At 37.6% G+C, this 144,179-nt stretch overlaps 1 protein-coding gene across 1 annotated transcript; it reads right to left on the bottom strand.

Annotated features, from left to right (window-relative positions):
• Positions 1-38,340: 38,340 nt before the first annotated feature.
• Positions 38,341-124,726, bottom strand: LOC139687022 (kinesin-II 95 kDa subunit-like). Its single transcript, XM_071584119.1, has 15 exons — positions 124,467-124,726; positions 124,091-124,191; positions 117,603-117,704; positions 112,005-112,129; positions 108,227-108,362; positions 107,974-108,120; positions 92,120-92,270; positions 87,386-87,518; positions 68,222-68,412; positions 66,910-67,167; positions 65,587-65,784; positions 62,401-62,624; positions 57,566-57,794; positions 45,680-45,876; positions 38,341-42,294 (listed from the first exon to the last, which is right to left on the bottom strand). The coding sequence occupies exons 1-15, from the start codon at positions 124,491-124,493 to the stop codon at positions 42,201-42,203; spliced, it is 2,313 nt and encodes a 770-aa protein (XP_071440220.1). The 5' UTR covers positions 124,494-124,726; the 3' UTR covers positions 38,341-42,200.
• Between the last annotated feature and the right edge of the window lie 19,453 nt (positions 124,727-144,179).

Here is a 144,179-nt window from a genome sequence, read left to right as displayed (position 1 = left end):
AAATGAAAAACAATAACACCATGGGAAAATTTTTTATTTGATTTGTGTCGAGTGAGATTTTCACCTAGAACCCAAAGGGGGGGTATTCGCACTTTTCATGGAAAAATGAGAAAAATTAAATTTCCAAAAATTAAATAAATGCCTTCTATACACCTCAAACATTCACTCTAAAACAGAAGATTGTTTTTTTTCGCAATATTTTTAGAAATTTTGGCTCTTTTAGTAACATTAACACTTGCGCTGAAGCATCTTTTATGCTCATTTCTTGTCTTTCAGGATTTATTCTGGGTTTTATTTTGTTTTTTTGATGAAAATGAACAAGAATACACACCATGGAAACATTTTTGTTTGATTTGTGTCTAGTGAGATTTTCACCTAGAACCAAAAGGGTATTCGCACTTTTCATGGATGAATGTGAAAAATTAAAATTTCTAAAAATGAAATAAAATCCTTCTATACACCTCAAACATTCACTCTTAAACAGAAGATTGTTGTTTTTCGCAATATTTTTTGAAATATGGGCTCTTTTACTAACATTAACACTTGCGCTGAAGCATCTTTTATGTTCATTTATTGTCCTTCAGGATTTTTCTGGTGTTTTTTGTTTATTTGATGAAAATGAACAATTATACACACCATGGAAACATTTTTGTTAGGTTTGTGTAGAGTGAGATTTTCACCTCGAAACCAATGGTTATTCGCACTTTTCATGGAAAAATATGAAAAATTAAAATTTCTAAAAATGAAATAAAGACCTTCTATACACCTCAAACATTCACTGTAAAACTGAAGATTATTGTTTTTCGCAATATTTTTAGAAATTTTGGCTCTTTTAGTAACATTAAAACTTGTGCTAAAGCATCTTTTATGCTCATTTCTTGTCTTTCAGGATTTTTTCTGGTTTTTATTTTGTTTTTTTGATGAAAATGAACAACAATAAACACCATGGGAACATTTTTGTTTGATTTGTGTCGAGTGAGATTTTCACCTAGAACCCAAAGGGGGGGGTGTTGGCACTTTTCATGGAAAAATATGATAAATTAAAATTTCTAAATATGAAATAAATGCCTTCTATACACCTCAAACAGTCACTCTAAAATAGATGATTTTTGTTTTTCGCAATATTTTTAGAAATTTGGGCTCTTTTAGTAATATTAACACTTGCGCTGAAGCATCTTTTTGCTCGTGTCTTGTCTTTCAGGATTTATTCTGGGTTTTATTTTGTTTTTTTGATGAAAATGAACAATAAACACCATGGGAACATTTTTGTTTGATTTGTGTCGAGTGAGATTATCACCTAGCACCTAAAAGGGGGTATTATCACTTTTCATGGAAAAATGTGAAAAATAACATTTTCTAAAAATGAAATAAATGCTTTCTATACACCTCAAACATTCACTCTAAAACAGAAGATGTTTGTTTTTCGCAATATTTTTGGAAATTTTGGCTCTTCTAGTAACATTAACATTTGCGCTGAATCATCTTTTATGCTCATTTCTTGTCTTTCAGGATTAATTCTGGGTTTTATTTTGTTTTTTTTTGATGAAAATGAACAACAATAAAAACCATGGGAACATTTTTGTTTGATTTGTGTTGAGTAAGATTTTCACCTAGAACCCAAGGAGTATTGGCACTTTTCATGAAAAATGGGAAAAATTAAAATTACTAAAAATGAAATAAATGCCTTCTATACACCTCAAACATTCACTGTAAAACTGATGATTGTTGTTTTTCGCAATATTTTTAGAAATTTTGGCTCTTTTAGTAACTTTAACACTTGTGCTAAAGCATCTTTTATGCTCATTTCTTGTCTTTCAGGATTTATTCTGGGTTTTATTTTGTTTTTTTGATGAAAATGAACAACAATAAACAAAATGGAAACATTTTTGTTTGGTTTGTGTCGATTAGATTTTCATCTAGAACCCAAAGGGGTATTGGCTTTTTTCATGGAAAAATGTGAAAAATAACATTTTCTAAAAATGAAATAAAATCCTTCTATACACCTCCCACATTCACTCTTAAACAGAAGATTGTTGTTTTTCGGAATATTTTTAGAAATTTTGGCTCTTTTAGTAACATTAACACTTGCGCTGAAGCATCTTTTATGCTCATTTCTTGTCTTTCAGGATTAATTCTGGGTTTTATTTTGTTTTTTTGATGAAAATGAACAACAATAAAAACCATGGGTACATTTTTGTTTGATTTGTGTTGAGTAAGATTTTCACCTAGAACCCAAGGGGTATTGGCACTTTTCATGAAAAATGGGAAAAATTAAAATTACAAAAATGAAATAAATGCCTTCTTTATACCTCAAACATTCACTGTAAAACTGAAGATTGTTGTTTTTCGCAATATTTTTAGAAATTTGGGCTCTATTAGTAACATTAACACTTGCGCTGAAGCATCTTTTATGCTCATTTCTTGTCTTTTAGGATTTATTCTTGGTTTTATTTTGTTTTTTTGATAAAAATGAACAATAAACACCATGGGAACATTTTTGTTTGATTTGTGTCGAGTGAGATTTTCACCTAGAAACCAAGGGGTATTGGCATCCTTCATGGAAAAATGTAAATAATTAAATTTTCTAAAAATGAAATAAATGTCTTCTATACACCTCAAACATTCACTCTTAAACTGAAGATTGTTGTTTTTCGCAATATTTTTAGAAATTTTGGATCTTTTAGTAACATTAACACTTGCGCTGAAGCATCTTTTATGCTCATTTCTTGTCTTTCAGGATTTATTCTGGGTTTTATTTTGTTTTTTTGATGAAAATGAACAACAATAAACACCATGGGAACATTTTTGCTTTATTTGTGTCGAGTGAGATTAACACCTAGAACCCAAAGGGGGGGTATTGGCAATTTTCATGGGAAAATGTAAAAAATTACATTTTCTAAAAATGAATAAATGCCTTCTATAAACCTCAAACATCCACTCTAAAACAGAAGATTGTTGTTTTTCACAATATTTTTAGAAATTTTGTCTCTTTTAGTAACATTAACACTTGCGCTGAAGCATCTTTTATGCTCATTTCTTGTCTTTCAGGATATATTCTGGGTTTTATTTTGTTTTTTTTATAAAAATGAAAAACAATAACACCATGGGAAAATTTTTGTTTGATTTGTGTCGAGTGAGATTTTCACCTAGAACCCAAAGGGGGGGTATTCGCACTTTTCATGGAAAAATGTGAAAAATAACATTTTCTAAAAATGAAATAAATGCTTTCTATACACCTCAAACATTCACATTAAAACAGAAGATTGTTGTTTTTCGCAATATTTATAGAAATTTTGGCTCTTTTAGTAACATTAACACTTGCCCTGAAGCATCTTTTATGCTCATTTCTTGTCTTTCAGGTTTTATTCTGGGTTTTATTTTGTTTTTTTGATAAAAATGAACAATAAACACCATGGGAACATTTTTGTTTGATTTGTGTCGAGTGAGATTTTCACCTAGAAACCAAGGGGTATTGGCATCCCTCATGGAAAAATGTAAATAATTAAATTTTCTAAAAATGAAATAAATGCCTTCTATACACCTCAAAAATTCACTCTTAAACAGAAGATTGTTGTTTTTTGCAATATTTTTAGAAATTTTGGCTCTTTTAGTAACATTAACACTTGCGCTGAAGCATCTTTTATGCTCATTTCTTGTCTTTCAGGATATATTCTGGGTTTTATTTTGTTTTTTTTATAAAAATGAAAAACAATAACACCATGGGAAAATTTTTTATTTGATTTGTGTCGAGTGAGATTTTCACCTAGAACCCAAAGGGGGGGTATTCGCACGTTTCATGGAAAAATGTGAAAAATAACATTTTCTAAAAATGAAATAAATGCTTTCTATACACCTCAAACATTCACTCTAAAACAGAAGATTGTTGTTTTTCGCAATATTTTTAGAAATTTTGGCTCTTTTAGTAACATTAACACTTGCGCTGAAGCATCTTTTATGCTCATTTCTTGTCTTTCAGGATATATTCTGGGTTTTATTTTGTTTTTTTTATAAAAATGAAAAACAATAACACCATGGGAAAATTTTTGTTTGATTTGTGTCGAGTGAGATTTTCACCTAGAACCCAAAGGGGGGGTATTCGCACTTTTCATGGAAAAATGTGAAAAATAACATTTTCTAAAAATGAAATAAATGCTTTCTATACACCTCAAACATTCACATTAAAACAGAAGATTGTTGTTTTTCGCAATATTTATAGAAATTTTGGCTCTTTTAGTAACATTAACACTTGCCCTGAAGCATCTTTTATGCTCATTTCTTGTCTTTCAGGTTTTATTCTGGGTTTTATTTTGTTTTTTTGATGAAAATGAACAACAATAAACAAAATGGAAACATTTTTGTTTGGTTTGTGTCGATTGAGATTTTCATCTAGAACCCAAAGGGGTATTGGCACTTTTCATGGAAAAATGTGAAAAATAACATTTTCTAAAAATGAAATAAAATCCTTCTATACACCTCCCACATTCACTCTTAAACAGAAGATTGTTGTTTTTCGGAATATTTTTAGAAATTTTGGCTCTTTTAGTAACATTAACACTTGCGCTGAAGCATCTTTTATGCTCATTTCTTGTCTTTCAGGATTAATTCTGGGTTTTATTTTGTTTTTTTGATGAAAATGAACAACAATAAAAACCATGGGTACATTTTTGTTTGATTTGTGTTGAGTAAGATTTTCACCTAGAACCCAAGGGGTATTGGCACTTTTCATGAAAAATGGGAAAAATTAAAATTACAAAAATGAAATAAATGCCTTCTTTATACCTCAAACATTCACTGTAAAACTGAAGATTGTTGTTTTTCGCAATATTTTTAGAAATTTGGGCTCTATTAGTAACATTAACACTTGCGCTGAAGCATCTTTTATGCTCATTTCTTGTCTTTCAGGATTTATTCTTGGTTTTATTTTGTTTTTTTTGATAAAAATGAACAATAAAATCCATGGGAACATTTTTGTTTGATTTGTGTCGAGTGAGATTTTCACCTAGAAACCAAGGGGTATTGGCATCCTTCATGGAAAAATGTAAATAATTAAATTTTCTAAAAATGAAATAAATGTCTTCTATACACCTCAAACATTCACTGTAAAACTGAAGATTATTTTTTTTCGCAATATTTTTAGAAATTTTGGCTCTTTTAGTAACATTAAAACTTGTGCTAAAGCATCTTTTATGCTCATTTCTTGTCTTTCAGGATTTTTTCTGGTTTTTATTTTGTTTTTTTGATGAAAATGAACAACAATAAACACCATGGGAACATTTTTGTTTGATTTGTGTCGAGTGAGATTTTCACCCAGAACCCAAAGGGGGGGGTGTTGGCACTTTTCATGGAAAAATATGATAAATTAAAATTTCTAAATATGAAATAAATGCCTTCTATACACCTCAAACAGTCACTCTAAAATAGATGATTTTTGTTTTTCGCAATATTTTTAGAAATTTGGGCTCTTTTAGTAACATTAACACTTGCGCTGAAGCATCTTTTTGCTCATTTCTTGTCTTTCAGGATTTATTCTGGGTTTTATTTTGTTTTTTTGATGAAAATGAACAATAAACACCATGGGAACATTTTTGTTTGATTTGTGTCGAGTGAGATTATCACCTAGCACCCATAAGGGGGTATTATCACTTTTCATGGAAAAATGTGAAAAATAACATTTTCTAAAAATGAATAAATGCCTTCTATACACCTCAAACATCCACTCTAAAACAGAAGATTGTTGTTTTTCGCAATATTTTTAGAAATTTTGGCTCTTTTAGTAACATTAAAACTTGCGCTGAAGCATCTTTTATGCTCATTTTTTGTCTTTCAGGATTTATTCTGGGTTTTATTTTGTTTTTTTGATGAAAATGAACAAGAATACACAACATGGGAACATTTTTGTTTGATTTTTGTCGAGTGAGATTTTCACCTAGAAACCAAGGGGTATTGGCATCCTTCATGGAAAAATGTAAATAATTAAATTTTCTAAAAATGAAATAAATGTCTTCTATACACCTCAAACATTCACTCTTAAACAGAAGATTGTTGTTTTTCGCAATATTTTTAGAAATTTTGGATCTTTTAGTAACATTAACACTTGCGCTGAAGCATCTTTTATGCTCATTTCTTGTCTTTCAGGATTTATTCAGGGTTTTATTTTGTTAATTTGATGAAAATGAACAAGAGTACACACCATGGAAACATTTTTGTTCGATTTGTGTTGAGTGAGATTTTCACCTAGAACCCAAAGGGGGGGGTATTGGCAGTTTTCATGGAAAAATGTGAAAAATTAAATTTTCTAAAAATGAAATAAATGCCTACTACACACCTCAAACATTCACTCTTAAACTGAAAATTGTTGTTTTTCGCAATATTTTTAGAAATTTTGGTTCTTTTAGTAACATTAACACTTGTGCTAAAGCATCTTTTATGCTCATTTATTGTCTTTCAGGATTAATTCTGGGTTTTATTTTGTTTTTTTGATGAAAATGAACAACAATAAACACCATGGGAACATTTTTGTTTGATTTGTGCCGAGTGAGATTTTCACCTAGAACCCAAAGGGGGGGGGTGTTGGCATTATTCATGGAAAAATGTGATAAATTAAAATTTCTAAAAATGAAATAAATGCCTTCTATAAACTTCAAACATCCACTCCAACACAGAAGATTGTTGTTTTTCGCAATATTTTTAGAAATTTTGGCTCTTTAAAAACATTAACACTTGCCCTGAAGCATCTTTTATGCTCATTTCTTGTCTTTCAGGATTTATTCTGGGTTTTATTTTGTTTTTTTGATGAAAATGAACAACAATAAACACAATGGAAACATTTTTGTTTGGTTTGTGTCGATTGAGATTTTCATCTAGAACCCAAAGGGGTATATGAACTTTTCATGGAAAAATGTGAAAAATAACATTTTCTAAAAATGAAATAAAATCCTTCTATACACCTCCCACATTCACTCTTAAACAGAAGATTGTTGTTTTTCGCAATATTTTTAGAAATTTTGGCTCTTTTAGTAACATTAACACTTGCGCTGAAGCATCTTTTATGCTCATTTCTTGTCTTTCAGGATTAATTCTTGGTTTTATTTTGTTTTTTTGATGAAAATGAACAACAATAAAAACCATGGGTACATTTTTGTTTGATTTGTGTTGAGTAAGATTTTCACCTAGAACCCAAGGGGTAATGGCACTTTTCATGAAAAATGGGAAAAATTAAAATTACTAAAAATGAAATAAATGCCTTCTTTACACCTCAAACATTCACTGTAAAACTGAAGATTGTTGTTTTTCGCAATATTTTTAGAAATTTGGGCTCTATTAGTAACAGTAACACTTGCGCTGAAGCATCTTTTATGTTCATTTCTTGTCTTTCATGATTTATTCTGAGTATTATTTTGTTTATTTGATGAAAATGAACAAGAATACCAACCATGGAAACATTTATGTTTGATTTGTGTCGAGTGAGATTTTCACCTAGAAACCAAGGGGTATTGGCATCCCTCATGGAAAAATGTAAATAATTAAATTTTCTAAAAATGAAATAAATGCCTTCTATACACCTCAAACATTCCCTCTTAAACAGAAGATTGTTGTTTTTCGCAATATTTTTAGAAATTTTGGCTCTTTTAGTAACATTAACACTTGCGCTGAAGCATCTTTTATGCTCTTTTCTTGTCTTTCAGGATTTATTCTGGGTTTTATTTTGTTTTTTTGATGAAAATGAACAATAAACACCATGGGAACATTTTTGTTTGATTTGTGTCGAGTGAGATTTTCACCTTGAACCCAAAGGGGGGGGTGTTGGCACTTTTCATGGAAAAATGTGAAAAATTAAAATTTCTAAAAATGAATAAATGCCTTCTATACACCTCAAACATTCACATTAAAACAGAAGATTGTTGTTTTTCGCAATATTTTTAGAAATTTTGGCTCTTTTAGTAACATTAACACTTGCGCTGAAGAATCTTTTATGCTGATTTCTTGTCTTTCAGGATTAATTCTGGGTTTTATTTTGTTTTTTTTAGGAAAATGAACAACAATAAAAACCATGGGAACATTTTTGTTTGATTTGTGTTGAGTAAGATTTTCACCTAGAACCCAAGGGGTATTGGCACTTTTCATGAAAAATGGGAAAAATTAAAATTACTAAAAATGAAATAAATGCCTTCTACACACCTCAAACATTCACTCTAAAACTGAAGATTGTTGTTTTTCGCAATATTTTTAGAAATTTTGGCTCTGTTAGTAACATTAACACTTGTGCTAAAGCATCTTTTATGCTCATTTCTTGTCTTTCAGGATTTATTCTGGGTTTTATTTTGTTTTTTTGATGAAAATGAACAACAATAAACACCATGGGAACATTTTTGTTTGATTTGATTTGAGTAAGATTTTCACCTAGAACCCAAGGGGTATTGGCAATTTTCATGAAAAATGGGAAAAATTAAAATTACTAAAAATGAAATAAATGCCTTCTATACACCTCAAACATTCACTGTAAAACTGAAGATTGTTGTTTTTCGCAATATTTTTTTTGAAATTTTGGCTCTTTTAGTAACATTAACACTTGTGCTAAAGCATCTTTTATGCTCATTTCTTGTCTTTCAGGATTTATTCTGGGTTTATTTTGTTTTTTTGATGAAAATGAACAACAATAAACACAATGGAAACATTTTTGTTTGGTTTGTGTCGATTGAGATTTTCATCTAGAACCCAAAGGGGTATTGGAACTTTTCATGGAAAAATGTGAAAAATAACATTTCCTAAAAATTAAATAAATGCCTTCTATACACCTCAAACATTCACTCTAAAACAGAAGATTGTTGTTTTTCGCAATATTTTTAGAAATTTTGGCTCTTTTAGTAACATTAACACTTGCGCTGAAGCATCTTTTATTCTCATTTTTTGTCTTTCAGGATTTATTCTGGGTTTTATTTTGTTTTTTTGATGAAAATGAACAAGAATACACAACATGGAAACATTTTTGTTTGATTTGTGTCGAGTGAGATTTTCACCTAGAACCAAAAGGGGGGTATTCGCACTTTTCATGGAAAAATGTGAAAAATAACATTTTCTAAAAATGAAAGAAATGCTTTCTATACACCTCAAACATTCACTCTTAAACAGAAGATTGTTGTTTTTCGCAATATTTTTAGAAATTTTGGCTCTTTTAGTAACATTAACACTTGCGCTGAAGAATCTTTTATGCTCATTTCTTGTCTTTCAGGATTAATTCTGGGTTTTATTTTGTTTTTTTGATGAAAATGAACAACAATAAAAACCATGGGAACATTTTTGTTTGATTTGTGTTGAGTAAGATTTTCACCTAGAACCCAAGGGGTATTGGCACTTTTCATGAAAAATGGGAGAAATTAAAATTACTAAAAATGAAATAAATGCCTTCTACACACCTCAAACATTCACTGTAAAACTGAAGATTGTTGTTTTTCGCAATATTTTTAGAAATTTTGGCTCTTTTAGTAACATTAACACTTGTGCTAAAGCATCTTTTATGCTCATTTCTTGTCTTTCAGGATTTATTCTGGGTTTTATTTTGTTGTTTTGATGAAAATGAACAACAATAAACACCATGGGAACATTTTTGTTTGATTTGTGTCGAGTGAGATTTTCACCTAGAACCCTAAGGGGGGGGGTGTTGGCATTTTTCATGGAAAAATGTGATAAATTAAAATTTCTAAAAATGAAATAAATGCCTTCTCTATACCTCAAACATTCACTCTAAAACAGAAGATTGTTGTTTTTCGCAAGATTTTTAGAAATTTTGGCTCATTTAGTAACATTAACACTTGCGCTGAAGCATCTTTTATGCTCATTTCTTGTCTTTCAGGATTTATTCTGGGTTTTATTTTGTTTTTTTGATGAAAATGAACAACAATAAACACAATGGAAACATTTTTGTTTGGTTTGTGTCGATTGAGATTTTCATCTAGAACCCAAAGGGGTATTGGCACTTTTCATGGAAAAATGTGAAAAATAACATTTTCTAAAAATGAAATAAAATCCTTCTATACACCTCCCACATTCACTCTTAAACAGAAGATTGTTGTTTTTCGCAATATTTTTAGAAATTTTGTCTCTTTGAGTAACATTAACACTTGCGCTGAAGCATCTTTTATGCTCATTTCTTGTCTTTCAGGATTAATTCTGGGTTTTATTTTGTTTTTTTGATGAAAATGAACAACAATAAAAACCATGGGAACATTTTTGTTTTATTTGTGTTGGGTAAGATTTTCACCTAGAACCCAAGGGGTATTGGCATTTTTCATGGAAAAATGTGATAAATTAAAATTTCTAAAAATGAAATAAATGCCTTCTATACACCTCCCACATTCACTCTTAAACAGAAGATTGTTGTTTTTCGCAATATTTTTAGAAATTTTGGCTCTTTTACTAACATTAACACTTGCGCTGAAGCATCTTTTATGCTCATTTCTTGTCTTTCAGGATTTATTCTGGGTTTTATTTTGTTTTTTTGATGAAAATGAACAACAATAAACACCATGGGAACATTTTTGTTTGATTTGTGTCGAGTGAGATTTACACCTAGAACCCAAACGGGGGGGATTGGCACTTTTCATGGGAAAATGTAAAAAATTACATTTTCTAAAAATGAATAAATGCCTTCTATAAACCTCAAACATCCACTCTAAAACAGAAGATTGTTGTTTTTCGCAATATTTTTAGAAATTTTGTCTCTTTTAGTAACATTAACACTTGCGCTGAAGCATCTTTTATGCTCATTTATTGTCTTTCAGGATAAATTCTGGGTTTTATTTTGTTTTTTGATGAAAATGAACAACAATAAAAACCATGGGAACATTTTTGTTTTATTTGTTTTGAGTAAGATTTTCACCTAGAACCCAAGGGGTATTGGCACTTTGCATGAAAAATGGGAAAAATTAAAATTACTAAAAATGAAATGAATGCCTTCTATACACCTCAAACATTCACTGTAAAACTGAAGATTGTTGTTTTTCGCAATATTTTTAAAAATTTAGGCTCTTTTAGTAACATTAACACTTGCGCTGAAGCATCTTTTATGCTCATTTCTTGTCTTTCAGGATTTATTCTGGGTTTTATTTTGTTTTTTTGATGAAAATGAACAACAATAAACACCATGGGAACATTTTTGTTTGATTTGTGTCGAGTGAGATTTTCACCTAGAACCCAAAGGGGGGGGTTGCCATTTTTCATGGAAAAATGTGATAAATTAAAATTTCTAAAAATGAAATAAATGCCTTCTATATACCTCAAACATCCACTCTAAAACAGAAGATTGTTGTTTTTCGCAATATTTTTAGAAATTTTGGCTCTTTTAGTAACATGAACACTTGCGCTGAAGCATCTTTTATGCTCATTTCTTGTCTTTCAGGATTAATTCATGGTTTTATTTTGTTTTTTTGATGAAAATGAACAACAATAAAAACCATGGGTACATTCTTGTTTGATTTGTGTTGAGTAAGATTTTCACCTAGAACCCAAGGGGTATTGGCACTTTTCATGAAAAATGGGAAAAATTAAAATTACTAAAAATGAAATAAATGCCTTCTTTACTCCTCAAACATTCACTGTAAAACTGAAGATTATTGTTTTTCGCAATATTTTTAGAAATTTTGGCTCTTTTAGTAACATTAACACTTGCGCTAAAGCATCTTTTATGCTCATTTCTTGTCTTTCAGGATTTATTCTGGTTTTTATTTAGTTTTTTTGATGAAAATGAACAACAATAAACACCATGGGAACATTTTTGTTTGATTTGTGTCGAGTGAGATTTTCACCTAGAACCCAAAGGGGGGTGTTGGCACTTTTCATGGAAAAATGTGATAAATTAAAATTTCTAAATATGAAATAAATGCCTTCTATACACCTCAAACAGTCACTCTAAAATAGATGATTTTTGTTTTTCGCAATATTTTTAGAAATTTGGGCTCTTTTAGTAACATTAACACTTGCCCTGAAGCATCTTTTATGCTCATTTCTTGTCTTTCAGGATTTATTCTGGGTTTTATTCTGTTTTTTTGATGAAAATGAGCAACAATAAACACAATGGAAACATTTTTGTTTGGTTTGTGTCGATTGAGATTTTCATCTAGAACCCAAATGGGTATTGGCACTTTTCATGGAAAAATGTGAAAAATAACATTTTCTAAAAATGAAATAAAATCCTTCTATACACCTCCCATATTCACTCTTAAACAGAAGATTGTTGTTTTTCGCAATATTTTTAGAAATTTTGGCTCTTTTAGTAACATGAACACTTGCGCTGAAGCATCTTTTATGCTCATTTCTTGTCTTTCAGGATTAATTCTGGGTTTTATTTTGTTTTTTTGATGAAAATGAACAACAATAAAAACCATGGGTACATTTTTTTTTGATTTGTGTTGAGTAAGATTTTCACCTAGAACCCAAGGGGTATTGGGACTTTTCATGAAAAATGGGAAAAATTAAAATTACTAAAAATGAAATGAAGGCCTTCTTTACACCTCAAACATTCACTGTAAAACTGAAGATTGTTGTTTTTCGCAATATTTTTAGAAATTTGGGCTCTATTAGTAACATTAACACTTGCGCTAAAGCATCTTTTATGCTCATTTCTTGTCTTTCAGGATATATTCTGGGTTTTATTTTGTTTTTTTTATAAAAATGAAAAACAATAACACCATGGGAAAATTTTTTATTTGATTTGTGTCGAGTGAGATTTTCACCTAGAACCCAAAGGGGGGGTATTCGCACGTTTCATGGAAAAATGTGAAAAATAACATTTTCTAAAAATGAAATAAATGCTTTCTATACACCTCAAACATTCACTCTAAAACAGAAGATTGTTGTTTTTCGCAATATTTTTAGAAATTTTGGCTCTTTTAGTAACATTAACACTTGCGCTGAAGCATCTTTTATGCTCATTTCTTGTCTTTCAGGATTTATTCTGGGTTTTATTTTGTTTTTTTTGATGAAAATGAACAACAATAAACACCATGGGAACATTTTTGTTTGATTTGTGTCGAGTGAGATTTACACCTAGAACCCAAAGGGGGGGTATTGGCACTTTTCATGGGAAAATGTAAAAAATTACATTTTCTAAAAATGAATAAATGCCTTCTATAAACCTCAAACATCCACTCTAAAACAGAAGATTGTTGTTTTTCGCAATATTTTTAGAAATTTTGTCTCTTTGAGTAACATTAACCCTTGCGCTGAAGCATCTTTTATGCTCATTTCTTGTCTTTCAGGATTAATTCTGGGTTTTATTTTGTTTTTTTGATGAAAATGAACAACAATAAAAACCATGGGAACATTTTTGTTTTATTTGTGTTGAGTAAGATTTTCACCTAGAACCCAAGGGGTATTGGCATTTTTCATGGAAAAATGTGATAAATTAAAATTTCTAAAAATGAAATAAATGCCTTCTATACACCTCCCACATTCACTCTTAAACAGAAGATTGTTGTTTTTCGCAATATTTTTAGAAATTTTGGCTCTTTTACTAACATTAACACTTGCGCTGAAGCATCTTTTATGCTCATTTCTTGTCTTTCAGGATTTATTCTGGGTTTTATTTTGTTTTTTTGATGAAAATGAACAACAATAAACACCATGGGAACATTTTTGTTTGATTTGTGTCGAGTGAGATTTTCACCTAGAACCCAAAGGGGGGGGTGTTGGCATTTTTCATGGAAAAATGTGATAAATTAAAATTTCTAAAAATGAAATAAATGCCTTCTATATACCTCAAACATCCACTCTAAAACAGAAGATTGTTGTTTTTCGCAATATTTTTAGAAATTTTTGCTCTTTTAGTAACATTAACACTTGCCCTGAAGCATCTTTTATGCTCATTTCTTGTCTTTCAGGATTTATTCTGGGTTTTATTTTGTTTTTTTGATGAAAATGAACAACAATAAACACAATGGAAACATTTTTGTTTGGATTGTGTCGATTGAGATTTTCATCTAGAACCCAAAGGGGTATTGGCACTTTTCATGGAAAAATGTGAAAAATAACATTTTTTAAAAATGAAATAAAATCCTTCTATACACCTTCCACATTCACTCTTAAACAGAAGATTGTTGTTTTTCGCAATATTTTTAGAAATTTTGGCTCTTTTAGTAACATGAACACTTGCGCTGAAGCATCTTTTATGCTCATTTCTTGTCTTTCAGGATTAATTCTGGGTTTTATTTTGTTTTTTTGATGAAAATGAACAACAATAAAAACCATGGGTACATTTTTTTTTGATTTGTGTTGAGTAAGATTTTCACCTAGAACCCAAGGGGTATTGGCACTTTTCATGAAAAATGGGAAAAATTAAAATTACTAAAAATGAAATAAATGCCTTCTTTACACCTCAAACATTCACTGGAAAAACTGAAGATTGTTGTTTTTCGCAATATTTTTAGAAATTTGGGCTCTATTAGTAACATTAACACTTGCGCTGAAGGATTTTTTATGCTCATTTCTTGTCTTTCAGGATTTATTCTTGGTTTTATTTTGTTTTTTTGATAAAAATGAACAATAAACACCATGGGAACATTTTTGTTTGATTTGTGTCGAGTGAGATTTTCACCTAGAAACCAAGGGGTATTGGCATCCCTCATGGAAAAATGTAAATAATTAAATTTTCCAAAAATGAAATAAATGCCTTCTATACACCTCAAACATTCACTCTTAAACAGAAGATTGTTGTTTTTCGCAATATTTTTAGAAATTTTGGCTCTTTTAGTAACATTAACACTTGCGCTGAAGCATCTTTTATGCTCATTTCTTGTCTTTCAGGATATATTCTGGGTTTTATTTTGTTTTTTTGATGAAAATGAACAACAATAAACACCATGGGAACATTTTTGTTTGATTTGTGTCGAGTGAGATTTTCACCTAGAACCCAAAGGGGGGGTATTCGCACTTTTCATGGAAAAATGTGAAAAATAACATTTTCTAAAAATGAAATAAATGCTTTCTATACACCTCAAACATTCACTCTAAAATAGAAGATTGTTGTTTTTCGCAATATTTTTAGAAATTTTGGCTCTTTTAGTAACATTAACACTTGCGCTGAAGCATCTTTTATGGTCATTTCTTGTCTTTCAGGATTTATTCTGGGTTTTATTTTGTTTTTTTGATGAAAATGAACAACAATAAACACCATGGGAACATTTTTGTTTGATTTGTGTCGAGTGAGATTTACACCTAGAACCCAAACGGGGGGGATTGGCACTTTTCATGGGAAAATGTAAAAAATTACATTTTCTAAAAATGAATAAATGCCTTCTATAAACCTCAAACATCCACTCTAAAACAGAAGATTGTTGTTTTTCGCAATATTTTTAGAAATTTTGTCTCTTTTAGTAACATTAACACTTGCCCTGAAGCATCTTTTATGCTCATTTCTTGTCTTTCAGGTTTTATTCTGGGTTTTATTTTGTTTTTTTGATGAAAATGAACAACAATAAACAAAATGGAAACATTTTTGTTTGGTTTGTGTCGATTAGATTTTCATCTAGAACCCAAAGGGGTATTGGCACTTTCATGGAAAAATGTGAAAAATAACATTTTCTAAAAATGAAATAAAATCCTTCTATACACCTCCCACATTCACTCTTAAACAGAAGATTGTTGTTTTTCGGAATATTTTTAGAAATTTTGGCTCTTTAGTAACATTAACACTTGCGCTGAAGCATCTTTTATGCTCATTTCTTGTCTATCAGGATATATTCTGGGTTTTATTTTGTTTTTTTGATGATAATGAACAACAATAAACACCATGGGAAACATTTTTGTTTGATTTGTGTCGAGTGAGATTTTCACCTAGAACCCAAAGGGGGGGTATTCGCACTTTTCATGGAAAAATGTGAAAAATAACATTTTCTAAAAATGAAATAAATGCTTTCTATACACCTCAAACATTCACTCTAAAATAGAAGATTGTTGTTTTTCGCAATATTTTTAGAAATTTTGGCTCTTTTAGTAACTTTAACACTTGCGCTGAAGCATCTTTTATGGTCATTTCTTGTCTTTCAGGATTTATTCTGGGTTTTATTTTGTTTTTTTGATGAAAATGAACAACAATAAACACCATGGGAACATTTTTGTTTGATTTGTGTCGAGTGAGATTTACACCTAGAACCCAAACGGGGGGGATTGGCACTTTTCATGGGAAAATGTAAAAAATTACATTTTCTAAAAATGAATAAATGCCTTCTATAAACCTCAAACATCCACTCTAAAACAGAAGATTGTTGTTTTTCGCAATATTTTTAGAAATTTTGTCTCTTTTAGTAACATTAACACTTGCCCTGAAGCATCTTTTATGCTCATTTCTTGTCTTTCAGGTTTTATTCTGGGTTTTATTTTGTTTTTTTGATGAAAATGAACAACAATAAACAAAATGGAAACATTTTTGTTTGGTTTGTGTCGATTAGATTTTCATCTAGAACCCAAAGGGGTATTGGCACTTTTCATGGAAAAATGTGAAAAATAACATTTTCTAAAAATGAAATAAAATCCTTCTATACACCTCCCACATTCACTCTTAAACAGAAGATTGTTGTTTTTCGGAATATTTTTAGAAATTTTGGCTCTTTTAGTAACATTAACACTTGCCCTGAAGCATCTTTTATGCTCATTTCTTGTCTTTCAGGATTTATTCTGGGTTTTATTCTGTTTTTTTGATGAAAATGAACAACAATAAACACAATGGAAACATTTTTGTTTGGTTTGTGTCGATTGAGATTTTCATCTAGAACCCAAATGGGTATTGGCACTTTTCATGGAAAAATGTGAAAAATAACATTTTCTAAAAATGAAATAAAATCCTTCTATACACCTCCCATATTCACTCTTAAACAGAAGATTGTTGTTTTTCGCAATATTTTTAGAAATTTTGTCTCTTTTAGTAACATGAACACTTGCGCTGAAGCATCTTTTATGCTCATTTCTTGTCTTTCAGGATTAATTCTGGGTTTTATTTTGTTTTTTTGATGAAAATGAACAACAATAAAAACAATGGGTACATTTTTTTTTGATTTGTGTTGAGTAAGATTTTCACCTAGAACCCAAGGGGTATTGGCACTTTTCATGAAAAATGGGAAAAATTAAAATTACTAAAAATGAAATGAATGCCTTCTTTACACCTCAAACATTCACTGTAAAACTGAAGATTGTTGTTTTTCGCAATATTTTTAGAAATTTGGGCTCTATTAGTAACATTAACACTTGCGCTGAAGGATCTTTTATGCTCATTTCTTGTCTTTCAGGATTTATTCTTGGTTTTATTTTGTTTTTTTGATAAAAATGAACAATAAACACCATGGGAACATTTTTGTTTGATTTGTGTCGAGTGAGATTTTCACCTAGAAACCAAGGGGTATTGGCATCCCTCATGGAAAAATGTAAATAATTAAATTTTCTATAAATGAAATAAATGCCTTCTATACACCTCAAAAATTCACTCTTAAACAGAAGATTGTTGTTTTTCGCAATATTTTTAGAAATTTTGGCTCTTTTAGTAACATTAACACTTGCGCTGAAGCATCTTTTATGCTCATTTCTTGTCTTTCAGGATATATTCTGGGTTTTATTTTGTTTTTTTTATAAAAATGAAAAACAATAACACCATGGGAAAATTTTTTATTTGATTTGTGTCGAGTGAGATTTTCACCTAGAACCCAAAGGGGGGGTATTCGCACGTTTCATGGAAAAATGTGAAAAATAACATTTTCTAAAAATGAAATAAATGCTTTCTATACACCTCAAACATTCACTCTAAAACAGAAGATTGTTGTTTTTCGCAATATTTTTAGAAATTTTGGCTCTTTTAGTAACATTAACACTTGCGCTGAAGCATCTTTTATGCTCATTTCTTGTCTTTCAGGATTTATTCTGGGTTTTATTTTGTTTTTTTGATGAAAATGAACAACAATAAACACCATGGGATCATTTTTGTTTGATTTGTGTCGAGTGAGATTTACACCTAGAACCCAAAGGGGGGGTATTGGCACTTTTCATGGGAAAATGTAAAAAATTACATTTTCTAAAAATGAATAAATGCCTTCTATAAACCTCAAACATCCACTCTAAAACAGAAGATTGTTGTTTTTCGCAATATTTTTAGAAATTTTGTCTCTTTTAGTAACATTAACACTTGCGCTGAAGCATCTTTTATGCTCATTTCTTGTCTTTCAGCATATATTCCTGGGTTTGATTTTGTTTTTTTTATAAAAATGAAAAACAATAACACCATGGGAAAATTTTTTATTTGATTTGTGTCGAGTGAGATTTTCACCTTGAACCCAAAGGGGGGGTATTCGCACTTTTCATGGAAAAAATGTGGAAAATAACATTTTCTAAAAATGAAATAAATGCTTTCTATACACCTCAAACATTCACTCTAAAACAGAAGATTGTTGTTTTTTCGCAATATTTTTAGAAATTTTTGCTCTTTTAGTAACATTAACACTTGCGCTGAAGCATCTTTTATGCTCATATCTTGTCTTTCAGGATTAATTCTGGGTTTTATTTTGTTTTTTTGATGAAAATGAACAACAATAAAAACCATGGGAACATTTTTGTTTGATTTGTGTTGAGTAAGATTTTCACCTAGAACCCAAGGGGTATTGGCACTTTTCATGAAAAATGGGAAAAATTAAAATTACTAAAAATGAAATGAATGCCTTCTATACACCTCAAACAATCACTGTAAAACTGAAGATTGTTGTTTTTCGCAATATTTTTAGAAATTTTGGCTCTTTTAGTAACATTAACACTTGCCCTGAAGCATCTTTTATGCTCATTTCTTGTCTTTCAGGATTTATTCTGGGTTTTATTCTGTTTTTTTGATGAAAATGAGCAACAATAAACACAATGGAAACATTTTTGTATGGTTTGTGTCGATTGAGATTTTCATCTAGAACCCAAAGGGGTATTGGCACTTTTCATGGAAAAATGTGAAAAATAACATTTTCTAAAAATGAAATAAAATCCTTCTATACACCTCAAACATCCACTCTAAAACAGAAGATTGTTGTTTTTCGCAATATTTTTAGAAATTTTGTCTCTTTTAGTAACATTAACACTTGCGCTGAAGCATCTTTTATGCTCATTTCTTGTCTTTCAGGATTTATTCTGGGTTTTATTTTGTTTTTTTGATGAAAATGAACAACAATAAACACAATGGAAACATTTTTGTTTGGTTTGTGTCGATTGAGATTTTCATCTAGAACCCAAAGGGGTATTGGCACTTTTCATGGAAAAATGTGAAAAATAACATTTTCTAAAAATGAAATAAAATCCTTCTATACACCTTCCACATTCACTCTTAAACAGAAGATTGTTGTTTTTCGGAATATTTTTAGAAATTTTGGCTCTTTTAGTAACATGAACACTTGCGCTGAAGCATCTATTATGCTCATTTCTTGTCTTTCAGGATTAATTCTGGGTTTTATTTTGTTTTTTTGATGAAAATGAACCACAATAAAAACCATGGGTACATTTTTTTTTGATTTGTGTTGAGTAAGATTTTCACCTAGAACCCAAGGGGTATTGGCACTTTTCATGAAAAATGGGGAAAAATAAAAATTACTAAAAATGAAATAAATGCCTTCTTTACACCTCAAACATTCACTGTAAAACTGAAGATTGTTGTTTTTCGCAATATTTTTAGAAATTTGGGCTCTATTAGTAACATTAACACTTGCGCTGAAGGATGTTTTATGCTCATTTCTTGACTTTCAGGATTTATTCTTGGTTTTATTTTGTTTTTTTGATAAAAATGAACAATAAACACCATGGGAACATTTTTGTTTGATTTGTGTCGAGTGAGATTTTTACCTAGAAACCAAGGGGTATTGGCATCCCTCATGGAAAAATGTAAATAATTAAATTTTCCAAAAATGAAATAAATGCCTTCTATACAGCTTCCACATTCACTCTTAAACAGAAGATTGTTGTTTTTCGCAATATTTTTAGAAATTTTGGCTCTTTTAGTAACATGAACACTTGCGCTGAAGCATCTTTTATGCTCATTTCTTGTCTTTCAGGATTAATTCTGGGTTTTATTTTGTTTTTTTGATGAAAATGAACAACAATAAAAACCATGGGTACATTTTTTTTTGATTTGTGTTGAGTAAGATTTTCACCTAGAACCCAAGGGGTATTGGCACTTTTCATAAAAAATGGGAAAAATTAAAATTACTAAAAATGAAATGAATGCCTTCTATACACCTCAAACATTCACTGTAAAACTGAAGATTGTTGTTTTTCGCAATATTTTTAGAAATTTTGGCTCTTTTAGTAACATTAACACTTGCGCTGAAGCATCTTTTATTCTCATTTTTTGTCTTTCAGGATTTATTCTGGGTTTTATTTTGTTTTTTTGATGAAAATGAACAACAATAAAAACCATGGGAACATTTTTGTTTTATTTGTGTTGAGTAAGATTTTCACCTAGAACCCAAGGGGTATTGGCACTTTTCATGAAAAATGGGAAAAATTAAAATTACTAAAAATGAAATGAATGCCTTCTATACACCTCAAACATTCACTGTAAAACTGAAGATTGTTGTTTTTCGCAATATTTTTAGAAATTTTGGCTCTTTTAGTAACATTAACACTTGCGCTGAAGCATCTTTTATGCTCATTTCTTGTCTTTCAGGATTTATTCTGGGTTTTATTTTGTTTTTTTGATGAAAATGAACAACAATAAACACCATGGGAACATTTTTGTTTGATTTGTGTCGAGTGAGATTTTCACCTAGAACCCAAAGGGGGGGGTGTTGGCATTTTTCATGGAAAAATGTGATATATTAAAATTTCTAAAAATGAAATAAATGCCTTCTATATACCTCAAACATCCACTCTAAAACAGAAGATTGTTGTTTTTCGCAATATTTTTAGAAATTTTGGCTCTTTTAGTAACATGAACACTTGCGCTGAAGCATCTTTTATGCTCATTTCTTGTCTTTCAGGATTAATTCTGGGTTTTATTTTGTTTTTTTGATGAAAATGAACAACAATAAAAACCATGGGTACATTTTTGTTTGATTTGTGTTGAGTAAGATTTTCACCTAGAACCCAAGGGGTATTGGCACTTTTCATGAAAAATGGGAAAAATTAAAATTACTAAAAATGAAATAAATGCCTTCTTTACACCTCAAACATTCACTGTAAAACTGAAGATTATTGTTTTTCGCAATATTTGTAGAAATTTTGGCTCTTTTAGTAACATTAACACTTGCGCTGAAGCATCTTTTATGCTCATTTCTTGTCTTTCAGGATTAATTCTGGGTTTTATTTTGTTTTTTTGATGAAAATGAACAACAATAAAAACCATGGGTACATTTTTGTTTGATTTGTGTTGAGTAAGATTTTCACCTAGAACCCAAGGGGTATTGGCACTTTTCATGAAAAATGGGAAAAATTAAAATTACTAAAAATGAAATAAATGCCTTCTTTACACCTCAAACATTCACTGTAAAACTGAAGATTATTGTTTTTCGCAATATTTTTAGAAATTTGGGCTCTTTTAGTAACATTAACACTTGCGCTGAAGCATCTTTTATGCTCTTTTCTTGTCTTTCAGGATTTATTCTGGGTTTTATTTTGTTTTTTTGATGAAAATGAACAATAAACACCATGGGAACATTTTTGTTTGATTTGTGTCGAGTGAGATTTTCACCTTGAACCCAAAGGGGGGGGTGTTGGCACTTTTCATGGAAAAATGTGAAAAATTAAAATTTCTAAAAATGAAATAAATGCCTTCTATACCCCTCAAACATTCACTGTAAAACAGAAGATTGTTGTTTTTCGCAATATTTTTAGAAATTTAGGCTCTATTAGTAACATTAACACCTGCGCTGAAGCATCTTTTATGCTCATTTCTTGTCTTTCAGGATTTATTCTGGGTTTTATTTTGTTTATTTGATGAAAATGAACAAGAATACACACCATGGAAACATTTTTGCTTGATTTGTGTCGAGTGAGATTTTCACCTAGAACCCAAAGGGTATTGGCACTTTTCATGGATGAATGTGAAAAATTAAAATTTCTAAAAATGAAATAATATCCTTCTATACACCTCACACATTTACTCTAAAACAGAAGATTGTTGTTTTTCGCAATATTTTTAGAAATTTGGTCTCTTTTACTAAAATTAACACTTGCGATGAAGCATCTTTTATGTTCATTTATTGTCGTTCAGGATTTTTCTGGTGTTTTTTGTTTATTTGATGAAAATGAACAATTATACACACCATGGAAACATTTTTGTTAGGTTTTTGTAGAGTGAGATTTTCACCTAAAACCCAAAGGGGGGTATTGGCACTTTAATGGAAAAATGTGAAAAAATGAAATTTCTAAAAATGAAATAATTTCCTTCTATACACCTCAAACAGTCACTCTTAAATAGAAGATGGTTGTTTTTCGCAATATTTTTTGAAATTTGGGCTCTTTTACTAACATTAACACTTGCGCTGAAGCATCTTTTATGTTCATATATTGTCCTTTAGGATTTTTTCTGGTTTTTTTTGTTTTTTTTGATGAAAATGAACAATTATACACACCATGGAAACAATTTTGTTAGGTTTGTGTAGAGTGAGATTCTCACCTAGAACCCAAAGGGGGGGTATTGGCACTTTTCATGGAAAAATGTGAAAAAATTAAATTTCTAAAAATGAAATAATTTCCTTCTATACACCTCAAACAATCACTCTAAAATAGATGATTGTTGTTTTTCCCAATATTTTTTTAAATTTGGGCTCTTTTACTAACATGAACACTTGCGCTGAAGCATCTTTTATGTTTATTTCTTGTCTTTCAGGATTCATTATGGGTTTTATTTTGTTTATTTGATGAAAATGAACAATTATACACACCATGGAAACATTTTTGTTAGGTTTGTGAGGAGTGTGATTTTCACCTAGAACCCAAAGGGGGTATTTGCACTTTTCATGGAAAAATGTGAAAAAATAAAATTTTTAAATATGAAATAAATGCCTTCTATACACCTCAAACAGTCACTTTAAAATAGTGATTGTTGTTTTTAAGTTTTTCGAAGAAAACTAGTGCTGCATTTCTACCCCTGTATAAAAAAGCTTGACAACCTCTCCTGTGCTTGCCACCAAAAGAAAACAGAAAGACATCACTTCATGCTACTGATGTGCTTCAGTGTACGAATGCTCGTTCTTAAGAGAGCAACCTTCGATTTTGGTTAGGAGACACTCAAAGTCTGCATATGCAACATATGGAAGTCGAACTGTGTGTGAATGATTTTTTAATTTCATATAAGCGTCATCACCTACGGGAAGAATTATTTTGGTTGCCAAATTTCTAACAGTCTTCCTTATGTTCATCAAGAGATTCCACTGTATAGCAGTGCTTTAAAGATCGTTTACAAAAATATAATTTGGATTTATATTTACTCATTAGACTAGATACCAAATAACCAAAATATTTTCTATGTAACAGTAGTTTGACTTCTTTACCTCAACTAGGTAGAGAAGACCACGGTGATCCTCGAGCTCCTCATTGACAATTTTGATAGGGTAGACGTTATTATTTTCATTTTAACCAAAAACACTGATAGAGATATCGTTTTTACGCTAAAATGTTGCAATTTGGGAAATTTCCACCGGGTAATTGATAAAACCCCAATCATAACCGGTATGAAACGTTTGAGTATCGTATTAAGACGTTCGATGTGGATATATCTCGATGTTTTTCGCCCATATGGCGAATTTAAAACAGAAATCATCCTTATTTGGTACATTTATCACGCAATGCGTTCGTGCGTTTTTAGTTGGTAGCTCTATATAGGAAGATTCTCTAAGTGGTCGATAGCGATTGATCCTCAGTTCCAATCCTAAAATTTCTTTAAGGGACCAGCCGGATCCTTTTGCAGAGCTTTCAGATTTTTCCTTCAAACTTTTAGCAAATAATACGTCCAAAGTCTCATCCACATTATTCGCTTGCAAAACTATAACGTTTTTCGTCTTTAAACACCTATCCTGTTCCTCCAATTCAACCGTTCCTTTTTAAATTTAGCCTTTACCAAAATATTGATTTTAGGGCTGTTTTCCAAACTATCATAGATTTTTTCATCCAGTAAGTTTTTGCTCCTATCCAAAAAAAGTAACTAAGTCTCTATGGATTTCCTTACCACTCATCCTGTAGGTTTTCAGGTGGTTGTGAACTACAGACTCCAACTCCAGGATAGTGTGCCCTCCGCCTCCGATCTGATCTTCGCGAACAGCATTGCGGAGATGAACCTCCGAATTCTCATGGGCATCCATGTATCTCTGGTCGAAATGCACCCAGCAGGTTTCACACAAAGTACACGTTTTTCCTCCGATCTAAGCTTTACTAACAGAATGACGGAAATGAATCTCCGAAATCTCGTGGACAGCCAAGCATCTTGGGTTGTAATAAACCCAACAAGTTTCACGCAAGACAACTTCCATCTCGATCAAATTTCGAAGTGAATTTCTCTTCGAGAAATACTTATCTTTTATTTGGGACGTCCGCCCACCAACTAAAAACTTCGTCAGGTTGCATGCCCAATTTTCTAACTAGCTTTACCAATTTTGTTGGACCACAACATTGGTCCATCAAAGATGTTTGGACTTTTTAATCAGGGTTTTTCAAATAAAAAAAATTTTATGTTCATAAATTGTTCATTATTTAATTTTTATTATATTTTTTTTGAAAATTATAAAATTCTCCCCCATGCATCTGCATTAAATTGCAGAATTTATTCAGCTGTTACAGTAAAATATTTCGGCATATATATCTTCCTTCATTCTCCTTCGACCTTGATCGTTGCCAGGAGAACCGATCTATATTCTGTAGCAGTCTGCTCCAATTTTTCTATAGGGTAGTCCACATTCTCCTTAAGGTCGTCCCGCTTAAAAGATTTTTACGTGTTTTGCTGCATCGATTTCTTAATATTTGGCAACTTTAAAAAAAGGAAAAAGACAAGTTTTCAACAATGAAAATGAATGGGTTATTATAAAGGATTATAATTAATTCAAAGGGAATACACTTACGGTTTCCATTGTGATGGCGGTAGACAAGCGAGAGAGTACGTTCTCGATTCAGGACGCTCCTGTGGTAATTTTCTAAACATGCTCCACCGACGACTATATATACGCGTAATCCCCCTCCCCCCTTTAAAACCTCCTTTTTTCGGACGAGGAAATGAAGTTTCCTGTGTTTTTTCTGTGACGTATACTTCCAGGAAATAGCATTTCTACGTGTTTATTTCACCGCTACCACTATCTTTCTATCAGAAGTACGTGTTAATTTCACCGCTACCACTACCGGGAAATAGCATTTTCTGTTTCGCTACGTGTTTATTTCACCGCTACCACTTCCTTGATATAGCATTTCCTTTTTCGGTACGTGTTAATTTCACCACTACCTCTATCTTTCTATCAGAAGGTAGCCTTATATAAATACGGCTTCCTGTGAGAGACTTGCCATTCGACATCATGCTTTCCCTAGAAGTGAGGATTTACTCTACCGGGGAAGGACACTTCGTATGCAATAGTTGTGTCAGGGGACGAACGGTCGTGATGGAGGAGAAGCGAACTATTCGGTCCAGCCTTCTCGTAAGTACAAAAGCCTGTGAGCTTTGTGGGGTTTGCACAGTTACAAAGTCATCCCCCAACGTCATCACCCGCTCACCACCAAACGTGGAGCCTCAACGGCTGGAGCTGGCACCACCCAACGTCATCACCCGCTCACCACCAAACGTCGAGCCTCGACAGCAGGAGTGGACACCAGCGATGTACTACAATTACCCACCGTAACATGAGCCTATAAACATGACACGGCAGGAGCTGACACCACCGGAACACCACACAAGGATGCCCAACCACTCCCCGCGGGCGGCACCTCAACTCATGGACGTCATGCTGCTCCCACCACGGGTATCAAACCACATGGTACCACACCACGGACCCATTTAGATGGACGAACAGCTAATGGACCTCTCACATGCACCACAACCACCGTCGTTGTTGCGGCTCGCTCTGGAGACTGGTGCTCGAGAGCAGTCTAGTTACCTGTTTCTACTCCCCGCCATTCCGTACCACATGAACACGCCACCTCAGTCACTATTCGACGAAGAACCAGGATGGGCTAGCCTCTACGATGTTAAAACAATGTTTTGTAGTCTAAGGGAATTAGCCAGACCCATCGTCATCAGAGCGTCCAATACATTGTTTTAAGCCTCGCATACTCCCGAAGACCATTGGGTTTACATTTTTTTAATAAATTTTTTTTGTGTCCACTATCATTCCATTTTTTATTTCAAACTTCATTTCATTCAAAAAACTTCTATTTCCAGTTTTTTTATATCCGGTTTAACAATTTTTAGGATAAATGTATAAGATATCGCAAACTTTCCTCTTAGATTATTAACACTCAAATATTTCACTCTAGAATCCTGCCCGTTTGTGTACGTCACAAGAGTACAGAACCCATTACTCACTGTACAGAAGCTGTTACATCCATCAGTTTCAGTACTTACTGGGTACAACGCGTCAACTTCGTATACATCCGCTACAGTGGACAGATCTTGCCTTTCAGCCTTAGTGCGCAACTCTCCTTCCAGCTGCAGGTGCTCAAGCGTCGACACGTTGAATCGTTCGACAACTCCGCTATTTTCACCATCGAATCCGGAGAAAACTACATTAATCCCGACAAGTGATATACATTTATCCATGTGCTTGAAGTTGACGATGTACCGTTTTCCAAAGTTCAATGAAAGAATGAGGTCATTCTTCTATGAGGCTAGATGTGGTTCAGGAAGAAGCACCTCGTACACACTATTTACTAACTTGCGGACTATAAGGCCTTCCTAACCACTCAGATTAGCAGTGACTGAACGTAGGACAGCCATGCTAACTATGTGGTAAATGGCGTGAATGAGCTGACCTTATATATTCTGAAATGTTGCGCATGCGCACGATCCAGCCTACGCATACCACGATTCGTCTTCCATTGCGCATCACGTATTTCAATTGTTTTTGTTGCGGTCTATAAAATCGAAGATGAAGTGTTGCGCATCACGTTCTTCAATTGTTTTGTTCCGGCATAAGCATTTGCTGTCAGCATAGCGCCCGATCCGACCCCGCCGCGCATACCGCCCAGCAACTGTTGCCACGCGACACCTTTTTCAACTGGCCTTAGTTCACCTTTTTAACAACAAGTAGCGACACCGTTTCGCCAAAACCCTCTCGAAAAACAATTTAATAACGCATCCACACTGTTTCGCGCTTTGCCACTTTCAACTGTTCCCACAACGCTCTCCGCCCACCCGCGCTTTGTCACGCCACGCAACACCTTTTTCAACTGGCCTTGGTTCACCTTTTTAACACCCAGTAGCGGCACTGTTTCGCCAAATCCCTCTCGAAGAACAATTAAATAACCCTTAGCCAGCGACACGCGCTTTGCCACTTTCAACTGCTCAAATGACGCCAAAAAACAATAACGCTTCGTTCGCCTTTTTAACAGCGACCCGCACTTCTTTTGAAAAACAATTGAATAACGCTTAGTTCACCTTTTTAACAGCAACCCGCGCTTTAAAAAAAACAATTGAATAACGCTATGCGCCCACGTTCACCAATCAGAAAACTATGCGTCACGAAATCCAACATGGCCGCAACACCTTTTCAACTTTCACTGGCATTAGTTCACCTTTTTAACACCAGGTGGCGACACTATTTCCGTTATTCAACCGTCAAAATCCAAGATGGCGGACTTTTTCCAAATGGCGGCTGACGCAGGGCCTGCATTCTATATCTACTGTCGACAATCAGTCACTCCCTGAGAGAACATTTCTCTCTTGATTTCGTCGACATCCACGTATAGGTCGTAATGACTGATGACTCCCCGACAGGTGTTAAGAGTGCGGTGCACCTTCAACTTTATCGGAATGTCATGGAGTATTCCCATTGATAATAGCTCTTCGCTCTGTTTTTCGTTTAAGGTCTCAATAAGAAGTGTACCGTCCCTCAGCTTCTTCACACTTTGGGTCCCCAGGCACGATCTGTGAGAACACTCAGCGAATTAAGAAAGGAGAAACCTTTTTCATGGTCTCACCTTCCTTTATACATGACATAATCTGGTAGCGCTTACATGCGCCAATACACTTATCTCCCCCGCCCGTGTCCGGATGGGATCTTTTAGGTTGTTGAAAAGATTTTTCCTCCGCAATAATAAATGATTCGTCCCTGGGCCTCCCTACCCGCCACGGAGCCACACATTTAGGACGCCGCTCCGCAGAACCGGAACGGTCGCCAGGGCTAACTCGAGGGATATAGCGCTTCAGGAGTGGTTGTCCGTTTCGGGGTGGATCTTCGATGCAACGGTCCACCAAAACCCTTACATCGCCGACCTCCCTACGCAGACCCCCACAACCTTGGCACTCGCCACCGGAGCGAAAACGCGACGGAAGCCGATTGGCCGGGTGTGGCTAGCTCCCGGCCTCCCGTTTACGTGAAATCCGTGGCCGAAGAGGGATATCGCTCTCCGATCCCTACAGGGCATCCGAAACCCTGTTGGGAACCAGAAAGATCACCCTCCAGGATCCCCTTCTCTCCCTTATGGGTCTCCAGGCACGGCAAACACCTGGGCGGATCGCAGGCCAGATGGTATGGCCGCTCATAGACAGTGGATCCACAGCACTGTCCGGACTCATTCCTTGCTGGCATGGGGTTTGTTTTCGGGGTTTTCTCCCCGCCCTATTAGTCGCCTCTTACAACAAACAGGGATACTGCGAGAGTATTCTATCCCCCTACCAGCTGGGGGGTTGTTTGTGTGTAGCGTTAGAAGTAGAGGGAGTAGCGCCGCCATATTAACATCGGCGCGCGCAGTAGATCAGTTCGCTTTTAACTGTGCTATACGGGGCATCGTACGTTCACGCGTTGTCCAGTTACAGCCTGAAAACATTAAATCCATAATAGAAACTCCCGTCAAGTGTGAAATGCGTGGTGTAATAGGATTTCTTTGGAAAAAAATCACTCAGTAGCCGAAATCCATCGTGAATTGCGAGTTTTATGGCCCAAACATTATGACTGAAGTTGTAGTCCGTCAGTGGGTACGGTTTTTAAAAAATGGAAGAGCAAGCATTCACGACGAAGAAAGAAGTGGTAGGCCTTCTCTTGTCAGTGCTGGCCTACTGAACAAAGTGAACGAAAAGGTTCGTAATAATCGTCGATTTACGATCTCCGATCTTTCTGGCCACTTTTCTGAAGTTTCTCGAAGCCTCGTACACGAGATAGTGATAGAAAAACTAGGCTACCACAAGTTTTGTACTCGTTGGGTACCAAAACTGCTCACCGACGACCACAAGACAAAAAGGAGGTCGACTGCCATTGACTTTCTTTCTCGGTACGACTTGGAAGGAGCAGAATTTTTTAACAGAATCGTGACTGGCGACGAGACTTGGATGGCCTACGTGATGGCTGAGACAAAACAGCAATGAATGCAATGGGGTCATACCGCTTCTCCGAGCAAGCAAAAGAAAGCCCATCACACATTGTCAGCAAGGAAGGTCATGGCTACGGTTTTTTTGGGATTCCAAGGGAATATTGCTCGTCGAATTCATGGAAAGTTACTTCTTAAGTGTATTGCGCACGACCATTACTTCTCATGTGTATTGCGAAACTTTAAAACGGCTAAGAAGAGCAATCCAGAACAAGCGTCGTGGCCTCCTGACATCTGGTTTTGTGTTTGTGCATGGCAGCGCTCGGCCTCACAGCTCGAAGAACAAGTGAACTTTTGGAAATGTTTAAGAGGGACATTTTTGACCATCCCCCGTATAGCCCGGACTTGGCTCCAAGTGATTTTCTCTTGCTTCCGTACATGATGCGGTGGCTGGCGTCTCAGCGGTTCGACAATGACGAAGAGCTTCAAAACACCGTGACAGGTTGGCTCCATTCAAAGGCGGCAGATTTTTATGAAGAGGGGATTGCAAAGACTGTTAATAGATACAAGTGCTTGAACCGATTTGGCGACAATATGGAAAAATAAAGTGAAGTTTTAGTTTTAAGATGTATATAATAAAATTGTCCTATGTTTTACTGGTTCACTGGTTTAATTTTTATTTCAAAACGGCGGTTACTTTCTGGATTACCTGCGTACTTTCCAAACAATTTGTTGACTAAAAATGTTCCACGCCTACATGTGCGAGATAAAATAGGTTTTTTTGCGTGTGATTACTGCGTGTTGGCTTTTTTGTCATCTATCCCCGTGTAAGAATGTATACGTGTTCACGGGGATAGTATACTTTCTCTTTCGAGGGAATGAGTACAATAATATTCGCGTAAACGTGGGGCGTGCACGCATTAATTCAAAGATATGATATCTATAATTTTTCGAAATTATTATTTTATGTATAAATACATATTATCGTATTTTTTATGAGTTTTTATTTCCTTCAGATGCAAAATTTTCGGCCGAGAAGTCAGCGGAGAGAATTACTGGAAGATGTTAACGGTCATTCTGATTGTGAAGAACAATTGAGCACGGAGTCAGAACATGATGTATGATCAGACTCGAGCGATTACCAAACCGATGATTTCGACGAAGAAGACATGCCAGATGCAGTTCAAAATCAACGGGCTCTAGCATCTCGCAAGTGTAAAGCGAGTGAAATCAGGAAATCAATCTTCTTCTTCAAAATCTCGTACAGGTGGTCGCCCATCGACCAAGTTATACGGTAAAAAATATTCTGCCAGGGAAACGCAATCGGCTGAACGAAGATCATCTCGTATAAGCAGAGGTGAAGTTCCGTACGAGCAAACTTGGCAGATGATGCTGTAAATCTGGATTCGCTAGAGGACGTTTGGTATCCCTTGTTTAATCAAGAAATCATCGAAGCAATCGCCAACAGCACGAATGAGAAAATCAAGGTGTCTGCTAGCCTGGTTGTTGAAGATCAAGCCCACACCTACCACCATCACAGTGACTCTCTTCAAATAGAGCTTACATCGGTGTATTAAACTATGCTGTCTTATGGAAGTCTTCCAAGGTGGCTAACAACGAACTATAGGACAAAAGAAACGGAACCAACTTGTTCAGCGGCGTCCATCCTCGAACGAGGCTTGAGTTTCTTCAGTCTTGTCTGCGTTTCGACGCAAGCGCCCAGACGTCAGATTTTTGCCCATCAGAAAAATTTGCTCCATTTTCAGCACCAATCATTATAATTCAAGTAATAAATGAACCGTGAACGAACAGCTACTTGGATTCAGGGGCCGCTGCGCATTTCGGATGTACATCGGATACAGAGTTCGGACTACAGATCACGAAGAGAAATTATTCATTTCTGCCGGTGCTCAAACGGAAACGCCAAATTTTCCGAGTAAAGCGTACCTCAACTGCTTAAAATTTCTAATCTTTCGACAACACATGCTGTTATAAAATACTCATCAAATATATTATCATTGACCCAAAAATTACTCGAGAGATGGAAAGGATTCCAGGACATAAGGCACAAGATATGCCGCACTCTCAAACGTCGGGAACCTAGCAGAATTATTTGCGAGATGGTAAATGAATACTGTCTGAAATGGTCGAAATATATTTTTTGCTGCCGTCAACGATAAAATCATTTGCCCCTTGCAGAAGCCATGATATGATTTTTAATAGCTTCCAGGTTTCTCGATATATTTTTGCAATAAGTTTTCTTATCATGACACTGGACAACAAACTTTCGATAGATATCATGTTAGCTTTCACCCATCTCCTGCGGACGAGTGTGCGCAAGGACCTAAATACTTCATTTTACCGGATCATACAAAGAACGGTAAGATTCAACACTACCGTTTACGAAGGTCAGTATTTAAAAAAGCTCTTATTCCTGGCGAGTATTGGGGCGATACATGGATAACTTCTTGGATTAATGTGCGCAAGATAATTTAGACAGAAACACAGCATTGCTGATCACGTCAACAATAACTAATAGACGCCTTACTTCACTATATGCAATTTCTTGCATTTTTCATGCAAATTTTATGTTCTCGGCGCAAATTAATTTCCCACCGCATTGATATTTAACACATTCTTCAGTTCCATCGCCTCGTCGTGGTTAACTCAAGGATATTTGCTTCGCAGGTTTCATTTTCGATATTTGAAATTATCGCAATACTGCATCCTTTTAAAATGTACAGGGTACCTTAAATTTTCGTTTCTTAACTACATTTTACAGGAATCTATGTCATTTAAGACAACTCCTCTTGGGTAGGGTTAGAACGAATACTTTTCTTGGAACCATCCTTTTTAAGGTAAACAACTAACAAGACGGAGTTGTCTCAGGCAAAAAGCATCTTGGGACCAACGGAAATATCGAACAGACATCAGGATCTACTGTTTCCCCACAGGCACACTATCTTTCCTACCACACACCCATTGGTTTGCTGTGCCTCGATAAATAAGAGCATATCCAAGGAGATAATTATTTCAAGGTCCGTTAATGGTACCCCATTCCGAATCACATAGATTAAAAAGTTATTTACACCAGGGTTATAACGGAAGCACCACATTTTTCGAATGAGTGTTTCACCAGGGTATTGCGATATTTATCCTTGCAGTACCAAGACGCTGGTACCGCAGTGGCATTTCCCAAAAATGTTTAAATTACCTAATAAAAGATTCACAAAGCATCAAAGGAGTTCCTTGGCCAAATCCACCTTTATTAGAAGCCGGCTTGCACAGACATAGAAAGTTAATATGATCTATCAGCCTAACACTAATGCATATTCGTTTACGAGATGCATACCGTCAGAAACGGTTGAATTATTTTTTCTTTGCAGTCGACAACAATAATATTATTTGCCCCAAGCATAGTCCTTGATTTAATTTGTAAAACATGTTCCAGTTTAGTCAACCCCTTTTTGACGATTTATTAATGAGAGAGAATTACAATAAACAATTATATTTACGATGAGTATCGTATTAGATTTTCCCCCTCTCTTGGGTACGAGTGTGCGGAAGGATGTCAATACTTAAGATGCAATCGCTTTCTCTTACCGGATCAAACCCAGAACGGTTCGAATTAACACCATATAGATCATGAATAATTAAGCAAGGAAAATGATTTGTATGGTCTGTCTTCATTCCATCTTAATCAAATAGGATGCCCGAACTGCAAATGCTTCGGATATATCTCCTAAAATTGAGAGTGCAAGTCCACCTGATATGCTTCGGTATTCAAAGCATTATAGCATAATGCGAGAACCGCCTCTCCTGGCATTTAGACAGCGGGTAGGTGAATAACTAGTGGACGTGTTAGTGGTTAAGACCCGGGTAAACTTCAAACATCCCACAGGTTGTTGATCATCCTACTTATCAACCATTGGCCAGATTTAATTAATAATTAACCCAAATAATTTGATGCAACAAGCTTCATCAACGTAATACCCCGCAAGCCGCCGCAAGGGCGTGTGGCGGGGGGTTAGGTCACAACCAGTAAAAGAGAAATAAGCTAACCACGATATAGGTAGGGAGAAACATTTAAGTTCCATTGTTGGCGTGTCAAAGGGCCACGTCTACGTGTTTATCAATTTTGATATTATGGTATAATTGTTTCTGTTGGCAATTGCTCACATGCTGAAATATGTCATGGTTTTGGTGAATGTTCATCATGTTTGACATGGACTTGAGGATGTTCCGTAGCTCATTATCTAATCAACCTTCGGTACGCGTTGCTAGAAAGTTTTCAGTATGGGCTTATGGTCTCTGGTATGTTTATTTCATTTTCTTCCAGATGCTTGGCAACAGATACACCTAGATTTGCTTACCCGGCAAAGCATGGTTGTCTCTTCCCTTCACGTGTAGGAAACTTGCCAAGGCCCTCAAAGGGCCGAAGGCTGGATCTCCACCACTAGAGGGCGAACACACCACCGCCTTCACAGACGAAGAAAAAAGCAACCTCTTCGCAAACATGCCCGAGGAACGGTTTAACAACATCGGTGGCTCGCCATACGCCACAGAGGCGGTCGACAACTGGAATAGTCTCAATTGGGCGCCAATCAGCCAGCCGCCCCCAGTCACGCCAGAGGAAGTCGGCTTTCTAATAAAGCGACTTAAACCTAGAGGCGCAGGTGGACCGGACGGCATAAGCAACAAAATATTGAAACGATGCCCACCGGACGCCCACCTGTTCTTAGCCAAGCTTTTCAACGCCGCTCTAAACTCCGGCCACTTCCCGTCTGAGTGGAAGTGGGCCAAGATCAAAATGCTACCAAAACCACAAAAGCCACTCAGCGACCCGGCATCATATCGGCCGATCAGTCTCTTGAACACCACAGGTAAACTCTTCGAATCAGCCGTTAAAAATCGACTAAGCCCGTTCCTGGAGGAGGGAACCATCCCCGAGCAGGCAGGGTTTCGGCCCAGGACTTCAACAACTCACCAAATACTAAGGTTAACTGAGAACATCACAAATGGTTTTAACAAGGGAATGATCACCCAAGCGGCATTCCTGGATCTGGAAGCTGCGTTTGATCGTGTTTGGTCGGAGGGTTTACTCCTCAAGCTCACCAACACACCGACCCCGACGTACCTACTAAGAATTATAAAATCCTTCCTGCAAGGAAGAACCTTCCATGTCGACAATGCCGGCTGCATCTCAGAGAGGAGCATCAATGCCGGTGTCCCACAGGGCTCCGTTCTGTCGCCATCACTCTTTTCAGTATACGTTAACGACGTGCCACGAAACCCTGGCACTGAACTATACTTATTCGCCGACGACACCACGTTCACAGCACAGGCCACAAACCCGTCTTGGGCGGCTGATAGGCTACAATCTCAGCTAGATACCTATACGAGTGGCTGATTGACTGGAAACTAAAAGCAAACAGCAAAAAAAGCGTGCACATGACGTTTACCAGGAGGCCAAAGGCAGGAGTTGGGCCACCCCTCTTCTTGGGTAATGATTGTATCCCCAGAAAAGAAAAGGTGAAATACCTAGGAGTTACTATTGATAAAGGCCTCAGATGGACCCAGCACATTAAACAGCCCATCGGAAAAGCAACAGCAGCGGTGGCAGCTTTAAACCCCATCATGCAACCAAGATCACCGTAGGATCTAAAAACAAAATAAATCATCTACACGGCCATGATCCGTCCTCTACTAACCTATGCAGCGCCAGTATGGCTACAAGCTGCTAAAACTTACCTTAACAAAATACAATCGACGGAGAATAAAATAGTTAGGAGATTCGTCGGAGCCCCATGGTTCATTAGAAACAGCGAGCTGAGAAAGGACCTCAATTTAACGCCAATCCTGACCATCGCAAAAAAGATGGCTACGGACATGGACGCTTCATTACGAAGCACCGAAAATCCCCTCTTGATAGACCTATGGAGTTACTCTCCTGGCGACTTGACAACGCACAAAAGACCTAAAATAGGAACAACTGCACATGTCCCTGTGCCACATTGAATTTACATTAAACTAAACCAAATAAATAGAAAAAAGGGGCAAAATGTTTATACTATTTTAATAAAAAATAGCAGAAAAAAAAATTAAAAAGACATCAACAAGAATGATAAAAAAAAATAATAACACAAGCAAACAAATTAAAATGAAGTAAAAAAAAATAGAAACTCACCTCAATAGACGCATGCTGTAAACAGCTTCAGCTGGACGCAGTAATTTAGACGGTCAAATGACCGAGAAAACGGACGGACGAGGTCCTCAGCCGTTACATCAATCGCCATGCATAATTTTATCTTTATTTTGTAACATTCTAAAATTTCGAAATCGCTTTCGTCTTTTGCGCTCATTTCTGCGTCATTCGCGGTCGTATGATCTGGAGTCGGCTCGTCATTCAGGGGATACTTCAGGGTCAGATGACTTTCATTCCTTCTCGGATCCCGAGTCGTACTATTAGTTGGCGACGGCCTTTACACTTAGGTGCTCCTTTGGTAGTAAAATGTCCGTATTTTTCCAGGAACCAGATTCGGGACGTCTGCATGTTATCATTCGCAACTTCCTAAGTTGTATTCACCATTCTATCACTGCCAGGGTGTGCGCAGGACGTTGCGTATTTCTTGGGGATCGAATCATTTTGGCGTAACTTAGTTGTCTCCCTAAAACCTACCGGGGATATGCGACTCGGAAGCACCCGTCGTAACCTGTCCAGCCGATCCGTCAAGCGGCGCGGGCAGAGCTCTAGATCAGGGTGCCCTTAATCCTACCTACCTTAATCCTACCTATGCTGTAAGGAGCGGACCTGCCTTGGTCCCCTGAGAGCGCAAGGAGGTTCAAGCCCTCTACCCAGGGTTGCAAGGCAGGACGAGCAAGCGGGGCGCAGGATGTCCACGCTGCGTAATGGCATAACAGTGGGAGACTAGAATTCTTGCGGGCAATCTCTCTGAGCGTAGATTCTACGCTTCACTGGCGACCATGAACCCTCGGTCGACGCAACCCCGAGAGGAGTTACTATAAAGACCCAGTTTCCCTATGTCCCCCAGCCATAACCATCCACACGCCGAGCCACCAACCAGAACGTCCATCCGCTGGGATGGCAAGAGTAAATTTGACTTTACAGAAGACCACTTTTTTCACGGTAGTCCCTACTAATTTTTATAACCATTAAGTGAAACCTGGTGAGATACAAGTTCCTACCCCGCCCGTATCCGAACGTGGTCTCATGTTCGTGGAAATATTTTTACTCCGTAACAACGGGAATTTCTCCTCCTGCCTAGACCACAACGGAGACGAACATTAGGCTTTCACAAACAGGTATTGTCACCACATAACATGGCAGTGGACAACATTCCTTCAAAAGAGGAAAACAGCTTTGGTAACCGTGTCCTTATTAGCCTTCATAACCATTAGCGCTAGGTTGCATGGAAGTTTCCCCCTTCCCGAATCCGTGGCTGGTAGGTCTTTTCTATATAACAATTGAAATGTCACCACTCCTATTTACAACCCATCAATGGGCCACCCACTTTGAACGCCGTGAACGTGAAATAAGTTTCCCATCACCCGTACCCGACCCAAGACTTGAATTGTGGAAGTATTTCCTCAAAGTGGAAGTATCACCATCGATTCCCCACGTATCTTCAAAATCCACATATGCGGCACTTTGAGCCAAAACTAGATTGTGTAGCATCGACTTTAAATAAGGGATACCGCTTTTGTGGCGTTCTTCCATACTAGCCTTTATAACAAAACGAAACGTTGCGAGAACGGTTTCTCCATCACCCGTAGCCGAGTGTGGTCTCACGTTGGTGGAAGTTTTTTCCTCCAGAACAATTTAAATTTCTCCACACGTCATTCCCACCAAACATGCAGAGACACACACCCACCGCACACGGATCGGTGCTGTCCACTAGCATGAGGTATGGTGCTTCAGGTGCCTGTTCTTTGCGTTGAGCTAATGGTGAACAGCACCACCAACCCGGCACACATTCGAACGCCCAACGGTGACCACCACCCAAATGGTGCTCTGCTGGAATTCCATTCTTCCTCATAAGACTAGCCTGGCACAGCAAACAAACATCTGTCTGAGACGCTACCCAGCAACTCTGACCACAAAGTTGACCTACAAAACCATCTGGATGCTGCCCTATGTTTTCTATTTGTTGCTTGGGTTGTCTCCCTACCCTTTTAGTCGCCTCTTACGACAAGCAAGGATACTGCAGGAGTATTTTCTATTCCCCTTCCTGCAGGGATTTTCATTCATTTTATCCACGTGAAATTAGAACTAATACAAAATATAGGATTATGGATTCAAATAGGCCATGAAGTAACATTGTACAGAACGATTATACATTAAAAATGCCAATAAAATTTGGGAGAAGCAATGACATCAGTTATTTGTTTGAGAAAAAGTGGCTGGAAGACATTGAATCAACACTGGTAGCCAAATTAATATAATGACATTAACTCCATGGAAAGACTGAAAAAAATTACTAACCATTACATGACATCATGGTAATTGCATCCCCAGGAGTATGATATAAGATTATTCCACCAGTTACAATAGCTACAAAATAGATGAATAACATTCAATACCTAAATGTCAAATTAATGTAATAAATAGCATACCCATTGGCAAATTAATAAGAGATCACATCCTAGCTCCTGAAAAAGTGCCATGTATAAAATCGTTAACCAAACTTTGTTGGAGCTCCTCACAACCACCGATGGGCAGTATGATTAAGGTTCAATCATTTTCTTCAAGTCCCTTAGCTTGATAGTTACATAAAAGCCTTCAGTGCATTTAATATTTCAAAAATATTAATCCCAAATTGAGCATATGATTATGACAAATATAAATTAGGGGTGAGAGGCATCAATAAAAACACTATATGACAATACAACAAAAACTCTGGGAATTTTTATTTGAAAACTTGTTAGAATTTATCAAAGCAAACGAAAAGCAATCATGAACAAAAACTAAAAAAATATTACAAGCATTAAAAATCAAAGTCTTTCTTTTTTAAGAGCACAGCCTTCATTACAGTTAAATTTCATTATCAATATTTAACACAGGCACTTATGCATTTTAGCTGTGCATTACATTATCATAACTTATTTAACATTTCTTTGGCCTACATTTACCAGTAAGAGACAAAGCTAGAAGCATTCATTACGAATAGTACCTTATAAAAATTAGGACTAGTACTAAATATCACAAAATAATTTTTGCTATTTCAGAACTGTGATGTCAAGAATATAGGATGAAGTTTCAATATATTTATAGTAATGTATTAAATTCAAGCTTTCCATGAAATTTAGGATGTTATCTTAAATCTCTTAGAATCTTGACTAATGACAGAAATTGTTTTTGATATTATCACATACAATTGAATTAAATGGTAGTGATTGCCTGAGATGGAAACAATATGGAACGAAAACAATATAAGGAAGCCATGTATAAAGTGAAGATATTCCAAAGGTTGCTCACAACAGCAGAGTAAAACAATGAAATTAAGTTTTTCTGAAGCATTCTTCTTCACTAAAAAGTTAAGGGAGTCAAACTTACTAGCTGGTAAATAAATTGGTACTTATTTTCAACTTTAGTCTTCCAAATTCCAATTAACAATCATATGCAGATAATATCTATACCATTATACATATCACAAGGTGTATTCCCTTACTAAGAAAGCAAAATACATATTACATTGAGTTTGGAGAGGGATACTTACACCCCTTGCTTAAATATTCTTAAGGACACAAAGCAATATTTTAGTCCATTACACAATTTTCCAATTAATATGATAAAAGTTGGGCAAGCACTATAACTGAAATTCAATCAACCCAACTACAATAACATATTACTTTACCTACATGAATTTCCAAGTTCATATTAACTACAACCCTTACCATTCCTAAATTTCTGGATTAATAAAGAAACATTTACCCTGTTACACATAGGAAGCCAAATTCACAAGCTGCTTTTTAAAAAAACTATGTAAGCCCTGCTATTGAGGTATATCCATTGTAAAAATTTGAAAAATTATTGCCTGAATTTCTAAGTGGGTGCAAAGCCATTTTTTAGTCTACGCAGATGTAGAGGTTATATGCTAACAATTTAATAATAAGATCCTAATTACAGAGACAGAAACATCTTAAGCTCCTTAATTTACATTTCCAATTTTTAAAGCCCCAATAACTGATCGGTATGAAAATAATCAACCATCACTTACAGCCAAATATATAATGAAAAAGGCCCACCCTCACACATGAAATCCTTATTTTAACAATGAAAACAGAACTGTATATTAACTTATATTTCTCATATAGAAACTAAAAAAAGTATTCTGAAATATCATGTTAGATCACACACTATTGAAGACTTAATTATGAGAATTATTTAGGATAAAAGATTTTGTTTCATTAAAGAAAATTAACTTAAGTAAATCAAATTTCAATCATTGGTATGGAAATGATACCTTTGTAGGGATGTCTATGTAACATTGAATCATTAAATATATGAGACTGAAATAAGTTTTTTATAGTAAAAAAAATTTATTGAAATACTTATGATTGCTGTCAATATTGTACTTCACTTATCCTCCAAAAGCTAGCTTAATTAATTTGGATTAAAGGCTACAATTTGCTTAAATTGATATCCATTATTATTCACAGGACCTTTAGTTCATTTTAGCCAATTAACTGAATTGCAGTGACCAAAGTTAATTCTAAAGGGCATAATTTTGAGTTCTGGGAATTGATAACCAAAAATTTATGGCAAAATACCTGAGGTATTCCAAAATATGTGCTCTAACTACAAATGTTTTAAATGTATTATCAAAGAATAGCCAATACCTTACATTAAATTGTAACTATCCAAATCCCCAACCAATAGGTGGCTTCCACTGGGACTATATTCATTGAGAAACATTAGTTATGGAAAATTAGAAAAAGAAGAAAATTAGGTTCATTTCTCATGTTTCCTGAAATAGCAAAAATTACGACTGGAATCCATAAGATAAGGAAATATCCAGAAGTACCTGAGTAAACAATAGCACTATAGATGATTACCCTCCAATCTAATCCTAATAGCACATCAAAGTGACTATTACTGAACTCTGTTTGAACATTAACGGACTGAATGCAAAGCACTAATACACACCCATTTTGCTCCTTCAGTAATATAATGATAAAGGAAAAAAACGATTGGATTCCAGAGAGTCAATCGCAGCCAAGGTTTTCTTCCAAGCCACAACAACAAAAGGAAGCTATTAACCTCGATAATATTCTTACAAACATTGACTATTTGAGCTCAAACAGAACGCATAACATACAAAATGGGAATGTACACATTGAAAGTAGCCAAATAAAAATTAATGTGCGTTTACTTTATAATACCATAATGAAATAATTACTTGACAATGAAATTTTCTACCTTTAAGAAAGTTAACATATCAATTAATGGTAAATGTATTTTATGGTTCCAATAAAGCTGACTAGAGGAAACACAGCAAAAAAGTTACACCCAAACAAATATGTGCTGAATGTTTAGCAGCGATCCAACAATTTTATGAGTTATTTAAATATCCATACACAAAGTGGAATATGATGAGAAAATTTGCTATACATTTTTCTTAAATTTTGCCACTATTCTTGAGTGGAACCTACAGAATATGATTTCAGAAAATTATTATAGTTTCTTATAAACCATTTAGAGCATACAAATTAAAGCCAAATACATTTTTAATTTTACCATTTTTTTTCAAGTAGAACCAGCAGAAAATTATTTCTCAAAACAGCTGATTTTTTTTCAAGTCACACAAAAATTGTGACGGCTGGAAATTTTAAACAAGCACCTGATGGTGTAGCAAGCAATTAGGAACATTAGAAAGCCCCATAAAAATATTTCAGCACTTCTGTCTAACAGTTGGTGACAAGTATTTCTTACAATTTGTAAATCACTGAAGAGAGAAAAGCAAAGTTTCATATTATTTCGAAAAATTAACATTGAATTTTTTGGCAAATGTTGATGGGCCACTCTTTCCAGCTCAATGAAGATTTCATTGCTGGAATTTATTTAAAGGACCGTGAGATCAAAGACAATCATTAGGTGAAAACATGCGGTCATCTGAAACATCAAGACAGATGGCCACTCACCATTACAACCACTGATAATTTCCACACACCTACCTTCCCTTCTATTACATATTAAATTAGGTTCTTATTAAATTACTGGATGCGTGCGAAATCATTTAATCAATATAGCAAAATTATTTCAAGACGCTACATACCCTATCACTGAAATTCAAACATATCTTGTCTTGGGATAAAACAACATGCTTAAACAATATACTGCATGTCACAGCATTAAATTTAGCCAGAGCATTACTTACAACCACAAATACTGCTTTCGCTGCAAATAAACAAACATGAAAAGATTTTTCTAACGATAAGTAACTTTTAAATACCCAAATTTTATTTGGTTATATCGTAATGTTACTCCGCTAACAAAATTAAAACATCAATAAAAAAAATTAATTCTAAACAACATTTTACTATTACTTTACTAATGAACAACATTAAAATGTTACATATCAGGGACTGACATGGGACTTGCTAATGTTATTAAGACAAAACAAATAAATATTAAATCAGGAAAGTCGATTGAGAATCATTAAAGATTTTGGAAATGACAGCGATTAGAGATTAATGATCTCTGGCATAAATTACTCAAAATTACTTTTCCAAATGATCTACTTCGGAACTAATCCACGCGGTACTGGGTAAACAGGTGGAGGGTTGGAAGGCCCAGCAGAAGATGGAGGCCTTGGAAGAGGTGGAGTAGATCTGCAAGTAAAATGGGAACATTTCATGGAAAACAAAAATGCATGCAACCATTTATAGAGAAAAACAACAAACTTTGTAAGCACAAGTAAAATTATACAGATTATTTCCACAACTTGCAGAGTTAATTCACTCTAAAATCTTTTAAAGAGATCATACAAACATTGCACTATCTACATATTCCTTAACAATATCTACCATAAAGCATAGACGTCACAGTGTGTGTCATATTTTGCACGAGGAATAACACATGACAAAGTCTGCGCATGATAGGTGCCACTCATGCTCATTGTTGATCAAAAATGCATTCAGACAACTTTCCAAACAGTGCTTGGTGCACTTTATGACAAAACAAGAGTGATTCTCTGTATTGATATGTAATAATGGATGAAACATGGCTCTGTCATTACACACGAGAGTTGAAACAACAATCCATGCAGTAGATAGAGGCCGGCTCTTTAACTCCAAAGAAACCAATGATGGTGCCATCGACTGAAAAGGTTATGGCAGCAGGTTTTTGGAATGCGAAAGGAATGCTGTTGATGAACTATATTTAAAAAGGTAAAACAATAATTCGTGAGTTCCACTCAAGCCTTCTCACGAAACTGGACTTCGACACGAACCCAGCTTGCAGAGGAAAAAGTTTCCCATCAAGAGAATGCATCTTCTCACAAAAGTGTCTTGACGATAGGAAAATAGAGAGATTTGCATTACGAAGAGCTGGAAAATTCGCCCAATTGCATGGGTTTCACTCCCTTAGACTTCCACTTCTTCCAAAAAATCTATAACTTTCCTCATCAGATGTAATCATCTCTGGATCCTTGTTTTCTTTACCTTAAGCCTTGCAAGAGTGACTTCGGTCTCCAACACGGGCTATTCCATAATCTCAGCACAGGAGAAGTTCCTGCGAGGAGGACTAGGGGAAGGCATGATATTGCATCCATTGGTATTTTTTCTAGCCAGTGATGCAGCTTTTGTTTCTTTATTTCCCCACTTTGATAACAAAAACCCTTCCGGTTTATCCTTTGGTGCCTTTAGTGTCTGTTTGGGTTTCTGCAATAACAAGGTCTCATTCGTTTTCTTTGTTCCTGAAATTCTATTATCAGTTTAAGAGAAGACTGTAGCTTTCTTTATTGGCCTAGATGAGACTGAGGCAAATGAGCCAGAGAAAGTAGGGCTGTTCATTTCCCTAAACTTTTTTCGTGACTTGAGCTGTGGAAGTTTATTTTGAGTCTTAATTTCCATTATTTTCTTTTAATCTAGCATTTTAAGGCAGTCACTGAGGTTGACTTGCAATCACATCGATGAGAGATGTGATGGAAGCTTTGGTAGATGAAGCAGCAGATAGGGTTTGGGATGAACAGTCGTACTGAGACATGTTCGTACCCTATAAAAACCTTTTCAGGAAGCTGGTCTATGGAGAATGTGAAGACAATTGCGAATGTGTTCATCATCTGTTCCTATTGATTGCCAATCGACATGTGCTTGTCTCCTCAAGAGGCCACCACTTTCTTAATCTCTATAATTTCAATGTGCAACAGGTCCAAGGGTGATATAACACAGCAACTTCTGTTGAAGGTCATATGAACTTTGACATAGCCGGAAGTGTGCAGCATACTTGTTGCCAAGAGACGCACTTAGTTTTACATTTGCCATTTCAATTAAGAGTGTGCCTTTGCAAAGCCTTTTGACTGGCTTCAGTTGTACAGGTGTTGCATTAATAGGGCTTTATGTATTAGGAAGGGGGACACTGGTAAATGTTTCCCCTTCCTTCAAACACCACATTACTAAATATTTATTACTAGCATTAACAATGTTATTTCTAACACCTGCATCCAGATGGGATCTTTTTGGTGGGGGAAGTCTATTTTCCTCCAAGCCAATTTAACAGTTCGTCCCCTGGCCTCCTCACACACCACAGAGCCACACACTTGGGATGCTGCACCGCAATAGCAGGGCAATCACCAGGGCTAGCTTGAGGGATATAGTGCTTCAGGAGTGTTGGTCTGTTTCAGGGCAGAATCTTCAATGCAAGGGCCCAACAATAACCCTTGTACCTCTGACCGCCCTCTCCAGGCCCCCACTGCCTTGGCACTCACCACTGGAACGAAAGCGTGATGGAAGCCAATTGACCAGGGTGGGCTCCGGCCACCAATTTACATAAAATCCAGGGCCACAGTGGGCATCCGAAACCAATTGGGAACCAGAGAGCTCACCCTCCAGGATGCCCTGTTCTAACTTACAGGTTTCCAGGCACAGTAGACACCTAAGTGGATCACAGGTCAGATGGTATGGTCACACAAAGACAACATATCCACTTGACAGCCTGGATACATCCCTTGTTTACTAGGGGTTTGCTTTCCAGATTGTCTCCCTGCCATTTTAGTCGCCTCTTATGACAAGCAAGTATACTGTGGGAGTAATCTCAATCTCCCTAGCTGCAGGGGTAGCACCCATTGCTGAAGTCTCAACAGCACTGCCTAACCTCTCCATCAATCATTTCTGTAGGTCCATAAACTAGGCACAACTCCTGAAGAATTTGAGCAGCTGATGATTCTTTTGCACACAAAAATCAAACCACAGAATGCATTTTGCAACTATGGGGAGCAATGTTTTACACTGAACTGAATGAAACAAAAAAATCACTTCAGTGTCTTCGTAAAAAAAGAATAGATGATGTAGCAAATGTACAACTTTGTCCTGACTCATCAATATTTAACTGTAAGAAAATAGCCCTTACTTTTTGAATATGCAACGTACGATTGAGTGATATTGCAGCTGCCTTGCATGCCATTCCTGCCTCAATGAAAGTCAACATCCTCAATTTTATCCTCATGTGATCCGAGGCAACTCCCCCTAACCCAAAGCCTGGAAGCATTGACCAATTAATACCAAGACACCCAATGGATTATTTAATATTGGACTAAACATAGATCAGGGGAAGGTACTTATATACTTTGGAGACATCCAAGGATGATTAGACATGGTGAATGTTTACTGTAACAACTATTCTATCCTAATAAAACTGATCAGATCTGATTTTAGGTGGATTTCAATTCTTAGGTCTCCCAAACCTCTGAGATAAATCCAGCTGCTTGAGTATTACCTCCACTCTTGTCACAAATTCTATATACTCTTGATCATAATAGTCTTGCACAGAAGTTAATCCCTTGAAATAAGTTCAGCAATGCTTAAATGTCTACATTTTCAAATGAATGTATGAAAAATGCTGCATCACGATGTTAGAGAACTAACCAAGGAACCATTCATGAAGTGAACAAGCAGTTAGTAGAATCACTCGGAGTTATTAAAATAGTGCATTTTACCACTTTCAGGGTGACTTATTTTATCTATACTAGATACTTGAAAGCAGGAATAAAAATTCTACCTTGCTCGAGATCTCTGCATACCACGAACCCTTTTCTTTGTCAGATGAGGGGCATTGCAGTTGATCTCTAAAACGGCCACCTCGTGCTCAAGAGCTGCTTGCAATACTGCACGAAGAGCTTGAGCATGTTCATTCACCTCATAATCCTGAGTGGTCCTAAGTGGCATTTCAAGCTCCAAGGGCAAAACATTTTCACCCTGCAATGAAATGTCATAGTTAAGATTATGTTTTATTATATAATACAAACATAAAATTACTTATTATAACAAAAATGTAAAGAGAGAACATTTACCACCCAATCAGTAATTAGAAATTAACAGTTTCAGGCTTAACTTTGTGGAATTCCTTCATCATGGGGGTAAAAAATGCCCTATATCTATATAAATATACCCTCACCTTCTCTTCACCCACTAATGAGTACTGCAACTACACTACCCCCCTCTCCGTTACTTCCTCTACCTTACTCCCTTCTTGGCACCTGACTATTTAAGTTGAAAAATTTCGTTATACTGTACCTGATGATGATGCGCAGCATCGAACCCATGGTTGTAGGACATTAAAAGTGTGAGGAAGTTTAAAGTTCCTCTTATTTTTTACCCTCATCATCAGTAATTAGAAGTCAAAGAGTAAAATTAGAGGAGCTATTTGAGAAGGATATAAAAAATACTGCCATGCAAAGAATGAGGTATTCACTTTTGTTAACCAACATACTATGAGGGTAAAAAAGAAACTTTACACTTCCACAATAACTTCCACAACTTGTGGAAATTGTGGAAGAGTAAAGTTTCTTTTTTATCCTCATAATGAAGGTATTCCACAAATTTAAACCTGAAACTGTTAAGTTAACCAACATACTCCCTAAATGAGGACCCTGCAAAAACTGTCGTGTAAACTCTCCATTATCCGTGTGCGGATTATCTGCTTCGGAAATTGTCCATGCTATTCTCTCTATAGGACCTCAAAATTTTTATAAAATTATAAACATTAAGATAGTTAAATGGTTTGAAACTTTGAAATACCTATAAAAAATATAAGTTTAAAATACCTGGTCTTTCTTGAAAGTGCTAAATGTAACATAATCAAAAGTTGTCTATACTCATCCTGAGGGTCTTGACAGACGAGCAAGACCAAATCAAGTGTCTGCTTGCGAAGACCTTCTGCAATGGCATTGATGATTCCCCAACCCTCTCACAGTCCCAACTTGGCACCAGCAGACTATTTCCTATTCCAAACTGTATCAAAGAAGGTTGCACACATATCCATAAGGAACGTCTGGAGTCGGTCTACCAGGGAGTGAAAAGTGGAAAAGTCACTGGTAGAAGAAGTGTTGACGCTTGAGGGATGTACTTCGAAGAACTTTCAGGCAATGTGGCAATATCTTAAACAAATCTTTTATTTTCAAAACTTTTTCTGATACTTTTTATACAAACCATGTCGAAAGAATGCATTTGTCATATAATGACTGAAGAATTGGTCATGCGTAAGCTATCCGGTGCATTGGGTGCAGCGCTTGTTCTCTTTGGACCAAAAACTCATTTGAATGAACATTTCCAATTCATAACTGTAGCTCATTACTGTGACACTTGGATCCACCACTAGGCTCCCAGAGGGAAAGACCAGTCAAAACCGAGGTCTGCCAAGAGTAAACCTGCTCCGAAAGAGATGGTTCCACTGGCTGGGAGGCTGTTTGCAACTTTTTCTTAGGATGGTCGCCGTATTGTGCTCATCAATTATCTTCAACAAGATAAAAAACCAATGGGTGATTATCTTGTCATTACCTGACAAGCTGAAGGCAAAAATTACAAAAATACCACCGCATTTGAAGAAGAAAGTGCTTTTCCATCGGGACAATACATCTGCTCAAACAACGGCAGGCACCATGGCAACAATTCACAAATTGCACATCGCATTGGTTGACCACTCGGGGAATTCACCATATCTCGCCCACACTGACTTTTTCCTGCTTCCTAACCATAAAACTTTGCTTCAAGTACTGAGATTTTTATCAGACGAGGAGGTTTTTACAAACATAAATGCCTATTCTACGTGGAAAAATATCAATTACTGTTTGGTACGATTAAAAAAGGTATAGCATTACTGGAAAAAGTGTACTGTCTTAAAGGAAAATATTGGAAAATAAAAATAAATTTAAAGAAAAATATTTAACTCATTTGTTAGATCGGAAACTTTTCAGATAACCATTGTTCAAGACATGGGGTGAGAAGAGAGAGGATTGCTGGGAGAAATTGTAAGGAAGTAAGAAAGATGGATGTATAGCATTTTAATAAGGAAGAGAATTTTTACAATTGCGATAAATTAGATAACATTAGGCAGGCAAGGTATGGGGTTAATAGGATAGTCATGTTGTTTGAAGCAAAGGGGGGTAGTAAAAGTAGTAGTAGTTTTTAGGGGAGGGTACCGACAGCTAAGGTCATTTGTGCCATAGGGGATGGACAGGAAAGGATGAAGGGTGGAGAGGAACCCGGCGTCAGCATTAGCCTACTCTTAACGAAAGGCGCCAAGGGGTGAACAGTTTAACGTCCCATCCGACGGACGGCATACTCACTCAAAGTGCCCTCCACAAAGCACCCCAAGTAGGGATCGAGATACCTCTGAAAAATATTCAACACCGCCGGGATTTGAACCCGGGCCCTCTGGGTGGGAAGCCAGTACGTTAGCCCCCGCACCATCTCGATCCCCGGGGGGTAGTAAAAAGTATGCCTAATTGAAAAACAGTTAAACTATTTATGGATGCCAGAGTTTATCTTCTTCTTAGATGAAGCTAAGAAATGCAGTGATGTACAATGTGTCCTTTCAAAGTCAACCTTTAACAGCATAATATCAAATTAACAATAGTATAACTAGTGAAGCTAATAATAGCATTGGCAAAAATACATTCTAATAATAAATAGCGTAGAATAAAATACAATGTATTCCAATGGAGAAGTCTAAGGTATGACTCTTTAGTGGCTTAATGTTCACCAGTAAATCATTTTTTTGTTTTGATTATACTGAGTCTCCAAACTTCACCGACAATTATGGCATGCTCCATCCCTCCCTCGGGTCTTCCATCAACTGCAGCACAACAAAGTAGGAGTTACTATACTTGAAATAAGTATAGACAACCACCACAAAATGCTTGGAAGCAGGAACTCATCAAAATAGAACATTGTGGATCAGGGTAGCATTACATTACAGCAAGAACTATGGATAAGAATGATAATACCAAATGAGAGATGAATCAGAGGATTCACTGAATGAATGCTACCCAAAATCTGATCGACCCGTGCATTGCCTATCCTCTGTATGCAATAGCATTTAGATCAAAGCACACCAAAATTTAGTTTTGAGGTCACATATAATTATCTGTGTAGTAGTAGCATCACCAGAAAATCTTGCCTGCATACTTTTCCACTTCCATCGGACAAATGTGAATAAATTTTGTAAGATTTTAGATTACATGCTAGCTTTCGGCACTCAATTCCATCTTATTAACGTACACGCACTATACTTCTGCATGGTAAATCAGCAGTTAAATACTCACGTGAGTGACATTGCGCAAAAGGAAGAAAATGCAAACATGGATCCCAGTCCCTAGGTAAGCAAGGTCTCTGACAATCTGCATTAGAAACCTTGAGTCAGATATCACACTAAAAAACCCTAATGACAAGAAATATAAAATAAAAAAAGGAATATCACCTTACTGTTTCCGAGAGACTTCAGTGCAAATTATCACCACATTAAGGAACAATTCCAAGAATGTACATAAGTTCTAATTATGCTTTCATACAATCATTGGTTGTACTTTACAGTAAAGAAATAAACACAGGAGTCACTGCAGTAAACATAGAACATTGTAAATCAGCATGGAATACAGTAAAAAAAGAGAAGTAGCAAAGTGCCAGCAGATGCAAAAGTGTTGGTCCTCTTTCTCTATGACATTTGTCATTGTAACATAAGTAAACTACAAAGTAAGCGACAAGCTTCAAAACGGATCACATTGCTAAGTGAATTTAACTACCGTATTTTCCCATCGATAATGCGCACCTTCCCTTCCCGGACTACAACCTTGTCTTGGTGGAAGGGCTTGTGCGTTCCTGTGACCCCTAGAGCTGTGCTGGCGGGAGTAATAATAATTGCTCCTGGTAGGGTCAGCCATGCCAGATAGGTCGAAGGTTAGGAGCCAGACGAAAGGTAGTCTACGCAGCGTCTGTTCCTCAGTGAGGCGGCTGCAATGGCGTCTGACCCCAGTGGGGCGGCCAGTGAGTGATGGTGTCACGTTAAAAACACTATTGAGGAAGGCAACAGGAAACCACCTCAATTATCATTCCCAAGATAAATATGATGGAACAATTCAGAGATTTTGAGTCGTGGCAACTACAAGGCTTGGCCAAATCGGCCGTGTGTCGTGCCCGGCAGCGGGGGGGGCAAGGCTTCCGCGGTTGTCATCCCATGAAAGCCTTGCAGGGGAAAACCAGGAGCAGCAAGTCAGAAGACACAGGAGAAGAGGACCAAATTAGTTAGAATAGGAACGTGGAATGTTGGGACAATGATGAGGACAGGGAAATTGCAGAATGTTAAGCAAAAGATGGAAAGGGGAAATATCGATATTTTAGGTCTATGCGAGGTGAGATGGAAGGATAGCGGGGATTACTGGAGTGATAATCATAGAATAATATACAGTGGTAAGGACGAAAGCCAACGAGGGTTGCCATTGTATTAAATCAAGAGGTAGGAAGAAGCATAGTCAACATAGAGCAGGTAACGGATAGACTATTACTAGTAGAGATAAAAGCAGAACCGACGAACGAAGCAGTGCAAGAATATGGAAAGTCTGCAGAGGAAGGGTGAAATCGGTGTGCTGTACAGCAAAGTTAAATCTTTATCGGGAATTAAGAAAGGGAGATCTATACTAATAGTTAGAGATAAGGCGGGTAAGGTAATACTTGACACAGGAAAGATCCAAGAGAGATGTAAGGAGTAAACAGAAGAACTGAATAGTGAAGAACTTCGACCAACAAAGTTAGACATTGAAAAAGAATATGACATAGGGTAAGATAGCTTAGGTCCAGGCATACTCGATGATGAGATAAGAAGGGCATTAAGGGAGATGAAACTAAATAAGGCCGTGGGGGTGGATAACATTCCCGCGGAACTTTTAAAATGCTTAGGAAAATGTGAAAGGAAGAGGCTATATGGGCTGATCCGTTTGGCTTTAGGAATGGGAGAGGTACGCGTGATGACATTGCAGTAATGAGATTATTAATCGAGAGGAATATAGAATACAATCAGGAGCTATTTGCCTGTTTCGTAGATATCTAAAAAGCGTTTGATATAGTGAATTGGGAAAAACTAATGAGTATATTGTAGAAAATATGAATAGATTGGAGGGAGAGGAGGCTAATCCGCAACCCATACATGTCTCAGACTGCACAGGTGCAATTGGGGAAAGGGGAGTCCGGATGGGCAGTGTTAGGAAGAGGTGTAAGGCAGGGTTGCCCAATATCACCGTTGCTGTTCAACCTGTACACAGAGGAAATGATTAAAGAGGCATGGGAAGAACTGGAGGTAGGAATGAAAGTGGGCGGGTAATTCGTACAATCAGTTAGGTTTGCTGATGACCAGGCTTTAGTTTTTCAGTCAGCCAAGGGTTTGCAAGCATTGCTTAGTGAATTGGAAATTCAGTGCAACAGGTATGGGATGAGAATCAATATTAATAAAAAAAGGTTATGCGATTTTCTAGAAAGAAAAAGGCTAGGCTTAACATTAAATTAGGACGGCAAAAACTAGAGCAGGTAGAACAGTTTACTTATCTTGGTAGTGTTTTGAACCAACACGGTCAAAGTAGTAGGGACGTAAGGAGAAGAATTGCGCTAGGCAAAGAGGCTTTCACAAGGAGGGAGTTGATGATGGGGACTTTGAGTAAGGATGTTAAGAAAAGACTCGTAAAAACTTTGATATGGAGCGTAGCTATGTACGGCGCGGAAACGTGGTCATTGAAGCAGGAGGATAGACATAGATTGGAGGCTTTTGAAATGTGGGTGTGGAGAAGAATGGAGAAGGTGAAATGGACCAGGGAGAAAACAAATGAGAAAATACTGGCTATGGTGGGCGAGGAAAGGGGTTTGTTGGGAGAAATCCAATGGAGGCAGGAAAAGTGGATGAAGGGGGTATTGACTGGCAGTGGGATGTTGAAGACTGTAATTGAGGGGAGAATGTTAGGCAAAAGAGGAAAGGGAAGGAACAGGATGGGGATGTTGGACGGGATGAAGGGAGGAAGAAAGTACTCAGAGATGAAGAGGGACTTGATGTAGAGTAGGATGTTGCGTTTTGCTAGGGGTCACAAATCATCTAATTAGTAATTATGTCCATCCAAAAACCTACCTTAACCGGTAGATAACCTAATAATAATAATAATGCACACCTTATCTATCCATTAATGTTCAGATGATCGAAAAAAATGACAATGAGCGTTATGTAATGAAAATTGAAACAATCCAAACATTTATATACCTATGTACACAATAATTTAAAGAAGTGTCATAAAACTAAATTAGTCTGGAAGCATGCCTTTCTAATTGCATTCTATTTTCTATAGATCTGCTACTGTTACAGTTATTTCATCTCATTGACCCATGAGAAAAAGAAGAAAGTTATAATTCATATTCTTTGTATATTCTGATATGCAGTACTTCTTTATTGTAGCAGTAGTAGTTTTGGGGATTTTTAGGGTGCATCAACAGCTAAGGTCATTTTGCACCACTGTCAAAACTTTTACATCCTCAGCTTGATTTTATTAATATTTAAATATAAAAATAAATAAATTACAAAATAAGTAAATACAAAAATATTTAAAACAAAAGGCATTAAAAATTAAAGAGACCCAGACTAGATTTGTTTCATTAGGCCAGTTTCCCTTAAAAACGTTAAAACTCTATCTAAAGAGTTGGGGTCGTCCCCAAAAATAGTACTCAAATTTCCTCTTATTAGAGGAAATTCCTATTATAAGAAGAGGGCCATGCTGAAACGACCGATTTTATGGCCCTAAGTTTGTTTTTTTGTAAGGACTGCCAAGCTTCCTTCCACTGGTTCAGGACCAAATTCCACAAGGCAGATTTAGTCTCAACCAACGTGGAGTTGGTCTCAGGCTTGCCCAGGGCTTCCTTTGCTGCTTTGTCAGCTTTTTCATTGCCTGGTATTCCCACATGACAAGGAGTCCATGTAAAGGATGCCCTGCTCCCCTTCCTCTGAAGGGATAGGAGGGTATAATGGATCTCCTGAACTATTGGGTGCATAGGTCCAAAGACCAATATGGATTTAAGGGCACTCAACAAGTCCAAACAGATGAGAAAAGAGCCATTGTTTTCTTTTATTTCTCTTATGGCTGACAGTTTGGCTGTGAATATACTACAAAATGTGTTCAGTTTTTTCCTCACAACTCCGTGGTAGCCGGAAACGACCGCATAGGCACATGCATTTTCCAACTTTGGCCCGTCGGTGTAGACAGGGACAAAGTAAGAGTGCAATCAGAGGAAGGCACTGAAGAGTCGCTGGTATTCTGACTCAGTCGTCAACGCTTTACAGCGCGCATGTGGCATGGACTTAGTATCCAGCTGGTATTCTGACTCAGTCGTCAACGCTTTACAGCGCGCATGTGGCATGGACTTAGTATCCAGCTTTGTTGTTAACCAAAGAGGATTTGTGCATAGGAGACAGGGCATACTTGAGGAAGGGTAAAATCACTAAAACGAATGTCAAGGAGCCTAGTGGCCCCTCCCCGCCTGTTAAATTAGTCAAAAAACCGTGGCTTAAAAACGATGCTAAAACAAGGGTAGCTGGTCTCAGATAAAACTTTACAGGCGTTATTGACCATCAAAAAGGTCCTGCGGGTTGCCAACGGAGGCTCCCCTGCATCAGCAAGTAGGCTTCGGACTGGGCTGGTTGTAAATGCCCCTGTGGCCAACTGTATCCTGGCATTTTGGACACGTGTAAGGGGTCTCAGGTAAGATTTTTGTCCTTACGAGTATATTGTAGAACCACGGTCCAGTTTCAAATGGACCAAGCCTCGATACAATAAAAGCATGGTAATGCAATCTGCTCCCCATGAGGAGTGAGTTAAAAACCTTAAAACGTTGAAGGTTTGGTGACATCTCTTGCATAATATGCGAATATGCTCCTGCCAGTCCAACTTTTTAGCAAGGATCATGCCGAGAAAGCGGATGGACCCCGCAAATGGGAGATTCCTGCCCAACAGGCATAAAGTTGGTGTAATGTGGTGTCCATTAAGACGGTGGATATGCACACATTTTGTTTTCTCAGTGGAGAAACGAAATCCACTCCTTTGCGACCACTCTCCCAGTTTATTCAGAGTCACCTGGGCTTGCCTGGAGGTGTTTTCCAATCGCGTCGACCGGAAAATATGGCTAGGCCATCCACACAGGGTGACGCCATCACCTGAGCATTGATACATTCCATCACATCGTTGATGGCAATGGCAAACAACATCATGCTCAGCACTGATCCCTGAGGTACCCCATTCCCCTGCATGAAGGATCAGGATAAGTGCTCGTCAGCCCTTACTTAAAAAAAGCAGTGTGTCAAACATTCCTGATAAATATGGCCATATTGCCTCTAAAACCCCACTTGTGCAACGTATTAAGGATTCTCCATCGCCACACACTATTATAGGCCTTCTCCAGGTCGAAGAAGACTGCTATGACGTGTTGACGCTGGAGAAAGGCTTCCTGGATGAAGTTGTCAGTGAGCACCAGATGGCCTGTCGTGGACCTCCCACGCCAAAAGCCGCACTGAGTATCGGAGAGCAGGTGTTGCCTCTCCAAGCACCAAATGAGACATCCGTTATCGATTATTTCCATTACCTTGCACAGGCAACTGGTGAGAGAGATGGTACGATAGTTATTCGGGTCATATTTGTTCTTGCCCTGTTTCAGAATGGGTATCACAACAGACTCTTGCCAGGAATTTGGGAAACTACCCTCGTTCCACAATTGGTTGAGGGTATCGAGTACCCTATTCCAGAGAGATGCATTTTGGATTCGGTCCACTCCTGGCGAGATGTTATGGGAGTCTTTAAGTTCCCAGGGCGAGAAGGGCACATTGCCTTTTGCCGGTGTTCCAGCTTCACCGAAATTAAGAAGGACTCTCTCGTATCGCCTCTTTATGTTTGCAAAGTCGGTGACATAGCCCTTGTCACTGCTGTTGGTCGCAAACTGCTTGGCGAAGGTGTCACTTATTTCAGGGGGTGAAGTCACCACCTGGCCAGCTATAAGCAATGGTGAGATGATGAATGAGCCTTTGGACCCAAAGATTTTCTTCACCATGTCCCATACCTGAGCAAGTGGAGTTCGATGGTTAATTGTACAGATGTATTATATCCAGGAAGTCCTCTTGGCCTCCTCAACAGCCTTTCGAGCTCGCATTCACAGGATGCCAGATTTTTGTTGCCGTGGTGTATTTTTTAAAAATATTCAGCACCTTTTTCCTCGTCTGGATTGCCCTGTCATATTCCTCGTTCCACAAAAGGACAGGTGCTCGAACAAGGTTACCAGACATACAAGGGACACTTTCAGTAGCTGCCGCTACGAGCATTGAAGTTAGTGTCTCAATGTCAAGCAACGCATCGAAACTTACATCGTGTTCAAAAGTAAAAAGATGCTTGAATAGCATCTAGTCAGCATGGCTGATATGCCAGTTTTCCGGAGGTTCGAAAATGTTTTGCGAAAAGTCTTCTTTTACGAGTAGAAGAGGAAAGTGATTGTTGCAGGTGGACAAGTTCAGCTTTAGGGCTTGACTTCTTCAGCATATAGAGAGCTCTATAGCTGAGAATTTCCCATTAAAGCTGCTAAAGCTAGTTTTTTTGCCGCTATTTAATAAAAAAGGTTAAAATCCTAAAAATTAGATAAAATTTGTCCTCTCCTATTACTTGTGGTTGTTGGCTCTCCCCAGAGAGGGTCATGGACATTAAGGTCACCCATCAGTATGAATGGCCGAGGTAGCTGATGGACAAGGGCTTCCAGATTAAAATGTGTTACCGGTGCACCCTCCGGTAAATAGACGTTACACAAGTCATCATCTCAGAGGTGTGCACTGAGGCAGTCACTGCTTGGAATGGGGAGTTCACTTGGACTCGAGAGGAGTGAAGGGCCTCACGAGTCGCAACTGCTACTCCACCTTGGGCTCGTTGACCACTCATGTCATCCATTCTAAAAACAGTGTACCCCTTTAGAATAGCCTTGTCTGCCGCCTTAAAATGTATCTCTTGCAGACAGATGCCAGTGGGATTATAATCATGGATTTAAACGGCCAGCTCCTCCTTGTGCCGATAAAAACCGTTGCAGTTCCACAGCAATATAAAGGACATTAAAAGTGTAAAATTAAAATAAATAAAAAGATTTATTAAAAGGTGGTGAGATGACCAACTGTTTGGTGATTGTCGCTTGAAGCAATGTTTCCTCCTCAACTCACTTGTGAAGACCTCTGTATCCAAGATACTGTGGTCCTCTTCCATAACCTCTCGCTTTTTAGGTTTTGCTGGAGGTGTAGGGGAAGGTGTCTTTTCGCGCCCTTCCGGCGTGTTCCCCTCGGTGGTTTTAGGTGGGCTTTTCTTTGATGGACCCACCGGAGTAGGTGGCTTGTTTGCCGCCTTACTCTTATTCTCTTTGGTGCATTTTGCTTTTTGCGCCCTAGTGTCCACAACTGTGTCTTTTGGAGTGTCCGTTTGCATGGCGATGGTACATTTCAGCAATGGGATGAACGCGATGGAAACTAAGGACCAGTAGACAGTTGGGGCGATTAGCACCCTGTATTTTCTCCTCAGGTATCAGGGGATTTTTTAAAGTGTCTTTCTCTCCATGACTTTCTTTTCCTCATTCATCTTCGGACAATCATGGGAGAACACAGGGTGTGCACCCTCACTATTGACACAAGGAGGTTCTGAGGAGAACTCTTTATCCTCATGCGCATCCTTGCCACAGCCCGGGCAGGTTGCCTTGTCCTCGCAGCGCAATGCGAAGAGGCCGAAACATTGGCACTGGAAACAATGCACAAGATTAGGAATGAATGGCCTCACTGGGACCGATTCATCACCAATGAACACCTTGTCAGGTAGCCTATCACGTGCAAGCGCCAAAATCACGGACTTGTTGTCGATGTTTTCTCCATTTGCCTTGTGGTTAGCCGACGACAATCAGTCACTCCCTGAGAGAACATTTCTCTCTTGATTTCGTCAATGTCCACGTATAGGTCATAATGGCTAATGACTCCCCGACAAGTGTTAAGAGTGCAGTGCACCTCCACCTTTATCAGAATGCCGTGGACCATTCCCATTGCTAACATTTTTTCACTCTGTTTGTCATTTAAGGTCTCTATGAGTAGTTAACCATCCCTCAGTTTCTCCATGCTCTTAGAGTCCCCAGGCATGATCTGCGACAAAACTCTCTGAGTAAGGAAAGGAGAAACCTTTTTTCAAGATCTCACTCTCCTTTGCACACGACAAACATTATTAGGTAAGGCTTACATAATACATCTATGGTTATAGATGTATTTTTAACACGCAATATATATAATTTCGACAAATATATAATATTTACGCACATATATACATATATACAGATGCGCGGCATCCAGACACAAGATAACTATTAAGTCCTGGGCGCGCAGTATCTATACATATTCAGGATTACTACAAAGTTCTGGGTGCACGTTATACATAAGGTGTACGCTATCCATCAGAAAATATGGTAATTGTGAACCCATTACATGATGGTAACCTATTTTATGATATGCATTCTCCATTAGAATAGGTAGGTATTTTTTCCCAGTATCATATCAATTCGACTACCAAGAAAAAAGTAAATTTTCAAATACCTTGTATCTTGGATTTTCAGTCTTAATGGCAGCGGTTCTGGCATGGTCAGATATAGGTCTTCGGTCCAATGGTGAGGACTTCAGTCTGGGTAAGTTCACCGGCATCTTCTCCAAAGGCAGTATGAACCATGAATCATCTTCATTGTTATATCTGATGCGTGAGAGCAGCTTGTTTTTCTCTTCTACGGGTATGAAGTTATCTATGATGACATAGAGCAATTTCAGCTCTCTGAAAATAAAAAAAGTGCTCACTGAAATGCCACTACTACTATTAATGCTAAAATAAACAGCATGAATTGCAATGATGACTGTGTTAACAAAGACATCACACAGCAATTAGGAGTGACAATGGAATTATTGTAGCACAATTGTGTAGCTTGTATCCATCCAAAACCTACCTTAAATGGTAGATAGCTAATAATAACAGAGGGTTGAATTATGAATGAAATAAAATGTGCTGACTCAACACCTTGAGATGACTAAGCAGTCTTACCTAAATTTCAAAAACTCATATTTCAGAAATTATTCCATGCAGGAGGCTACACACAGTTCCTGTCCTCAAAATGGGTGCAGCTACAATTTTTTCTATAGAATTCAAAGCCAGTAGGATTCATGGCTAGGTTGAAGTAAAATTGATCAACCTTATATCAAACTGATATTCTACATAAATTATCATTTCATGCTCTTAACTTCACCAATAATACCTAAGTTTTACCGTGTGCAGTGCCCTTTCTTCTAACGAAACTCATATTTCTGGAAGCTCTAAGAAATTAAATGCGAATACAAACTGCAAGGTGTATGCAATTACAATGTTGACCTCCAAAAGCCAGTTAAGTCCTGTAATGGCATGGATAGTTCCTACTCAATAAAATATTACGAGGACTCAAAATGAATGAAATTACCATATTTTAACCATGGTAACCAGCCTGCAATGATTTCATATCGAAAAATAAAAATAATTTCTGGCAATCCAATAAATAAGATCAAATAACTGCAGGACCACTGCATGGTCAAGTGTTTCTGTTGTTTTCTGTGACAGTCACCGCTCATTTACTATTTTTCTACGTTTTTACAAAATCCACCATGATTGATACTCATTCACTTCATAAATACCCGCAATTTATAAAAGGAAAGATTTCAAAAGTTTCAGAGCCATAAGCCTAAAGTATTCAAGTAATTCCAATCAGTTTATTTTTACCACAGTGCTCTTTGCCTAGAGTTACAAAGAATATTTTTACGATAAAAGCATGATTGTGAAGGAAGTTTCACCTATATGTAACATGAGATAATTTGATTTAAGCATCAATATCTAAAATAATTCACATATATTTTTCAGTTTACTATTTGTAAAGACCCTCCCCGGACTACAACCTTGACGTGGTGGAAGGGCTTGTGCGTTCCTATGACCCCTAGAGCTGTGCTGGCGGGAGTAATAATAATTGCTCCTGGTAGGGTCACCCATGCCAGATAGGTCGAAGGTTAGGAGCCAGATGAAAGGTAGTCTACGCAGCGTCTGTTCCTCAGTGAGGCGGCTGCAATGGCGTCTGACCCCAGTGGGGCGGCCAGTGAGTGATGGTGTCACGCTAAAAACACTATTGAGGAAGGCAACAGGAAACCACCTCAATTATCATTCCCAAGAAAAATATGATGGACGATAGAGATATTTTGAGTCCTGGCAACCACGGGGCTCGGCCCAATCGGCCGTGTGTCGTGCCCGGCAGCAGGGGAGGCAAGGCTTCCGCGGTCGTCATCCCACGAAACCCTTGCAAGGGAAAACCAGCAGCAGCAGGACAGAAGACGCAGGAGAAGAAGACCACATTAGTTAGAATAGGAACGTGCAATGTTAGGACAATGATGCGGACAGGGAAATTGGAGAATGTTAAGAGAGAGATGGAAAGGGGAAATATAGATATTTTAGGTCTATGCGAGGTGAGATGGAAAGATAGCGGGGATTACTGGAGTGATAAGTATAGAATAATATACAGCGGTGGGGACGAGAGCCAACGAGGGGTTGCCATGGTATTAAATGAAGAGGTAGGAAGAAGCGTAATCAACATAGAGCAGGTAACGGATAGAATACTACTAGTGGAAATAAAAGCAGAACCGACGAACTTAGTTATTTTTCAGGTATACATGCCACCGAGCAACCATAAGGAAGAAGAGGTCGATAGGATATACGATCAGTTAGAGGACATGATCGCGTGTGTTCCTGCAGGGAAACATTTGATAGTGATGGGTGATTGGAATGCGACGGTAGGCGAAGGAAGAGATGGTGATGAGGTGGGGGACTACGGTTTAGGCACGAGGAATGACCGCGGGGAGAAAGCAGTTGAGTTCTGCAGGAGACAGGGGTTAGTCATCACCAACACTTGGTTTAGACACCACAAAAGACGCAGGTATACATGGAAAATGCCAGGTGACTCAGGAAGATATCAGCTAGATTATATCCTGGTTAGACACAGGTTTAGGAACAGTGTGATAAATTCCCACAGCTTCCCGGGAGCGGATGCGGACTCAGACCACAATTTAGTTGTTATGAAATGTAGCGTCCGTTTCAAAAAGATAAGGCAGGGGCGGCGGGTTAGAAAATGGAATGTAGAAGCATTAAATGGTTTGAAAAAGAAGGAATACAAACAGGCAGTAGAAGAAATCATGGAGGATTGCAAAGAGCTAAGTACTATCGAAGAAAAATGGGAAAGTATCAAGAAAGGGTAATCGAAAGCCGTAAAAGAGACTATTAGAACCGAACGCTAAAAGGACTAGGAAACCATGGATCACGGATGAGATGATTACAAAGATGGATGAGTGGCGAAAATGGAAGAACATAAATACAGAATTAGACAAAATGAAGTACAAAGAATTGAACAATAAATTGAGGCAGGCAACAAATAAAGCAAAAGAAGCATGGTGGAAGACGCAGTGCGAGGATATGGACAGTCTGCAGAGGAAGGGTGAAATCGGTGTGCTGTACAGCAAACTTAAATCTTTATCGGGAAGTAAGAAAAGAAGATCAATGATAGCAGTTAGAGATAAGGCGGGTAAGATAATAGTTGACACAAGAAAGATCCAAGAGAGATGGAAGGAGTATATAGAAGAACTGCACAGTAAAGAACTCAGACCAACAAAGCTAGACATTGAAAAAGAAAATGACGTAGAGGAAGACAGCTTAGGTCCAGGCATACTAGACAATGAGATAGAAAGGGCATTAAGGGAGATGAAACTAAATAAGGCCGTGGGGGTAGATAACATTCCCGTGGAACTTTTAAAATGCTTAGGAAAATGTGGGAGGAAGAGGCTATATGGGCTGATCCGTAGTATTTATGAGGAGGGAATCTGGCCGGAAGACTTTGTGAGATCAGTTTTAGTTCCTATTCCGAAAAAGGTGAAGGCCACGTCATGTGAGGACTATAGGACAATTAGTTTGATATCCCACGCAGCTAAAGTTGTTCTCAGGATCATAAACAAAAGGATAGAGAGTAGGGCAAATCATTACTTAGGGGATGATCAGTTTGGGTTTAGAAAGGGGAGAGGTACGCGTGATGCCATTGCAGTAATGAGATTATTAATCGAGAGGAATATAGAACACAACCAGGAGGTATTTGCCTGTTTCGTGGTTTTCAAAAAAGCGTTTGATAGAGTGAATTGGGAAAAACTGATGAGTATTCTGCAGAAAATGGGAATAGATTGGAGGGAAAGGAGGCTAATCCGCAACCTGCACATGTCTCAGACTGCTCAGGTGCGGGTGGGAAACGGGGAGTCAGGATGGATAGTGTTAGGAAGGGGTGTAAAGCAGGGTTGCTCATTAACACCGTTGCTGTTCAACCTTTATGCAGAGGAAATGATTAAAGAGGCATGGGTAGAACTCGAGGTAGGAATGAAAGTGGGCGGGAAATTCGTACAATCAGTTAGGTTTGCTTTTGACCAAGCTTTAGTTTGTCAGTCAGCCAAGGGGCTGCAAGCATTGCTTAGTGAATTGGAAATTCAGTGCCACAGGTATGGGATGAGAATCAATATTAATAAAACAAAGGTTATGCGATTTTCCAGAAAGAAAAAGGCCAAGCTTAACATTAAAATAGGTGGGCAAAAAATAGAGCAGGTAGAACAGTTTACGTATCTCGGTAGTGTTTTGGACCAACACGGTCAAAGTAGTAGGGACGTAAGGAGAAGAATTGCGCTAGGCAAAGAGGCTTTCACAAGGAGGAGGGAGTTGATGACAGGGACTTTGAGTAAGGATGTTAAGAAAAGACTCGTAAAAACTTTGATATGGAGCGTAGCTATGTACGGTGCGGAAACGTGGTCATTGAAGCAGGAGGATAGACGTAGATTGGAGGCTTTTGAAATGTGGGTGTGCAGAAGAATGGAGAAGGTGAAATGGACAGAGAAGAAAACAAATGAGGAAGTACTTGGTATGGTGGGCGAAGAGAGGGGTTTATTGGGAGGAATTCTGTGGAGGCAGGTAAAGTGGATGAAGGGGGTGTTGACCGGCAGTGGGATGTTGAAGACTGTGATAGAGGGTAAAATGTTGGGCAAAAGAGGAAAGGGAAGGAACAGGATAGGGATGTTGGACGGGATGAAGGGAGGAAGAAAGTACTCAGAGATGAAGAGGGACCTGATATAGAGTAGGATGATGGATTTTGTGTTTTGTGAGGAGTAATAAAATAGTTGTTTGGTAGTTGTGTCCATCCAAAAACCTACCTTAACCGGTAGATTACCTTAAAAAAAAAATTTGTAAAGAAAACCCATTACAGCATTATTTATTTAATTGTGCATTAACATGCATACATAACTTTAGTAATTAAAAGAAAACCTTAGGAGAATATATTATGCACACTTACTTGAGCATATTTTTTTGGTTTGCCTCCATTTCCCTTCGGTCTTCATTGGCTTCATCATAGGCATCTCTTATTTCTTGCTGAATGGATTCCAATTTGGAAAACATTTTTCTTAGTTTTTTTGTCTTCGACTCATTCTCTTGTTGCAAAGAAGAAAACGTCTCCTTGAGATCCAATGTGGACTCCTCCTTTTCCTCTAACTTTTGCATCATCTCTACTTCTCTTCTCTAAAAAATTACATTCATTAAAAGACGAGAGAATCAAAATGGTTATATTGAAAGATATGATTATCTTACCAAAAACAGTGCCACCCTTTCAGTCTCTGACATAGTAAATTGACATTAAATAAGATCGTGGGGGTAAACCACAGTCCCTCAGAACTACTAAAAGGTTTGGGAAAACGTGGGAGGAAGAGGGTTCATGGACAAATTCGTAGCATTCATGAGAGTGGAATTTTGCCAGTAGACTTTGTTAGATCAGAGTTAGTTCCTATTCCAAAAAAGATAAAGTCTAAAACATGCAAGTACTACAGAACATTTAATTTGATTTTGCACGAAGCTGAATTGGTTCTCAAGATCATCAAAATAAGGATGGAGAGCAGGTCAAATGATCACTTAAGGGATGATCAGTTTGGATTCAGAAAGGAGAGAGGCTAGCGTGATCCCATTGCAGTAATGAGTAATGAGAGGTACTGTTCAATGTATAGGCAGTGGAAACAACACCCAACATACTAGTCCCCTCTCCAATTCTGAACACTTTTCTTCTCCCTGCATTTCATCCACAACCCCTATCCCACTTCTGCCTCTTCTTTGCTTACCTTAAATTCTCCCCTTTATCTCAGTCTTCAACATCCTTTGAGGAAATTTAAACCCTCTTTGGAGAAAGAATCCCATGTACCAGTCAATGCAAATATTTAGGCATTTATTTAACGAGGGATCTTGGGTGGGGAGTCCAAGTAGATAATTTGACACGTAAGGCATTTAAAGCATTGCATTGGGTGATGAGAAATTTAAAAGGAAGTAGCGTAGCCACAAAAGAAAAAGCATATAAGGTACTGGTTATCCCTATCCTAGAATACTACTCCATAGTATGGGATCCATATGAGGCGGGACATATTAAAATGATAGAAAAAGTTCAAAGAAAGGCAGCAAGATATGTACTCGGAAGGTACAAAAGAACGGATAGTGTCACGGAAATGTTAGATGTACTGAAATGGGAGAGTTTGAAAAATAGAAGAAAAAGGAGTAGGTTAGGCGCGATGTATAGAATTGTTAAAAAGGATGAAGCGTGGGAAGATTTATGGCAAGGGATAGAAAAGCCTAACTTTAAGGGAAAAAACGACCGTAGTTTCAAAATAAAAATAAGAACGCAAAAAACAAATAAGAAAAAATACTCTTTTTTAAATAGAACCATAATTGATTGGAACCAGCTGCCTGGAGGTTTGTTTGAGCCCTTTCCATCCAATTTTAGAAGTTTTAAGTATAAATGTAAAGCAGCCACTGGGTAATAAACTTCATTGTAGTTATTAAAATATTGTTTGTATGTGATGTGGAAGTGTCATTGTATGCAAAATATTTTGTCTCTTATCTGTTTTTATAGTGCGTGTATGCATGTAATTTTCCTAGTAAGGGTTATCTTTGACCAAACTTGACCGTTGCCACCAGGAAAATCGCCTAATTACAACGTAACTGTAAAATAAAATAAAATCCTATTGCCCAAAAAAATGCTCTGCATCCATCTTTCCTGCCTCCTTGAGATTTCTCCCAACAACCCCCTCTCCTCACCCATCATACCTAGACTTCCTTGTTTGTTTTCAGCCCACTTCACCTTCTCCATCCTTTTCCATACCCACATTTCAAAAGCCTCCAATGTATTATACTCCTTTGATGTCCACGTTTCTGCACCACACTAAATCATGCTCCATATCAAGGTTGGACTATCCTTTTCTCAACATCCTCACTCCATATCCCTGTCAGCAATTCTCTTCCCCTTGCGAAAGCTTCTTTTCCTAGTGCAATGCTTTACCTTGTCTAAACTGCTTTGACCATTTTGGTCCAAAACACCACCTAGATAGGTTAACTGTTCCACTTGCTCTAGTATTTGCTCTCTTGCATTGATTTTCTCTTCCTAGAAAAACCACAGGACCTTTGTTTTATTCACATTTATTCTCATCCCAACTTATCACACTGAATTTCGAATTCATTCAGCAATGTTTGCAACCCTTAGAATGACTGACAAACCTTGATCATCAGGAAACCCAATGAATGAATAAATAAGAATTTCCTACAGACTTTCGTTTCCATCTCCAGTTCTTCCCATGCCTCTTTCACCATTTTCTTCACATATTGGTTAAACATCAAAGGTGATAATGGACATCCATGTCCTACCCCTCTTCCTAACATTGCCCATCTGGGCAATCTATCTCCCACTCGTACCTGATCAGTCTGTAACATGTGCCGGTTGCATATCAGACCCCTATCCCTCCAATCTACTCATTTCCTGCAATATATATGTCAATGCTACCAAAAATCACTCTAACAAATGCCTTCTCAAACTATACGAAACAAATACATCCTGATTGTGTTCTATATTCACCTCTGTTAGTGACCCTAGTACTACTATGGCATCACACATGCCGCTCCCTATCCTGAATCCCAATCAATCACCTCTTTCTATTCATTTGCTCCTCTCTCCATCCCCTTATTAATAATCCTGAGAACCACTGTAGGTTCATAATAAATCGAACATTTTTCTTTGGCCCTCACCAATGGCTGCCTTTATCTTTTTTGAAATGGGTACTAACACTGATCTGACAAAGTCTTACGGCCAGGTTCCTCCCTTAAAAATGCTATGAATTAGTCCATAAAAACTCTTCTTCCCACCTTTTCCTAAACTAAGTAGTTTAATGGGAATGCTATGTAACCCCAGGAACTCATTTCATTTTGAATGCCTTAATTACCTTTCTACCTAGCCATCAAAATGTGCCAATATGATCACAATTATGGGTACTTCTCATGATACCATTGTAAAATTGCTATGAATAATATATTTTCTGATTCCATGTTTGACCAGAATGCTTAAGCACAAAATCTTCAATTGTAACTTTTATCCAAAATTTGATGGTAATTTGTGGGGGCTTAAATCCAGGGTCAGCTTCTACTCAGGCAGACACAGCATTCCAAAGCTCACCTTTTGCTCAGCAATTTCTTGTCTTTGGTGCTCCAAGGCTCGCTCTTGTTCATTTGTGTGATCGATTATGTTCTTACCTCCACGTAGCAATTGGCTTTCTAATGAATTGATTCTAGACAACAGAGACTCTCTTAAAGTCCGCTCCTGTTTCAGTTGCTCTGATTTTTCTTCCAACTCAGCCAATAAACTTTCCTTCTCCTGGATAAGCAAGAATTTATAAACATGAGTGCAGCTATCTGCTATATTAACTGGAGCAATTGGCTCTTCAAAAAATTCACAGATACAATACAAAATGAACTTGGGTTCCAAAGTATGAAGGGAAATTGTTACTAACCACTTCTAAGTATCCCCAAGAAAATATATAATCACCCTTCTTTAGATAACACGGCAAGCCCATATTATGGTATGGATCTGGGGCAGGATCATTTTCAACTCATAAAACTACAGAATGGAATTACCATAATTATTTTTTCCTATTTTTCCAGCACTTATAAAACCATTTTATGCATAAAACACAAGCATTAACAATAAATTTTAGGTCAATATTGATTTGAACCATAGTATTTGAATAACTTCTGTTCTTAAAATTATGAAATTATAGTCAATTTGCGATATTTTTTAAGCTTTAAGGAACAAAATAATTTTTGGCAGACAATTTTACATGCATTGCCTTAGATGTTATGAATGGGCAATATGTGGTCGCATAAGTTATCATGTTTAACCTAAGACTGCACTTCTCTCTCATTTAGATAGGCCAACTTGGCATTGGAAAAGGTCGCAGATAATACCACCATGCTCAGCACTCGGTACATTTTTCACTTGAAGTAAAATGAGCGATCAAGAGTACACAATTAATAGGTTCCAATTCCAGACTTTTTCCAAACTTCCCTGAATATGCTATAATTATTTCTGATTTCACTCAACTTTTCCCTTCAAAACTACCAAGAGCGGTAATGAGATTGTTGAATATTGCAATTTGTTTTTCACAATGGATTCTGCTTCAGACTGTCTCAAACTCAAATGCTGACAGCTTAAATGGCATCAATCAATAAGGGGAAAACCAAGTCACCCAGAAAACATATCACAACAAACTCTGCATTAAATGAAGTGTTACCAATATATTTACTGACTTCAGGTCTTTCAGCATAGTGTACTGATGCATTTCACCTATGAACATCACTACAGTAAAATTATCTGGACGAAATTTATACAGCATAGGTGTTTCAGAGGGTAAGAGTTTAAGACAAACAGAATATAACACATACTTCAATCACATTCTTGTCATGAATAAATGAAGGAGTGAAATAAAAGGTTGAAACTTACAGCTGATATTAGCTGGGAATCATTGGCAACCTTCTGTCTCTCATTCTCTAAAAGGTCTAACTCTGATTTAAGAAATTCATTCATCAAAGTATCAGCATTGTTTTCAGCTGTTTCTGCTGGTTCCACCTCAGTTTTTTCAGATAAATGCTTCAACTTCCTGGATCGTTTTTTATTGGTAGATGAAGTTGAGGGTTGGTTTGCATTAGCTGAAATAGTTTGTCGTCTTGCTACTTCTTCCTGCCTCTGAATTAAGAGTGACTGAAAGGAAAATAAAGCTCTTGAATACACTTCGGTAAAAATAATTTCCATGCATGAGCAATAGAAAACAATTATTGCCTATCATGAATGTAACCCAGACCACATCAACAAAACTACTATGGTACCGGCAGAATGATCTTAAGCTGAATAAACCCTTTTTTATTAAGAAAAAATATACGATATTTTTCCAATACTACATCATGCAAACTCACAAAAAATATATTTTGATATGCAATGATATCTTTACCATTTGACATACAATGAAATATTTATAATTTCATTCAGAAGAAGGCAGAATATTATAACTAGAAGTTTGTTGTGTATAATATTCTATCCCAGAATATTATACACAACAAACTATCATTTATTGTAATACAGCTGAGGGCTACAAGAAATAGCCAGAGGAGGAAGTACTAAACATACTAATGATGGGCCTTTTCTCAATGAATGACATATGATTGAAAGTATGTCAATGAATTATAAATACACATTGACAAATTATCACAAATGCAAGAAATAGAACAACCACATAGCAGCCTATTCAGTTATAAAAACAATGTGCCAACATTTCTAACCTCTTGTTAATTTTCACATTAAAGATAACTCCTTCTTGACCTACCATTCCTTACTTACATTTTTCTTTTTCAGATAAATTTCAGGAATTGATCCAAGTAGTACTGACATATGAGAGCAAACAATTCATGATCACAATTGATGAAAAACACCCCTCTTTACATATACTTTCATTATCTAATACTGCTACACCCAATGCCTACATAAGCTCATTGTTAAAATACATATATCGTGGTAAAATCTCACAACAAACATTTTCTGAACTGCTTCCTTGAAAATGATTTTATTGCCAGAAATCCCGAAATATTTAATGCTTAAGAATAAACTCTTTTTTGAAAATCTCATTTCAGCACATCCAAAATGTATAGGAGAAAAGGTTTGTATTCTGTTTTTCTGATCCCACTGAGTAAACTTTCATTTTATTTCATCATAATTATCACTTTCTAAATTAAAATACAAGTTTAATATTGTAATAACTTACCCTCAGTCTACAAATTTCCTCCTGAAATTCTCTTAACAGGGTATCTTTGGGGTCTTCATTAACCTGAGGAACGTTCTTTATATTCTTGGCTCTATTGGCATATCGTAGTGTGGTCAATGTCTCTTCATGATTAATACTAGCAGGGCCAATGTTGGCCACCATTACCGTAATTGAATTTCCTCCCAGTGAATCTGGAAAATTAAATCCATGAAATTCAGGCACAAAAAATTAAATAAAATAGCCTAAGAATGAAATAAAACAGCAAAAGACAGAAATAAAACAGCAAAAAAATGAAATGAAACAGCAAAAAAATTAAATGAAACAGCAAAAGAATCAAATAAACAGCCAAAAAATGAAATAAAACAGCCAAGAAACGAAATAAAACAAAACCATATACACCAAACAATTTTGATTTCCTTTTCACAAAAGTGCATCCACAAACAAAATGAAAAATATATCTTTGCAAAAAATGAAAACATATCACGTTCCCATAAAATATTTTTATCTAATGGATCTATTTAATTGGACCAATATTTAAATAAGTATCAAAGTTAAATATGTATCCTTAATATTTGAAAAACAAATGGCAACATTAATTCACACTTTATATACACTGAAGGAATGGTGACTGAAATTCACAAGTATTTCTTACACACACAATTAAAAATTTAGTAACCAAAAACTTTGATACTTTTCACATAATAAGTCTTTACACATTTCAAGTTTCCCCTCAATGGTCAACAAATGATTTAGGTTGGAGTGCTAGATTTTGTTTCATATCTACCATTAAAAACTAGTCAGGGTCAGTTCAGTTCTTAGTTCAATCAGTCATAGGGATTAACACCAGAACAAGAATCCAAATGAAAAACATTGTTTCCAGATATTTATTCTAAGCTTGGTGATTTTCACCAACTAAAACCTCATAAAATATTGTTACATCCATCACAAGAGTACCAAAGATCACTTGAAACACTTTTAACCATTCTGTCCTTCATACACACCCGCATGCCTGAAAAAGTAAGTTGAAAACTTCCCCGCCTGACAGAGATGGCGTTCCCACCAGCAAACGTTTATGATTCCTGCCCGGGTGCACATGTCATTAGTTTTTAAGACAAGTTTCAACTTGTTCTCTCTAGTAATTTGTTAACACATATTACTGCAGTAGATTCCTTTCGTGTTTTTCTTTAAAATGGAATAACTTGTATTTCATGCGGTCAGAACTTCGTTTTGAATGGATTAAACCCTAAGAAAATTCACCATAAGTGGACAAAAGTGTGCAGGGACTCTACTCCTTCAATATCACCTTTAAAAAGTGGGCCGCTGAATTAAAACGTGGTCGCACATCCCTCGAACATGACCAATGTGAAGGATGGCCAAAAACCTCAACCACACCAGAAACCATTTGAAAGGTGCACAACATCATATTGGACGATTGGCAAGTGATGATGAGTGATATAAGCCTAAGATAGAGGCAAGGCCTTGGGGATATCGGAAGAAAGGGCGCGAAACATCTTGCACAAAGAATTAGGGATGCACAAGGCGAGTGCCGATCAGAAGCAAATGCACCAACAATTTTGTAGCAATGTTTGGACTGATTCAAGAGGGAACCAATCGATGTTGTGTTGCTATTTGTCTCCATGGATGAGATCTGCATCCACCACTACACGCCAGAAATGAAAAAACGGTCGAAGCAGTGGGTGGAAACCAGTGGTTCAGCACCAAAGAGGGCTAAGTCGATCTCATCTCCTGGAAAGGTCATGGCCAGTGTGTTTTGGGATGGGAAAGGGAACCTGTTAATTGATTACCTTGAAAAAGGCAGAACAAATACAGGTGAATATTACTCCAACCTTCTTGACCAGCCGGATGCTTAAATTCACAAGAAGAAGTCGGCCTTGGAGAAGAAAAAAAATCATCTTTCGCCCAGACAACCTGCTGTCATCTGCTCACGAAGGTGCGTTGGCGATGGGAAAACTACTGGATTCGAGGTATGATTATTTGGCCATCTCCCCTGTTCTCCTGATTTAGCACTTTCAGACTTCAAACTGTTCCCAAGCTTAAAGAAATTTATTTCTGGGAGGTGCTTTCCATCCAATGAAGAAGTTGGGAGGGCCGTAGATAGATATTTCCATAGCGTTCCAGACTCACTTCCGGGAAGGAATACTGATGTTGGAGAAATGCGGGACTAAATGTGTTGAACTCAAGGGATATAATATGGAAATAATTTCATTTTTTCATTGAAAATCAGTCTTTCATTGTCAGGTCGAGAACTTGTCACCTTATCCTCGTGTATAATAACTTGGATATAATCAAAGAAGACAGGAAAATTATTCACAATAGCCAATTGTAGATGCACAAAAGGTGTGTCCCAAAAGTACGAGGGTCATCCGGAAAGTAGTACCCGTTCGTGAAATAAAAAGACAAAAGTAAATATTAACAAACATAAAAAATTTTATTTGAAAGAGGATACTTTAAACTACTTCTCAACATAATCTCCAAGCAAATTAAGCCATTTGTCATAACGTGTGACAAGTTTCTGTATTCCTGCTGCATAGTCCTTTGCCGCCAGCTCATTGAGATATGCGAGGGACCCATCTTGCACAAATTTTTGCATAATGCAGATGGTGTTTAACAATTTCATGAACAATTGTTCGAGAAACATTGGGAAAATGCTCACAGATGTCATCAATTGTGACGCGCCGATCGTTCCTCACGAATTCGTCAACTGAGCTCACCAGTTGGTCTGTAATGACAGACGGTCTCCCCGAACGCTCATCGTCGTGTGTGTTCCCCCTCCCCATGTTGAAGTTGCGACACCACCGCCGAACAGACGACTCGTCCATTACATTGTCTCCATACACCTCCTTTAATTGGCGATGAATATCACATGGGCGAACGTTTCTTGCATTGAGGAATTTAATCACTGCCCTCACTTCACAACTGGCGGCATTCTCAATTTTTTTAAACATTGTAAACAATCACAGAAGCAACACAGGCAATGCTAGCGTCACGCAACTTGGCTCAGAGAAGGCAGACAAGCCACTGAAGCTATCTGACCTCGTCCAGCGGCTACTCGCGTCGTCAGCACTTCATGCGGCAGGAACGGGTACTACTTTCCGGATGACCCTCATAATAATAGTAGTAGTAGTAGGGAATTTTTCCCCGATAAATGGACAGATGGGTGGTGGTTTCTCTGGCTAGATGAGCATAGAAAAAAAAACTTCGCACTTCTACATAAAGATTCACCACTTCACATGACCATGGTTCCGATGCTGCGCATATTGGTTCCATCTTGGTCATTGCCTTTAACGTTCATCATTACTGCCGGAGGGCAGAAAACCTAGATACCACATGAATGTCATCTGCTGACTGGTGAACAAAAATTAAAAGTAAAAACATTGAAGTAAATCATTAAATTCATCCTACTGCGTGTTTCCCCTACGTAGAAATGTGAAAAGTTTTTTTCTGATCATAGATCTCAATAGTCATTCACGTCCACCAACTTAAGGCATGATGTCATCCAAAAAGTGTTTTGTGAGAAAGGAACTTGTTGAACTCCCATTTCATCACCTTATTATAAACTAACCTCCATTATTAATCTAATTACTGCTATCGCATCATGCATGCTTCTGCCATTTCTGAACACAATTTTATCATCCTTTAAATAATCTAGGCAAAACTTCCCCTTCCATCCTTATATTAATAATCCTGAATACCACATTATATGTGGGAAAAATTAACTTTATTTTTCCACAGTTCCCAAATAAGGCTATCTTCCAACCAAATTCCCCGCTCATAAATGCCAAAAATTAGTCCATAAAAATTCTTCTTTCCACATTTTCCTAAACCTTTTAGTTGTTCTGCAGGAATGTAGTACACTCCCATGGCCTTATTAGATTTCAATTCTGGCAATGCCCTTTCTACCTCACCATTGAGTAAGCCTGGACCTAAGCTATCTATGTTATATTCTCTTTTTATGTTTAAATTTGCCGGCCTAATGTTTTTGCCCCACAGTTCATCTATATATTCCTTCCATCTCTCTTGATTCTTCTCTCATTCAACTAAGATTTTTTCCAGATGTACCTTTGATTGTTATCACAGATTTTCCCTTCCAACTTCAAGGGCTATTTAACATTCCTGTATACTTCACCAATTCCACCTCTTTTTTGTAAACTTTCAATATGCTCGCACTGCCTTCCAAAATGCTCCTTTTGCTCTGCTTCCTGTCAAAGTTTATTATTTAGCTCAATATTTTACTTTATTCCACCTATCTTTGTTTTTACATTCTTGCATTTTTTCTCTCATCTATAATTCTAACTTTCTCACCCATTATCCATGATTTCTTTGTCCTTTTCCTATTTACTGTTTCTTTTTGTCGGTAGCTATCAACAACCCTTTTTTGATGTTTCAATTTTTCCTCCATAGTACCCAGCTCCCTGCCTTCACTCATAATTTTCCCTAAAGTTAACTAATACTCCTTTCTTGTTATTTCAGTTAATGCTTCATTATTCCTTTTCCAGAACTTGTTCCAATCCTCCATTGCTATAAAATATTTCCCTCCACTAACACCCACAACTTTGTCCTCAAAGTGATTTTATACCCTATCGACATCTTCCTCCCTATGATTGCTTGGTGGCATGGAGACCTGAACAATGGCCAAGTTCGCTGATTTAGCTTTTACTTCCACTTACAATATTCTATGTAACTTACTCTATGTTAATTACACTTATTTCTAACCTTTTTTCCAATATTATTGCTGCCCCTCACTTCCCCTTCCTTCCTGTTTCATACAACCCTATAACTATCACTCCAGTAGTCCCCACTATCCTTCCATTTCACCTCACACAAATGTAAAATTACTAATTTACTCCCTCCAGCTCTCTTTATATTTTCTAATATTTTTGTCCTCAAAATCATCCTAAGTTCCCATGTAATTCTAACTAGTTTGGTCTTCTTTTGTGTATTCTATGCCACTGCTGTAACTTTCCCTTGGCAAGGGTTTCAGGAGATTATGACCGTGGAAACCTTGCTTTTCCTGCTGCTGGCCACAATACATGGCCAATTGGGCCAAGTCCTGCAGTTGCCAGGATTCATATATACAGGTAGATATATGTCCATCTTATCAACATGGGATAATTTGACACAATGGCCATCCCACATGTAATGAAACCTGCCAATTGTGGAAAAATTTCTTTTACATGGTGACAATTTTTTAAAGTAGGAAAAACAATAAATTATTATTATTATTATTAAAATAAACATGTGCAGATAGACAAGGTATGGCGGCACACAAGTCCCAAGTATTAAAATATAACTTGCCTTAAGAAAAATAACATGACATCTCAAATCCAATCAATTTCACAAAAGATAATACATAAAATCAGTCAGAAAGAAAACCATACACTTAACCCTTTGCACTCGGGTGCTTTTTTTCTCCATTGCCTCAGTCTACTCGGGATTCAATTTTTTAAATACCCCAAATTTACTAAGCGTGGCACTAGAATGAAAAACTGGAGTTTCTTTTCATACAAACTTATTTTTTGACATAATTCTTGATAAACCATAATTTAAACTCTATAATTTTTCATGGTATGATATTTTTGGAAGCATTCACCAACATGAAGACCTGGTTTACATTCACATGTCTCACAGATATGTATCCTCTCTCTTCTTCCACCTTTGATTTTTCGGTTAGAGCAAACAATCCAATCTTTATGTTTTTTGTTAGGGTGAGGTGTGATTACATGGAGTTTTCCATCTAAACGTTGCTCTATGTTTGTGGATGGTAATCTAACCCTGGAAGTTTGTGTACCACCTCGGAATCCTCCAATGAGATCGTGTACTAGTTTCCTAACAAATTTCACATGCGAGATCAGTTTTATATTTTTTCTTTGTCAGCATTCTTTATACAATATATATGAATTTACAACACTAATCTCAAGCCCCCAGAAAAACAATTTACGCCACCATTTTAGAGTTTTCCTCAAGAAACAGTACGTGCTTGTGTAATGATCCGCTACATCAACTCCCCACATAAACTTGGTATAGTTTGTCACAACCTTGGGTTTGAAAACTATTTCATTCCCACCACCACCAACTCTCCTTTCCATGGACTCAGTCTCTGCAGTGTCCCACGTACTGAGCATTCTGACTATCCCCTTGTCTTTCCATGCAAGGAGCATTAAATTTTCATCCCTGTAAGCCACTCTCTCTCCTTTCTTTACCTTTGGATGTTTGATCACAGGTGGATTATCTTTCCTATTGGGCATTATTGTCCCGGTTAAGAGTGTTTTTTCCTTTAGCAATTCCCTTGCAAGAGTGACACTAGTGTAATACCTGTCAGTGAAGAAATGATAGCCTTGAGAACCAGATAATGAGTTCTTCAATCTTTCATGCAGTTCTAAAACTATTCTGCTAGTTAAAGGGAGATCAGGTCTCACCAATGTTTCAGTTGTTATTCCACCATAATAAGGGACAAATGAATGCACGTAACCACATTTGGAATCTGAGAGGACATATAGACGAATACCCCATTTTGTCGGCTTTTTAGGATTATACGTGATGAAGTCTATCTTTCCCTTGAAACCAACAACAGCCTCATCAACAGAATTCTCCCTTCCAGAGCAGAATCTCTCCCTAAATTTCATTCCAAGGTATGACAAGAAGCAGTTTTTACCTTCTCGGTTCTTGTTCTCAAATCTTTACTTGACTTTGGATCATTTTTCAAGTGTAACAACCAAAATATTTGCAAGAATCTTTCTCTTTTGAAAACAGCTCGAAAAAATGGTATATAAGACTCAAAATTTGTGGACCAATAACTCTGTAAGTTAGGGTGATTCAATACACCCATATTTACTATTACGCCAAGAAAAGCCTTCATTTCCGCAATCATCACATCTTTCCAAATATTCCAAGTGGATTGCCGCGATAGTTCTTTCTCGCTAATTTTATGCCTAGCATACTCGTTAGTTTCTTCCGTTATATTTTGTATCAATGTGTCTGAAAAAACAACTGAAAAAACTCTATTGGTGTGGCACATCCAGAAGGAACTTGAGGTCCAACACATAACTGACCAGTGGAGAAGGGGATTCTGCTAGGCTCATGGTCATTCACAGATACAGCATCCCACTTTTCTTTTTCCGGTTTTCCACCATTAACACTACTTTCACTGGGCCTTATGCCCGAATGCACAATGCTATCACCTATAATTCCATCACTATCACTTGAATAAACAATTGTGCATCTTCGTTTTGTCAGTATTAATTCAACATCACTGTCACTGTCAGTACATTCACCCTGATCTTTGGACGTTTTCCTTTCCATAGTTCCACTAGGACCAGCGACTGGTTCATCATCTCCAAACGCATTCTCAGATAACTCACTTTTGTCACTATTATGTTCGCCAATAAATTCGTCAGTTTTGATGTAAAATTCTTCGTCACTGCTTTCTAATTCTTTGGAATACTTATCCATTGTGAGGAGGTGAAAATCGTTCAACATGAGCAACAACTAGCTGGCAAACCATTCGTCCAACTAAAGGGAAAGCATCTGTTGTTAGAGAACCCTCTGTCATCAGGCAAAACACCTGCATTATGCTTCTAGAAACATAAGCAAACCTCGGAGACTAAGATAAGGAAGGCTCTTTACTACAGGAGGATGATGCAACCTCAAAAAAGCACGACAAAGGAAAAGTGCTAGGGTTCGAGTTACTATGAATCAATGACTCAAGTCTTGGACACTCCTCAAACAATGATGATGCAACCTCAAAAAAGCATGACTCCAGGAAAAGGCCTAAGGTTCGTGTTTTACTATGAATATAATAGATCATATCTTGGATCCTCCTACTCAAGATTCCTAACAATTCAATAGATAGGAAAAGAGCAGGCAGAATGTTTGATGAGACAGCGGACACTAGGAAGAAAAGGAAACGAAAGAGTCCAAACTAGAAAGCAATGAACTAAGGATCAGCTGACTGAGGTAACTTTACATTCTGGCGATCTTTTTTCAGGCACCAATAACCTCTAAAAGACATTGCTTTATATTTAGCTGACTTGCAAGCTCTGAAGGGCAAACAATGCAAATGAAAAAGAACTTGCAACACAGTAATTAGAAAACAAAAAACATCCGCATAGGTGGTGGCATCCTTTGGGAGACGACATTTATGTCGATGACGACATAATGGGTCGATACTATTCATTTATAAAACAAGCCATGCTATTAATTAAGCTTTAACTTTCCTCTTCCTTTCATGCAGATGATTACAAGAAAAGTTATTGGAAAAATAGACAAAAATCCCAATTCCTCTCGTGGTGAAACTTCGTGTCGAGTGTAGCTCAAAATACGAGCTGCTGCCGTTGCTAACCGTGTCGAGTCACACTCGACATCCGAAGGCAAAAGGTTAAAGGATACATTGAAATCTCTGACAGCAAAAAAAATCCCCATCTCATTCATATCAGTTCCCCAATCAACAAGAAAAAAAACAAAACTAAGCTGTTGTGTACAATTTTACACAACAGATCAATCAAATTATTATATACACTGTTTACATCTTTTCTATGAAGTGCTGTATTTTCCCATCGATAACACGCACTTTATGTACAACATGCACCCAGAACTTTGTAGTTAACATGAATTTGTATAGACACTGCGCGCCCAGAGCTTCATAGTTATCTTGAACGTGTACAGATGCTGCGTACCTGTATATATACATATATATGCACATAAAAATTATATCTACATATTGTGTGTTAAAAATACATCTATATCCATTTACCGATACATGGTAAGAACCAATTACATGGATTCATAATTGCCTGTGACTATATCTACCGTAGGTATGAAGAAGATTAGAGCCAGATGATTGAAATGAATTCCAAACAACAGAAGGATCAAAAAATAAACAATATTTACTAGCTAATATCATATGCTGCCTTATTGCTTTTTTGCTATGATACGTAAGTTGAATTGAGATGTTGGTTTGCGCGCCCTATTATTGGTATATAAATTAAATTTCAGCAAATCAAACACAAATATTAAGAGAATGAATGAAATAGAATTTTCTTGTTTTGTTTGCTTTACTTCGCTTTGTTAGTAGTACTTCGCTCAGCTGTTCTAGACACCCCCCAAGTTCTATGTAAGTGCCGCCTACACGGTGATTGTTCCAAACCTGGATTGAGTTAAGCTTTTGTAATTTACAATTTTTACATGAAAATTACCCATAAAGAAGAAACTCATATACAGCGATGTTTAAGCTAGAAGTCATCAATTTCACGAAATGAAATCATGAGGTGGCTACGTTTATCCATTAATAAATCTTTAAAATCAAAGTTACTTTCTAGTTGGGAAAAGTGGATGATGTCTGGTATGAAAGACTAAACAATATCGGGAAGGATTAAAAGAGTGTTTTATGAAGAAAAGCCGGTGGATTCTAGAAAGTTGGCAGGGTGTCATAATGACTTGTGTAAAAAATGGATTTGAAAAAGCTTTGGGCAATATTTCAATGCCAGGGCTAGAAGATGAGGAAGAGTTAACTCCGGAGAGTGAACTCGGTGATGTGCCTGAAGAGAATGAATGCACTTAATTTATTTAATTGTGATCCAGGAGATGAATTTCTTGGATTCCAGAGATCTACGTATCCTATCATATCACATGTATACATACATGTATATCATACGACGTACTCTACGTATAGGTGAAGTACTATGTATTAGAATAAATGAATTTTAGAAATTATGTTTCTTCTTTTTCTCAAGGATTTATGATATGAAATACCTGTAACAGTAGCAGATCTGTATAAAATGAAATGCAATTAGAAAGGAATGCTTCCAGGCTAATTTATTTTTGCTAGACTCTTCTCTCAATTATTGTGCACATAATTATGTAAATGTTTGGATTTTTTCAATTTTCATTACATAACGCGCATCCTCATTTTTTTTGAACATGTTTGTATAGATAATGCGCGCCTCATCAATGGGAAATTACGGTATTTTCTTGGTTAGAAAAGGGTTTGAATAGTTTTGCAGGTAACTGTTCCAATATGTTCTTGTTTTGTAAAGAAATAAAATTTTTTTTGTTCTTTGCGCCCAGCATTTTACCTTGCGTTTGTGATCATTCCTCCCCATAAAATTAGGATTTCCCACCTCACTCGGGACCTCCAGTGGAAGTGTCTTCATCCAAAATGATTGACATAGTTCACGATATAGTTAAGGCTACGGTTACGGCTACGGCTAATGTTTACCGTAACATTAAAATCGACACTGATTATTAGTCTATGCTCATTGTTGTGGGATGCAAAGCTTTTTATCTGCCTTTCTAGATCTAGTATTGAGTTAACGCCAGCATGGGGTGGTCTATAATACGCACAGACATATATTCTTTTCGCACTGGGTATTTTTACTGAGCACCAAACACCTTCTATACAGCTATCAGGAAATAACTCAGCCCTACAGACGCTCGAGTTTTTAACTGCGATAAACACTCCTCCTCCGGCTCTATTCTGTCTGTCATTTCTATAAACTGTGAAGGACTTGGGAAATATTTCCCTGTCTGCGATATCATCTGTTAGCCAACTTTCAGTTCCTATAATGATATCAGACTCTGTACTATGAATGAGGTGGTGAAATTCTGGTATCTTATTTTTTAAACTTCATGAGTTAAATACTACTACGGAAATTATTTCTTCGTCTAGAACCTTCTTTGTGTTCGCTGCGGTCTGCTTTCTGGTGATGCTATTTTTAAGTGTTTTGGGTGTCTTAATACACCATCGGTTTATATTCTGATAAGTAATTCTTTCTATTGTTTCATTAGCACTGTATGTACTTCGAGAAATCTCTTTAGGCAACCTAGTATTGTGAGACCCACTAATTGACCTACACTTTATAATATCGTTATCAGGGAAAATTATCTTTAAATTTAAATTTACTCCACTACCTAACCTACGCATTTGCCTAAATAATATTTACAGTGCTAGAAGATTTTATGAGCCACCCGAACTGATGCCTCGGGGGTGTAGTGGACCCCAGAACGGTTCAAGGGAGTGCAACAAGACCCGAGCACCAGTCTCAAGTCCACAAACTCGGCCCCTATGTCCTGACAGAATTTCCCCTTCCGTTTAGGGACTCAATACGACTCCAAATGTAAGCACCGCAGTCAGTCCGCGGGACAATGCTGCATATGGACAACCATAAGTCCACACCAGATGCCTCCCGCACACGATCCACTTCGGATTTTAGGTCCCTAAAGGCACCCAAAATCCTTTCGGACCCGTACCTGGAAGCATCGTTGGTGCCGACATGGGCTACCAACCGCAGCATGGAGCAGTTCGTGCCCCGGACCGCCGCCCTTACTGCAGCCGTGGCGTTAGGAATTAACCCCCCTGGCATACAGTAGGAGGTAACCCTCTGGTTCGCCACGTCCCTATCCGACCTCTCCCGCAACGGGGCCACCAACCGCCGGATATTGGAACTCCCTAGCCATAAGATTCCCCCCCTCCCAGCACGACTACCCCTAGGGATGGAAGACATCGAGGATCGGGGTGCGCTCTTGGCCGCGCAAGCAGGCGTCTTGATGCTGTCCTTGGACAGCACCACGAAGCCGTAGCTGACAGGGCTACCACCAACCCCTCTCCCAGAATCAACCTCACCACTGCTCCGCGCCTCTTGGTCGCCACCTTCCACTCCTCTGGCCGAGAGGAAGGGGTCGCCACCGGGCACAAAGGGCCGGCCACCGTCGCCTTTAATCTAATAGTCTTACTCTAATTGATTTAAATTGTCTCTTACTAAACATATCAGTTTCAGGTTTAACTTTGTGGAATACCTTCATTATGAGGGCAAAAAATAAACTTCACACTTGTAACTTTACACAATGTAACACTCCAGCGTTATTAGAAATAGTGGCAGAAAAAAAACACACATTGTGTCAAGGTCGAACCATTGTAAACAAACACTCCTCCCCTAATTAAATGTATTACACAATGTGTCTGTTTTTCCCCACTGCTATTTCTAAGAACGGTGGAGAGTTACATTGTGTCCTTCATTTAATAAATATAAACTTTCACATATTAGAGCCAGGAACCTTCCATTGCATCCAAGATGGCGGCCGCTTACTTTGCAAGCCAGTGTAGCTCCTGCAATATTTCCCTTAATTCTACAGATACAGTAATTAATTGCGAATTATGTTCACACTTTTTTCATTCGAAATGCACTAATCTGAATGATCTCTTTTTGAAAGCCGTATTTGAATGCAGAGATATTTTTTGGAAATGTTTTTCCTGTCGTGCTAATAAGCTTGCACTATCTAACATGGCGTCCGATATCGACGTGCTGAAACAGGAAATGATCATTTCAAAAGACTCTCTCGCAACGAAAAAGGCTGCTAACCTATGTAAGGGTGTATCATTTGCTAAAACTGTAAAAGTCAACCCAGAACAAAGACTTTGCTTCAGATAAATCGACCTCCAATCAGACTAAATTTAGCAGTGACTTGATAGGGCGACAGGTGCCAATCTCGAAAAGTGTTTGTGTTACTCCCTCAATCACTACCACGCTACCTCGTATTGCTGACAAGAAATGTGATAAAAGTGGTGTAGAAAAACTTTCTGCAGAGGGACGATGGGAGATACAAACGTAGGCACCGTAAATCGCCGATCATCAGAACATTTACAAAAGAATGCTCTCTTTCGGGGATTCCTCATCTTTCTCATCTCCATGTGTGGAACTTCACCTCCGATACAACAGTGACCAAGTTGGGAAACTATGTAAAAGATGAAATCCCGGAGATTGATACTTCAACGGACTTGGAGATCGAACAACTTAAGGTAATGCGTGGAAATTATACATAGTTTCGGGAATCCATGCGCCAAGATTTTTGCAAAACCCTCAGTAATCCCACCTTCTGGCCTAAAAATGTGTTTGTGGGTAATTTTTCTTTTTTGAAGCCACGCCTGCAACCAACACCGGAAGGATAACCCGTTATTCGAAGTTCTTGCACATAAACATTCAGTGCACACGTAATAATTTACTGGACCTCGAGGTTCTAGTAAACGAGTACCAACCCCATGTCATCTGTATCAATGAACATTGGTTAAATGCGAGTGAACTTGACTCTCTTCAAGTGCCTGGGTATGTAATTGCTAGTGCCTTTTGCCGAACAGGTCACAAAAATGGTGGTGTTTTAATTCTACCGTCTGAATGTTTTCCCCATATTCCCATTAGTTTCCCATACGAATTGCTCGATGAAGAACAATCATTTGAATGCTGTGTTGCCTGCTTCAAAATGGATACTACTGTTTTTTATGTGCTGTCTATTTATCGTTTGTGGTAGAGTGACTTTTGCTTTTTCCTGACCAAACTAACGAAACTCTTGGAAATAATCCATAGGTCAATCCATAAATCTTGCATAATAATTACAGGTGACTGCAATTGTAATTTTATGGCCGATTCTATAGCTGAAAAGGAATTCATGGATTTACTAACGTCATTCAACATCAATGCTACCAACAGTGAACCTACTAGAGTGAGTGCTAGTTCGCAAACAGTTTTAGATAATGTATTAACTAATATTGACCTTGAACTTGTACTAACAAATACCATTAATGCCCACCTATCAGATTACTACCAACTTCTTTCTACAATTGCCGTGTCTACATTCAAAGAAAGTACAAAATACTACAAAAGGTATTTCTCTGATCAGAATATGATCGCCTTTTGTGACTTATTAGACTCCCATGAGTGGTCCGATTTGTTCTCCTTGAAGTCCTTTGACCTAAGCTTTGAATATTTCTATTCCACCTATCTACATTACTTTGAAATCTGCTTTCCCCGTGTCCTGAAGCATGCAAAAAACAAAAGCTCATCTGTTAACTACAAAAGTCAGTGGGTCTCTGATGAAATTCGCTGGCTTTAGAAGAAAATGAAAGATGCCGCTGTGTATTACAAAAGTAAATCAAATCCAGCTGATCGCCAGGATTACTTGGTACTCAAGAAAAGTTATCGCCAAACCTTACAGTGTACTAAAAAATCTTTCAACAACCATAGACTTACCAATGCAGACAATAAATCTAGAGAGATTTGGAAAATTATTAACAAATCCAAGGGTCCACATAATGTACAAGATCTTCAACTGCAGGACTCCGCTGGTAATACCATACCAGATTAGTCTAAAATGGCCTCCATTCTGAATGACTTTTACCTATCCCATCAAAATCCCACAGTTTCAGTCAATTCAGCTAATTATTCTCATATTCCTAACTCATGTAAGTCATTATATATATTCCCATTTTCGGCCATGGAACTTACCAACATAATCAATAAATTCCCTAACAAATTTAGTCCTGGATTAGATGACATCCAAGGGATAGTCATAAAAAGGTCGTTTAATTCTATTAAGGATCAGCTGCTGTTCTTAATTAATGAATCCCTAAAAACTGGAATTTTCTGAAGCCCTCTTAAATCAGCAAAAATCATGCCAATATACAAAGGGAAAGGTTGCAAAATGGCAATGAATTCTTATAGACCAATATCCCTGTTGAACCAGCTGGGGAAAATATTTGAAATAGTTTTTTATCATCGTCTGGTATCTAACCTATTATCAACATCTCAACATGGATTTAGAAAAACAAGGTCCACTAAAACAGCCACATATCACATGGTGAATCAAATAATTTTAGGATTGGATAATAGAATTGAAACTTTAGAATTATTTTTTGATTTCACTAAAGCTTTTGACTTCGTCAATCATCAGTTACTCCTGTATAAACTGAAATGCTCTGGTATAAGAGGCACACCCTACAAATGGATTGAATCTTATCTAAGTGAACGGCATCAGTATGTTGAGCTCTCAAGAAATGGCTCCAAATTTGTTTCCCCTGGTAGAGAAGTAACACTGGGTGTTCCCCAGGGTTCTGTACTTGGTCCTATTTTATTTTTAATCTATATCAATGATCTCCCAGACAAGCTTATGCTCATTGAGGGAATAGACCCAATACTGTATGCTGATGATATAAATATCATTGTGTCAGCCTCCTCAGTAGACAGTTTGACCGAAAGAACAGCTGAAGTAGCTCAGATTTTCAATGAATGGTGTCGTAAATACAGAGTTAGGCTAAATGAAGTACAAAGAATTAAACAATAAATTCAGGCGGGCAACAAATAAAGCAAATGAAGCGTGGTGGAACACGCAGTGCGAGGGTATGGAAAGTCTTCAGAGGAAGGGTGAAATCGGTGCATTTTACAGCAAAGTTAAATCTTTATCTGGAAGTAAGAAAGGGAGATCCTTGCTAACAGTTAGAGATAAGGCAGGTAAGATAATAGTTGACACAGGAAAGATCGAAGAGAGATTGAAGTAATATATAGAAAAACTGTATGGTAAATAACTTAGACCTGCGAAGTTAGGCACAGAAAAAGAACATGACGTAGAGTAAGACAGCTTAGGTCCAGGCATACTTGATGATGAGATATAAAGGGCATTAAGGGAGATGAAACTAAATAAGGCCGTGGGGAGGATAACATTCCAGCAGAACTATTGAAATGATTAGGCAAATGTGGGATGAAGAGGCTATATGGGCTGATCCGTAGTATTTATGAGGAGGGAATCTGGCCGGAAGACTTTGTGAGATCAGTTTTAGTTCCTATTCCGAAAAAGGTGAAGGCTACATCATGTGAGGACTACAGGACAATACGTTTGATATCCCATGCAGCTAAAGTGGTTCTCAGGATCATAAACAAAAGGATAGAGAGTAGGGCAAATGATTACTGTAAGTGTTGCTTCTTTAAAAAATGCATATGTTCATCTATTGCTACATGTTTTGCAGATGCAACAGATGTATTTAAAATATAAGGGTTATTTCTTAGATGAATATCATTTCATTATAAATAATATATTCATTAGAAAAAGTTTTTAATAACTTTGTTTCCTACTTTTCAACTTTACTTTAGTATATAGTCTCCGTTCATTTCTAAGCTCTTTTTGTAACAATGAATCAGCTTATGAAATCCCTTAGCATTAAAGTTAGCTTCCTGGGAATGGAACTGTTTAGCAATGGTGGTCTTGAATTCCTTGTCATCTTGAAATCATTTTTCACTGAGACACTTTCAGGTGCTAGAAAAGGAAATAGTTGCTAGGTGCAAGGTCAGGACTGTTGATAGTGGTGCAGGCATGCTTGTCCAGTGAACATTATTTGCTTTTTGGGTTGGTTGGTTGGTTGTTATCGTGAAAATGTAAAGTTTCTTTTTTGCCCTCATAATGTCTCTAACTAAATTGTATTGCAATACCAAGCAACATCAGCTGTAATATTCTGAAATATTTTATCAACAACCAGTAATACGAGTGTATGGTAAGTTTGAAGCATGCTGAGGAACAACGGAGACCATATATTACACCATTATCACTGGAAATTACTAAAGAAAATGAGCCATATTTCTGAAATAAGGGGATCGAGATGGTGCGGGGGCTAACGTACTGGCTTCCCACCATGAGGGCGCGGGTTCAAATCCCGGCGGTGTTGAATATTTTTCAGAGGTATCTCGATCCCTACTTGAGGTGCTTTGTGGAGGGCACTTTGAGTGAGTACGCCGTCCGTCGGATGGGACGTTAAACTGCGGACCCCTTGGCGCCTTTCGTAAAGAGTAGGCTAATGCCGACGCCGGGTTTCTCTCCACCCTTCATCCTTTCCTATCCATCCCCTATGGCGCAAATGACCTTAGCTGTCGGTCGCCTCCCCTCAAAACTACTACTACTACTTCTGAAATAAGCTTATTTATTTTAGTAAAAACTTGATTGATTAGTTATATTAATAATGGATATAGATTTGTTAAATGAGATGACTCAATTAAGCCCTCATTACTGCTGCTTTTTTCAAAAAAATACTCAGCAACAACCACTGACATTATTTTTTGGTGTAAATCAGCAATATATCTACTCAAGTAAGTTTATTTCATTTTTATATGTCATTATTTTACACTTTGGGGCTCATCATCACATGGCGTTGCTAGAGGTCTTCAGAGATCCAGAGTACACAAAGATTAGAGGAGGAAAATTTTCCATGAGGTTGCAAATGTCCAAACCTGAGATAATCCAGATTTTGCATAATCGAGACAAAACTCGGCTCCATATAGTCAAGATTAGCAAGAGTTTACTGTAGCTTCAGCAAGGACCAGATCCAAGGGCATAGGACCCTTGGGGCTATCACTGAACAAAAAATTACTGAGCATGATGGTAATACTTCTTTTTCTGATTTTATTTTATTAAAGAATTGTATTATTTTTCAGGATTGAGAAAAAACCATGAAAAAAGAGGCATCATACCCAACACTTTTGAACATCTTTATAATCAGATTGCCCGGTCTTCTAATCGGCAATATCTAATTAGTGCTTCTTATATGGAAATATATCAAGAAAATATAAGGTAAATTTGCTTTTGATGCTCCATTGGAATTAAGGTATTCAAAGATATATTTGCATATTCCATATTTGGTGTATAGCTTCTCATATTAGTGTGATTTTGGTTTCAGAGATTTACTATCAACGGAAAAGAAAAAGTTGACACTAAGAGAGACTCCCAGTGGTATTCGCGTTATTGGCATGAGCTCCTTTGTTTGCAAAGGTGTGGCAGAAATTGATAAAATCTACAAGTCAGGAAAGAGGAATCGAACTACATCGTATGTAATTTCAGCCCTGTTTAAATGTTTATTTTAAAGTTGTAATGTTGAGTTGATTATTAAAAACGGCATTACCTGTCTTGTGCCAATCAACAGCGATCATGTTTAGAGTGGTAGAACATGGGTTGTTCAATAAATCCTTAGAACTTCCAAGAGATGGTGCTCATACGATTGGAAAAGGTATACTTTTCATTAGTCTTGTTTCTCACTAGGCTGCTGTTAAATTTTCGACTAGATACATCTCATGGTTTCATTTTCATAGTCTATTGAAGCAATTAACTTGTTCATTTAGAAAAATGGAAAAAATTGAGTTTCATGTGATGATTAAACACGTACATATAAGGGGCTATTTACCGAAAGAGATCAAAGCTGACTTGAATGAAGTTCACGGCACATCTACTCCTGTGTTTACATATGTTAACAATAACAATGGGTAAATGAGTTTAAACATGGCAGTGCATCCACAAATGATGAATATCGCTCAGGATGTCTAGTGGAAGTGTCTTCATCCAAAATGATTGGCAAAGTTCATGATATGGTTTGGTCTGATTGAAGGGTCTTAAGTTCACGATATAGTTGAGGCCACAGGCATATGACACGGGGCAGTGTTTTCAATTTTGCTCAAAAAATTGGGTGTATAAATATCCTATCTAAATGGGTGTTGCATTTGCTCCGGTGGAGAATCAACACAATTGCGTGGTCAATTTGGAGGCTGGTTTGGTACTTTTCAGCAGCATTTATTAGAATTTTCTATATCGGTACATGTGGATAAAACATAGATACACTGCTACACTCCAGAGATGAAAGAACAGTCAAAACAATGGGTTTCTTAAGGTGGTTATTAAAAAACCCACTCTGCTCTGAAGAAAGCAAAGACTGTGAAATTGGCTGACAAGGTGATGGCCATGGAATTCTGGAATGAATTTGGAATCGCCTGTAACGATTACTTACAAAAAGCACAAGCAATAAATGGAGAGTATTATGCATTGTTATTACTCCACTCGAGTGAGGAAATAAAGAATAAAGTCCTTATTTGGCAAAGCAAAAAAATTCCCTTTCATCAAGACAATGCATGGGTGCAATTGCGATGGTGGTAATTGCGAAATTAAAGTATAAATTATTGCAACATCCTCCATATTCACCAGATTTAGCCCCGAGTGACTTATTTTCATTTACAAACTTGAAGAAATAGCTTGGCAGAAGACCATTCACAATGAGGTTGTCACTAACACAGATGCCTGATTTGAGGTGCAGATGTCTTACATAATCTTTCTTTAAAGATGGCTTGAAAAGTTAGAGAAATGCTGGGAAGTGTATTCAGGTGAAAGGGTATTAAGTGTAATGATAAAAAAATTATACCCAAATTAATTTGCTTTTATATTTTTTCGAAAGGATTTGTTAAACACCCATATATTTCCTTCCATTTCATGAATTTCTAATGTTTCATGACTTTGAAAGTTATTAATTTCATGTATCTCGAGTAATAAGATGACAATTAAGAAAATTATAATTACCTTGCAACAGTCGGGTGAGTTTTGAATCCCGATACGGCACATGTTGACTCTTTCCAGTGGACAGGGCTGATATAACATTTCCCAATGCAGATAATGATAGGTTTATTTTTGCTGCTTCTTTCAATCTATCACCCTGAATAATTTAAAATTCAGTATTTCATTAACACCAATATGCTCTAATTTCTCTCAAAAAAAGTAACTCACTACATTAATTCATACCTAGATCTTTTCCCCATGAAATGGCTCACATTTTAACTGTATTCAGTCAGAAATATAGCCTATTTGCTACAGCAAAGAATACATCTCCTTGAAACCTACTTCTCCCAAATTTTTGGAGAATTTGTAAAAAATTCATGTGGTGCAGTGCAAAAAGAACACAATACATGAAGTCAATAGGAACAGTAACTTAAGTTTCATACTAAGCTCGCTACTTCCATGGTAAAGTCATAATTCATCTTTTGCCTCAGCAGTGCTCTAAATGGCACACCTTATCTTCACCATATAACTGATTCCATGATGACCAAGTAAATCAACATGCTTCATTTGTTATGGGATATTTTATTTATGGGGTAAGGTCTTACTCCAATTTATACAAATCGGTACCAAAGGTGTTAGAAAAACTGAATTCCCACCATTGTCTAATTGTCATAATTCAAATATAGGGATTGTCACTTTCCCTATAATGCAATGAGATGAAAATAAATGTAAAAACTTCCTATGTCGGAGGAGAGAATGGAAGCACCTCCTATATAAGATGCCCAAAACCCTGGTACAGAAATGTGAATACAATCTTAGAGTGCTATATAGCACAAATACTGTATGTCTTCAATATAAAATTCTCCATAGCCAACAATAATTTGTACACTGCAGATTTCCTTATGTATTTAAAAGTGACCCCCCATCAATTACTTATAAATCATGGTTATTTAGTCTTATTGGTCAATTCTATCAGTATTTTCAAATCATTTTTTGGAGTAATCTGGAGAGTCACTCAAAACAACATGCCAGTATTTCATCACCAATTGAATAAATAGCTCAACATTTTATTACTACCATTCTAGTCAAATATTTTCTTAACATCAAGAAAACATAAGCCAATTGATGCAGACACCTGTTTTTTTAGATAATATTTATGAACCATTGCCAAGCTTGCACCCGTGAGTCATTTGCTAGTATATGACTGCTGAACAAGAACCACAAACAGTTCTGGCATTATATTACCATGAAAACTGCAAACATTAGGAGATACAGAAGCCACAAACATGGGCACAACCACTTGGAAAGGCCTTGTGAAAAAAAGCGCAGTACCATAGGTCTTCCCTTGACATGATTCAGCTCTCATATACGTCAAATATTCCATGACAACTGTGGATTACAATAACATTCACTCTTCATGCCAGCTTAAAGCCACTGAGGGCTTTCAAAAATTAGGTTTTGGTGCAGAGTTTGGGAGGAGCAGCTTTCAGTAAATTCATTTCACTTTTTGAAGGCAACAACTGATAATACTGCAACTGTATCCAGCTTGAATCATATGAGAGCTCAGCAATACAGCTATGAAGTTGTAGTCAGTACAAAAACATTCATTTACAGCAAATCTTAACCAATCCTGAGTACTAAGGTTTGGGATTTGGGTTTATGAGTCTGGGGCAATTAATATTATTGACTTTTAACAGAGTGCTCTTGAGCAAAGTACCTTGCTATCATTCCTTTCACTTCAAAAGCCAAAATAGTCCACTGGTATAAAATTGGATTCCGGAAACAAAGGATTTAAGTTTAACCCGGCACTCCAACTCGAGAATTTTTTTATGCATTCACTTTTTCAAGATAAGACTTCATAGACAAAATATTATTTTAGTTAACCAAGTTTTAATGCAAACATTAGCAGTTTTTAAATTTTCTCTTCATTTACTCTCATTTTATTAGGGAGTCACAATTGCTGAGCCTCATGAAACCACAACCCGAATGAAATATACAGCAGTGAAAGAATATGTAGCACAGTAACCATGCCAACCATTGAAATTACACTACAGTTCTCCTTAAAGTTGAAGTGCTGCTTCATGATGGCCCATGTATTTAATCTTCAGGTCATCTAAGACTGGAAGACTATCAATGTGAGTGATACCAAAAATATCTGCAGGTTTCATTACATTGCATGCATTGCAACTACATCAATCTGATTTACCATATAATTAGAGTGCCCTTAATTCTGTTTGTGTTTCTTCAAAAACAAAATTCAATGGGCATCATTCGTGGTCTCTTCAAAAAGTTCCCCCGCTTGTTGAATAATGAGCATCCAGTTGGCTATATTTTAATCAGCTTGGAGGAGTTGAGTCGGTGGAAACTTCACGAAGAACCACCTTCAATCACTTTGAAGATTAGTTAGGGTAATTAAATGAAGAATACAATGTAACTTTCCACTGTCTTTTTTTCACGTACAACCAGTTTCAACACTCAAGCGTCATCATCAGGCACAAATTAATCAAGACGAGGTCCATTCACATACCATTCATGAGGGAGAGGAGGGGAGGGTGAGAGAGGGGGCAGATGGAGGGGAAAGAAAATGGGGTTGCGATCGGTGTTGATGGGGAGGGGGGAGAGGGGTGTTAAGGTTTAGGAAAGGTGATTGGTTGGTTTACAGTGGAGTGGGGGGTTTGTCGGGTCTATCTGTGAAGGAAAGGGGTACTTCCAGGATTGGGGAGAGGTATTCAAACAATAAATTGTTAACCAAATGACCCATTTTTAAATTCAATAAAAATAAAAGGTGATTGCTCGAGGTCACAGTTCCTGAAACAGCGTTTGTGTTCCTCTGCCCATGTTTTTAATGATCTCCCCGTTTGACCTATATTTATAGCACAAGAGTCCCCACAAGTTAACTTATAAACGCCACTTTTATTTTGTGTACATATTTTGTCTTTTGTAGTATTGTGGTGTATTTTGTAGTGTAGTGTATTGTAGTGAATTTTGTAGTTTGTATTTTGTCGGGAAGAGCTCGAAATCAGGAAGAATTTAAAAGCAGGTCATTTGGTTAACGATTTATTATTTGAATACCTCTCCCCAATCCTGGAAGTACCCCTTTCCTTCACAGATAGACCCGACAATCCCCCATCCCACTGTAAACCAACCAATCACCTTTCCTGATGCTTAACACCCCTCTCCCCCCTCCCCATCAACGCTGATCACAACGCCATTTTCTTTCCCCTCCTTCTCCCCCCTCTCTCACCTACCCCTCCTCTCCATCATGAATGGTATATAGATGGACCTCGTCTTGATTAATTTGTACCTGATGATGACGCTTGAGTGTTGAAACTGGTTGTATGTGAATAAAAGACAGTGGAAAGTTACATTGTATTCTTCATTTAATTAAAATGAATTTCCACAAAGTTGAGCCGGAAACAATTAAATATTAGTTAGGGTATTTATGAGAAGGGATGTTCATGGAGTGCAGCAAAAAATTGGATCCAAAGTAATGAGCTCTTTGAAGGAGCAACGTTGTCCTGAGAAATTCAGTGTGAATCTCTGCAAATCCTTCACAGAAACTTTTGATTTGATTACTAAGGCTTATGCTGAGGATGCTGTGAAACATACCTCATGTCTGGTTTGCCTGGTTCAATATGGGGCAGAAGAAGTTATGAAACCCTGACTGAAAAATTGAGGATGCATCGAGTCGCCACCAAATCTGTGCCTTGCCCAATGACAGCAGACCAGCAACAGCATCTAATTCACGTCTGTTAGGAAGTGTTTGATCAAGCTGAAGAGGATGAAACCTTCTTGTCCAGGATCATAACAGGTGATGAGTCATGGGTTTATGGATATTACATCGAAACAAAAGTGCAATCTTAACAATGGATTGATGAAACATCCCCTGCTCCATAAAAGTTCGGCGAGTTCACTCAAATGACGAGGCGATGTAGACTGTTTTTTTATGCCAAGAAGGTTGTGCATCACAAATACCTACCCAAAGGTTAGACAGTCAACACGGAGTGGGAGTTATGAAACACCTAGGGGAGAGCATCAGGTGAAAATGACTCAAACTTAAGAGGAGCAGCAAGGGCTTTCTGCACCATGATGGCTCATTTGGCACTCTGAACTCTCTTTGACTTTTTAGCCAAAAACAAGACCGCTCTGCTTCCCTACCCATCCTACTCACCAGACCAAGGCCCATTTGCCTTTTTGCTGTTCCCTGAACTAAAACCCCCTCTCAAAGGAAAAATATTTGCCACCATTCCAAAGATAGACAGAAATTCAATGGAGAAGCTTATGAGCATTCTGGCAGAAGCATTCCAGGAATGCAGCAATTAGCGGAAAGACCGCCAGGACAAGTGTATACGCTGGAGAGGAGACTAATTTAAAGGGGACCCTAACCAACAATTTGTTAGTGAAGTATTTTTTGGTAATAAAAATGTTGGGGATATTTTTAACAGACCTCATATCATGACATGTTTTGGTCTCAATTCTCTGCTGGAATTTCACAAAATAATTAATTTAAACATGCTTTTTTCATCAATGTCTAGTTCATTTTATGAGCACCTGAAGAAATAAATAATGCTTGCCATTTTTCACGTAAGTGTGGTATCTGGGATGCTTGGAAAGTAATGTGAATTTGTCAAGAAAATAATTATGGTACTTTTTTATTTCCATAACTATGAATATGACAATCGTTCACATTCCCTTTTTACAGTTCCATCCAAAAATGTGATTGAGAAAACCAGGGAAAATTTTGCTGAGTTTCCTTACCGTAGTGCCAGATTTACTTTGCCTTTCACTTCCTGCTAGGTCCACCAGATTTAATCGACCAACCTTAATTCTGCCACATGGGTCACTACATTCAACAGTAATCATGAATATTGCATGGGATCTGGAGCTGTGGTCATTCATTCGTGTAGAGCTGTAGCAAAAAAGAATATAATATAAAAATCACACAGGATACAGACAAAGACAAAAATTATTCTCATTACAATATTCTAGGTAATCTACCAGTTAAGGTACGTTTTGGAGGACACATGTATCCAAATAATTCTCTTATCTCTCCTAATGAACACAACCCAAAATTCTACTTCAACAATAAGCTCCTCTTCAACATCCCACTATCGATGAACAAGCTTAACAACCATTTTTCCAATCCCCTAATGATTTCTTCCAATAACTCTCTCTCCTCTCCCACTATACCTAGAACTTTATGGTTTGTTTTCCTATCTATCCACTTCTCCTTTTCCATCATTCTCCTCACCCACATTTCAAAAGACTTAAATCTAGGCCTATCATCCTCCTTCAATGACCATGTTTCTCTACCATACATAACTATGATCCATATCAAAGTTATCTCAAGCTTTTTCTTAACATTCTTACCTAACATCCCTGTCAATAATTCCCTCCTTGTGAAAGCTTCTTTGCCTAAAGCAATTCTTCTCCTTATGTCCCCCACTTCTTTGACTATTTTGGTGCTAAACACCTCTGATATATGTTAACTGTTCCACCTGCTCCAAAAAAATATGTGCCCTGCTATTTGAATGTTTAACTTAGCTGTTCTCTTTCTGACATATAGCTATAATAAAAATCTAGGAAAACTTCTAAGAATAGTCTCAAAAATCATAAAACATAGGGAGAGAGTACGAATTCTTCAAACTTTCAATATTACAGCAGGTAGCACATTGAGTTATTGAACAAAGAGACCCAGGTTATGTCAGGTGTTTACCCAAACTGGGTGACTTTCCTGGCACCACAATTTCCAGTTCACTGCACACTACACAGGAAAAGAAATGGCCCCCTTCATCTCAATTTTACATACCACATGGTTTAGTACAGGGTGAACTATCCTTGCCTATCAAACCAACCTTCAGATTTGATAATGAGTTTGGGTATGATTTCATTAAATATTTTCAACCAACTCCCGACTCCTAAATTGACAATGATATAGTTTTCCCTTATAACAAATTAGGTTTGGCACGTGAATTCGTTCTTTGACAGACCATAGGTAAGCTAACCTTAGCCCTGTGCCAAACTGGATAGTGAAGTTTCTCGGACTCTGTTTTTCAATAACATTTCCCAGGAGTCGTACAAATAGAACTACACAGCACCCATGACAACACAATGAGGGCTTTCCAAAGTATCGCAAATTTTGAATTTCTGCGGGTTTCATATATTTCATTTTTTTGTGGAGTTATGTATGGTACTTAAGTCTCTCACTTAGGCTGAAAAATTTGGTCACTTTGAATGTTCAGTTAACTGTTGACAGCTGTTTTCCTGGGATATGTTTTGGCTTATCTTCGATTATTGCCTGCTCCAAAAATGGATCAACGAACCTGTATCAAAATTTGTGTGAAACACAAAATTAAGTGAGCAGACGCATTCTGAATGTTGACTGTGGCACATGGAGATGCTAACTTGGACCAAAGCAACGTTTATTGGTGGTACTAAATGTTCTCAGAGGGCCAAGAAGATGTGAAAGACAAAGAGCGTGCCGGACGCCTGAGCATGTCAACAAACAAAGGAAACATTGATGTAGTGAAGAAAATAGTACTGGCCAATCATCAAATCACAGTTAGAGAAGTTACTGAGGACCTAAATATATCGATTGGCTCATGCCATTCAATTTTTACCAATGATTTGGGCATGACATGGGTCACCGCAAAATTTGTACCAACATGGCTCAATTTCGACCAAAAACACCAACTCATTAACATTGCTAATGACTCTGTCCACGATGACCCACATTTACTCCAGAGGGTCATAACTGGTGACGAATCATGAGTTTATGGTTATGACATGGAAACTTAAACTCAATCATCCCAATGGAAGCTGCAGCAAGAGCCAAGACCAAAAAAAGTGCGCCAAGTTCAGTTGAATGTGAAAGTTTTGCTTACAGTTTTCTTCAATTGCAGGGGCGTGGTGCATCAAGAGTTTTGCCACAAGGTAGAACGGTAAATTAGGAATATTTCCAGCAAGTTATGCACAATTTTCAAGAAGCAATCCGCCACAAGAGCCCGGGATTTGCGGAAGAACAAATATTGGTTCTTGCACCATGTCCCTGCTCACACATCGTTGCTTGTGCATGAATTTTTGGCCAAAAACAACACACCAATGATGCCGCAGCCACCATATTCCCTAAACCTGGCCCCAAGTGACTTTTTCTTGTTCCTGAAACTGAAGAGGCCCATGAAATGATGGCGCTACGCTATGATAGTCGAGATTAAAGTTGCTTGCACGCGGTCTACGAGTGTGGACGTGTTTTCTCATTGCCCCGAGGCAGTGAAAGTTTGTGGCCAAAATGCCTGGGGAGGTCATTCCGGAGAGTAAAGTGGTGATTAAGAGCAAGGTCTGTAAAAGGAACTTAAAAAACGGTGCCCAATGTACGGATTGTGGATGTTGGTTTCACTTCAAGTGCAGTAAGAAGACCATGAAGGAGTGTATTCAAGAAGAGTAGAAGTGTGAACAATGTGAAAAGAGTGTTTCAAATGAACTAGGCAAGAAAGACTCGACAATAGAAAAGCTAAGTAGTGAACTGCAAACGGCTAAGGAAGTAATAGCAGCCCTAAAGGATGAAAACGAGAGGTTAAAATGTCAACTAGATAACAAATGTGAACGTTTCGAGGCTGTTACAGACAGGAGATGTAAGAGACGCACGGAAACGAGAGCACCAGAAAAACACTGCAGTGCTGATGTGTGGAGAAGGCAGCACAAGAGAAGGAAATTCAGTTAGGGAAGGTCAATCACATCCACAAGGAATGTGTGAACAAAAGAAGAATAAAACAAAGATAAGAATCATGGGGAATTCTATCATAAGATTCAGCGAAAAAGTTTGCGAGGAAGGTGGGAAATGGTAAATTGTTTCCCAGGTATAAGAACGGAGCAACTGCAACACAAAATTGAGGAGATGGAGGGTGAGCGGGAAGAGGAAGTGGTGATCCTACACGTTGGCACAAATGATGTCTGAGGGGCTAAAACACGTGACCATGTAGTTGGATTGGTGTGGGATTTAGCCATGGCAGCAAAGAAAAAATTTAAAAAGGCAAACATAGTGATTAGTGGGATTATAAGAAGAAAAGATATTTGGGACCGCAAAATCGACTATATTAATGAGGGAATAGACTGGGTGTGTCAAAGACTAGGTTTATTCTTTGTTGATACAAACTGCTGGATTAAAGAAACTGCTGGGAATAGAAAACAAAAAGGAAAATAAGGCTTGCCTAAAGAGCTCAGAAACGACAGAGAACTTCATCAGCATGACAGCACCAAATACCTTACTGCCCTCGACAAATGGTATTATCGTGGAGGACTCATATTTTGTGAAAAAAATAAGGAGGATGAGGAAAAATAAGTCAGTGGGACCGGATAATATCTCAATTGACATTCTAAAGCTGGGTGATACCGCAATAGCTTTGTACCTGAGTCATCTATTCAAAGTAACTCTAAATAATGATGCCTTGCCCAATGATTGGAAAAAAGCAAATATTACACCAATTTTCAAGAAAGGGGATAAAACAGTTGCCAACAATTATAGACCGGTATGCATAACCTCAGCTGTTTGCAAATAATGGAAAAAATAATCGCTGACTACATTTGGGAATGGTGGACAAGAGGTAGATGGCTATTCAAACACCAACATGGGCTTAGAACGGGATACTCGTGTGAAATGCAGCTTTTGGGATTTAGACAATACATCGGCGACCCAATAGACGATGGAAAGGATGTGGATGCAGTAATTGTTGGTTTTTCGGCAGCTTTTGACCGAGTGCCTCACGATAAAGTATTGTTAAAGTTGGATTCATTACCATTGGACTTAAGGTAAAACAATGGATTAAAAATTTTCTTGGAGGCAGAACTCAAAAAGTAAAATTAGGGGATACATTTTCAAATGAGGCGAGCGTTTTAGCAGGAGTTCCACAAGGCAGTGTTCTAGGGCTATTACTCTTCTTAATTTACGTAAACGATCTACCAAACAATTTACATTCCCAAATAAGACTCTTTGCTGATGACTGCATTACATACAGACGGTTAGAGCATGTAAATGACCACGTAATATTACAAAATGACATCGATCGCCTTGGTGACTGGGTTACAAATAATAATATGGGCATTAATATAAGTAAAAGTAAGCATATAAATTTTTCAAATAAATAGAATGCAGAAAAGGAAATTTACACCCTCTTTGGGGAAAGAATCCCATGTACCAGTCAATGCAAATATTTAGGCAATTATTTAACTAGGGATCTTGGGTGGGGAGTCCAAGTAGATAATTTGACACGTAAGGCATTTAAAGCATTGCATTGGGTGATGAGAAATTTAAAAGGAAGTAGCGTAGCCACAAAAGAAAAAGCATATAAGGTACTGGTTATCCCTATCCTAGAATACTACTCCATAGTATGGGATCCATATGAGGCGGGACATATTAAAATGATAGAAAAAGTTCAAAGAAAGGCAGCAAGATATGTACTCGGAAGGTACAAAAGAACGGATAGTGTCACGGAAATGTTAGATGTACTGAAATGGGAGAGTTTGAAAAATAGAAGAAAAAGGAGTAGGTTAGGCGCGATGCATAGAATTGTTAAAAAGGATGAAGCGTGGGAAGATTTATGGCAAGGGATAGAAAAGCCTAACTTTAAGGGAAAAAACGACCGTAGTTTCAAAATAAAAATAAGAACGCAAAAAACAAATAAGAAAAAATACTCTTTTTTAAATAGAACCATAATTGATTGGAACCAGCTGCCTGGAGGTTTGTTTGAGCCCTTTCCATCCAATTTTAGAAGTTTTAAGTATAAATGTAAAGCAGCCACTGGGTAATAAACTTCATTGTAGATATTAAAATATTGTCTGTATGTGATGTGGACGGCATTTTGTATGTGATGTGGAAGTTTGTTTGTATGTGTTGTGGAAGTGTCATTGTATGTAAAAATATTTTGTCTCTTATATGTTTTTATAGTGCACGTATATATGTAATTTTCGTTGTAAGTGACCAAACTTGACCGTTGCCACCAGGAAAATCTCCTATTTGCAACGTAACTGTAAAATAAATAAATAAAAACCACATCGAAGGAGGAGCTGAACAACATCAGATAAAATGATTTTTTGAAGCACTCCGAGGATTGGAAAAAGTTGGCACAAGTATAAAATATCTAATGGGGATTACTTTGAAGGGGAAAAAATAGATATTCATGATTAAATAAATAATTTTTGAAAAAACACTAAAGTGTCGGATGAGTTTAAGATCACTGTTGGCAAGTATAAAATATGTCCAATAGAACATCCAGCAGCTTAAAATACTTACTCTTACTACAATTTAAGTGGATATGAAGTATCACCTATACGGTGGAACCTTGCATAGTGAGCAATTAATATTAAGAGCAAATTTGTTAGTCTCAAAACTGACTCCCTTAACGAGTGACTTTTCGCATAACAAGTGACAAGGAGAGGGGAATTTACAGAGTTGATGCATGCCCGCTACTTCAGCTTGTGTTTAGCACTCGTTCCACTAGCCTTCTGAATAGTAATCACATATTTCCTAACTTTTGTTAGGCTTATTATTGGTGATTCTTTAGCACAAAGTTTAATGATATTTTGTGCACAATTTTAAAAATGACACCTAAGAAAAATCCATAAGATGAAAACCACAAAAAAATAAAAAATAAGAGTAGAAATGAGTCATTGAAAATTGGCAACAAGGTGTGAGCATGGCTGATCTAGTATGCACATCAACAATCGGTTGACATCAACAATTTGCATTTTCTTCCAGAACAAGGACAAAATTAATGAGATAAGATGCTTCAAAGAGAGAGACAAGAATATTTACGCAACAGGCACTCATTCTTAACTATGTTGAAAGGTTGCTTCTCAAATGGATAACGTAAAAGCAATTGCTATGCAACACAATAAATGAGAATATCATTTGCAAGAAGGGGAAAGTGATTTTGACCTCTACCTTGCTTGCTTAGCATCCTGCTCTCCACAATAACATTTCACCGACAATTAAAACGCTCAGCATCAATCTTTCCTACCTTCTTTGGATTTCTTCCAGCAATACTCTTTCCTGCCCCATCATGCATGCTACTTCTTTGTTTTGTTTTGTATCATCCATTTTACCTTTCCATCCTTCTCAACACCCATATCCCAAAAGCCTACAATTTACACCTAACAACTTCCTTTAACTACATTCCAAACCAAAGTTTTCGCTCATCTATTCTTAATCTCCTTGATTAATATCCCTGTCAACTGTAACATTATTCATGGGAAAGCTTCTTTGCATAACATAACTTCTTAAATGCCTACAACTGTGACCATCTTCATCAAATACAAGTAAACTGCTCCACCTGCTCTAATGTTTGCCCTCCTATTTTAATGTTTAACTTATCTTCCTTCTTTGTCGAAAACCAGATAACCTTCATTTCACTTCATTAATTCTCAGCTCATGCCTATAACATTTTCTGATGTACTAAGCAGTTATTGCAAACTATTGGCCAAATGGCAAACTAAAGCTTGATCATCAGCAAAGAAAACTAATTTTATGAATTCCTCACATGATTTTCAGTCTTACCTCCAGCTCTTCCCATCCCCCCTTAAACATATTCACCACACCACACTGAACACCTCAGTCTCACTCCTCTTCATAATGATGCCCATCCCAACTCTCCATCTGTCACTTGCACCCGAGCAATCAGACAAGTACAGTTCAGGTAACAATTCATCAATCCCTCATTTACACTCCTATATTCTGCCATACATTCTTTACTTCACTAAATGTATTGTCAATTCCCTTTCAAAAAATACAGAATAAAACAAGTACATCAAGATTGTATTCCATGTCCCCCTCTATTAGTAATCCCATGACTGCTATGGAATCATCCATGCCGCTCCCATTTCAGGACCCAAACTGACTATCCCCCATGCACTCATTTGCCCAGTTCTCCATTCTTTTATTCATTTACCTACTTACCACTTTTTCTGCATTTGAAATCAAACTTATTGTTCTATAGTACTCACAAAGCTACCTTTCACTTTTTTCGGGATGGAAAATAAAATTGATCTGATGAAATCTTCTGGTCAAATTCCTCCATACAAATTAGCCCAAAAAACTTTTTTTCTACCGATTATTTTCCTAAATTCTTGGTAGTTCTGCATAAATGTATCCACACAGCCTTCCTTAATTTTGATTCACTTCACCCCTTTGTGATCCTACCAGTAAGTATGCATACTAAGCTATACTCCTTATGCCATATATTCTCTTTAAGTCTAAACTTCCTGTCCTTATAACAGTATCATATAGATCCTCCATGTATTCTTTCCTTCTCTCCATTTTTTCCGGGCTCTATTAATTATATTGTTGCTATATCTTTAATAGTGTGCACCAATTTTCCCTATTACTTACTGATAAGTACTTCACCTTCCTGTACATTGTACTCATTTAACCCCTGATATTTTAGCTGTCCATCTCCTCTTAATGCTCCTCCACCATGCTCTTTAGGCCCTATTAGTTTCGAACCTCAGTTTATTACTCATCACCTAATTAGGAATTAGGCAGAAAGAAATACACAGAGACCATTTATAGCATTACTAATATACGAGGGCTGTCCTGAAAGTAGCCTCCGTTTTTGTGTAGCATGATAATTAGTGGAGGGAGCTGAATGGTCGCGGTATTGACCCACAGAGTAGGTCAGTACGCCTCAATCTGCAGTGGTTGGAAGGTCGCGCTAATTGTGGTTTGTTTACAGCAGGGAGTCAAAATGAACAGTACAATTGAAATTCCCACCAAATGTGGAGCCCATTAAGTGATAAGGTTTTTACTGACAAAAAATTTCAAAGATGATGACATTCATCTGGAAATTAGTGCTTTGTACGGACCAAATGTGATGTGGCAAGATTTGTTCATAAGTGTTGTCATTTGTTTAAGAGTGAACACACAAATGTCCATGATGATGATGACGGAAGTGGCCGGGGCCGCCACTGGGCGGCGTCTGTGGTGAACAATGAACTGCACCTGAAAATTAATGAAAAAATTCGTGTAAACTGGCATTTTACAATATCAGAATCCTTAGCAAGTTTTTTCCAGATTTCTAAGACTCTGTTGCATGGGAACACGACCGAAAAGTTAGGTTACTACATGTTTTGTGCTCCCCTTGCCAAGGAACTCCAAGAGAGGCCATCATCATTTGGCTGTGATCGCAGGCCGCAGAAGTTTATTCTGAAGGAATTTATTAACTATTTCAGAGATATGACAAATGTTTAAACCTGTTCGGCGAACATGTGTAAAAATAGTAGAGATTTGTAGTTTTGAGATGAAAATAATAACTTTTTTGTAACTATTCCAGTGTATTTTTCATAGCATAACAGAAGTTACTGTATGGACAGCCCTTGTATGCATACAAATATTTTTAGACCATTAAAAATCTCCTCTGAGGCTCATGAAACCTATTTGTCACTGGTATATAAAAATCTATAAGTTGAAGCAGACTCTGGCATTTTCCTGTGCCCTCTAAATTATGTTAAACCTTATCCTTGCCCTCCCATTGACTACAATCTTTACATGGTGGAACGGCTTTTGCGTTCCGATGACCCCTAGAGCTGCGATGATGGAAGCAATGATAATTGCTACGGGTCACCCATATGCAGAAGGTTAACAGCCAGACGAAAGGTAGTCCAAGCAGCGTCTGTTCCTCAGAGAAGTGGCTGCAAAGGCATCTGACACCAGTCGGGCGGCCATTGAGTGAAGGTGTCACATTAAAAGCACTATTGAGGAAGGCAATGGGAAACCACCTCAATTATTATTCCCAAGATTTTATGATGGACAATATAATGAATATCAGTCCTGTCAACTGTGGGACTCAGCCAAATCAGCCCTGTGTAGTAACCTGCAGAAGCCTTGCTTATCCTGCCAGCGGGAGAGGCAAGGCTTCCCCGGTTGTTACCTCACAAAACCCTAGCAACACAAAACCAACAGCAGCAGAACAGAAGATGCAGAAGAAGAAGGCCAAATTAGTTAGAATAGGAACTTGAAATGTTAAGATAATGTTGAGGACAGGAAAATTAGATGTGGAAGGATAGTGGGGATTACTGGAGTGATAGTTATAGAGTAACATAAAACGGAAGGGACGAGATCTAACAAGGGGTTGTCATAATATTGAATAAGCAGGAGCAATGAACTTGGTCATTGCTCAGGTATGCAGGCCATCGAGCAATCATAAGGAGAAAGAAGTCAATAGGATATAACATCAGTTAGAGGACATAATCTCATATGTTCCTGCAGGGAAACATTTGATAGTGATTGGGGATTGGAATGTGACAGTAGGCAAAGGAGGATATGGTGATGAGGTGGGGTACTACGGTTTATGCACAAGGAATGACCACAGGGAGAAAGCAATTGAGTTATGCAGAAGATGGGGGTTAGTCATCACCAACACTTGGTTTAGGCATAACAAAAGGCACAGGTATACATGGAAAATGCCCGGTGAATCAGAAAAGTATCAGTTAGATTATATTCTGGTTAGGCACAGGTTTAGGAACACTGCGATCCATTCGCACAGCTTCCCAGGAGCGGATACGGAATATGACCACAATTTAGTTTTAGTGAAGGGTAGAATCCGTTTCAAAAAGATAATGCAGGGGCGGTAGATTAGGAAATAGAATAAAGAAGCATGAATTGACAAAGAATGGGTATCAGCATACTGTAGAGAAAATTATGGCTGAGGGTAAAGAGCTAAGTACTATCGAAGAAAAATGGGAATGTTTCAAATAAGGATATCAAAAGCCGCAAATTAAACTAAAGGAACTGTTAATGGGAAAAGGACACGGAAACCATTGATCACGGATGAGATGATTAGAAAGATAGTTGAGAGAAAAAATTGAAGCACAAATGGAGAATAAAGGTCCAATAATAATTTGAGCAACCAAAGCATAATTGACAAGGCGGAAGATGCAGCACCAGGATATGGAAAGTTTCTGGAGGATGGGTGAAATTGGTTCACTATATAATAAGGTAAAAGTACTGTGGATTTGTCAGAAAGGTACATCTGTGTTAACAATTAGAAATAGGTCAGATAAGATAATAGTTGAAACAGAAAAGATCGAAGAGAAATGGAAGGAAAATTTAGACGAACTGTAAGGTAAAGGATTTAGGCCAACAAGCTTAAACATACAAAGAGAAAATAAAGTAGATAAAGATAGCTTAGATCCAGGTATACTCCAAAATAAGTTAGAAAAGGTACTTAGCAAGATGAAATCAAATAAGGCCATGGAGGTAGACAACATTCCTGCGGAACTACTAAAATGCTTGGGAAAGTATGGTAGGAAAAGACTATATGGACTCAGTCGGAGTATCTATGATGAAGGAATCTGGCTGGAAGATTTTGTGAGACCAGTGTTGGTTAATATTCCGAAAAAGGTAAAGTATACATCATGTGAGGACTACAGAACAATATACTTGATTTCACAAGCAGCTAAAGTTCTCAGGACCATCAACAAAATGATAGAGAGTATGGCAAATGATTACTTACAGGATTTATCAGTTTCGGTTTAGCTGGAGGTGACCTAGCAGTAGTTGATACGGTAAAATACCTAGGTGTCACATTCACAAAAGAAAACTTGGGGGACTCACATACGTCAAGTCTGCGGTCAAGCATATAAAAAATTGGGATTCATTAGACGCATTGCCGGCAAAAGTGACTCGAAGGTCAAGGAACGTTGTTACCACGCTCTTGTAAGGCCTCATTTAGAATACGCATGCAGCGTGTGGGATCCGAGTGAAAAAGGTCTCATTCGGGAAATTGAGAAGGTTCAACGCCGGGCAACCCGTTTTGTAAAAAATTCCTACGATAAAACGCAAAGCGTCACCAAAATGCTCATGGATTTGGGGTGGGAATCATTGGCTGAGAGACGATTCAATGCAAGATTGAAATTATTAATAAATTTAGATCCGCATGTTTCAGCACCGAGGTCTCGCAAATTATTCGTACTCCTACGTACATTGGTCGCTTGGATCATGCATATAAAATTCGGGAAATAGATGCCAGAACTAGCCGACTCAAGGACTCCTTCTTCCCACGGACAATACGGGATAGCAACTGCAGGGTTATAGATAGCAAAAATTCCACTTGCCACCCTCAGCGTCTAAAAAATAATTAGTTGTATTTAAATGCATGCTCTTCCACTAACCTTATGTGTTTTGTTATAAAAACCCATTCTTTCCGAATGACCTCATTCGTGTTCTGTTCATCTGTTTTTAAGTTTCCCTTTCAGTCCCTCGTCCCTCTCCGCGGGGGAAATTGCTGCTAACTGCAACGTTGGGTCGCATTCCCTGCCTTTTACAGACTCTTTGGGGGGTAGAGTGTTTTGTGGTGCATTTTCATGTGGTAGTGATGTTTCAATTTCTTGCTTGTTGTGTCCTGGCTTGCGTGTTGTAGGATGGCTTTCGTGCTGCATCATGGGGTGCAGTTTTTAGTTGTTTTGCGGTATACTACCTTGATCAAAAAGTTCCCGGAATTTATTCAGAATATTAAAAATACAAGTTTATTCATCTAAATCTATATTGTCCCCTTCAAAGTAATCCCCATCGACTGCAACACACTTATGCCAGCGCTTGATCCAATCCTCGAAACATTTTTTATATTCGGTTTTCGGTATGTCCATCAGTGCTTCCTGTGATTTTTCCATTACTTCCTCTCGGCTGCTAAAACGCGTTCCCCGTAATGGTTTTTTAACTCGATTGAACAGAAAGAAGTCACAGGGAGCCAAATCAGGTGAATTCGGTGGCTGTTGGATGGTATTTGTTGCATTTTTCGTCAAAAAATTACGAATAATGATAGCACTGTGCGACGGTGCGTTATCATGGTGCAAAATCCACGAGTTTTCTGCCCACATTTCTGGTCTCTTTCGGCGAATTGCTTCACGCAAACGTCTCATAACGCCCAAATAATACTCTTTGTTTACTGTCTGGCCTTCTGGCAAAAATTCATGATGCACTACACCGTTGTAATCCATGAAAACCGTCAGCATTGCCTTCTTTTTTGACTGAAAACGACGTGGTTTTTTTGGTCTCGGCTCATTTGGTGAACGCCATTCACTTGCCTGATGTCTGGATTGCGTGTCGTACTCATAAACCCACGTCTCGTCTCCAGTAATGATCCTTTTGATGAATGTGGGATCGGATTCAGCCTCGCAAATCATGTCTTTTGCGACGTCAACACGGTCTCTTTTTTGCATGAAATTGAGGTCTTTTGGCACCAACTTTGCTGCTACACGACGGAAACCCAAATCATTAACCACAATGTCTTGGGCGGATCCATAGGCAATGTTCAAGTCCTCCGCTATTTCTCTGATGGTTAATTTGCGGTTATTGACCAACATTTCTTTTACTTTATCAATTTTTTCACCGACTTTCGATGTCGATGGTCTGCCACTGCGTTCATCATCTTCGATTGACTCACGACCACTTCTGAACCGCTCGTGCCACTGGTAAACGACCGTTTTTTTTAGAGAATCGTTGCCGAAACACTTTTCCAACATTTCCAACGTCCGTGCACCACTAAATCCATTTTTTACGCAAAATTTAATACAAGTTCGTTGTTGCAAATTTAAATCCATTTCTGACATTGTAAAAAATCGCCAACACACACAGAGATAGATGTACTCTTGGCTACGTAACTTTTGCAAATGTCAAGTTATGACACTAAGATTTAAAGGGAATATCAACAACAGATGTACCAATTTAACAAAAAAAAACAGAACTCAAATCGGAACGATGGGAGCGCCACACGGTGGTTATTCCGGGAACTTTTTGATCAAGGTAGTATGTGTTTGCATGAGTATTGGATGAAGGGATTTTGGCATGAGAGTGTGCGCTGCTGTGGGTGTAATTTTCCGTGTTGTTTTTTTGCATGTGGTATTTTTCCTTTTTACGGTTGGTGACCTAACACCCCCCGCCACACGCCCTTGCGGCAGCTTGCGGGGTATTATGTAGATGTAGATGTAGGAAGGGGAAAGGAAAGCATGATGCCATTGCAATAATGAGATCACTAACCGAGAGGAATATTGAATACAAACAGGACGTATTTGCTTTATGTATAGATTTTGAAAAGGCATTTGATAGAGTTAATTGGTTAATTAATAAAAACTAATGCGTATATTGCAGGAAATTGGAATAGATTCGAGGGACAGGGGGCCAATCCCCAACCTGTACATGCCTCAGACTGCTCAGGTTCAAGTGGGGAACCGAGAGTCCGGATTGGCAGTGTTAGGAAGAGGTGTAAGGCAGGGTTGCCCATAATTACCACTGCTGTTCAACATATATGTAGGAGAAATGATTAAAGAGGCATGGGAAGAACTGGAGGTAGGAATGAAAGTGGGTGGGGAATTCGTAAGATCAGTTAGGCTTGCTGATAACCAAGCTCTAATTTGTCTGTCAGCCAAGGGGCTGCAAGGAATGCTGAGTGAATTGGAAATTCAGAGCAATAGATATGGAAAGAGAATCAATATAAATTAAACAACGGTTACGCGATATTCTAGGAATTAAAGGCTAAGCTAAACATTAAAATAGGAGGGCAACAACTCGAGCAGGTAGAACAGTTTATGTATCTCGGTAGTGTTTTGAACCAACACAGTCAAAGTGTTAGGGACGTAAGGAGAAGAATTGCACTAGACAGAGGCTTTTACAAGGAGGAGGGAGTTGATGACAGGGACGTTCAGTGAGGATATTAAGAAAAAACTCGTAAAAACTTTGATATGAAGCGTAACTATGTCCAGAGCTGAAACATGGTCATTGAGGTAGGAGGATGAGACTGCTTGAGACTTAGAACCAGTGACTATTAATTTTCCAATTTATCTAACATCCAGTAGTTTGATAACTCATAAATATCAAAATTATTTATCTCATATCAAAAATACTTATCTAACTCATAAATTTTTTCAAACAATTATGAATGTAATCAATCCAATTTGAATATACATTTAACACAATTTAGAAAAGTTAGGATACAAGTGCACACAACCCAAGTCTGGACAGAAGTAAAGGCAGGTGGTGAGAACTGTCTCTACAGCTTTTAGAATCAAGAGAATTATAAATGTCTAGCTGAAAGCTCACTGGAAGACAACTAATGCTACTAGGAGTGGTTGGAATGGTTTGGAACAGCATAAAAATTTTACTAGAATCTAGGTTAAAAAAATTAATAAAATAACAGAATCACTCCTCCGTACCCTAGTACATGGGTGTTCAATAAGTCCTTTCGAAAAAATGTAAAAGCAAATTAATTTGGGTATAATTTTTTTATCATTACACTTAATACCCTTTCACCTGAATACACTTCCCAGCATTTCTCTAACTTTTCAAGCCATCTTTAAAGAAAGATTATGTAAGACATCTGCACCTCAAATCAGGCATCTGTGTTAGTGACAACCTCATTGTGAATGGTTTTCTGCCAAGCTATTTCTTCAAGTTTGTAAATGAAAATAAGTCACTCGGGGCTAAATCTGGTGAATATGGAGGATGTTGCAATAATTTATACTTTAATTTCGCAATTACCACCATCGCAATTGCACCCATGCATTGTCTTGATGAAAGGGAATTTTTTTGCTTTGCCAAATAAGGACTTTATTCTTTATTTCCTCACTCGAGTGGAGTAATAACAATGCATAATACTCTCCATTTATTGCTTGTGCTTTTTGTAAGTAATCGTTGCAGGCGATTCCAAATTCATTCCAGAATTCCATGGCCATCACCTTGTCAGCCAATTTCACAGTCTTTGCTTTCTTCAGAGCAGAGTGGGTTTTTTAATAACCACCTTAAGAAACCCATTGTTTTGACTGTTCTTTCATCTCTGGAGTGTAGCAGTGTATCTATGTTTTATCCACATGTACCGATATAGAAAATTCTAATAAATGCTGCTGAAAAGTACCAAACCAGCCTCCAAATTGACCACGCAATTGTGTTGATTCTCCACCGGAGCAAATGCAACACCCATTTAGATAGGATATTTATACACCCAATTTTTTGAGCAAAATTGAAAACACTGCCCCGTGTCATATGCCTGTGGCCTCAACTATATCGTGAACTTAAGACCCTTCAATCAGACCAAACCATATCATGAACTTTGCCAATCATTTTGGATGAAGACACTTCCACTAGACATCCTGAGCGATATTCATCATTTGTGGATGCACTGCCATGTTTAAACTCATTTACCCATTGTTATTGTTAACATATGTAAACACAGGAGTAGATGTGCCGTGAACTTCATTCAAGTCAGCTTTGATCTCTTTCGGTAAATAGCCCCTTATATGTACGTGTTTAATCATCACATGAAACTCAATTTTTTCCATTTTTCTAAATGAACAAGTTAATTGCTTCAATAGACTATGAAAATGAAACCATGAGATGTATCTAGTCGAAAATTTAACAGCAGCCTAGTGAGAAACAAGACTAATGAAAAGTATACCTTTTCCAATCGTATGAGCACCATCTCTTGGAAGTTCTAAGGATTTATTGAACAACCCATGTTCTACCACTCTAAACATGATCGCTGTTGATTGGCACAAGACAGGTAATGCCGTTTTTAATAATCAACTCAACATTACAACTTTAAAATAAACATTTAAACAGGGCTGAAATTACATACGATGTAGTTCGATTCCTCTTTCCTGACTTGTAGATTTTATCAATTTCTGCCACACCTTTGCAAACAAAGGAGCTCATGCCAATAACGCGAATACCACTGGGAGTCTCTCTTAGTGTCAACTTTTTCTTTTCCGTTGATAGTAAATCTCTGAAACCAAAATCACACTAATATGAGAAGCTATACACCAAATATGGAATATGCAAATATATCTTTGAATACCTTAATTCCAATGGAGCATCAAAAGCAAATTTACCTTATATTTTCTTGATATATTTCCATATAAGAAGCACTAATTAGATATTGCCGATTAGAAGACCGGGCAATCTGATTATAAAGATGTTCAAAAGTGTTGGGTATGATGCCTCTTTTTTCATGGTTTTTTCTCAATCCTGAAAAATAATACAATTCTTTAATAAAATAAAATCAGAAAAAGAAGTATTACCATCATGCTCAGTAATTTTTTGTTCAGTGATAGCCCCAAGGGTCCTATGCCCTTGGATCTGGTCCTTGCTGAAGCTACAGTAAACTCTTGCTAATCTTGACTATATGGAGCCGAGTTTTGTCTCGATTATGCAAAATCTGGATTATCTCAGGTTTGGACATTTGCAACCTCATGGAAAATTTTCCTCCTCTAATCTTTGTGTACTCTGGATCTCTGAAGACCTCTAGCAACGCCATGTGATGATGAGCCCCAAAGTGTAAAATAATGACATATAAAAATGAAATAAACTTACTTGAGTAGATATATTGCTGATTTACACCAAAAAATAATGTCAGTGGTTGTTGCTGAGTATTTTTTTGAAAAAAGCAGCAGTAATGAGGGCTTAATTGAGTCATCTCATTTAACAAATCTATATCCATTATTAATATAACTAATCAATCAAGTTTTTACTAAAATAAATAAGCTTATTTCAGAAGTAGTAGTAGTAGTTTTGAGGGGAGGCGACCGACAGCTAAGGTCATTTGCGCCATAGGGGATGGATAGGAAAGGATGAAGGGTGGAGAGAAACCCGGCGTCGGCATTAGCCTACTCTTTACGAAAGGCGCCAAGGGGTCCGCAGTTTAACGTCCCATCCGACGGACGGCGTACTCACTCAAAGTGCCCTCCACAAAGCACCTCAAGTAGGGATCGAGATACCTCTGAAAAATATTCAACACCGCCGGGATTTGAACCCGCGCCCTCATGGTGGGAAGCCAGTACGTTAGCCCCCGCACCATCTCGATCCCCTTATTTCAGAAATATGGCTCATTTTCTTTAGTAATTTCCAGTGATAATGGTGTAATATATGGTCTCCGTTGTTCCTCAGCATGCTTCAAACTTACCATACACTCGTATTACTGGTTGTTGATAAAATATTTCAGAATATTACAGCTGATGTTGCTTGGTATTGCAATACAATTTAGTTAGAGACATTATGAGGGCAAAAAAGAAACTTTACATTTCCACAATAAGGATTTAATATTTCACGATAACAACCAACCAACCAACCCAAAAAGCAAATAATGTTCACTGGACAAGCATGCCTGCACCACTATCAACAGTCCTGACCTTGCACCTAGCAACTATTTCCTTTTCTAGCACCTGAAAGTGTCTCAGTGAAAAATGATTTCAAGATGACAAGGAATTCAAGACCACCATTGCTAAACAGTTCCATTCCCAGGAAGCTAACTTTAATGCTAAGGGATTTCATAAGCTGATTCATTGTTACAAAAAGAGCTTAGAAATGAACGGAGACTATATACTAAAGTAAAGTTGAAAAGTAGGAAACAAAGTTATTAAAAACTTTTTCTAATGAATATATTATTTATAATGAAATGATATTCATCTAAGAAATAACCCTTATATTTTAAATACATCTGTTGCATCTGCAAAACATGTAGCAATAGATGAACATATGCATTTTTTAAAGAAGCAACACTTTATTTATAATTTCATATGTCCACCTGGACTAGCGATTGAAATATCATAATAATATTATGCCATATTCATAGACGCTTAAAAACCGAACTTATTTTTCGGCCAAGTAGAGCAGAGTAGCTTCTTGTGACATCTTAGCAAGCCACCTGCCATACACAGCCGGACTCTGTCCAGATTAAGCAGGAGTTTATATTAGCTAGGTCCAGATTAGTAAGGATATAATGGACCATGTAGGATATACACAAACTGACTTTTATATATAATCAATATATTATCACATAGAATATTCTAAATCACAGATGATGGGACATATATATTCACCTTATAATACTTTATGGCTGCCATCAATATAACCATCAAAATACAAATACCAATGTTCTACACATTGCCCAAATGATATAATGTCATAAGGAGCCATAATAGTATAATACATTCACAAAACTTCCATTTTTTGCAAAACTTTAAAAGTACTCATTGCAAAGCATTTAATCAAAACAATTACATAATATTTTCATTCTATGTTGCTAAGCATAATTTTAAAAGTAATTAAATGGCATAGAAAAATATGAGAATGTTTCACACCATATAAAGAATTCCTAATCATGGAGTAAGAGATTTACAGATAATTTTAGCCAAACCTCAGGCATGATAGCCTGGATAAATAAACAATCACTCCAGTTCAGGAATGTGAGAAGAGTAAAGAAGAATTTCTGTACTAAATAATAATGTTCTTAACATAAGCCTCTCCATCTCTAAGATGCACTGTATATACTGGCTTGTAAAATCGACACATTTGTACATTAAGTGCATTTAAACATGAAGTAAGATCTGGAGCTTTCCCAGCATATTTGATTCCCCTATTTATAGACAAATTCTGTAAAGACATTGGCAATAAGTGGTGTTCATCCACTCACTCAATGAATAGCTTGTGTCATTTTTTTTCAACCTCTAAGCATGCCTTTTTAACAATTCGTGCCATTTTCTTGACATCTCTCTAACCAGTAAGAATAAAGTCCTCTGCTTCACAAACAGAACTGTTATCAATACTCATCTCACTATTGGCTCTTATAGCTACCAATTCAATCATTTACACAAGAATAAACTTCCTAGGGTGGAATTCTCCCTTTTACATTGATACTTGAAACTTTGAAAAATTCTCTATCCCTCTAGACCCAGGGGTAATTTCTGTACGTTTAAATGAATATACTTTGTAACTTCCACACAATTTTTATTCGTACTACCGCTTTCAACGCAACGGCGTCATCATCAGGTACCTACCATCAGGTACCTGATGATGACGCCGTTGCGTTGAAACCGGTAGTACGAATAAAAATTGTGTGGAAGTTACAAAGTATATTCATTTAAACGAACATGAACCTCCACAAAGTTGAGCCCGAGACCATAGAATTCGTAATTTCTGTAATTTCAATAATGCAGACATTATTTAGTACACTCTTATATGAAAATATGAGTATCCATTGTAGTACCCATGCATAAAAGAATGCAATGTATATACCTATGTATCAAAGATATTATAAAAGAGAGGAATAGAAAATAATACAATTTTATATTTCTGCAAATGATGCCATACTTTAAATTGCATAGTCACATGTATTTATGAGTGATTTCCACAACTGGTCCCACCTATATTTGTTACTGAATATATATATCTGGTAATGGGGAAAAAGGAGGTGAAGTGACCACTAGTTGCAGTATTGTGCATTATCACCATTTTGCTTCGTTAACAGCAAGAATATTATGTCAATATACTCAGTGACGAATTAGCTAATTAAGAAAATTAACTAATAGAAAAAATTAGTTGCCCTGATTCATAAATTATTCATAGGTCAAAAACCATTTCATAGTCTCCCTGACGGGAAAAAATCTTGACTCTCACAAAGCTTAAAGGTGATAAATAATTAGTAGCATGATCAAATGTTATAGCACAAAAAATGAAAGAGAGGCACATTTTGGTTAAAGGAAAACTAGCAATAATAATTAGCATTAGAGTAAATTAAAATTAAAGCATTAAACATTCTAAATCATAAAAATATTGTGGGTGTACTCCATAAAAGAGAATGAAGTAGGTTCCAAAATAATCGACCAGACTTACCCTCCATTGTGTATGTTTTCCCAGTACCAGTTTGACCATATGCAAATATGGTCCCATTAAAACCACATAATACTGAATCTGTAACTGGTCTGCATGTTTCATCATATAAGGCTTCTTGCTTAGTACTGTAAAGGTATAAGAAGCATAGGATACAGAGTCGAAAACTTGCATGTAAAAAATGAAAAAATACCATAGAATAATAATAATATATATTGCTATTGAAAAGTTTTTCCCAATTTTATCAGGCACTATCATTTTGGTATAAATCACCACAATTAAATCATGTTTAGAGATACTATTTCCAAAGGATTAAAAAGTGTTAAAAACTAATTCATTTAGTTTATATATATATATATATCTATATATATATATATATCTATATATATATATATATATATATATATATATATCTATATATATATATATATATATATATATATATATATATATATATATATATATATATATATATCTATATATATATATATATATATATATATATATATATATATATATATATATATATATATATATATATATATATATATATATATATATATATATATATATATATATATATATATATATATATATATATATATATATATATATATATATATATATATATATATATATATATATATATATATATATATATATATATATATATATATATATATATATATATATATATATATATATATATATATATATATATATATATATATATATATATATATATATATATATATATATAATATATCACCTCCTAAACCGACCTTCGGGTTGATTACTGTGTTTATATATATATATATATATATAAACACAGTAATCAACCCGAAGGTCGGTTTAGTAGGTGATGGTAGAGTTCACCCAGTACGAAGACCTATGGCGGCGTGTGAAAATTCACACATCAGGGTAGGGGGGCCAGTTCCTTTCACAGTGGCGGTTATGGTTTCCCAGGAAGACCTGGTACATCAAAAATCAACTTAGCTTGGGTGGAGCTGCAGGTGCCCAGAGTGCCTTGCCCGGGAATCGAACCTGGGACCCTCCGGTCAGCAGTCCAATGCTCTACCCACTGGATTACCGCGACCCACATAAATATATATATGTATAAATATATATATGTATATATATGTATATGTATATATATATATACATACATACATACGAGGGTCATCCGGAAAGTAGTACCCGTTCGTGAAATAAAGACACAAAAGTAAATATTAACAAACATAAAAAATTTTATTTGAAAGAGGATACTTTAAACTACTTCTCAACATAATCTCCAAGCAAATTTAGGCATTTGTCATAACGTGTGACAAGTTTCTGTATTCCTGCTGCATAGTCCTTCGCCGCCAGCTCATTGAGATACGCGAGGGACCCATCTTGCACAAATTTTTGCATAATGCAGATGGTGTTTAACAATTTCATGAACAATTGTTCGAGAAACATTGGGAAAATGCTCACAGATGTCATCAATTGTGACGCGCCGATCGTTCCTCACGAATTCGTCAACTGAGCTCACCAGTTGGTCTGTAATGACAGACGGTCTCCCCGAACGCTCATCGTCGCGTGTGTTCCCCCTCCCCATGTTGAAGTTGCGACACCACCGCCGAACAGACGACTCGTCCATTACATTGTCTCCATACACCTCCTTTAATTGGCGATGAATATCACATGGGCGAACGTTTCTTGCATTGAGGAATTTAATCACTGCCCTCACTTCACAACTGGCGGCGTTCTCAATTTTTTTAAACATTGTAAACAATCACAGAAACAACACAGGCAATGCTAGCGTCACGCAACTTGGCTCAGAGAAGGCAGACAAGCCACTGAAGCTATCTGACCTCGTCCAGCGGCTACTCGCGTCGTCAGCACTTCATGCGGCACGAACGGGTACTACTTTCCGGATGACCCTCGTATATATGTATATGTATATTTATAAAAATAAATATATATGTATATATAATGTTTGTATGTATATATATATATATATATATATATGTATGTATATGTATATATATACATATATATATATATATATATATATATATATATATATATATATATATATATATATAGATAGATATATATATGTGTATATATATGTTAATATATATATGTATATGTATATATATATGTATATATATATATTTTTTTTTTTAAGGTAATCTACCAGTTAAGGTAGGTTTTTGGATGGACACAACTACCAAACAAATATTTTATTACTCCTTATTACTTACTTTATTACTTAACAAAACACAAAATCCATCATCCTACTCTACATCAGGTCCCTCTTCATCTCCGAGTACTTTCTTCCTCCCTTCATCCCGTCCAACATCCCTATCCTGTTCCTTCCCTTTCCTCTTTTGCCCAACATCCTACCCTCTATCATAGTCTTCAACATCCCACTGCCGGTCAACACCCCCTTCATTCACTTTTCCTGCCTCCTTAGGATTGCTCCCAACAAACCCCTCTCTTCGCCCACCATACCAAGTACTTCCTCATTTGTTTTCTTCTCTGTCCATTTCACCTTCTCCATTCTTCTCCACACCCACATTTCGAAAGCCTCCAGTCTACGTCTATCCTCCTTCTTCAATGACCACGTTTCCGCACCATACATAGCTGCGCTCCATATCAAAGTTTCGCAATTCTTCGCCTTACGTCCCTAATACTTTGACCGTGTTGGTTCAAAACACTACCAAGATAAGTAAACTGTTCTACCTGCTCTAGTTTTTGCCCTCCTAATTTAATGTTAAGCCTAGCCTTTTTCTTTCTAGAAAATCGCATAACCTTTTTTTATTAATATTGATTCTCATCCCATACCTGTTGCACTGAATTTCCAATTCACTAAGCAATGCTTGCAACCCCTTGGCTGACTAAAAACCTAAAGCTTGGTCATCAGCAAATCTAACTGATTGTACGAATTCCGGGTGATCCGGACTCCCCGTTCCCCACCCGCACCTGAGCAGTCTGAGACATGTACAGGTTGCGGATTAGCCTTCTTTCCCTACTATCTATTCCTATTTTCGGCAATATACTCATCAGTTTTCCCCAATTCACTCAATCAAAGGCTTATTCAAAATCTTCGAAACAGGCAAATACCTCCTGGTCGCATTCTATACTCCTCTCGATTAATAATCTCATTACTGCCTTGGCATCACGCGTACCTCTCCCATTCCTAACGCCAAACTGGTCATCCCCTAAGTAATCATTTGCCCTACTCTCTATCCTTTTGTTTATGATCCTGAGAACAACTTTAGCTGCGTGGGATATCAAACTTATTGTCCTGCAGTCCTCACATGATGTAGCCTTCACCTTTTTCGGAAAAAGAACTAAAACTGAACTCACACAGTCTTCTGGCCAGATTCTTTCCTCATAGATACTACGATTCAGCCCATATAGCCTCTTCATCCCACATTTGCCTAATCATTTCAATAGTTCTGCTGGAATGTTATCCTCCCCACGGCCTTATTTAGTTTCATCTCCCTTAATGCCCTTTCTATCTCATCATCAAGTATGCCTGGACCTAAGCTGTATTACTCTACGTCATGTTCTTTTTCTGTGCCTAACTTTAGCAGGTCTAAGTTATTTACCATACAGTTTTTCTATATATTACTTCAATCTCTCTTTGATCTTTCCTGTGTCAACTATTATCTTACCTGCCTTATCTCTAACTGTTAGCAAGGATCTCCCTTTCTTACTTCCAGATAAAGATTTAACTTTGCTGTAAAATGCACCGATTTCACCCTTCCTCTGAAGACTTTCCATACCCTCGCACTGCGTGTTCCACCACGCTTCATTTGCTTTATTTGTTGCCCGCCTGAATTTATTGTTTAATTCTTTGTACTTCATTTAGCCTAACTCTGTATTTACGTTCTTCCATTTTCTCTGCCCATCTATCTTTGTAATCATCTCATCCGTGATCCATGGTTTCTTAGTCCTTTTAGCGTTCGGTTCCTATAGTGTCTTTTGCGGCTTTCGATTACCCTTTCTTGATACTTTCCCTTTTTTCTTCGATTGTACTTTGCTCTTTACCATCTTCCATGATTTCCTCTACCGCTTTTGTACTCCTTCCTTTTCAAACCATTTAATGCTTCTACATTCCATTTTCTAACCCGCCGCCCCTGCCTTATCTTTTTGAAACAGACGCTACATTTCAAAGCAACTAAATTGTGGTCAGAGTCCGCATCCGCTCCCAGGAAGCTGTGCGAATCTATCACACTGTTCCTAAACCTGTGTCTAACGAGGATATAATCTAGCTGATACCTTTCTGAGTAACCAGGAATTTTCCATGCATACCCTCGCCTTTGGTGGTGTTAAAACCAAGTGTTGGTGATGACTAACCCCTGTCTCCTGCAGAACTCAACTGCTTTCTCCCCGCGGTCATTCCTCGTGCCTAAACCGTAGTCCCCCACCTCATCACCATCTCTTCCTTCACCTACCGTCGCATTCCAATCCCCAATCACTATAAAATGTTTCCCTGCAGGAACACACGCGATTATGTCCTCTAACTGAGCGTATATCCTATCGACCTCTTCTTCCTCATGGTTGCTCGGTGGCATGTATACCTGAATGATAACCAAGTTCGTCGGTTCTGCTTTTATCTCTACTAGTAATTATCTATCCATTACCTGTTCTATGTTGATAACGCTTCTTCCTGCTTCTTCTTTTAATACTATGGCAACCCCTCGCTGGCTTTTGTCCCCGCCGCTGTATATTAATCTATAATTATCACTCCAGCAATCCCCGCTCACCTTCCATCTCACCTGGCATAGACCTAAAATATCTATATTTCCCCTTTCCATCTCTCGCTTAACATTCTCCAAATTCCCTGTCCTCATTATTGTCCTAACATTCCACGTTCATATTCTAACTAATTAGGTCTTCTCCTGCATCTTCTGTCCGTTATGAGTTGCGTTATGGGTTAAATGGAAGAAGGGACCATTTAGTCTTTATTTCGCCCAAATAAAGACCTATATCTATCTATCTATCTATCAAATATATCTATCCTCCTGCAGCTGGTTTTCCCGCCAATTAGGCCGAGCCACGTAGTTGCCAGGACTCAATATCTCTCTATTATCCATCATTTAAATCTTGGGAATGATAATTGAGGTGGTTTCCTGTTGCCTTCCTCAATAGTTTTTTTAACATGACACCATCACTTACTGGCCGCCCCACTGTGGTCAGATGCCATTGCAGCCGCCTCACTGAGGAACAAATGCTGTATGGACTACCTTTCGGCTGGCTCCTAAACTTTGAGCTATCTGGCATGGGTGACCCTACCAGGAGCAATTAATATTACTCCCATCAGCACAGCTCTAGGGGTCATCAGAACGCACAAGCCCTTCCACCACTTTGTCTCTTATCTATTTGTATAGTGCGTGTATGTATGTAATTTTCGTTGTAAGAGTTATCTTTGACCAAACTTGACCGTTGCCACCAGGAAAATCGCCTAATTGCAACGTAATTCTAAAATAAATAAAGGTTGTAATCCAGGGAGGGATAATTAAGATTATATCACATAAAATTATGAAATTACAGCCCAAACCACTTGGTTTGAGGGATTTGATCAATTTCAAACATATCTTTTACCATTCGTCATAAACTGCATCGAATGTAAACTGCATCTTGCCACCTTCCGCCCTGGGGTTGTCAATATATATGACACCTCTTTTAGGAACCATTTCAACGACTCTGCAAAGAAAAAATCATAAGCACCACTAAAAAGCATTATCATGGTCACATATATTCGAATATACGTCTAAGAATATGAGTACATAAGGTGAAAAGTTCCCGGCCTGACAATGAAAGACCGATTTTTAGTTAAAAAATTATTTTATATTCCTAAATTATTTCCCTTGAGTTCAACACATTTAGTCCCGCATTTCTCCAACATCAGTATTCCTTCCGGAAGTGAGTCTGGAACGCTATGAAAATATCTATCTACGGCCCTCCCAACTTCTTCATTGGATGGAAAGCACCTCCCAGAAATAAATTTCTTTAAGCTTGGGAACAGTTTGAAGTCTGAAAGTGCTAAATCAGGAGAACAGGGGAGATGGCCAAATAATCATACCTCGAATCCAGTAGTTTTCCCATCGCCAACGCACCTTCGTGAGCAGATGACAGCAGGTTGTCTGGGCGAAAGATGATTTTTTTTCTTCTCCAAGGCCGACTTCTTCTTGTGAATTTAAGCATCCGGCTGGTCAAGAAGGTTGGAGTAATATTCACCTGTATTTGTTCTGCCTTTTTCAAGGTAATCAATTAACAGGTTCCCTTTCCCATCCCAAAACACACTGGCCATGACCTTTCCAGGAGATGAGATCGACTTAGCCCTCTTTGGTGCTGAACCACTGGTTTCCACCCACTGCTTCGACCGTTTTTTCATTTCTGGCGTGTAGTGGTGGATGCAGATCTCATCCATGGAGACAAATAGCAACACAACATCGATTGGTTCCCTCTTGAATCAGTCCAAACATTGCTACAAAATTGTTGGTGCATTTGCTTCTGATCGGCACTCGCCTTGTGCATCCCTAATTCTTTGTGCAAGATGTTTCGCGCCCTTTCTTCCGATATCCCCAAGGCCTTGCCTCTATCTTAGGCTTATATCACTCATCATCACTTGCCAATCGTCCAATATGATGTTGTGCACCTTTCAAATGGTTTCTGGTGTGGTTGAGGTTTTTGGCCATCCTTCACATTGGTCATGTTCGAGGGATGTGCGACCACGTTTTAATTCAGCGGCCCACTTTTTAAAGGTGATATTGAAGGAGTAGAGTCCCTGCACACTTTTGTCCACTTATGGTGAATTTTCTTAGGGTTTAATCCATTCAAAACGAAGTTCTGACCGCATGAAATACAAGTTATTCCATTTTAAAGAAAAACACGAAAGGAATCTACTGCAGTAATATGTGTTAACAAATTACTAGAGAGAACAAGTTGAAACTTGTCTTAAAAACTAATGACATGTGCACCCGGGCAGGAATCATAAACGTTTGCTGGTGGGAACGCCATCTCTGTCAGGCGGGGAAGTTTTCAACTTACTTTTTCAGGCATGCGGGTGTGTATGAAGGACAGAATGGTTAAAAGTGTTTCAAGTGATCTTTGGTACTCTTGTGATGGATGTAACAATATTTTATGAGGTTTTAGTTGGTGAAAATCACCAAGCTTAGAATAAATATCTGGAAACAATGTTTTTCATTTGGATTCTTGTTCTGGTGTTAATCCCTATGACTGATTGAACTAAGAACTGAACTGACCCTGACTAGTTTTTAATGGTAGATATGAAACAAAATCTAGCACTCCAACCTAAATCATTTGTTGACCATTGAGGGGAAACTTGAAATGTGTAAAGACTTATTATGTGAAAAGTATCAAAGTTTTTGGTTACTAAATTTTTAATTGTGTGTGTAAGAAATACTTGTGAATTTCAGTCACCATTCCTTCAGTGTATATAAAGTGTGAATTAATGTTGCCATTTGTTTTTCAAATATTAAGGATACATATTTAACTTTGATACTTATTTAAATATTGGTCCAATTAAATAGATCCATTAGATAAAAATATTTTATGGGAACGTGATATGTTTTCATTTTTTGCAAAGATATATTTTTCATTTTGTTTGTGGATGCACTTTTGTGAAAAGGAAATCAAAATTGTTTGGTGTATATGGTTTTGTTTTATTTCGTTTCTTGGCTGTTTTATTTCATTTTTTGGCTGTTTATTTGATTCTTTTGCTGTTTCATTTAATTTTTTTGCTGTTTCATTTCATTTTTTTGCTGTTTTATTTCTGTCTTTTGCTGTTTTATTTCATTCTTAGGCTATTTTATTTAATTTTTTGTGCCTGAATTTCATGGATTTAATTTTCCAGATTCACTGGGAGGAAATTCAATTACGGTAATGGTGGCCAACATTGGCCCGAATCTTTTACTTTTGTACTCAAAATCCTCAATGCGAAAAAATTCTATAATTTTAATAAATATTGAACATTTTAAATAGTTTTTAGTGTATTACACCATTAATGAAGATTTTACTTCTTTCAAGTTGTTGTCTCAGGCGTTACTTCATTGAATTTGCATAGCATATTGAAATGAAATAATTTACTTCGTAATTCCACATACTTTATTTAAAAAACACGACCCTGGTTCCGACGTCGAACACCATCATCAGGGTGGTCCTCATAGAAGAAAACTTGGTATATCCTTCTGATCAAGGGAGGGAGGGTTAGACAGAGTGGGAGGTTGGATGGGTATAAAGGTTAAAGTAGCTGGGAAGAAAAGAGAATTACATCCTCAGGTGTCAATCTTTGATTTGGAAGAGTGGTAGGTCAAGGAGTGGGGAGTGGGTGGGATGCAAGAATTTCATTGGCAAGTTCATCTTTGCAACGGACGCATTTCTAAATTTCCAACTGCTCCAAAGCATCAAGCCTTGGACCTCTATTTCCAAAATGAATAATTTTAGTCACGAAGTCACTTTTGTGGTCAATTTCGATGAGGTGCTTTGCAAAGAGGGATGTTATCTTCTTATTTTTTTACACATGTTTGGTGTTCTTTAATTCTTTCTTTAAATATCCGTCCTGTTTGCCCAGTATACTTTGTGTTACATTCTGAGTACTCTAAACTCATACACTCCACTCTTCTCGTATTTAGGGACTTTGTCTTTAGTGTGAAAGATCAGGTTCTTAAGGCATGAAGCACTGTAAAAGGCACATTTCATGTTTTCTTTAGGAAAACCTTCAATTGCTTTTTGAGAAATAGTCCCTCGGTAGAGTATTCTTGTCCATTTGGCATTGGGATCTTTAAAATGTTGGAGGTTGTAAATGTGGCTTAAGGCTATTTTTGTAAGTTTATTCTGGTAAAGTTTATTTATTAGATCTTCTGAATAGCCATCATTTGCTGCTAACGTTTTAATTACATTAAGTTCCTTATTAACATTGAATTTTGATGCAGGGATAGCGGTTAAATGGTGGATCATTTCATGGAATGCCGAAAGGTTTTGGGTGAAGCAATGCCTTTAAGAGGATTTTATTAATTGGTCCGTATACATTCCTAAAAATGGAGTACTGTAGCCCATCTTTGTCCTTACAAATGGATAGGCCGAGGAAATACAGGGAACCTCTTTCTTATTTTTCACACGTGAATTGTACATTAGAATTGACAGAATTTAAATGTGCGAGAAACTGATCTAGTTGCTTATCGGAACCTGTCCATACACAGAAGACATCGTCTACATATCTAAACCAACAAAATACATTATTAATGAGATGGTGAGCCGAGGAGAACAAAACGTTTTCGACATTGTCCATATAAATATCGGCCAGGAGTGGAGACAAGGGGGAGCCCATGGCTAAACTATTGGGTTGTTGGAAATATGTATCATGGATCGAGTGGCTATACTTTGATAATGATGCCTGCCAGACATGCAGTGAGATTTCCTTTGAAAAAAGAGCAAAAATCAACCGTAACCTTGAGTTTTTGCGGAAAAATAAGGAGTGCAGTTCAAAATCAACGAGTTCTAAGTGTGACCATGAGTTTAGGTCTCAATTTGCTAATCTTCCTGGATTTTCCTTTTCTAATAGTGAGATTTCTTTCTTAGAACAGTGCCTAAAGTACGTACCTAAAATTCCTATTTCTGTTACAGACATTAAAAACCTGGCAGTTGACCTTGAAGTTGCCCTTAAAAATCAAACATTGCGGTTAGACAAGTTGTTTCTGAGGGGCTCCTTAAAATCTTACAAATAGAAGTAAAAAAGAAGAAGAATGTACTGAGTACAAGGTTTTGAAGTCTATTATACATTCAGTGACATAAAAATTTGATCAACCAAAAAGCAGATAAAGGCAGAGCAGTCGTTGTATTAGAATGAAACAACTACATCACAAAATCCGAAGACTGCATCAGGAACAATAGTATTGAAGGACTTCATTCCGACCCAACCCCCAAGTTTCAATGATAAATTAAGAAAGTGATTAAATCCAGTGATACGTTATTTAAAAGTTGTGAAATGTTCCAACTAGTGCAAATGAATCCCTCAGCACCAAGGTTTTTTCGGCTTCCTTAAGTTCTCAGCAAGTTTCTCGCACATTTAAATTCTGTCAATTCTAATGTACAATTCACGTGTGAAAAATAAGAAAGAGGTTCCCTGTATTTCCTCGGCCTATCCATTTGTAAGGACAAAGATGGGCTACAGTACTCCATTTTTAGGAATGCATACGGACCAATTAATAAAATCCTCTTCAAGGCATTGCTTCACCCAAAACCTTTCGGCATTCCATGAAATGATGAACCAAAACCAACGAAATTCTTGCATCCCACCCACTCCCCACTCCTTGACCTACCACTCTTCCAAGTCAATGATTGACAACTGAGGATGTAATTCTCATTTCTTCCCAGCTACTTTGTAACCTTTTCAACCCATCGAACCTCCCACTCTGTCTAACCCTCCCTCCCTTGATCAGAAGGATATACCAAGTTTTCTTCTATGAGGACCACCCTGATGTCGACGTTCAACGTCGAAATCTGGGTCATGTTTTTTAAATAAAGTGTGTGGAATTTCAAAGTAAATTATCTCATTGCAATTATTTAGCGTTACTCAAAATTCATAGTGTAAGAGGATGCCACAGTTGCTTAATTAACTTAACAACTCAGTCAGAAATTATGGAATATTAATATTAATCCAGGTTGAGGCAAATGATTTTACACAGTAAAATTCTTCCATTTAAGTACTACCTGGTCTAACATACAATGCCACCTTAACTAAAATGTTGCATTAGCAATTCTTATGGTCTGCACCAAGGGTTCTAATGTCCTTGGTATTAGCCAAGGTAAAAGTAAGTGGTTTATGAAATCATACTTACAGAATTTACTTTCCAATGTCTATGAGCCATGGACTATAGCTTTAGCAAATTATTACAAATTAAAGAAGTTTACAATTGATTTTAATAAGCAGCTACGGAAGAATGATGATAATACAATGGATTTCTGGAATGAAGGGGCTTTTGAGAAGAGTCCTGATCAGTTTCATTTGCCCACATATATACCTGGCTACCATTTGAGAGACAGTACAAAAGCATCATGGTATAGGCATGGAGGTAACCCATCCAATATCTGACTTATCTCAACATTCCTTGTATGCTTAACTTGTGTATTCTAATTGGAAACAGTATTTCAATGTAACTTGGCCCTTATCCCACTGATTGGTGTAACAAACCAATTCAAATATGGATGTACCCTCTTCCGTCTAATGCCTATGGAAGGCATTAGACGGAAGAGGGTACACTTAATGGATACTCTCCGATGTAAACTATTTCCAAAACATACTATAAATGAAGGCCTTATACAGCAAAAAGAATTTAAAGGAATACTAAGAATAGGTTACTAGAAGCAGTTGGTAAAGGACTTCAGCACAAAGAACTATGATGTAATGAAGAAATCAAGTTGATGGAAGTAATCAAATGAATGGAATGTCGCATAACCCCTCAACTTTAGGGAAAGAAATTGAGCACAGAGGGGAGGTTTTTCATATGGGAGCTTATAGGATATATTAAAGTCTGGATAAAGAAGTGCCAGGTTCGCTAAGTGTTAGTAGAGAAAGAGAGGAAGTTAGGGTTAATTTGGAGAAGAAAGAAAAGGATAGAGGAAACATTAAGATGTTACCGCCCATTGACACAACCGCAATAACAGAATTAAAATACTGTGACAGGCAGAAGCACAAAATTGTCACCATTGCTTGAAAAATGGTCAAATTATGGATGCTGAAAAAGGAAACTATCAATTTTTTGAGCAAAAGGCTTTCAAATAGCACAAAAAACGCCATTCAATAGTTTTCATGGCCCAACTTAAGCCTATGTCTTCAACCGGCTTAAATTAATAAAATAAATACAGCTGGCACAATACATGAACAAATTCTTGCAATTTATTACCGATTGCGACATAGTTTTCAACCAATAATTCCCAAAAAAAAACAAAAATTAACACAGGTTCTGCAGATACACCCTATATAGTAAAACTTAAGACTACATACGAGAAACCTCCTTGTAAAAGTCGTACGATTAATTTTAGCATTTTATTGTAATATCCAAACTTACGACGTATTTCCATCCCTGACCTCTTCCTCGCTCATTGGCCGGCATCGGACCACAACAGTAATAGTTACATTGTCGGCGTCTTTCGAACCCTGCGCTTGTACCTTAAACGAGAACATCTTATTACTAGAGACATTTTCAAAGCCCATATCAAATCACTCTTTCGCGAAACTTAATGAACGTCAACATGATCAAACAAAATTTTTACTAAGTCTAAAACATTCAAAAATTAACTAGCTAATGAACGTGTGGTTGAAAATCCAAATAGCAAATTTATAAATACCAACAACACATCGAGAAACACCGATTTTAGGAAATAATGCTGAGCATTTCTTCTAACAACATCATTATAAATTATCTTACACTTATCCCTACTTACCGAGGAACGCTTTTTGCTGCGATTCATTTTTTGCTGTAGTCCTAGAACTCAACAGTTTCGGTTGCTTGGGTAAATAGACACTGCTTTAAGGATTACATTTGTACGGAAATTATAGGTATTGACTCGAGAAATAATATGGTTGCCCAATAAATGATAACAAAAGTTTTGTCACTTGTACATAAACCAATTACATTGCAAATGGACGTATCCACACATCGCAATAACAATACAATTACTTCCTGCCAACAACTTGACTTCCCATGCCGATTTAGTTTATAACAAGTGAGCATCATTAATCCAAAGCTCGACTCCAAGCTTTGATAAAAACATTACTTAGGTGCTAACTCACTTAATCGAAATAAATAGTGAGAATCTAGGGAAAATGTTATTTATAATTATGAAACTATTGTTTTAAATGTTTCAATTAGAAGCTGGACTTTGATGCGGGAAAATCAAATATCTGATCTTTCATTCTTCTTCAAATTTTTCTTCCTGTTCCCGCGCTTCTAGTTGATACACGTAAATGAAACTATTTTTTCTGCAAGAAATGCAAGGCTTTTCTAAAAATAAAACATTCCAATACGTGATATATTATGATAAAAAGCATAATTAACCTTTGCAGAAAATATTTTAGCGAGGTGAACTGATATATTTATCGCTCTGTTTATTCACAAATTCATGGTCAACCATTGAAAACACACCTAATTTTCAGAGTTTTATTTTGTTAAAATCTGTATTAGAAAATTTACAAATAATATATTGGTTTAAATTGCTATAGGTTTTAAAATATGTAGCATGAGCTCGATAGAAGTAAGAAATATATAGAGGAATTGCATGGTAAAGTCAGGCCAGTCAGACTAGACACGAAACAGTATGACATAGATGAAATATCCAGGCTTACCCAATGGCAAAAAGATAAGGAATTAAGAGATTTGAAATCAAAAGAGGTCGCTGGGATGGAAAACCTTCTGGTGAAACTGCTTATCGGTTTAGGAGAACGTGGGAGGAAAAGTCTTTATGGACTAATTAGGAGAACTCATGAGGTAAAAAATAGCCTGTATGATTTCTTCAGATTTGTGGGTTTATATTTCAAAAAAAAGGAAAAGGCAGCAACGTGAAAGGACTACAGTGCCATAATTTGGATTTAACATGCAGCTTAAGTGGTCCTCAGCATCATCAACAAGAGAATGGAGATCAGAGCAGGTGATTACTTAGGGGAAGATCATTTTGCGTTCAGTGATGCCATAGTAGTAATGAGGTCACTTACTGGGAGGAATATAGAGAATATTATTTTTTCTGTTTCATAGATTTTGAAAAAGTATTCGGTGAATTCCGTAGAACTAATATATGCATTACAAAAATAGGAGTGGATTGGAGGGATAGGGGTCTTATCGGCCTGCACATGTCACAGACTACTCAGTTGCCAGTGGGGGATAAAGAGCCTGGATGAGCAGTGTTACGAGGGGTAAGATAGGAAGTACATGTAGAGGAAATGATAAAAAAGGCATCAGAAGAATAAAAGGTAGGAATGAAAATTGGTGGGGAACTCATAAAATCAGTTAGGTTTGCAAATGATCAAGCTTTATTTTGCCAATCAGCCAAGGGTTTGCAAACATTGCTGGGCACATTGAAAAACCAGTGCGAAAGGTATGGGATGAGAATAAATGTAAACAAGAAAAAGGTTATGTGGTTTTTGAGAAAGAGGAAGGCTAAGTTAAATATTAAAATATAAGTTCATAGCTTAGAGCATGGTGACAGATAAACTATCTGGTAAGTGTTCTGCAGCAAAATGATCAACAAAGTAGGAATACGTGAAGAATGGCATTAGGCAAAGAAGCTTTCGCAATGAGTAGAGAATTGATGATATAAACTTTGAGTAAGTATGTTAAGAAAAGGCTTGTTAAAACTTGATATGGGGTGTCGTTTTGTATGATGTAGAAACATGGTCATTGAAGCGGGATGATAATAATAATAATAATATATTTATTTGTCCGGAGATTTGTTGCATATTCATACATACACAAATATAGGACACGTCAGATATAAATTTCACAATTTTAGAAGAGATACAATATATATACCAATACACTAGTATAATTACATATTAATTGTTTAAGCCAGAATTGACGCTTAGCGACAATTCAAGGTATTCATTTACAGAATAGAACATATTATTTTTTAAAAGGTTAAACAGCTTTTTCTTGGAAACAGGTACTTTTGTTTCATATTTGATTTCATGGGGGAGTTTATTGAATAACCTTAAGCCCATTGCTTTGGGCCCATGGGCAGTATTGTGTGTCCTGACAAATGGTTGGTGCAGGTCATTGCAGGTCCTTGTATGGTGACTATGGTAATTGCGGTTGGACTTGTACTGGGAAATATTACCCTTTGCATGTAAGATGACATTAAATATGTATATGCAAGGTATTGGTAATAAACCAATTCTTTTGAAGAGAGGTTTACATGGTGCATGGCAAGGAGCATTGCTCATAATACGTATAATCCTCTTTTGGATTTTGAAGATTATGCCCACATGGGGAGATGAACCCCAGAAGAGGATACTGAAAGTAACACGATAATAAAATTCACCAAAGTAAATGAATAGAAGAACTTCTAAATTTACAGGATATCTAATTTTTCTAACTAGGAAGCATAGGGAGCTTAAGTTGCTACGTAATTTGAAAATGTGTTCCTCCCAAAACATGTTTCTATGCAGGATTACTCCCAGGAATTGGGTACTGGAATTTTGGGGAATGCTGACACCTACATCTACTGAGATTGCAGATGAAAGTTTCTTTATATTAGTAAAATAAATCAGGCTGGACTTATTTATATTGGGTTTTAGAAAGTTATGAAGACACCATTCATTGAAAATCTGAGCTACTTCAGCTGCTCTTTCTGTCCAACTGTCTACTGAGGAGGCTGACACAATGATATTTGTATCATCAGCATACAGCATTGGGTCTATCCCCTTAATGAACTTAAGCTTGTCTGGGAGATCATTGATATAGATTAAAAATAAAATAGGACCAAGTACAGAACCCTGGGGAACACCCAGTGTTACTTCTCTACCAGGGGAAACAAATTTGGAGCCATTTCTTGAGAGCTCAACATACTGATGCCGTTCACTTAGATAAGATTCAATCCATTTGTTGATAGCATTTCAGTTTATATAAGAGTAACTGATAATTGACGAAGTCAAAAGCTTTACTGAAATCAAAAAATAATCCTAAAGTTTCAGTTCTATTATCCAATCCTGAAAGTATTGGATTCACCATGTGATATGTGGCTGTTGTAGTGGACCTTGTTTTCCAAAATCCATGTTGAGATGTGGATAATAGGTCATATGTCTCAAGATATGATACAAGACATTGATAAAAAACTATTTCAAATATTTTCCCCAACTGGTTCAACAGGGATATTGGTCTATAAGAATTCATTGCCATTTTGCAACCTTTCCCTTTGTATATTGGCACAATTTTTTCTGATTTAAGAGGGCTTGGGAAAATTCCAGTTTTTAGCGATTCATTAATTAAGAACAGCAGCTGATCCTTAACAGCATTAAACAACCTTTTTATGACTATCCCTGGGATGTCATCTAATCCAGGACTAAAGTTGTTAGGGAATTTATTGATTATGTTGGTCAGTTCCATGGCTGAACATGGGAATATATATAATGAATTGCATGAGTTAGGAATTTGAGAATAATTAGCTGAATTGACTGAAACTGTGGGATTTTGATGGGATAGGTAGAAATCATTTAGAATGGAGGCCATTTTAGGGTAATCTGATATAGCCGGCCTGATATAGCATTACCGGCGGAGTCCTGCAGTTGAAGATCTTGTTCATTATGTGGACCCTTGGGTGCAGATTGAAGGCTTTTGAAATGTGGTTATAGAGAAGGATGGAAAAGATGAATGGAAAGAAAGGGAAACAAACGGTGTAGTGCATGGTGGGGAAGGAGAGAGGATTGTTCAGAAATTAAAATGTAGGAGGAAAGATGGATGCAATGTGGAAAATAGAGAATGAATGGTAGAATGATAGTTTGGCTTGAAAGGGGTAGGTCAAGGAAGGTTGAATGAAATGAATGGAGGAAGAATTATGTGGATTAGAAGAAGGGTTTATGAATTTTTAGCTGTCAGGAAGTGTTTTCTTAAGAGATACTAAGGAATGCGTTGTTTTCCACCCTTTGTCCATCTAAGACTTACTGCTATAAATGCAATAGTGTATCCATCTTAGCATCCCTTCCACCCTCTGATCCTCCACTGAAACTCAAAACATTAGAGCAATCCTTCATCTGGCTCTTAGAGTCCTGGAATTGGCCAGGAATCAATATTAGGCATTAATTACCCCGCTCTAAACATATTTTCATCCCCCATCCACCCCCATTACCTTCTAAATTTTCCCCACCCTTCTAACGCTGCCCCTTTAAACCCTTCCCTTCCGAATTCTTTCCCCACCTTCCCCTTCCATCCATTGCTCCAGCCCTCATATTCCCTTCAGTTCTGTCCCTCTCTTCCTTGATATTTATATACAGGTACATTAATTATATATTTGTATACATATATATGTATACATCTAATTAATGTATATTCCCAGTCATATATATATGTATACATATATATGACTGGGACAACCAGATATACGCCATCTCGGGAGTTCTCACCTCTATGATACTTGCAGATTTGGAAAGGATTTCAATCACTGACAAGGAGAAGCAGTCATTGAAAGATGCACGCCACCTGCACCTCTGACAATATCATATATCGCCTCTCCTGTAACTTCTGCCCTGCCTTCTACGTGGGCAAATGTACAACCAGCCTTTCCCTCCACATGAATATTTACCGCTATTCCAACAAATCTCTCACCGTCCTTAATAATTCCATCCCTACTCACACTGCTTCCCAAAAGCAATCTTTTGATGCTGGAATAGGAACTTGGAATGTTAGGGCAATGTTAAGAACAGGAAAATTAGAGCATATTAAGTGAGAGATTGAAAGAGGATATATAGATATTTTAGGTATTTGCCAGGTGAGATGGAAGGATAGCGGGGATTACTGGAGTGATAGCTATAGAATAATATACAATGGTGGGGACAAGAGTCAACGAGGGGTTGCCATTATATTAAATGAAGAAGTAGGAAGAAGCGAAGTACACAAAGAACAAGCAACGGATAGCAAAATAGCTAGTAGAGATAAAAGCAGAATCAATGAACTTCATCATTGTTCAGTTAGACATGTCACAAAAGAGGAAAGGAAAGTAGTATAGCAATCATACAACATCGTAAAGGATAAGAAAAATGTGTTTCGTGGCACGCATAGCCAGAAGAAGAGACGAGCCACATTGGCCTAATACACATTCAAACATGATATCCTGCCAAACATGGCGAACAAATACTCATTTACATAGTAACACATATGAGGAAAAGGGATAGGAACACACATAAAGGACAAACACAGGAGAAGTGGGGAAGGCGAAATCAGGCAGACTGATTGATGAAATCAGGCTGACTGGCAAACTAAAGGTTGTTCATCAGCAAACCTAACTGATTTTACCAATTCCCCGCCCACTTTCATTCCTACCTCCAGTTCTTTCCATGCCTCTTGAATCATTTCCTCTACATAAAGGTTGAACAGCGACGGTGATAATGGGACACACATCCTTACACCTCTTCCTAACACTGCCCATCCTGACTCCCCGTTCCCCACTTGAACCTGAGCAGTCTGAGGCATGTACAGGTTGCGGATTAGCCTCCTTTCCTTCCAATCTATTCCTATTTTCTGCAATATACTCATTAGTGTTTTCCAATTTAATCTAGTAAACAGGCAAATACCTCCTGGTCGCATTCTATACTCCTCTCGATTTATAATCTCATTACTGCAATGGCATCACGCGTACCTCTCCCCTTCCTAAACCCAAACTGATCATCCCCTAAGTAATTATTTGCCCTACCCTCTATCCTTTTGTTTATGATCCTGAGAACAACTTTAGCTGCGTGGGATATCAAACTTATTGTCCTGTAGTCCTCACATGATGTAGCCTTTACCTTTTTCGGAATGTGAACTAAAACTCATCTCACAAAGTCTGCCGGCCAGATTCCTTCCTCATAGATACTACGAATCAGCCCAAATAGCCTCTTCCTCCTGGTTTTGAAATTAGGGTGTGTTTTGCATCTGGGTTTATTGCATAGCGTAGGAGTGGTTTTGGGACGGGTTGGGGATTTAAAGAGTGGATTGGTTGATTTGAGGAGATAGGATAGGTTGGCGGGGCGTTTGAAAGTAACAAATGGACATTTGGGAAAAAGGTTGGCGGTGGCATTATGATTTTTGAGGATAGAATAGAGGTCTTTTAGAATTGATCATAGAGATTCTAAGCCTGGGAAGCATGTGGTGCAAATTGAAAGAGGGTGGGGTTCCGCGGCTGAGGAAGGTCTGGGAGTGTAGGCATGTGTTCGGATTCTTTTGTTCAGGAGGGATTCGGGATAACCTCATTTGAGGAGGGAATAGTGTAGACTTGAAAGGAAATTATCAAGGGAATCAGGGTCATTGCAAATTCTGTGTCCTCTTATGTACAAGGAGTTGGGTGGAGGAGGGTGGAGGAGAGTTAGGAGGAGGGTGCCAACTTTGTCATGCCTATTATCTTGGACAGTGCACCACACCCCTCAATATCAGAATTAATAACCATCGAGCCTCATGCAAAAATTCCTCCCTAATTGATATAATCCCTATCCCCAACACGCCTCCGAACACAACACTCCCTTTAATAAATGCTATAGTGTATCCATCATAGCATCCCTCCCACCCTCTGATCCTCCACTGAAACTGAAAACATCAGAGCAATCCTTCATCTGGCTCTTGGAGTCCTGGAACGCACTTGCCCGATGGAGCCCGAAGCCCGAGGAAGGGCTTGTGCGTTCCGATGACCCCTAGAGCTGTGCTGGCGGGAGTAATAATAATTGCTCCTGGTAGGGTCACCCATGCCAGATAGGTCGAAGGTTAGGAGCCAGACGAAAGGTAGTCCACGCAGCGTCTGTTCCTCAGTGAGGCGGCGGCAATGGAGTCTGACCTCAGAGGGACGGCCAGTAAGTGATGGTGTCACGTTAAAAACACTATTGAGGAAGGCAAAGGGAAACCACCTCAATTATCATTCCCAAGATTAACATGATGGACTATACAGAGATTTTGAGTCCTGGCACCTACGGGACTCGGCCCAATCGGCCGTGTGTCTTGCCCGGCAGTGGGGGGGGGGGCAAGGCCTCCGCGGTCGTCATCCCACGAAACCCTTGCAAGGGAAAACCGGCAGCAGCAGGACAGAAGACGCAGGAAAAGAAGACCAAATTAGTTAGAATAGGAACGTGCAATGTTAGGACAATGATGAGGAAAGGGAAATTGAGGAATATTAAGCGAGAGATGGGAAGGGGAAATATCGATATTTTAGGTCTATGCGAGGTGAGATGGAAAGATAGCGGGGATTACTGGAGTGATCAGTATAGAATAATGTACAGCGGCAGGGACGAGAGCCAACGAGGGGTGGCTATTGTATTAAATGAAGAAGTAGGAAGAAGCGTAGTCACCATAGAGCAAGTAACGGATAGATTGTTACTATTAGAGATAAAAGCAGAACCGACGAACTTGGTTATTATTCAGGCAAACATGCCACCGAGCAACCATAAGGAAGAAGAGGTCGATAGGATATACGATCAGTTACAGGACATAATCGCTTGTGTTCCCACAGGGAAACATTTGATAATGATGGGGGATTGAAATGCGACGGTAGGCGAAGGATGACCTGAAGGATGGCACGAGGAATGACGGCGGGGAGAAAGCAGTTGAGTTCTGCAGGAGACATGAGTTAGTCATCACCAACACTTGGTTTAGACACCACAAAAGACGTAAGTATACATGGAAAATGCCACGTGACTTAGAAAGGTATCAGCTAGATTATATTCTGCTTAGACACAGGTTTAGGAACAGTGTGATAGATTCGCAGAGTTTCCCGGGAGCGGATGCGGACTCTGACCACAATTTAATTGATATGAAATATAGCGCCCGTTTCAAAAAGATAAGGCAGGGGCGGCGGGTTATGAAATGGAATGTAGAAGCATTAAATGGTTTGAAATGGAAGGAGTGCAAAGGCGGTAGAGGAAATCATGGAGAATGGTAAAGGGCTAAGTACTATCAAAGAAAAATGGGAAAGTATCAAGAAAGGGTTATCCAAAGCCGCAAAAGACACTATTGGGACCATTAACGCTAAAAGGATTAGGAAACCATGGATCACGGATGAGATGATTACAAAGATGGATGGGCGGAGAAAATGGTAGAATGTAAATACAGAGTTCGGCAAAATAAAGTACAAAGAAATAAACAATAAATTCAGGCGGGCAACAAATAAAAAAATAGCATGGGGGAAGACCCAGAGTGAGGATATGGAAAGTTTGCAGAGGAAGGGTAAAATTGGTGCGCTGTACAGGAAAGTTAAATCTTTGTCGGATGATGAGATGGGAAGGGCTTTAAGGGAGATGAAACTATAACAGGCGGTGGGGGTGGATAACATTCCCGCGGAACTGTTAAAATCTTTAGACGTATGTGGGAGGAAGAGGCTATTTGGGCTGATTCGTAGTATCTATGAGGAAGGAATCTGGCCGGCAGACTTTGTGAGATGAGTTTTAGTTCACATTCCGAAAAAGGTAAAGGCTACATCATGTGAGGACTACAGGACAATAAGTTTGATATCCCACGCAGCTAAAGTTGTTCTCAGGATCATAAACAAAAGGATAGATAGTAGGGCAAATGATTACTTAGGGGATGATCAGTTTGGTTTTAGGACGGGGAGAGGTACGCGTGATGCCATTGCAGTAATGAGATTATAAATCGAGAGGAGTATAGAATGCGACCAGGAGGTATTTGCCTGTTTACTAGATTAAATTGGAAAACACTAATGAGTATATTGCAGAAAATAGGAATAGATTGGAAGGAAAGGAGGCTAATCCGCAACCTGTACATGCCTCAGACTGCTCAGGTTCAAGTGGGGAACGGGGAGTCAGGATGGGCAGTGTTAGGAAGAGGTGTAAGGATGGGTGTCCCATTATCACCGTCGCTGTTCAACCTGTATGCAGAGGAAATGATTAAAGAGGCATGGGAAGAACTGGCGGTAGGAATGAAAGTGGGCGGGGAATTCGTAAAATCAGTTTTGTTCGCTGATGACCAAGCTTTAGTTTGCCAGTTAGCCAAGGGGTTGCAAGCATTGCTGAGTGAATTGGTAATTAAGTGCGACAGGTATGGGATGAGAATCAATATTAATAGAACAAAGGTTATGCGATTTCCTAGAAAAGAAAAAGGCTAAGCTTAACAATGAAATAGGAGGGCAAAAACTAGAGCAGGTAGAACAGTTTACGCATCTCGGAAGTGTTTTGGACCAACGCGGTCAAAGTAGTAGGGACGTAAGGAGGAGAGTTGCGCTAGGCAAAGAGGCTTTCACTAGGAGGATGGAGTTGATGACAGGGACGTTGAGTAAGGATATTAAGAAAACACTCGTAAAAACTTTGATATGGAGCGTAGCTATGTACGGCGCGGAAACGTGGTCATTGAAGCAGGAGGATTGACGTAGACTGGAGGCTTTTGAAATGTGGATGTGGAGAAGAATGTAGAAGGTGAAATGGACCGAGAAGAAAACAAATGAGGAATTACTTGGTATGGTGGGCGAAGAGAGGAGTATTGTGGGGAGAAATCCTAAAGAGGCAGGAGAAGTGGATGAAGGGGGTATTGACCGGCAGTTGGATGTTGAAGACTGTAATTGAGGGGAGAATGTTAGGCAAACGAAGAAAGGGAAGTTACAGGATAGGGATGTCGGACGGGATGAAGGGAGGAAGAAAGTACTCAGAGATGAAGAGGGTCCTGATATAGAGTAGGATGCTGGATTTTGTGTTTTGTGAGGAGTTACTAAATTTTTCTTTAGTAGCTGCGTCCATCCAAAAACCTACCTTAACCGGTAGATTACATAATAATAAATAATATATATATATATATATATATATATATATATATATATATATATATATATATATATATATATATACTACCTTGATAAAAAATTTCCCGGAATTTATTCAGAATATTAAAAATACAAGTTTATTCATCTAAATCTATATTGTCCCCTTCAAAGTAATCCCCATCGACTGCAACACACTTATGCCAGCGCTTGATCCAATCCTCGAAAAATTTTTTATATTCGGTTTTCGGTATGTCCATCAGTGCTTCCTGCGATTTTTCCATTACTTCCTCTCGGCTGCTAAAACGCGTTCCCCGTAATGGTTTTTTAACTCGATTGAACAGAAAGAAGTCACAGGGAGCCAAATCAGGTGAATTCGGTGGCTGTTGGATGGTATTTGTTGCATTTTTCGTCAAAAAATTACGAATAATGATAGCACTGTGCGACGGTGCGTTATCATGGTGCAAAATCCACGAGTTTTCTGCCCACATTTCTGGTCTCTTTCGGCGAATTGCTTCACGCAAACGTCTCATAACGCCCAAATAATACTCTTTGTTTACTGTCTGGCCTTCTGGCAAAAATTCATGATGCACTACACCGTTGTAATCCATGAAAACCGTCAGCATTGCCTTCTTTTTTGACTGAAAACGACGTGGTTTTTTTGGTCTCGGCTCATTTGGTGAACGCCATTCACTTGCCTGATGTCTGGATTGCGTGTCGTACTCATAAACCCACGTCTCGTCTCCAGTAATGATCCTTTTGATGAATGTGGGATCGGATTCAGCCTCGCAAATCATGTCTTTTGCGACGTCAACACGGTCTCTTTTTTGCATGAAATTGAGGTCTTTTGGCACCAACTTTGCTGCTACACGACGGAAACCCAAATCATTAACCACAATGTCTTGGGCGGATCCATAGGCAATGTTCAAGTCCTCCGCTATTTCTCTGATGGTTAATTTGCGGTTATTGACCAACATTTCTTTTACTTTATCAATTTTTTCACCGACTTTCGATGTCGATGGTCTGCCACTGCGTTCATCATCTTCGATTGACTCACGACCACTTCTGAACCGCTCGTGCCACTGGTAAACGACCGTTTTTTTTAGAGAATCGTTGCCGAAACACTTTTCCAACATTTCCAACGTCCGTGCGCCACTAAATCCATTTTTTACGCAAAATTTAATACAAGTTCGTTGTTGCAAATTTAAATCCATTTCTGAAATTGTAAAAAATCGCCAACACACACAGAGATAGATGTACTCTTGGCTACGTAACTTTTGCAAATGTCAAGTTATGACACTAAGATTTAAAGGGAATATCAACAACAGATGTACCAATTTAACAAAAAAAACAGAACTCAAATCGGAACGATGGGAGCGCCACACGGTGGTTATTCCGGGAACTTTTTGATCAAGGTAGTATATATATATATATATATATATATATATATATATATATATATATATATATATATATATATATATATATATATATATAGCCCTGTGTGTGGTGCTAAACTAAGGCGTTTTAAGACACCAAGAGCACGGTAAATGATTCATAGAGAACCAAGGACGGAAATAGTTTTTTGGCGCAAAGGAAAAAGTAGTATGCCGAAAAAAATTAATTTTCAATTTGTCTCATTTTTCGTTGGAAAGAAGTATTTGCTCTATTTTTTTTGTTGTGCCTTTTTTCCATTGTACTGTCAGAGGGTCGTTGTAGTCCAGCAGGTAGAGCGTTGGACTGCTGACCGGAGGGCCCGGGTTTGATTCCCGGGCAAGGCACTCTGGGCACCTGCAGCTACACCCAAGCTATGTGATTTTTCGGGTACCAGGTCTTCCTGGGAAACCATAACCGGCACAGGGAAAGGAACTGGCCCCCCTACCCTGATGTGTGAATTTCACACGCCGAATATGGCTTAGTACTGGGCGAACTCTACCATCACCTACCCCAAACCGACCTTCGGGTTGATTACTGTGTTTATGGTTTGTTTATATATATATATATATATATATATATATATATATATATATATATATATATTATATATATATATATGTATGTATATATATATATATATATATATACACACACACACACATTCCTGAGACTGCGCCTCGGAGTTATAATGAAAGGGATAAAAATTTTTACAAAAGCTGGATAACTGCGCTGTAATTTTGAAATTGTTAATTGCTAAAACATTCGATAAAATATCTTAAAACATTTCGATAATGCTATCTAAAGACACCGTCTCATTCAATGGCTTTATTTTCTATGTAATATCAACTCGAATTAGTTTAGTGGCAGGTGTTATTTGATTATAGTTTAATATTAGAAAATTGCATTCACTATGCCATTTTCATCATTATAATTTTTTAAGCAAATACGCAACAATTCATATCGGAAATAGTAAAACGGAGTATCTTATCCAGTTTTATCTTGCTTAATAGTTTCATCACAATGCATTTTAATCATCGTTTATTGTTTTAACAAACAAACACGAATCAATACCATAACAACCGTAATGGATTGAAAATATTCACCTCCCAGAAAATATAAATGCCGAATACATCACCCATTTGTGGATGATCGAACCATGTGGCATCGGTGTCGGCACTGAAGCCCATTCGTGTTTCCTCCGAAGAGCGCCCGGCTCGCTGTAGCCGCCACGTGACACTCAACCCTTTCCGTATTGGACAAAGGCACGCGCCCGCCAATCCTTCACCCCCACCCCGAATCCCGCCACCCTAACACGTTCCCCTCTGCGATATAAACGAAATGATGGCTGGCTCTTATGAACAGTCCTTCCTAGGTTCGAGGAGGTGCGACACTTCGGATTCAGAAGAGGAGTCGAAGTGCCTAGGCATCGCCCTTACGAAGAGTCCGCTCACCGCGCTGGTCTCTCTCCCACCCGCTAGACCGGCGACTGGTGGTTCGCTGCGGACAACCTCCGCTCGCCATGGCCGAGATTTTCCGGTGCATATACCTCTGCGGAGGGGAGGACGGGGACCCGGAGAGCTCCTCCGCCCCCGCCTTTTCCCTTCCAACGAAGCTCCCGACGGCATCCGGCGCCATCCCCTCGAGCCTCCCGCACCCGATGTTGAGGGTGATGAACCACGGGCAGCTGTCGGACGGTTGCCATACGCCTAGCCCGGATAGCATCCGGGGGCCGAGCCCCGAGTCGGTGGCTTACGCGTCCATGTTCCCGGCTCCAGTGAAGCAGGAGTACGGTCGTGGGGTGCGATGCGGGTGGTCGGAGGCGGATGCCGAGAGGTGCGGCGGCTCCGACGGATCGGACAGCGAGGGGACCGGAGGGGGCGGCGGTCCGCGATGCGAGGAGGACTGCGGTTGCGGAAGGAAGGCGGGGCGCATCCCCGCGGGCCGTACCTCCAAGGCGGTGAGCCCGGTCGTGATGAAGAGGCGGCGGCTGGCAGCCAACGCAAGGGAGCGACGGAGGATGCAGAACCTCAACAACGCGTTCGACCGGCTGAGGACCGTGCTTCCATCCCTGGGCAATGACCGGCAGCTCTCCAAGTACGAGACCCTCCAAATGGCTCAGAGCTACATCAATGCCTTGTGCGAATTGATCAATTAAGAATGAAGCGGCGGTACCCCGTTGATCTCACTCTCCCACCTACGTGTGTACCTTCTCCATTTATTGCCCAATCACCCGCGAAAATGTGAAGTCGGAAAGGTGCTGGTGATCACTCTAGAAAAGCTTACTATCATATGCATCATCACTATGTTTCGAAGATATGTTTACTAAATACGAGGCCAAAAAAAAAGGAAAACTTCGTACTTAATGCTGTCATGCTCACTGACTTTGTTGTGATAAAAACTTTTGTCTTAAAATGAGCACATTTTCGCCGGCAACGGTGCGTCGCCCCGAGTTAGTGATGCGGTTGTGAAGTGCATGCTGCACGAAAGGGAATATACCGTAACTAAGTGCTGCCGTGTCCTAACCGAAAATGTGTGAAATTAAACTGTGATACATTAAAAATGTCATCGAGTGCAGCTGTAAATGAACGCTCAAGTGTTTATTTAGCTTCTCGTGTCAGATGCGTTATTGATTCCGTCCAACTTGACGCAAGTTATGTTATTTTATTATAAAGTGAAATAATTGTCTCACCAGATTTTAAGTTCTGAAAAGATATGTTTACACTAAATTAAAATCTTCGTGAGTGCTCCAAAGATTGCTTTTGATGATGCTTTGTAAATGATTTTATTGTAACGTAAAATAATTTTCTCACCAGATTTTAAGTTCTGAAAAGATATGTTTAAACTGAATTAAAAACTACGTAGTGTTCCAAAGATTACTTTCGATGATTCCTTTGTTAATGAATATACTTAATGCAATTGGACTTTTTATTTCACAATGCTCGTATGTAATAAACGGAACTCAGTTATATCTCTTAAAAGGACTAAAGAAGTCGCTATCTAGTCGAAGGACGAGAAAAGTAATAATAATAAATATTTAGTTTTATTTGCTGGATATTTTTTTTCGAATTTTTATTCCCATACCATCGGGATTTCAACTAAATCTGTATGAAGGGTTATTAACAGTAAATAGTTGAAAAGGAAGAATTTAATTATCTCTTTCCATTGTGCTTCCAAAATGTCGCCACTTGTGCATACATATACAAACAATCTTAAGTTTTGTGCAGCCCGGTATTCAAATTGCTCTACCCCCGTGACCCATATGTGGCTGGATTGTGAATCAATTCCTCAATTTTGAATATGCTCAGTACCAAAGTATTTACCATCTACTTGGTGAAGAACCTCAGCTTTGGTGTTTCACTAAACTCAATGATGATATTAGTTCAAAATATGTACCAAATACGGTGGATAATCATATGTTTTAAGGAAATGAGGCTATTTCCAATAGTGAGTCAACAAATGTTAAAAACATTTTGGCTGGTTACAATCTTTCTTTAGATTAGTTTTTATAAATAAGTAAATCGAATAAGGTACATTAATAATTAAATCTATACACATAAAACAAAGTCGTAAATCGTGTTAGTTACACCAATTATAACTCGAGAACGGCTGAACCGATTTTAATGATGCTTGATTTTTTCGACACGACTCAGCCCAGAATAGCAGAATAATCATTAAAATATCGTAGAAGTATCGTATTTTGATATCGTATCGGAAAATATCATATCGTACCGTCGAATTCATCAAATTTGGTTTTTTGGATTCTTCTCGGCCCAGAATAGCAGAATAACCATTAAAATATCGTAAAAGAATCATATCATATTATCGTATCGTAATATCGTTCGTATCGCTTCATCGAAGATTTCTCGACGTCGGAAACAAGGCGACGCGGTTCCTGGTCATCCTAATGTGCGTTCTACTGATGCTCTTGGCTGTATTTATTCAGTTCATCCGAAGAATGATGAATGCTGTTACCGGTGAATGTTCGAGGGCCAACATTGTTCGAATCCCTGCGAACTGTAAATGGAATAGTGGACCCATCATTTCGTGCTGCATGTCAAGAGCTCAGTTTGCTTGAAAACGATAGTTACTGGGACATGACAATGGCTGAAGCAACTATCTCCTAGTCAGATACGCAGATTATTTGCTATCATCCTTTCGGCATGCTTCCCATCCAATCCGCGTGACCTGTGGAACAAATACAAGGATAACATGTCAGAAGACCTTTTACATCTAATTCGTGTAAGTTCAAGAAATCTCGATATTGAGGTAAATGAGGAGATGCATAACCAGGTTTTTCTGTTGATTGAGGACATGTGTTACCTCATGTGCGGCAGTCTATTGGTGAAGTTTGGAATGCTAGCGTCAGATCGTGGAATGAACGGCGCGTTTAATCGAGAATCTGAACGTGAACGTGAGTATGATCGACATGAATTAGACCAATCAGTTCAAACGAATGTACCCCTGCTGAACATCCAACAGAAGGAAGTAAATGATACATTAATGAAGGCAGTTGATAATGGAAACGGTGGCTTATATTTCCTGGATGCCCCTGGTGGAACTGGGAAGACATTCCTCATATCATTGCTTTTGAACACTGTTCGTGCGAGATCGGAAATTTCGGTAGCAGTTACTTCTTCTGGCATAGCAGCCACATTGTTGGAAGGATACCGTACGGCTCATTCAGCGTTAAAGTTGCCGTTAAACCTAAAAACAACTTCAGAGGAAGTGACATGTAACATTTCGAAACAGTCCGCAATGGCCAAAATTTTAGTAGCATCTAAAATCATATGGGACGAATGCACGATGGCGCACGAACGCGCATTGGAAGCACTTGACCGGACATTGAAAGGTCTGCGCTTTGACTCGAGATGCTTTGGTGGCTCAATGATTTTACTGCCTGGCGATTTCCGCCAAACACTGCTAGTCATTCTAAAATCGACTGCTGCCGATGAAATAAACGCTTGCCTCAAATCTGTGGCGCTATGTGAATAAACTTCAACTGACAACAACTATGAGAGTTGCATTGCTGAACGATCCAGCTGCTGAAGATTTCTCAAAGCAATTGTATACTATCGGAAATGACCGTGTTCCTGACTCACCAACTAAGTGTTCCCGAACATCATTGATAGCAACAAAATACAAATGATTGAGTGAGCGAGCAATTTTGGCGGCTAAGAACAAAGATGAGGGCGACTTAAACTTCGTTATTTAGAATGAAATCGTTGGTATTCTGCATTAATTCAAATATATATTGACCTTGTAACAAACAAAGACGAAGTCACCAACTATCCATCTGAATTTTTAAACTTTTAACCGCACAATTTACAGCTAGAGGTTGGCTCGGTGGTCATAATGCTTCGAAACCTAAACCAACCAGAACTATGCAATGGAACGCGTTTGGTGATAAAAAAATATGATCAATGCGATTCACGCGGCTATACACAAATAAAAATTCAAAGATGAGGAAGTTTTCCATCCGAAGATTCCCATGATCCCAACCAATATGCCCTTTCAGTTTAAACGAATTCAATTTCCAATTCGTGTGGTATTTGCGTTGACGATTAACAAATCACAAGGTCAATCGTCGAGTGTTTGTGGCCTGAATCTAGCAAACCCATAGCTTTCTCATGGTCAATTATGAGTGGCATCACGTGTTCGTCAACATCCCCTTTATTTGTTCTTGCGCCTGATAATAAAACAAAAAATGTTGTATATCAGAAGGTACTTGACTCAAGAGAATAAGCCCGAGTGTATATATGTATAGCTTTAATAAAGAAAACGTCTTTCTGACAAGCCATTGTAATGCCTATTTTTGTAGTTTTATTGAATTTTTTTCCTTATATTATTATAATCAGTCAAATATGATTAAAATCCGCATAGATCGTTCTTGATTTATAAATGGTGTAACTAAACTGTCCATTGATTGTTAGGCAGTACGAATTTCTAGTAGGGTCAGCTAGTTAAGATAAAAGTGAAACCATTCACATTATTTAACGTCGTCCCATAATATTCTCTGACATAGGAAGAGCGCGAAGTCATTTCAGCTAGCAAGGTATTTTCTAAAAAGGTACAATAATCAAGTACAAACTTCAGCTGACAATACCATTTCAATGTGTTTGGAGTTCCTCCTTACCGAGTGAATCAGCCTCCTCTCTTAAAATATATTTTGTAAGAGTGTTTTTTGAAGGCATAGCAGGCCAGCTTTTACAGCTTGTGCAAAAATCCTGATGCAGGTAAACGTACAGCAAATTAACTAACAATCAGAAAACTTGGAAGGGTAACAAGTGTCTCAATTCGTACTTTTGGCGATTCTTTGTATTAGTACTTTAACAGCAAAATGAGATCATAATCAATAAAATGATCAATCATTAAGCAAAATTAAAAATAATCTAAATCTCTTTCAAAATGCATGGCATAACTAACTGCATGTCTTACTATTACAACGCCATTCGGCGTTATCTTTCCAATACTCCTTCATCCAAGGAAATATTCCCTTGTAATGATAATTTTGGTTAACAAATAATGATTATATTTTGAAGCATAAGTCTAATCTCAATGCTCGATTTAAGTATGCAGGTGGACTTTGGGGGTTGGGGAAACGCAGTGGACATGAAAACTTGATCATTTAGCGCAATCCATACTACGACCTCCAGGCCAGGGGCTGGCTCGGGTCTAGAGCCATTAATGACCTCTCCCCACGTGATCTCACCAGTGAAGAAATTGCATGCGATCTGGAATTAGCGCCGACGTTATCTCCCGAGGTGAGTTAAAAGATGAGGTTAAAATTACTACTTATAATCAACAAGAGGTGCACTGAATAAAAAGGGATTAAGATGAGTGACTGTTCTTTTAATTGACTCATTACCTAAATCAGGTTATCCACAGCCTTAAATGCACCCCATTGCCTAAGGTCAATAATAATCGCAGACTCAAATGCTAAAGTGCAAACTTTCTTATTAAAAAAAATTCCTGTTTCTCATTTTATATATCAGGTAACTACGAACTTGAAAACGATTTTACGTCCGAAGTAATAAAAAAATGTAAGATCAGAGTAGTGGGTTGATTGGATGAGAATTAATCAAGAAGGAGAGGTAACTTTATTCTCAAGAAATAGGAATACATTCGCTGCGGGAAAAATGTCTCGGAGGAGGATGGGCAGAGTAGTAGGGACACTAAAAGAAGGATTGCGTCAGGTAAAGAAGCGTTTTTAAAGAGGCGGAAGTTGATGGAAGTCACCTCAAATGTAAAATGTAATGAAATACTTGTGAAAACTTCAACAGGAGCTCTGCTTTGTATGGATCGGAAATCTAGTATTTGGGGAAAGAGAATAAGCGTTAGTTAAATTATTTTGAGATGTGGTTGTGGGGAAGCACGGAGATAATAAAATGGACGGAAGAGAAAACAAAGAATGAAGTCATAGGCATGGTAGGGGAAAAGAGATGGTTTGTGGAAAAAATTCGCAGAAGGATGGACCACTAGATCCAGGAAATATTGAGGTGCAATACAGAACTGTAGATGGCAAAATAAAGGCGAATGCAGGGAAAGCGAGATACAGTGAGGAAAAGAATACGAATTCTGAAATGAATTAAGGCAGAGAGAACTAAGGAAAGATGCATCGTAATATAGGGTTTAAGGATTTTGTTGTGTCATGTTAGTTAGAGTTTAGGAGTACAGTAGTGTGTAGTGCTAGAGTCTATCAAAGCCTAGCTTAACCCGGTAGATTAAAACAATGCAATAATGCGCCGATTGCGGATGACTCTGTTAAAAGTTACTGTTGCGGCATCTCCCGCAGTTTCTTGGAATTTGTGGGTAAATTACTGCTTAGAAAGCTAAAAAATACCATAGCCTTGGGGCTGATTTAAGATTAAATATTTGTAATTAATTAATGGAGTTCCTCTTTCGTAACCTTACTTTATGTTAAACGAATTTTGCAAGCTTCATGCCCTAAAATATCTTGAGAGTAAGAGCAAAACCAATATCTTCCACATACGCGTAGCATCAATCGAATGGCCGAAGGGAGATGCTAAGCACTCTCCCAAAGACATTCAAATGACCACGTCTAAACTTAAGTACAAGGTGTGTGAAACACAGTTGTAGTAATAATAAGTTAAAATATTCCGTGGGGTGGTTGTGAGAGGGGAATATAAAAGTCCAGTTACGGAACGGAATAGGAATTATAAATAGATGTCCAACCGTTTACAAAACTATGGCATGCATTTCACAATTGAATAGGTGAAAGTTTAGAAAGGAAGTCACATAATTTTGAGAAAAACTTAGGCTATGATTACG

This window comes from Hetaerina americana, unplaced genomic scaffold, assembly GCF_022747635.1.
Source record: "Hetaerina americana unplaced genomic scaffold, ioHetAmer1.1.p SCAF_16, whole genome shotgun sequence".
Taxonomy (NCBI): Eukaryota; Metazoa; Arthropoda; class Insecta; order Odonata; family Calopterygidae; genus Hetaerina; species Hetaerina americana.
This window is presented reverse-complemented; position numbering and strand designations above follow the sequence as displayed.

Coding starts and splice junctions, on each gene's coding strand:
- LOC139687022 (XM_071584119.1), bottom strand. CDS start 124,493: ATGAATCGCAGCAAAAAGCGTTCCTCG. Junction 92,271..107,973: donor AAGAGGAATCGAACTACATC/GTATGTAATTTC, acceptor TTTTTGCTACAG/CTCTACACGAATGAATGACC. Junction 62,625..65,586: donor AAGAAATTGCTGAGCAAAAG/GTGAGCTTTGGA, acceptor GTAATTTTTTAG/AGAAGAGAAGTAGAGATGAT.